The sequence below is a fragment of the Hemiscyllium ocellatum genome, chromosome 10 (genome assembly GCF_020745735.1).
Source record: "Hemiscyllium ocellatum isolate sHemOce1 chromosome 10, sHemOce1.pat.X.cur, whole genome shotgun sequence".
Classification (NCBI taxonomy): Eukaryota; Metazoa; Chordata; class Chondrichthyes; order Orectolobiformes; family Hemiscylliidae; genus Hemiscyllium; species Hemiscyllium ocellatum.
The window spans coordinates 50,016,448-50,160,626 of NC_083410.1; the positions used below are offsets into that span (position 1 = coordinate 50,016,448).

The 144,179-nt window shown below is 41.6% G+C and overlaps 3 protein-coding genes across 3 annotated transcripts in view; 2 read left to right on the forward strand and 1 right to left on the reverse strand.

Annotated features, from left to right (window-relative positions):
* Nucleotides 1-51,107: 51,107 nt before the first annotated feature.
* rd3 (retinal degeneration 3, GUCY2D regulator) lies at nt 51,108-71,437 on the forward strand. Its single transcript, XM_060830911.1, has 2 exons — nt 51,108-51,403; nt 71,140-71,437. Exons 1-2 carry the CDS (start codon nt 51,108-51,110, stop codon nt 71,435-71,437), a joined length of 594 nt encoding a protein of 197 aa, XP_060686894.1.
* A 12,667-nt stretch (nt 71,438-84,104) lies between these two features.
* si:ch211-22i13.2 (uncharacterized protein LOC553945 homolog) lies at nt 84,105-112,983 on the reverse strand. The gene is made up of 7 exons (XM_060830912.1): nt 112,734-112,983; nt 106,230-106,353; nt 93,693-93,815; nt 90,522-90,577; nt 90,273-90,347; nt 86,419-86,511; nt 84,105-85,064 (listed from the first exon to the last, which is right to left on the reverse strand). The coding sequence occupies exons 2-7, from the start codon at nt 106,309-106,311 to the stop codon at nt 85,014-85,016; spliced, it is 480 nt and encodes a 159-aa protein (XP_060686895.1). The 5' UTR covers nt 106,312-106,353; nt 112,734-112,983; the 3' UTR covers nt 84,105-85,013.
* A 30,066-nt stretch (nt 112,984-143,049) lies between these two features.
* The window catches only part of LOC132819423 (required for drug-induced death protein 1-like), a 7,677-nt gene continuing 6,547 nt past the window's right edge, over nt 143,050-144,179 (forward strand). The window contains exon 1 of the mRNA XM_060830913.1: nt 143,050-143,597. Within this exon, the coding sequence (XP_060686896.1) occupies nt 143,067-143,597 (531 nt within the window). The 5' untranslated portion in view covers nt 143,050-143,066. The remainder of the gene's footprint in view (nt 143,598-144,179) is intronic.

A 144,179-nucleotide genomic window follows, 5' to 3' on the forward strand; every position in this document is an offset into this window, starting at 1 on the left:
CCCAAACTCTGGGTCAGATATGGACGACACCTTTGTAATCATTAAAAACACAGAAATAGAGAACACACACCGGATCATCAACGCCACACTCACTGGAATCCGATTCACGAGAGAGGAAGAAAAGGACAACCAGCTCCCATTCCTAGACGTGATGGTACAAAGAACACCGAACGGAGAATTCACAACGAAGGTATACAGGAAAGCCACACACACAGACCAAGTCCTGAACTATGAAAGCAACCACCCCAACACACACAAATGAAGTTGCATCAGGGCATTATTCAAAAGGGCCACAACACACTGCAGCACACCTGAACTACAAAAAGAGGAAGAAGAGCACCTATACAAGGTATTCACTAAGAACGGATACCCGCGCAATTTCATCAACAGATGCCTTAAGGAAAGACAACGAAATGAGGACATGCCACAACCCAAAGGACTGGCCACACTCCCATACATCAGGAGCATTTCTGAACTGACAGTCAGACTGCTGCGACCACTAGGACTCATAACAGCACACAAACCAACAGCCACCCTCAGACAACTCACCAGGACAAAGGGCCCGATACCCAGCATGAGCAAAACCAACGTAGTGTACAAAATCCCATGCAAGGACTGCACAAAACACTACATAGGACAAACAGGAAGACAGCTAACAACCCGCATCCATGAACACCAACTTGCCACGAAACGACACGACCAGCTATCCCTAGTAGCCATACACTCAGATGACAAACAACACGAATTCGATTGGGACAACACCACTATTATAGGGCAGGCCAAACAGAGAACAGCCAGGGGATTCTTAGAGGCATGGCACTCATCCACAAATTCTATCAACAGACACATCGACCTAGACCCCATATACCGGCCACTGCAGCGGACAGCAACTGACAACCGGAAGCGGCAGATTCAAACCAGTATAAATGCCGGAGGAATCAGCACAGAAGCGCTTCACAGGAGGCTCCCAAGCACTGAAGATGTCACCTAGAAAGGGGACGAAATGTTTGCAACAAAAACTCCCAGCTCGGCGAACAGAACCACAACAACGAGCACCCGAGCTACAAATCTTCTCACAAACTTTGAGCAATTAAATCATACATGATCATATCTATTTATGCTTTCAATTAATCTACATTTTTTTGTGAATGCTGAATATATACAATTTGAATGCCTTCAAATCTGTCTTTATTATGTTTACAAATTCTAGACTAATCTATAGTAGTTCTGTTCGCCGAGCTGGAAGTTTTTGTTGCAAATGTTTCGTCCCCTGGCTAGGAAACATCATCAGTGCTCTGGAGCCTCCTGCGAAGCGCTTCTTTGATGTTTCTTCCGGTATTTATAGTGGTCTGTCCTTGCCGCTTCCGGGTGTCAGTTTCAGCTGTCCGCTGTAGTGGTTGGTATATTGGGTCCAGGTCGATGTGTTTGTTGATGGAGTTTGTGGATGAATGCCATGCCTCTAGGAATTCCCTGGCTGTTCTCTGTCTGGCTTGCCCTATGATAGTAGTGTTTTCCCAGTCGAATTCATGTTGCTTGTTGTCTGAGTGTGTGGCTACTAAGGATAGCTGGTCGTGTCGTTTCGTGGCTAGTTGGTGTTCATGTATGCGGATTGTTAGCTGTCTTCCTGTTTGTCCTATATAGTGTTTTGTGCAGTCCTTGCATGGTATTTTACTACAGCGGACAGCTGAAACTGACACCCGGAAGCGGCAAGGACAGACCACTATAAATACCAGAAGAAACATCAAAGAAGCGCTTCGCAGGAGGCTCCAGAGCACTGATGATGTCTCCTAGCCAGGGGATGAAACGTTTGCAACAAAAACTTCTAGCTCGGCGAACAGAACCACTACAACAAGCACCCGAGCTACAAATCTTCGCACAAACTTTGAACTCTAGACTAATCTGTTGGCTCATCGGTAAGTTTCTAAACTCTGTCTCCCTGCCACACGCAGACATCAATTCCCTGCTTGCTACCTTGCTGTGTGCTTTAACAGCATTCTTTTTTTTTAAATTACATCTGCGCCACACTTGGTCCTTCATCCTTACTACTTATTTTGACTATTTCCTATGACAAGACTGTGGCTTGACCTGTGAATATCACTATGCTAAATAAGAAAATCAAAATCTCATTTATTCCACAGTTGTATTATTGTCTTTTATGACTATTGTGGTGATTTATTTATTTGCTATTTTTTTATGCGATACAGAATCAACCACCACCAGTTAAAGCTTAGGTTAAAATGCAGTCAGCAATCCTCCTTTCTCAACTAGGTTTAGAGTCCATTTAGTTAATATAGATCTCCAACATTAACTCTTTCAGGACCATTATTTTCATAACATAGAGTCATAGAGATGAACAGCATGGAAGCAGATCCTTTGGTTCAACCTGTCCATGCTGACCAGATATTCCAACTCAATCTAGTCCCACCTACCAGCACCTGGCCTATATCCCTCCAAACCCTTCCTATTCATACACCTATCCAAATGCCTCTTAAATGTTACAATTGTATCATCCTCCACCACTTCCTCTGGCAGCTCATTCCATACACGTACCACCCTCTGTGTGAAAAGGTTGCCCCTTAGGCCTCTTTTATATCTTTCCCCTCTCACCCTAAACCTATGCCCTCTAGTTCTGGACTCCCCAACCCCAGGGAAAATACTTTGTCTGTTTACCCTATCCATGCCCCTCATAATTTTGTAAACCTCAAAAGGTCACCTCTCAGCCTCTGACCCTCCAGGAAAAACACCCCTAACCTGTTCAGCCTCTCCCTATAGCTCAAAGCCTCCAACCCTCGCAACATCCTTGTAAATTTCCCCCTCCAGCTTTTTTCCTCCAACTTAACATTATTAAACATTCAAACATACAACTACTTTTACATTTACCAGTAACCCATCCCCCCTCAAGTCTCAAACTTCATGAAATCAGGCATAGAACATTATAGCGCAGTACAGGCCCTTCAGCACTTGGTGTTGTGCCGACCTGTGAAATCAATCTGAAGCCCATTAAAACCTACATCATTCCATTATCATCCATATGTTTATCCAATGACCATTTCAATGCCCTTAAAGTTGGCGAGTCGACTACTGTTGCAGGCTACTCTCTGAGTAAAGAACCTACCTCTGACATCTGTCCTTCATCTTTCACCCCTCAATTTAAAGCTATACCCCCTCGTGCTAGCCATTGCCATCCACGGAAAAAGGCTCTCATTGTACACCTTATCTAATCCTCTGATCATCTTGTACGTCTCTATTAAGCCACCTCTCAACGTTCTTCTCTCTAATGAAAACAGCCTTAAGTCCCTCTGCCTTTCCTCATAAGACCTTCCCTCCAAACCTGGCAACATCCTGGTAAATTTCCTCTGCACCCTTTCCAAAGCTTTCACATCCTTCCTATAAGGTGGCGACACAATACTCCAAATGTGACTGCACTAGAACTTTTACAGCTGCAACATGACCTCATGGCTCCAAAACACAATCCCTCTATCAATGAAAGCTAACAAACCGTACACTTTCTTAACAACCTTATCAATCTAGGTGGCAACTTTCAGGGATTTATGCACATAGACACTGAGATCTCTCAGTTCATCTACACTATCAAGAATCTTATCATTAGCCCAGTACTCTGTTCTACCACTCTCAGTATTGGCTGCAACATTGAGGGCGGCACGGTGGCACAGTGGTTAGCACTGCTGCCTCACAGCGCCAGGGACCTGGGTTCAATTCCCGCCTCAGGTGACTGACTGTGTGGAGTTTGCACATTCTCCCCGTGTCTGCGTGGGTTTCCTCCGGGTGCTCCGGTTTCCTCCCACAGTCCAAAGATGTGCGGGTCAGGTGAATTGGTCGTGCTAAATTGCCCGTAGTGTTAGGTAAGGGGTATATGTAGGGGTATGGGTGGGTTGCGCTTCGGCGGGTCGGTGTGGACTTGTTGGGCCGAAGGGCCTGTTTCCACACTGTAAGTAATCTAATCATCCTTCAATTGCGCTTTTCCACCCCAAGCCCCCACAATTCTCACCCTTATGTTCTCTACACTGTGTATGCAGTCACTTGGTATACCTCACTATCTTTTCTCCACTTGCAGCAGCACTGCCCCTTTTTACCTCACTCAGTCTCTTCCTTCTCCCATTCCAGAAGAAAACAGCCCATATTCAGGCCAAGAGAGTCAGGATGGTGATGGGGATCCTAACATTCAGCTCCTGATCTTCTATGGGGACAGGATCTTGGCCATTGCTGGTGAGTTCTGGAGCTGCTCATACATCCATATCCTGGCAACCAACTAAGAAGCACCATCCATTGCTGTGCTGTTCTTCCATTCTTCCACTATGTCATTAACATGCCACAACCTTTATCACTTGTCCGCATGTATTCTCTTTTTCTTTGTCTCCATAAAGGTATCAACAGCATTACCAGGGTCTCTGTCATTGACACAATGATGCCGATTTTGGTTGGAAACCTAATGACAAGGTGTGTTGTTTATAAGGAGAATGATATGGTGTTTGACAGCTAAAAATTGTAAAACAAATAGCATAGATGCTGGAAACCAAAAACAGAAACAGAAAATGCTCAACGGGTGAGGCAGCATTTGTGGAGAGAGAAAACTAGAGCTAACTGACCTGTTGCATGGTTTCAGCATTTTCTGTTTTGCTTTTAGACTTTCAAAACATTTGTCTCCCAGGCATATGCCTCCCACTGTGAGGCTGTTTGGCCAAAATTCTCGATATGCACTCCCATTGATTGGGCAAAGTTCTGGGCATAAAATCTGTACTGTTCCGGATTGCTAATAAACAATTGACAATTCAATAATTCAGTGTGAATTGCCTTCAGAAACAGAAAAATAAGAAACAAGAATACTCACAAGTGAAATTGTTAAGTTAGCTTTTCTCTTTCTGAACTGGTATGCTGAAATTTGAACCTTTATGCATTAGTTACACATTATCCGCTTGGGAGATTGTTGAATCAGAAAAGAAAGCAACACCATTAGACTGAGAAGTGTAAGATTTAATTAAGCTGACAACAAAACATGTCCATACAAGCACGACTGAATTTCCACAGCCATCATTATATCCCCCTGGTAATTTACATTCACTGATTATATACATCCACCAAATATTAATAAGAAAATAATTCTGAGCAAAATATTTTTAACATCAACAGTTCACTGTTGTGAAATTGTCAAACATCATTAATTTCAATAATGTTAAATTGAATGGAGGGAGAATAAAGTAAATTATTTGTGGTGTCAAGTTGCAAGGTGAATAAGGAACGCTGTTTTAGGCAGAATCAAACAAGCATAACTGTTTAACTTTTTTATTCCATGATCCCACCCAAGACCAATTTTATTTTTAATGAGCAATGTGCATTTTATCTTCAGTACTTTGCATTTGTCAAAACTTTTGCAGATATCAGGAGTTGTATGTAATGCACTCAAGATCTCATGACTCTTCACCCACAGCAACAAATACTGTGCTTGTACAGAGCGAAGTAATAATAGAGTTGCTGATGTTTGCTAAAAGTTACCTATTGCACAACTTGCTGAATAAGGGAATAAATTTTGAAATTGTAGAAGTAAGTTGCTCTCCTATTGTGAGTTAGGTGTTGGTTTTGCAGAACAAAGGTTAGTGGGCACTGTGGCCAATTTGTGGGGCTTCTCATTTTTCTGTAATTAATATTCAGAGTCGAACAGTGCAGTCCACTAGGCGTAAAACCTCATAATAAAACTTGTAGTTTTCCCAGCTCTTTCACAGTATATTTTTTAAAAACATTCATTTGTCTGTCATGTTCATAAACTATACACCAACAAGTGGCTATTCTCTCCACTTAGTGCACACTTACTCATGTGCTAATTGAATCCCAATTCATTCTAATTACAGCACTGCTACTTTATCAGGACTGAAAATGTACTTAAGGATGATTTTGCACTAAATTACTCCCTACATCTATAAATCATTATTAATTTTCTGCTTATGCATCAAAATAAAGCAACATGAGATTGCATAAAAATTAATTTTTGATTCAGGTTTTGAATCAATGGTAATACAATCAGGCTTAGGGAAATGAAAAACTGGTTTACAAGGGCCTGTATAATGGCATCACGTATTAGTGGGAATGGAGTTGTTAGTTTGAGCCTGTGGCCAATTAGGATTATGGAGTGTGAGAAATATAATAACATTCATATATTAATATAGCAGAAATATTATTTGATATTCAGGCAGTGTAGTAGCAAATATGCTGTTTAATAAATCATCCCAAACAGACCAAAGAAACTAACAGTCTCCCAAAAGCTGTTAAGTAGAAAATTATTCTTAAATATCATGTTAAATTTGTTATATCAGGCTTTCAAATTTAACCTGGATATACAAAATTCAAACCATCTTTGGCTCAAAGGTGAGGGGAGGAGATTGAAATGCAACTAGCCAAAATAATTTGGTTGCATTTTTAATACCTGTCCTCGTTCTACAGGCAACTTTTCCTTGCAGTGAGATTGGAGCAGTATGTTCTACAGTCCAGTCCAGAGTTTGATACAACCCCATTCCCAACCAAGTATGTGACTGAACACTTCATGCACTTTTATATAAATATTCAAGTTGAAAGCCTTCATTCAAATAAGTGGCACAAACACATCAAACAGGGTTTATTCTTATATACACATCAAATTATCTGGAACTTACTTGTTCATTGGAGTGACAATCATAGCATGGAATCAGGCCATTCAGTCAAAGCTGACCATGTCCTCAAACTAAACTATTCCCACCTATCGGTGTTTTGCCCATATCCCTTCAAACCTTTCATATTCATGAACTTAATCAAATGTCTTTTGTAATTTTACTTGCATTCACCACTTTCTCTGGCAGTTCATTCATGACACAAACCACTCTGCATAACAAAATTGCCTCCATGTCCTTTTCAAAAGGAGTCTCCTCATCTTAAAAATATGCCCCTCAGTTTTGACCTCCTCCACCCCAGGAGAAGAATACTTATTATGAGTGGCATAGATAAAGTGAACAATTTTATAAACCTCAACAAGGTCACCTTTTAAACTCCTACAATCTAGTGTAAAAGTTCCAGTCTATTTTTAGATCTTATACTCTCCATTCCTGACAACATCCTGGTAAATCTTTTCTGAATCCTTAATAATATCCTTCCTATTACAGGGTGAACAGCATACTCTAGAAGAGGCCTCAGTGCTAAATAGCTTCTTAACCACCCTGTCAACCTATGACACTAAATTTCAAAGAATTATGTATCTGAACACTTAAGTCTCTGTTCGACAACACTACCTTGGACCCTACCATTAGTTTCCTAAGTCCTGCCCTTGTTTGTTTTACCAAAGTGCAACACCTCACACTTATCCATATCAAAGTGCACCTGGCTCTACTCAGCCATTGGCCCAATTGATCAAGATCTCTTTGTAATCTTAGATAACCTTCTTCACTGTCCACTATAATCACACCAATTTTGCCAGCATCTACAAACTTAATAACCATGCTTCCTATATTCTCATCCAAGTCATTTATATAAATGATTTTAAAAAGAAAATCCCTATGGAACACTACTGATCATAGGTCTCCAGCCCAAAAAAAACCACACAACCTTCACTACCACCCTCTATTCTCTTGCCTTAAAGCCAGTTTTGTATCCAACTGGCAAGCTCACCCTGAATCCCATGTGATCTAACTTCAGTTAAGTGGTTTCACCAGAAGATGCCAAGGGTTTAATAGATGAGGAACAATATTAGCTGAGTTTCACCACCTACCAACAAAACAGTTAATTAAGGGCTGGAGTGGGTCATATGAATTTGTTAATAAAACTGAAGCCTATGTGTTTAGAGTTTGTATGCCTTGAATACTTAATTCTTATATAGTATTGCTTGGATATCTTGATTTAAAACATGAGTAATTCAAGACAGGCAATTTACTTTAATGGTCTTGAGGTAAACTTTCTAAGGAGACAATTACAATTATGCCAACTGACTAAACGAGAGAAAGGTGATCAACCACTTCAGAAAACTGACAACACAAAACCAGTCCTGCATATTGTTCAATAGTGTGCTAACACAAGTAATTAAGCTCAAAGTGCAGTGTTAATGATCTTGTCATAACTTAAACTCCAGCTACACCCAATGTTTCATTATTCATACTGCAGGCAAATAGAAGCTAAAATTTGTAAAATTATGTTTTGTAATTGTGGCAGATTCAGAAATTTCTGAAGGGAACGTTGAAATTAATTTATAACACTTATTTTGTAGCAGGTGGAGTTCAGGATTTAAAGATTTCTAGCCATAGAATCATGGAGTCATAGAGATGTACAGCATGGAAACAGACCCTTCAGTCCAACCAGTCCATGCCGACCAGATATCCCAACACAATCTAATCCCATCTGCCAGCACCTGGCACATATCCCTCCAATCCTTCCTATTCATACATCCATCCAAATGTCTCTTAAATGTTGCAATTGTACCAGCCTCCACCACTTCCTCTGGCAGCTCATTCCATACACGTAGCACCCTCTGCGTGAAAACGGTGCCCCTTAGGTATCTTTTATATCTTTCCCCTCTCACCCTAAACCTATGCCCGCTAGTTCTGGACTCCCCCACCCCAGGGAAAACACTTTGCCTATTTATCCTATCCATGTCCCTCATAATTTTGTAAACCTCTATAAGGTCACCCCTCAGCCTCCGATGCTCCGGGAAAAACAGCCCAAGCCTGTTCAGCCTCTCCCTGTAGCTCAGATCCTCCAACCCTGGCAACATCCTTGTAAATCTTTTCTGAACCCTTTCAAGTTTCACAACATCTTTCCGATAAGAAGGAGACCAGCATTGCACGCAATATTCCAACAGTGGTCTAACCAATGTCCTGTACAACTGCAACATGACCTCCCAACTCAATACTCTGACCAATAAAGGAAAGCATACCAAATTCTTCACTATCCTATCAACCTGCAACTCCACTTTCAAGGAGCTATGAACCTGCACTCCAAGGTCTCTTTGTTCAGCAACACTCCCTAGGACCTTACCATTAAGTGTATAAGTCCTGCTAAGATTTGCTTTCCCAAAATGCAGCAACTCACATTTATCTGAATTAAACTCTATCTGCCACTTCTCAGCCCATTGGCCCATCTGGTCCAGATCCTGTTGTAATCTGAAGTAACCCTATTCGCTGTCCACTACACCTCCAATTTTGGTGTCATCTGCAAACTTACTAACCTTACGTCTTATGCTCACATCCAAATCATTTATGTAAATGACAAAAAGTAGACGGCCCAGCACTGATCCTTGTGGCACTCCACTGGTCACAGGCCTCCAGTCTGAAAAACAACCCTCCACCACCACCCTCTGTCTTCTACCTTTGAGCCACCTCTGTATCCAAATGGTTAGTTCTCCCTGTATTCTATGAGGTCTAACCTAGCTGTCCCTTTACCTACGAACATCTGCCTCCAATCAGCTTTTGAAAGTTCTTGCCTAATACGGTCAAAGTTGGCCTTTCTCCAATTTAGAACTTCAAATTTTAGATCTGGTCTATCCTTTTCCATCACTATTTTAAAACAAATAGAATTATGATCACTGGCCCCAAAGTGCTCCCCCACTGTCACCTCAGTCACCTGCCCTGCCTTATTTCCCAAGAGTAGGTCAAGTTTTGCATATTCTCTGGTAGGTATATCCACATACTGAATCAGAAAATTGTCTTGTACACACTTAAGAAATTCTTCTCCATCTAAACCTTTAACACTAGGGCAGTCCCAGTCGATGTTTGGAAAGTTAAAATCCCCTACCATAACTACCCTATTATACTTACAGATAGCTGAGATCTCCTTACAAGTTTGTTTCTCAATTTCCCTCTGACTATTGGGGGGTCTATAATACAATCCCAATAAGGTGATCCTCCCTTTCTTATTTCTCAGTTCCACCCAAATAACTTCCCTGGATGTATTTCTGGGAATATCCTTCCTCAGCACAGCTGTAATGCTATCCCTTATCAAAAATGCCACTCCCCCTCATCTCTTGCCTCCCTTTCTATCCTTCCTGTAGCATTTGTATCCTGGAACATTAAGCTGCCAGTCCTGCCCATCCCTGAGCCATGTTTCCATAATTGCTATGATATCCCAGTCCCATGTTCCTAACTATGCCCTGAGTTCATCTGCCCTCCCTGTTAGGTCCCTTGCATTGAAATAAATGCAGTTTAATTTATTAGTCCTACCTTGTCCCTGCCTGCCCTGACTGTTTCACTCACTTCTGTTCTTAGCTGTACCCGTCTCAGTTCGATCTCTTTTCTCGCTATCTCCCTCGGTCTCACCCCCCCACCTTACTAGTTTAAATCCTCCCAAGCAGTTCTAGCAAATTTCCCTGCCAGTATATTAGTCCCCATCCAATTTAGGTGCAATCCGTCCTCCTTGTACAGGTCACTTCTACCCCAAAAGAGATTCCAATGATCCAAAAATGTAACTCCTTCTCCCATACACCAGCTCCTCAGCCATGCATTCATCTGCTCTATCCTCCTATTCCTGCCCTCACTAGCTCGTAGTACTGGGAGTAATCCGATATTACTACCCTTGAGGACCTCCTTTTTAAATTTCTGCCTGACTCTCTGTAATCTCCCTTCAGAGTCTCAACTTTTTCCCTTCCAATGTTGTTGGTTCCAATGTGGACAATGACCTCCTGCTGGCCCTTCTCCCCCATGAGAGGGTTCTGCATTCTCTCTGAGACATCCTTGATCCTGGCACCAGGGAAACAACAAACCATTCTGCTTTTTCTCTGCTGGCCACAGAAACGTCTGTCTGTACCTCGGACTACAGAATCCCCGAACACAATTGATTTCTTGGAAGCCGAAGTACCTCTCACTGCATTAGAACCAGTCTCAATACCAGAAACTTGGCAGGTCGTGCTACGTTCCCCTGAGAATCCATCACCCCCTATATTTTCCAAAACAGCATACCTGTTTGAAATGGGTATATCCACAAAAGACTCCTGCCCTAGTGCCGACCTCTCTCACCCTTCCTGGAGTTAACCCATCCATGTGACTGTATCTGAGACTTTCCACCTTCCTATAACTGCCACCCATCACATACCATTGCTGTTGCAAATTCCTCATCGCTTTTATCCACTCGATCTGATAAGATTCGCATCCAACAGCATTTATGACAGATATAATCCACAGTAACCATTAAATTCTCTTTAAACGCCCACGTCTGACAAGACGTACACATCACTGCAAAGGTCATTTTTGCTCCTTCACAATCTAATATGTTTAAGAAATTGTTTCTTCCACTCAAACCATTTCAATTTTAAATATTAACTTTCATATTGAACATTAGCTCCTCGTTTGCATTGTTTGAAATAAAACAATCAACTTTAATCCACTGCTTTATGAAAGCAACATGACGAGTTCGAGTCAGGTGCACATTAGTCATCCTGCTGGATTTCACCTTTCTGAGATAAGGTCAGATCTCAGCTGTTGATATCTGAAAATGACTTTCCACATTAGAGTTGGGAAGTAGAGATCAGTTTTAAAGAGACAGATCCTTCTTAAGTCTTTTTCCTATTTGTTTATTAAACAGCATCAGAGCTGTTGCCAAGTCTGGGTTCTGAATCCATCTCGTCTCCTCCATATGCAGTTTCTAAACAGGATACAATTGATCGCTAAAGTCAGTAGTGTTTTATCACACCTGTTTGTGTCCTTGCAAAAGTGGGCATATCAAACAGTGTGTGCTGTACTTCTAGCGGCTCATACCAAGAGAAGAGCAAAGAATGGGAATAGCCAAGATCAAACACAAAGTAGTCAACCTTAGTGAAAGAAGAAACTCATGGGAGAGATAGTGATTTTAGAGAATGCTCCAGCTAATCTCCAATTGAGAATTGAGTAGTGTTACAATATCATGATGATCTGTAAACCAATGGGATCTTGTTGACTGACTGATTCGTAAATTAAGAAACTACCAAAAAGATTTCCCTTTCTATAACTTGTACTTTAGCTGAAGTCAAAATCAACGCAAACTGAACATGAATTCACAGTAAATCACAGCCAGTACTAACTAAAAATTGCACGCGGAATAGCAAATACAACAAAAGCTATCTCATGACATTAGTAGACAGTCTGATCCAAGTAAGTACTCCCAGTTTCAGCCACAAAGGCCCTCCAAGTCGATTTCCATCAGTCTTCTGTTCGTGTCTAAACACCACAGTTCTCGAGGGTAATTAGGAATGGTCAATAAATTCTATTTTAGCTACATTCCACAAATGAATTTCTGCTGATTCTGCTTCCAGGTCAAGGATTACTAAGTCAAATGAACCAGTATTTCACACTTTCTAAAAATCACAATTGATCATTTACAAGTGTCCTTGGAAAGAGAGCTGAGCGTCTTGGACAGATGCAAGGTCACCTTTGTTGGCTTGAACTTCCACAGGATTGCAGGCAGGATAGAGGTAGAGGGGTCAGGCATCTCTGGTGTGTCCTGAGAGCAAACTTCTGGAAGATGTATATGTGGTTCCTCCTCCATCAGGTGCCCTTTGGCACTATCCTATCTCCTCTCCTCACAGCTCACTCTCACCTTACTGTTAATGTACATCCCCAATGCCTACAGAGATAGAGTGCACATTTGTGTGCATTTTGAGTGTTCTGCTGGAGTTGGATCCCCATGGCTGACACTAACCACTGCATGGAGACAGCTAGATGCATGTGGGAGCCAGTACGGTACTGTTGATTACTCCATACTTTAGTCTGAATTATTGAATGGATCTGACAAACCTGTGTGCTATACTTATATCTGCTTGTACATTTGCATGAAGTTCTTAATGGCTAACACCACACGGTCCTCTTCTGCCCTGGGGCTGAGCATGTGCCGGGTATATGGCAACACTTGTGGTGCACAAGGTCATTAACTTCCTTCTTGCATGTCTTTCCATTCCTCAGCACTGTGAAAATGCCACTGAAAGAGTTGTGAATGGAACCCAATCCATCATGAAAGGGCCTTCCTGATGAAGGGTTAATGCCCAAAATGTCGATTCTCCTGCTCCTCGGATGCTGCCTCGCCTGCTGTGCTTTTCCAGCACCACACTCTCGACTCTGATCTCCAGCATCTGCAGTCCTCACTTTCTCCATCATGAAAAATAGCTTTCCTTACATTGACTCCATCTACACTTCCTCGGGAAAGCAGCCAACATAACCGAAGACTCCTCTGACCCAGGTTATACTCCCTTCCACCTCCTCCATTGGGCAGAAAACACAAAAGGTTGAAAACCCACACCAATAGATTCAAGAACAGCTTCTTCCCCACTGTTATCAGACTTATAAACAGATCTCTCATATACTAGAGTTGGACTTTCTCTGCACTTTCTCTGTAGCTGTAATACTATATTCTGCATTCTGTTCTATTACCCTAATGTGCTTATATAAGGTATGATTTGTCTGGATGGTAACTTTGAACCAGGCTGTTAGTGTCAACTGGTCCTGTGGAAAGAGAATCATAGAATCCCTGTAGCGTTGAAGCAGGCCATTCAACCCGTCAAGTCCATAGTGACTCTCCAAGAGCATCCTAACCCCCTATTCTATTCCTGTATTTCCTATGGCTAATCCAGCTATCCTGAGCATCCCTAGACACTATGGCAATTTAGTATGGCCAATCCACTAAACCTGCACATCTGTGGACTGTAGGAGGAAACTGGAGCACCCGGAGAAAACCCACACAGATAACGGGAGAATGTACAAACTCCACACAGACAGTGACCCGAGGCTGGAATTGAACCCGGGTCCCTGATGCTGTGGGGCAGCAATGTTAACCACCGAGCCACCGTGCTACCCATGGATGGCCCTCCCCTCCTGCACCTCAGTATTGTTGGTAAAGCAGGTGCCAACTCAGATGTCTCCTTTAGAATGATGCAGTATTACATTGTGAAGGACAATTTCTGGCTTGCAACATTTGAAATGGTGCACAACTTAATTTAAATATGCCAGAGGCAGTGTGAATGCCTGTAGCTCCCACCACCATCAAGCATCTCCACCATTGCTCTGCACAAGATAGTATGGAAGAAATGCTGCAGAGGTACGGCACTTACTAAAATTGCAAGAGAAAACTTGTCAGGGCCCATGGAGAGAAACTGCATAATTTTTCCCTGAATTTGTCACTAGTCCAAAATATGTAAACTCACACCTCTATGTCTGTGGTGATGTCTTGCACTGTCCTACAACTCACTCCCAAAGATTCTTTCAGGTTCTCCATCTCAAATATTTATCTCCTTTCCTCAAAACTTCTACTTTAGTTTCTACTTCAGTAGTTATTGGTAATGTAGGATCCCATGATATAATCATTCTCAATTCAAAAGCCCACCTTCTCCCAGTGAGCATGCTCTGTCTTCATTCCTAGTTTGCCATTTCACTATTTGCCAATAGTAAGATTTTCAGCTTTCATTCAATCCTTCACTGTTTGTTCCTCTCCTAACTTGTCCTGGAACTGCTTTAAACTCTGCTCCCCACATCCACCATACTGTACCCCTTCTCATCCAGTTGAACCCCTTCACACTGACCCCCCCAATCTCCAAGACACCTTTCCAAGCCCAGGAAATGCACTAGAAAATTGCAGTGACCGCTAGACACATTGCTCAACAACTCACTTATAAAACAAATGGGACTGTTCACTTTCTTTTGAACATTTGCGATTAATCCATATTTACTGCATAAGCTGCTAAATTAGCACCTAGTGTACAGCATACTCTTTAGCTTTTCATACCTCTGTTGATGCCAATTTTTCATCTGGAAGATCTCTGATGATTCCATTTCTAGCCCTATCTTTTTATGACTTTCCTGATCAAACACCTATTCAATTCCCTTTCAAATTAGCTTATGCCTCTTACTGTACAGAATATCTAAGTTAGTTACATTTACATAGAAAATGCATTAAACATGCATTTATTCACTGGAAATAAAATTGATTCTCTCATAGTTTCAAAAGATCTGTATTCAGCAAAAGAAGTGTCCAGTCTTGCTGAACAACTAGCATCTTTAGTATCTTTAAGTCGGCAGCGTTTATGCAAAGCCTCTTCCACTCTGTTGTCCAAGAAGGGCGGCACGGTGGCACAGTGGTTAGCACTGCTGCCTCACAGCACCAGAGACCCGGGTTCAATTCCCGACTCAGGCGACTGACTGTGTGGAGTTTGCACGTTCTCCCCGTGTCTGCGTGGGTTTCCTCCGGGTGCTCCGGTTTCCTCCCATAGTCCAAAGATGTGCGGGTCAGGTGAATTGGCCATGCTAAATTGCCCGTAGTGTTAGTTAAGGGGTAAATGTAGGGGTATGGGTGGGTTGCGCTTCGGCGGGTCGGTGTGGACTTGTTGGGCCGAAGGGCCTGTTTCCACACTGTAAGTAATTAAAAAAAAATAAAATAAAGCTAATATGCTGGTACAATGCTGCCATAAGCATGGCAATTCATTTACAGTAATCTGGTATGAAAAAGGCTAGTGGAAACAATTAGTTAATTGATTTGAGTGAGTAAGTTGTATCCTCATGTCTCAATTAATTACAGTACATTGTATTTCTTAATCCAATCTGCAGTCTTGTATTTGCTAGTTGTTTACTCAGTCAGAGTTGAATTCTGCTTGGATTAATTTAGTAATTGATTTTTCACAATGCCTCACGACTCAAAGTAAACATGCAGCATGACAGGGTGCACTCAGTACATCTGATCTGTGTAAACTCTTAAACTTTATCCAATCCACTGAACATAACTGCAAAATCATATTTTGTTGATTAATTTTTCAACAAATAATTACACAATGAACAAAAAATGTGTCACTGATTTTTGTATTACTGTTTCATGTATTTTCACCAATGATATTTGATTTTAAAACAGCTGAGGTAAAATAATGTAGTTCTCACAGAAACTTTATGATGTGTACATGGTTAGAACATAGAAAAATACAGCGCAGAACAGCCCCTTCGGCCCTCGATGTTGTGCCGACCTGTGAACTATTCTCAGCTCGTCCCCCTATACTATCCCAAAATCATCCATGTGTTTATCTCAGAATTGTTTAAATCTCCCTAATGTGGCTGAGTTGACTACATTAGAAGGTAGGGCATTCCACACCCTTACCACTCTCTGCGTAAAGAACCTGCCTCTGATATCTTTCTCAAATCTATCACCACTCAATTTGTAGCTATGCCCCCTCGTACACACTGACGTCATCATCCTAGGAAAAATACTTTCACTGTCTACCCTATCTAACCTTCTAATCATCTTGTATGTCTCTATCAAATCCCCTCTTAGCCTTCTTCTTTCCAATGAGAACAGATTCAAGTCTCTCAGCCTTTCCTCATAAGATCTTCCCTCCAGACCAGGCAACATCCTGGTAAATCTCCTCTGCATCTTTTCCAATGTTTCCACATCCTTCCCGAAATATGGGGACCAGAACTGTACACAATATTCCAAGTGTGGCCACACTAGCATTTTGTATAGTTACAGTATGATATTGCAGCTCCAGAACTCAATCCCTCACGAATGAAACCTAACACACTGTAAGCCTTCTTAACAGCACTATCCACCTGGGTGGCAACTTTCAGGGATCTATGTACATGGACTCTAAGATCTCTCTGCACATCCACACGACCAAGAATCTTTCCATTGATCTAGTACTCTGCTTTCCTGTTATTCTTCCCAAAGTGCATCACCTCACACTTAGCTGCATTGAATTCCATTTGCCACTTCTCAGCCCAATTCTGCAGTTTATCCAAGTCTCCTTGCAACCTGTAACATTCTTCCACACTGTCCACTACTCCATTGATTTTAGTGTCATCTGCAAATTTACCAATCCATCCACCTATGCCTGCGTCTAAGTCATTTATAAAAATGACAAAGAGCAGTGGTCCTAAAACAGATCCTTGTGACACACCGCTAGTAACCAGACTCCAGACTGAATATTTTCCATCAACCATTACTTGCTACCTTCTTTCAGAAAGTTAGTTTCTAATCCAAACTGCTAAATTACCCTCAATTCCATGCCTCTGCATTTTCTCCAACAGCCTACCATGTGGAACCTTATCAAAGGCTTTACTGAAGTCCATGTATACCACGTCAACTGCCCTACCCTCATCTACATGCTCGGTCACCTTCTCAAAAAACTCAATGAGGTTTGTGAGACACGACCTGCCCTTGACGAAACCATGTTGACTATCTGAAATCAAATTTTTCCTTGCTAGATGATTATAAATCCTATTTCTTATAATCCTTTCCAAAACCTTTCCTACAATAGAAGTAAGGATCACTGATCTATAATTAACTGGGTCATCTCTACTGCCCTTCTTGAACAAGGGCACAACATTTGCAATCCTCCAGTCCTATAGTACCAAACCTGTAGACAATGACGACTCAAATATCAAAGCCAAAGGCTCTGCTATCTCCTCCCTACCTTCCCAGAGAATTCTCCGATAAATCCCATCCAGCCCAGGGGACTTGTCTACTTGCACTCCTTCTAGAATTGATAATGCCTGATCGTAACTAACCTTGATCCTTTGTAGTCTAATATCTCTTACCTCATTCTTCTCCTTTACAATATTCTCCTTTTCCTGAGTGAAAACTGATGAGAAATGTTTATTTAGCACCTCTCCGATCTCCACAGGGTCCACACTCAACTTCCCACTTCTGTCTTTGACTGGCCCTATTCCTACACTTATCATCCTTTTATTCCTCATATACCTATAACAAGCTTTAGGGTTCTCCTTTATTCTATTTGCTAAAGACTGCTCACGTCCTCTCTTTGCTCTTCTTAACTCTCTCTTTAAATCCTTCCTAGCTGATCTGTAACTCTCCAGTGCCTCATCTGAACCATTTTGCCTCATCAACACATAAGCCTCCTTTTTCTTCGTAACAAGAGACGCAATTTCTGTTGTAAACCACAGTTCCCTTACCTCATCATTCCTCCCTGCCTGACAGGGACATACCTATCAAGGACATGCAATATCTGTTCCTTAAACTAGCACCATTGTCTGCATCCCGTGCATTTTGCTACCGCATTCTATGCATCCTAATTCTTGCTTAATTGCACTATAATTGCCCTTGTCCCATCGATAACTCTTGACCTGTGGCATCTATCTCTTCCTTTCCATCACTAAACTAAACGTAACTGAATTATGATCACTCTCTCCAAAGTGCTCACCTACAACTAAATCAAACACCCGGCCTGGTTCATTACCAAGCACCAGATCCAGTGTGGCTTCCCCTCTTGTCGGCCCTTTGACATACTGTGTCAGGAAACCCTCCTGTACACATTGGACAAAAATGGATCCATCTGACGTACTAGAGTTATAGCATTTCCAGTCAATGTTGGGGAAGTTAAAGTCCCCCTTAATGACCACCCTGTTCCTTTCACTCCTACCCAGAATAATTTTGCTAATCCTCTCTTCCACCTCCATGGAACTCTGCGGAGGCCTATAAAAAACTCCAAGCAGTGTGACCTCTCCTCTCCTGTTTCTAACCTCAGCCCACACTACCTCAGTAGACGAGTCCTCATCAAAAGTTCTCTCAGCCCCGTTATACTATCCTTGACTAACAAGGCCACATCTCACCCTCTTTTACCGCCTTGCCTGTTCTTAATAAAAGATCTAAACCATGGAACCTGCAACATCCATTCCTCACCCTGCTATCCATGTCTCCAAAATGGCCACAATATCGAAGTCCCAGGTACCTATCCATGTTGCAAGCTCACCTACCTTATTTCGGATCCTTCTGGCATTGAAGTAGACACACTTCAAACCACTTTGTTGTCTGCCAGCACATTCCTGTGATTCTGAAATCCTGTCTCTGTCCTTCCTACTCTCATCCTCCTGTACACTGCAACTACACCTCCGGTTCCCATCCCCCTGTTGAGCTAGTTTAAATCCACCCGAGTAGCACCAGCAAATTTCCCACCCAGGATATTAGGACCTCTCTGGTTGATCCTGGTAAATGGAGTAATGTGGAGCAGAATACCAGATCGCTCAATGCTGTTCATGTTGTAGAATGTAAACTTGGGTTAGTGTTTTGTGATTGAAATCTCAGCTGACCATGTTGCATTCCTGCAGCACCACACCGAAGCAGTCACCTCGACCATGTGTGAAAGGCCCTTGCACCTCTCACAGCACTCTAGAACCAAACCCTACCAGTCTTGGATAGCCTTATAAGTGGACACCAATTCACGCCATATTTCACCCGACATCACACCACATCCAGTACCACATTTATACTCTGCCACACTATCCAAATTTTATCATTAAGCATCATTTATACAACTGGTGACTTCACCTCCTCCCCACTGCACCTAGCTGTTCACCTTGTGATGTAGTCTTGTCCACTTAGCAGGTCTGCACTCTGTCAATCAAGCTGTCTATTGACAAGCAACCAAAAGAAATGAATTAAGAACTCTGTAGTTAAAAATTGCAGGGCATTCAGGAAACCAGCTCTACTGAGTTTCCTTATCTTAACTCCCACCCACACAGGACACATACTTCTGGGCTATTTAAACAGTCTTTTTTTTTAAAAAGGCTAAGATTGTCATAAATAATTATTGAATTCAGGTTAAACTATTTTATCTGGAAGGTGCTTAACATGTGAAATTGCTACTTCAAGGAGTGTTGTGATTCACATTAATACATTTAAGAGGAAGCTAGAAATCTCAAAGGATACATTGATGGAGTTAAATAATATACAAGTGAGTTCATCTAGAGGATAGACACTCGGCTTGAACCAATTAGGACGAATGGCAGTTTTATTCACAAAACATCCAATGTAATATTAATGACTGGCTCAATGTACTACAACAAACTTGAACCTCAACAGATCACTTGGTTCTTCAGCTAAGTCCTTATTGCAAATCCTTGCCCTCCTTTAGCTGAACATCATGTGTGAATCCCTCCAATCTAGTTTCTGTACCAGCCACAGCACTGGGAACTCTTATGTATCAGAGAATCACTTGCAACGGCTTCTCTTTCTGCTTCTTCTCTCAGTTAACGCTGGAATCCCCCAAGGATAGAACTTGGCCTCCCCTTTTTTCTCATCCACATCCTGCTATCCCTTGGTGATATCACCTGAAAACATATCTGGTTCCACTGGTACGTCAAAGATGCCTAGCTCTATCTTGTCAACACCACCTTTGGTCTCACTGTAGTCTCCAATATGTTAAACAGCTCATCCAATGTCCAATACTGGATAATTGGAAATTTTTCCCAATAAATATTGGGAAGACCAAACCTACTGTATTTGGTCCCCAGTACAAGCTCTGTTCCCCAGAGACTAAGTTAATCACTCTCACTGGTAAGGATCTACAGATAAATGAGACTGTTAATGATTTTGGTGTTTTGAGTGACTTGAGATATGATTCTGACCACATATTTGTGCCATCACAAAGACTGCCTCAGTGATATTTCCTGACATGAATTGTACCGTAACTCAGTGGTTATACTGCTGTCTTACAGTGCCAGAGACCTAGGTTTGACTATAATACAGTCCAAGACTGGTAGGTTTTGGTTCCAGAGTGCTGTGGGAGGTACAAGGGTCTCACACACATGATCTAAGTGGTTGCTTTGATGTGGCGCTGTAAGAATGCAACATGGTCAGCCTTGGGTGACTGTCTGTGTGGAGTTTACACATTCTCCCCGTGACTGCGTATGTTTCTGCCTGGTGCTCCATTTTCTCCTACTTCCCAAAGATATGCAGGTCAGGTGGATTGGCCATGTTAAAAATGGTCCATAATGTCCAGGGATCCATAGGTGACATGGAATTGCTATGGAAACTATGGTTTAAGAGGAATAGGAAAGAGGGCTGGGGCTGGATGGGATGCTGTTTGGATGGTTAGTGCAGACCTGATGAGCCAAATGACTTCTTCAACACTATAGGGATTCTTTGATTCTAACCTACTTTGGCTAATTAAGTGCTGAAACTCCCATCAATAGCTTTGTTTCCTACAGATCCTATACTCCTCTGAGATAACAGTGCTCCTCCAATTTTTGACCTATTATGCATCCCCAATTTCACAACTGGCAATCATGCTTTCAGTTATCTTGACCGCACGTTTTAGAATTTCTTCTCTAACCTCTCTGTCCATCCACTCTTCTTTCCTCTCTTCAGGGTCCCCTCAAAACTCTCCTCTTTGACCAACCTGTATTGTGATCATCATATTTAACTCCATCTCGAAATTTATTTGATAATATTCTAATTAAGCACTTGCTGACGTTTTAAGTACATCAAACTTACTATAGATCTGCAATTTGTTATCGTAAGTATTTACAAAAACAGCTTTTCATTGTTTCTTCCGGTCTTCCATGGTAGGTTACATTGGCAGTTTAGGGGCAACTCTTTAGAGTATTGACCCTATCTCTGAAGATGAAATAAAGCCTTTTTTCAAAACTCAGGATGTGTTGCTAATGTCAGAGTTCTGGACGGGAGAAGATATGGAAACTGACAGTGTGTGGGAGTTAAATTGATATTAGTAAAAATAATTGTCAATTCCTGCCTCACTTCAATTCACCTTCACATCTATTAATTATCAGCATGAAAGTAAAAAGATTCTTCATTTTAAAGAATGTCAGTGATAGCACTTCTGGAAGGAATAAACCGAAAAGAATGGTGAATGCTGGAAAGGTCTGAAGAAGGGTCACTGCACTTGAAAAATTAACTTTGATTTCTCTTCACAGACCTGCTGAGATTTTCCAGTGCTTTGTGTTGTTGTTTATAATATTTCTGTTCAGAGCTGTCCATCATCAATATTATCTAAATTATATACAATGCAAATAAAGAAAAAAACTGTGTACCTTAAAGAGTCAGTGCCTTCAGAAGAAAAAAGGAAAGCTGGATGCTCAAAACAATTGGAAATAAGTTTTCATACCAATGACTGTGAGGCTTTGCACAGTCTTGGATTGAAAGAATTGACTATTTTTTTTATAAGTAAAATGCCATAGAGTAAGAGTCTAGCTTTGTACTGTGTGCTATTGAACTGACCCTAAAATGGATGCCTACAGTGATATCCCAAGATAGAGGTCATACAACTACAGTTTTTAAAAAAAATTCATTTGTGGGATGTGGGTGTTGCTAGCTTAGATTAGATTACTTACAGTGTGGAAACAGGCCCTTCGGCCCAACAAGTCCACACCGACCCGCCGAAGCGCAACCCACCCATACCCCTACATTTACCCCTTACCTAACACTACGGGCAATTTAGCATGGCCAATTCACCTGACCCCACACATCTTTGGACTTTGGGAGGAAACCGGAGCACCCGGAGGAAACCCACGCAGCCACGGGGAGAACGTGCAAACTCCACACAGTCAGTCGCCCGAGGCGGGAATTGAACCCAGGTCCCTGGCGCTGTGAGGCAGCAGTGCTAACCACTGTGCCACCGTGCCGCCCATGACCAGCTGGCCAGTATTAATTGCCCGTCCCTAGTTGCCCTTGAGCTGCCATCTTGGACCGTTGCAGTCCACCTGCTGTGAGTTGATCCACAATGCCATGAGGGAGGGAATTCCTTCACTGTCATTGGGTCCAAAACTTGGAACAATCATATGTTTCCAAGTCAGAATGGTGAGTAGCTTATAGGGGAACTTGGAGGTGGTGGTGTTCCCATTTATCGGCTGCCTTTGGCCTTTGAGATAGAAATGATCGTGTCTTTGGAAGATGCTGTCTGAGGATCTTTGGTAAATTTCTGCAGTGTATCTTGTAGGCAGTACACACAGCTGGTACTGAGTGTCAGTGGTGGCTAGAGTGGATGCTTTTGGATATTCAGCCTGGAGTCCAATTACTAGTGGTGTGCCACAATGATCTGTTTTGGGACCACTGCTGTTTGTCATTTTTATAAATGACTTAGACACAGGCATAGGTGGATGGATTAGTAAATTTGCAGATGATACTAAAGTCAGTGGAGTAGTGGACAGTTTGGAAGAATATTACAGGTTACGGGGGACTTGGATAAACTGCAGAATTGGGCTGAGAAGTGGCAAATGGAGTTCAATGCAGCTAAATGTGAGGTGATGCACTTTGGGAAGAATAACAGGAAAGCAGAGTACTAGATCAATGGAAAGATTCTTGGTAGTGTGGATGTGAAGAGGGATCTTAGAGTCCATGTACATAGATCCCTGAAAGTTGCCACCCAGGTGGATAGTGCTGTTAAGAAGGCTTACAGTGTGTTAAGTTTCATTCGTGAGGGATTGAGTTCTGGAGCTGCAATATCATGCTGCAACTATACAAAATGCTAGTGTGGCCACACTTGGAATGTTGTGTACAGTTCTGGTCCCCATATTTCGGGAAGGATGTGGAAGCATTGGAAAAGGTGCAGAGGAGATTTACTAGGATGTTGCCTAGTCAGGAGGGAAGGTCTTATGAGGAAAGACTGAGACACTTGGATCTGTTCTCATTGGAAAGAAGAAGGCTAAGAGGGGATTTGATAAAGACATACAAGATGATCAGAGGATTAGATAGGATAGACAGTGAAAGTCTTGTTCCTACGATGATGATGTCAGCTTGTATGAGGGGGCATAGCTACAAATTGAGGGGTGGTAGACTTAAAACAGATGTCAGGGGCAGGTTCTTTACACAGAAGGGCGTGAAATGCCCTACCTGCTAATGTAGTCAACACAGCCACATTAGGGAGATTTAAGCAATCCTTAGATAAGCACATGGATGATGATGGGATAGTGTAGTGGGAACGAACTGAGAGTAGTTCACAGGTCAGTGCAACATTGAAGGCCAAAGGGCCTGTTCTGTGCTCTATTGTTCTGCGTTTTATGTTCTAAGTGAGCTGCTTTGTCCTGGAAGGTGCCAAGCTTCTTGGGTGCTGTTGGGGCTGCACTCATCCAGGCAAGTATTCCATCACACTCCTGATATATGTCTTGTAGATTATGGACAGGCTTTGGGGAATAAAGAGGTGTGTTATTCGCCTTTGAGCCGCTGTTGTAGACTGTGTTTGTGTGGTGAGTCCAATTGAGTTGCTTATCAATGATAACTCCCAGGATGTTGATAATGGAGCATTCAGTGATGGTAACACCATTTAATGTCAAGACGTGGTGGTTAGATTTTCTCTTATTGGTGATGGTCATAGCCTAGCATTTGATGTGGTGCAAATGCTACTTACCACTTGTCAGCCCAAGCCTGGATATTGTCCAGATCTAGTTGCATTTGGACACGGACTGCTTCAATATCTGCTTATGGTGCTGAATATTGTGTATTCATTAGTGAACATCTCCACTTTTGTTCTTATTTTGGATCTAAAGTCATTAATGAAGCAGCCGAAGATGATTAGGCTTGGGACACTACCCTGAGGAACCCCTGCAGAGATGTCCTGGAGCTGAGATGACTGACCTCCAACAGCCACAAACATCTTCCTATGTGTCAGGTATGACTAACCACTGGAGAGTTTGCCCCCTGATACTCATTGATTCCAGTTTTACCAGGGCTCCTTGATGCCACACTCAGTCAACTGCAGCCTTGATGTCACTCTCACCTCACCTGTGGAACACGGCTGTTTTCTCCATGTTTGAACTAAGGCTGTAATGAGGTCAGTAGCTGAGTGGCCCTGGTGGAACTCAAACTGGGGTCACTGACAGGTTATTGCCGAGCAATGCTGCTTGGGTAACACTGTTGATGACACCTTCCATCACTTTGGAGCAGTAATTGGCTGGGTTGGATTTGTCCTGCTTTTCATGTACAGGACATGGGCAATTTTTCACATTGTTGGGTAGATGCCAGTGTTGTAACTGTACTGGAACAGCTTGGCGAGGAGAGCGGCAAGTTGTGGAGCACAAGTCTTCAGTATTATTGCCGGAATGTTGTCAGGGCCTATGGCATTTGCAGTATCCATTGTCTCCAACCTTTTCTTGACATCACGGGCAGTGAATAAAAATTGGCTGAAGATTGGTATCTGTAATAGAAACGAGGAAACATAGAAAATAGGTGCGGGAGTAGATCATTTTGCCCTTCTAGCCTATACCATTAGGTAATAGGAACATGGTTGATCATGATTCCCATCCCATTCCCACATTCACACCCCTTGATACCTTTAGCCACAAGGGCCATGTCTAGCTCCTTCTTGAATATATCTAACAAAAGGGCCCCCAACAGTTTTCTGTGGGAGAGAATTCCACAGGTTCACAACTCTGAGCAGAGAAGTTCTTCCTCATCTCAGTCCTGAATGGCTTACCCCTAATTCTTAGACTGTGACCCCTAGTTCTGGGCTTCCCAGCATCAGGAACATTCTTCCTGCATCTAGCCTCTCCACCCCCCCACCCCCACAACCAACCCCCACCCCGCTCAGTATTTTAAATTGCAGCAAGTACAAGCCCAATCGATCCAGTCTTTCTTCATATGTCTGTCCTGCCATCCCGGGAATCTGTCCGGTGAACTCTCACTGGACTCTCTCAAGAGCAAGCATGTCCTTCCTCAGACTAAAAGGCCAAAATTGCACACAATACTCAAGATGTGGCCTCACTAAGACCCTATATAACTGCATCAAGACATCCCTACTTTGATACTCAAATCCTCTCACTATGAAGGCCAGCCCACCGTTAGCTTTCCTCAATGCCTAGTACACCTGCATGCCAAGTTTCAGCGACTGTTCCACCATGACACCCAGGTCTTGTTGCACCTCACCTTTTCTTAAACTGCCACCATTCAGATAATAATCTGCCTTCCTGGATAACCTCACATTTATCCACATCATATTGCATTTGTCTAATCAGCCAGCCTGTCCAAGTCACCCTGTAGCCTCTTAGCATCCTCCTTGCAGCACACACTGCCATTTAGCTTAGTGTCATTTGCAAATTTGGAGATCCAATTCCTTTGTCCAAAATAGATAATGAATATTGTGAAGTTTTTGTAATGCTGGGGACCACTGGAGGAGGCCATGATTAGTCCTCAGCACTTCTGGGGTGAGGCAGCAGGCACAAAACAAACAAAAGCATGCATTTTCACTTATACTGAGTTACCCATTATGCAAACAACTGTTCTCATGTATTAACAGTTTGTAACTCTTGGCAGTTTCTGTACATGCATCCATAGTCTTTAATCATTGCCAGTCTCTTAAAGGTACATTGAATGTTCATCAAAGTGAGTTTCTTTCTCTAGTGTTATTCAGTGTTGTTTATTGTTGCTGTGGTTATTGTTGTTTTTCATGTTCCAATTTTGGGCGATTGTGAACCCTTTGGACTGATGGTTGATCTGTGGTTTGTGTAGATAGTGAATTCACATCTTCTTGATTGGTCAGTCACCTGCACTGAAGAAACAGCTTCTCCGGTTGAGTGCTTGTGACTGCAGTTGTCATGGTCCATCTAGTTATTCAGGTCCACAGTTTTTGACTTGAGGTGAACTGCTCTACGCGGGCCTTAAATTGTTATCTGAGCGACAGCTTGTTGAGAATGTTGAAAGTTTGTGGCCTGATTGGCAATGGTGCAGCAGTTTTATGAAAATGAAATTTGTCCTTCTGCTGTTTCATCTTGATTTTGTCATTCACACTTATTTCTACTTCTGGCTTCAGAAGTTTATTGCTATTGCAATGGCTGGGCAATCTTTCTCTAGCTGAGTATATTATTTTGTTTGTGTTAATTCACTGGATGCAAATGCAACCTTCCTTCCTTATGGGATGTTTCAAGTCATGTCACACTGGCATTAAACTACAGGATGACTTTTTCAGTTGCATCACAATCGTTCCACATTGGCGTTGCCATCATTGGTTTGAACTTAGTGTTGGGGCAGCCATGTTCACTATCAATCTACTTCCTATTTCCCTACGTTCTGCTTGCAGAACCTCATCCCTTTTTCTATCTATGGCATTGGTACCAGTATGTCCCAGGATATAGATGGGTGGTCAGATCTGTCGCAAATGGAATTCAATCAGGATAGGTATGAGGTGATGCATTTGGGACAAACAAGGCAAGGGAATACATGTTGAATGCTAGGATCCTGGGAAGCACCAAGGATCAGAAGGACCTTTGGTATGCATGTTTATTGGTCCCTTAAGGTAGCAGGACAGCTAGATTAAGGTGGTTCAGAAAGCATTTGGGATACTTGCCTTTAATGAGCCAAGGCACAGAGTTTAAGAGCTGGAAGGTCATGCAATATGTATTTGTGTATATATTGTTTAAAAGGTTGGTTAGGCCACAACTACAGTATTGCGTGTCGTCTGAAATCCACATTGTAGGAGGGATGTAGAGGAAACTTACTAGCATGTTACCTGGGCTGGAGAGTTTTAGTTATGAAGAGAAAATGGACAGACTGGGATTGTTTGCCTTTGAGCAAAGGAGACTGGTAGGGGACAAGATTGAGGTCCATAAAATTATGAAGGATGTAGATAAAGTAGATAGGAAGCAACCTTTCCTGTTAGTGGAGGAATCAATGACCAGGGGGCATATCTTTAAGATAAAGAGCAGGGGACTTACAAGATATACAAGGAAAGGCTTTTCAATCCCAGAGGGTAGTGATTGTCTGGAACTCAGTGTAAGGATGGTACAGATGGAATCCTAATAATATCTAAAAAGTATTGAGATGAGCACTTGCAATGCCAAGGCTATGGGCCTAATGCTAGAAAATGGAATTAGAATAGTTAGGTGCAAGGTTTTTACCAGCACAGACATAATAGGCCAAAAGGCCTTTTTCTCTGCTGTAGACTTCAATGTCTGTATGCCTCTAAAGGTGAAATGGAATTCAACACTTGCAGCATTGGGACCATGCATCAGCTGGAGGGCAGCACTGCCATGGCCTTTCTGGTACCTTGGTCTGATTTAGTGCTAATTGGGCACTTACCTGGTTATTGTTGAGGTCACCATTGTACCTTCAAGGACTGCTGATCCATCAGAGACATGCAACTCTCCACGAGCAGTAGAGCAACTCGAAGCACTGGCCAATGCTGGTACTGAAGCAGTAGGTCTGGAATGCAGGGTTGCAGCTGGATTCCTGGAATGAGTGTAAGTTGGGTGGAAATGCCAAAGTCAGTTATAGAGTCATATAGCATGGAAACAAACACTCCAATATAACTATTCTGATGGCTGGCTTATGCCCAAAACATCAATTCTCCTGGTCCTCAGATGCTGTCTGACCTGCTGTGCTCTTCCAGCGCCGCACTCTCAACTCCAATACATCTCCTCTACACCATCCAAATTTCCCAATGTAAAGTAGCCCGGTTTGGCCCATATCCCTTGAAACCTTTCCCATTAATGTACCTGTCCGAATTTCTTTTAAATGTTGTTATTGTACCTGCACATACCACTTCCTCTGGCAGTTCATTCTTATTTGAACCAACCTCTGCATGAAAAGGTTACTCCTCTAGTCCCTTTTAAATCTTTCTCCTCTCACCATTAAATATATGCCTCCTAATTTTGAACTACCATTTCCCTCACACCCCCACCCTCCTAGAGAAAAAACCTTTGCTATTTACCTTATCTATGTTCCTCATGCTTCTGTAAATCTCTATAAGGTCACCCTTCAACCTCTTAAGCTCCAATCAAAAAGGTTCCACCCTATCCTTAAATATAGTCCCAACAACTCTGGATTAGTGGTGCTGGAAGAGCACAGCAGTTCAGGCAGCATCCGAGGAGCAGTAAAATCGACGTTTCGGGCAAAAGCCCTTCATCAGGAATAAAAGCAGTGAGCCTGAAGCCTGGAGAGATAAGCTAGAGGAGGGTGTGGGGGTGGAGAAAGTAGCATAGAGTAAAATAGGTAAGTGGGGGAGGGGATGAAGGTGATAGGTCGGGGGCGGGGGGGGGGAAGGGTGGAGTGGATAGGTGAAAAAGAGGATAGGCAGGTAGGACAAGTCATGGTGACAGTGCTGAGCTGGAAGTTTGGAACTAGGGTGAGGTGGGGGAAGGGGAAATGAGGAAACTGTTGAAGTCCACATTGATGCCCTGGGGTTGAAGTGTTCCGAGATGAGGTGTTCTTCCTCCAGGCGTCTGGTGGTGAGGGAGCGACGGTGAAAGAGGCCCAGGACCTCCATGTCCTCGGCAGAGTGGGAGGGGGAGTTGAAATGTCAGGCCACGGGGGTGTGTGGTTGATTGGTGCGGGTGTCTGGAAATGTTCCCTAAAGCGTTCTGTTAGGAGGCGTCCAGTCTCCCCAATGTAGGGGAGACCGCATCGGGAGCAACACATACAATAAATGATATTAGTGGATGTGCAGGTAAAACTTTGATGGATGTGGAAGGCTCTTTTAGGCCCTTGGATGGAGGTGAGAGAGGAGATGTGGGCGCAGGTTTTGCAGTTCCTGCGGAGGCAGGGGAAGGTGCCAGGATGGGAGGGTGGGTTGTAGGGGGGGCGTGGACCTAACCAGGTAGTCATGGAGGGAACGGTCTTTGCGGAAGGCGGAAAGGGGTGGGGAGGGAAATATATCTCTGATGGTGGGGTCTTTTTGGAGGTGGCAGAAATGTCGGTGGATGATTTGGTTTATGTGAAGGTTGGTAGGGTAGAAGGTGAGCACCAGGGGCGTTCTGTCCTTGTTACGATTGGAGGGGTGGGCTCTGAGGGCGAGGTGCGGGATGTGGACGAGATGCAAGATACATTGGAGGGCATCTTTAACCACGTGGGAAGGGAAATTGTCGTCTCTAAAGAAAGAGGCCACCTGGTGTGTTCTGCGGTGGAACTGGTCCTCCTGGAGTTAAAAAATTCTTAGGGCTAAAGGGAATGGAGTGAAAGTAGGAACAGGGTATTTGAATTTGATAATCAAGTTGAATGGCACCTCAGACTCAAAGGGCCAAATGGCCAACTCTTGTGCTCTTAAAATATTTTCTAATCAAACTATTCAAAAGTACTATGACACACCTCTGGAGCAGGTGGGACTTGAACCCAGACCTCCTAGTCTAGGGGTAGGGGCACTAACACTGCACCACAAGAACACCCTCTACTTGTGCTCTAATTTTCATTATTTTTACTTGCTGTACGTCTGGTCACTCCACAAACCAGTCCATGTCCTTTTGAGGTTTAAAACTATCGCCCCCACAATTCACATGACTTTCATCTTTCTTTAGTGTCCTCCAAAAACGTTGATATTGCTCCCGGTACACCAAAGCTTAGATCAATGAAATATGTCAAGAAGGACCGAGTCCTAACACTGATCCCAGGATATGTCCATGCAAGTAACTGCCAAATTTTCTCTGTAATTGTGAAACATTGAATTACTGCAATTCTTCCATTCCATGAATAGGTAAGCACTAGATGCTGGAGGAGAAGTAGGATCCACTATTGCAGCACATAGTCTTTCTGGCCTCTTGAGGACTTAAGGGATGTTGCAGAGTACTCATATCAAGTATCCTTAATTGTTGTGTTTGTTTCTTTTCATGTGCAGAAAGAGGCAATAATCTGGAGGAGCTGCATGTGAAAGTCACAGAGAAACAACTGCAGGAGGACGCTCAAGGACAGAAGCAGGGAGACCAGCCTGCAAAGCTTTTTCCCAGCTGCCAGCAGGATTTCACTCTTCCTAATTTAAAACAAACCTGCCTGGACACACGACCAATTGCGTTCTCACTTCCACTCTCTCAATATCAGCAAGTGAACTTATGAGTGTCTAATTTCAAAGGATGGCAGTCAAGTGTTTTGAAATCTTTAGAGAGGAATTCTGAAATGGTCATAGGGTAGGATTAAACATAGAGGGTTTTGGTTGTACCAGCAGTGGGTGGGATATAAGGACCTCAATGGCCACTAGCATTTGAAAATTTCAGTGAGCTCACAGGACACCAGTATTATCTCTATGTTACTACTTGTACCTGATTTTTTTTTCTACCTGGGTAACTTCATACCTCAGATGGCACCATGTGTGGAGACATTGCACACTTGTCACTGTACTCATGTACTTCTGTACTTCAGCAAACGTGACAATAAAACTTAAATCAAATCAAATTAATGAGATGGTCATTCATTTTCAGTATTAATCACAACAATTGTAGATGGACTGGCAGTCGTAAGTAGTCTGCTGTTATTTTTCTCATATCACCAGCTCATTCCTGCTCCAAACCATGGATGAAAATGAGTCTTTGATTTCCCTGACCCATGCAATCAATGAAAATCTGAACATTCTTGGCTAGTCCTCACTCATCCTCCCAATGTCAAAAAATTTTCATCTCAATTGCTTGGATGACAATCTACAGAATCAGCGTAAGCAGAATTAAAATGGGACAGATTTGATAACAGATAAGCTATTCTTTCTAGCAAAGTCCACCTAGATGGTGAAGATGGGAGTAAATTCCAATTTAGTTTTGCACAGTTCAGATCTCAATCTCTGTAATGAAACTCAGCAAATGCTATTCCCAAAGCATGTATTAAGGAAATATTTAAGTCTCTGTCAATCCAGTGGCTGTTACCGTGGTGCTTCAACTTTCTGAGTTGGTGTGTGCTGTGTGTGACTAACTATTGTGGTATTTATTTAGTATTTGAATCCTTGTGGTTAGTGTCTCTAAAGTCACCATGAAGCCTACGTTCCAGGAAATGCTCCTGGATTTCATGTAGCCCCTCATTTGTATCACTATAATGGGTCTGCTTCAGTCTGCTGTTTGGGCAACCTGTGATTACCTGATTTCTGGCTCCTCAAAAGTCATGGGAAATTTGTGTGGATATGCTAAAATTGAGATATTGCGAATTACTCACTGCTAGCTCTCTCCAGACTATGATACATGCCTCTAGGAGGGAAACTACTCTTTTCTGAGTGCAGTACCACTTCCATCATTGCTGACATTCTTACCAAAACTAAGAAAGCCATGTGTCTGGACATTCCCCTTGGGTTCAGGAAATGAGACTGACCTCAACTTTGGTAACAGTCTTCCCAGGATTGCCATAAATTTCAGCTTTCGGAGATGTAAGTAGGAAAACATTAGGTCTAGCACCTCCCTAGACCATGCTCAGGTAGCAACGTGCAAAATGTCAAGGCAGATGAATAGAAAACTCACTTAATTCACTAGAAACATTGATGTAGAGAGGTGCACCTATGTTATGCTCTCTGGTTCTCATCCCTCTGATACCTTTTCATATTCCTCCATATATCCTCAACTGCATCTCATCAAATATCCAATATGTACAGACCTCATGAGCTTTGTAAACACAAGCCCATTCATACTTCAGCAAAAGATATCTAGTTGTACTGAAGAAACCCTCTTAAGTGGTCCTAAAGTTATGAATAGACAGATAATCCTATAATAACCTAACTATCAATTGCAAAACCCTCTTAATCTCCTGGATAACTGTTTGCTGTGGATTATTAACATTCTTTGAAACTCAGCTAAGCATTCATAGCATCATAGTTCACTACCATGAGCCCTTTAGAAATTAAAGCAATAGTTGGTTAGGATTATCTCTGCTACAATTTTGATTCAAAGGATCCCAGGAGTTAATAATCTTTTCCCTAAGTTAATGCAACTGGCCAATGATTTTTCTATGGAAAATAGTATGGACATTAAGCTCATTGTTTATATTATGACGGGAAGATGTATTAAATCATTTTAATTTTCCAATGGTAAGGGCACTGTAATGCATTTCAACATTTTCACAATCCTGTAAATGCAGCTGTCTGGTTGCCTTACCAGGACCAAAACCAATGATCAATCACTGCTTGCAATTAATCTGTCAGTCAGCATCTAAAAATGACATTTAAGGTTGCCAAAAGCCATTTAAACTTTACTGTCGGAAGGTTTGTTCTACAGTTTCCAAACTGCTATTTCCTGGTGGAGTTCCCACAGACTTCCAAAACTCTCTTGACCTGACAACTATACCATAGAGCTATAAATTCAAATTTGCTTTTGCATTTTCAATAGAGACCTAATATAATTTGACCTGCATATGGCTAAGTGATTTGATCCTTATCTTTTCTAAGAAAATATTGTCTCCAATTGAACTTGTAGGTGGTGGGAGAGGTGATTTACTGGTATTTGTGTCCTTATTTTTCTGTTAATTGACCTTTTTTTACCTTTTTGGAAGAGATTAAAAATCTAGCCTATCAGGTGGCTTTTTACTCCTGCCCCTTACTGTCCACCAATTGTCAGAAATACTCTTAAAAATAAATGTATATAGGGTGTAAACTTTGGTAGGTTGAACATCCATCACCCTTGAGAAGGCTTTGGGCAGCTGACGTCTTGAATATATCTGAGTAGCTCGCTAGATCACTTCAGAGGACAGTTAAGTATAAAGAAAGTAAGGATGGCAAATTTCTGCTTTGTTGCTTCATTACTGAACTAGATAGGCTCTCGCAACTGATATAAAGGTGCACTTTGTAAACAAAGCTAATCTGACTTTCATAACATGCACAAGGAATCTTGCAAAGTTAACTTCACTTATGGATTCAACTGGAGCCGAAAGCAGGCAATCAAGCTGTGCTGACCTTTACATCTAGAAATCTGTAATACAAGGATGCAAATGTTATGCTGCAGTTATACAAAATATTGGTTACACCCCACTTGATGTACTCTGAACAGATCTGGGCACCACACCTAAGGAAGGCCTTGAAGAAGATATAACATAGCTTAAACCCTGAAATCCAGGTGCCATTCTTATTAACCTAATGAGGAGAGATAATGCAAATTAGGCCTATTTTCTCTAGACTTTAGAAGGTTAAAGGGTGATCTGAACAAAAGATTTTAAGATATTAACAGGAAAACACGGGGTAAATATAATATATTTATACTGTTTGAGGATTCTAGAACTTAGGGGCATGGTCTGAGAATTAGGGCCAGGTCGTTCAGCAGAGATATTAGGAAGCACTTCTATAAACAAGGAGTGCTACATATTTGGAACTCTCTCCCACAAATGGCAGTGGATGATGGATCAGTTGTTAATTTTAAATCTGTGATAGATAATCTTTTTGTGAAGCAAAGATATTAAGGGATATAACCAAAGGCAGTATATGGATTTAAACCACAAATCAGTTATAATCACATTTTATGGTGGAATTACTCAAGGGCTTCATGAGTACTCCTGTTCCTACGTTCCTAATACTATATTCCTATTCTTAAAAGGTAATTATAGGAAATTGTTAAATAATTGTAGGATTCCAGGACAGTACAGTCCATTGAACTTTGGAAAGGTACGAAATCTCAAACTTTGAAATGTTGAACAGGAGATGGGTGGAATGTAGCAGGAATTTAAGCATTATTTGCATTGCTTTGTGAAACAATGATTCAACAAGAATAACCATTATTGTCATTTCGTTTAATTGTTCTGGTTCAAAATAATCATTTTTGAGGCATCCAGGATTACTTTACTGAGCCAGGCCACCAAGATCTACAAGATGCAACCTCCAAATATTTGACTACAGAAGCCATCACATTTGTTGATTGCGACTTCAAGTTCTCAACACCTTAACTTCAGAAGTCTGCCTGCAACAATATATAAAATAATTTCAGTTTAGTTTCCTTAGGTAACTTTTATCCTTACTCTAGGTCTTTGTACCTGCACCATTATTACTGTTTACTTAAGTATTTTTTAGCAATAGTTATGTAAAAGAATATTTTGCTTTCTTTAAAGCATAAAGCATAGCTGCTGATTATTTTGTATGTTGAAACATGTAAAAACTAATAGGAAGCTGCAAATTAGTTTAAACCAATTTTTAGTTCATGGGCCACTCTGAGAAAATGCCCAGTGTGGAGATATGACACTACAATATGATGGTTTCATTAATAACACTTTTGTTATTTTGTAGCCTGTATTTCATTAATTGAATTTCAGTCCAAAGTAGGATTTAAATTCAAGTCTCGGGTTTTGGATCATTAGTCTAGGTATGGGATTACTAGAGCAATCGCATGCCACTATGCCATCATACCTTCCATTAACTAGTGCTAGGTAAGGGGTAAATGTAGGGGTATAGGTGGGTTGCGCTTTGATGGGTCGGTGTGGACTTGTTGGGCCGTAGGGCCTGTTTCCACATTGTAAGTAATCTAAACTAATCTAAAAAAACTCTAAAGAGTTAAACTGAACAGTGTAGTGATTGTAATGAGGTCAGCCAGGTAGACCTCATAGAATATGAGTCCCCTGATTTGGGTTGTTTAATTCGGTCCAATCGGGGAGTCCTGGCTGACAGAAACAGAAACTCTGTGGAGGTTCCATGGTGGAAGGACAATCTGCTCTGCCAGATGTGTGCCCAGAGGTGAAGGTAGAAATTTCATGTCTTCTTTTGATTATTTTTTGCTTAATTTGTCCTGTAATTTTAGTCAGTTTTTAATTTCTGAAGTGAACTAATACATTCACAGTTTAAACTGAAAAAAAAGCAAAACATTTTTCATTGATTGATATTCCTCCTGAAACAGCTGATTGACTTGACATTGAGTGTTGCTATTCAGAGCTTTCGTACAGCTCTTCAACCAACTTAAATGAGTCTATCAGCCAGTTATTAGATTCCAGATGGTACACTCACTCTGATTAATGTGATTACTAACAGTATTGCTCTTCCCTTGTCAACAGCAGTGGGAACTCCTTCACACATTAGTTTATAAACAGCTCTGATTCAACCTTGATGGAAATTAATTGTTTTTCTTTTGCCATTGTCATTTTGAGTATTTTACTTTTAACCACAATTGCTCCAACCACCGTAGTAATTGGACAAAACAACAATGAACTGAAAACAAGTAGGAAAGGAAATGCAAAAGAAAAACATCCAGAACTGAAATTGTAATGGAGAGTATTCAGCATGGATACTGAAAGGAAAGGTTATGTCCAACAAGTTTTATTGCCATCTTTGAAGTAACGTAATGGGTTGATAAAGGTAATGCAACAGCAGTATCCTCAAATTAGATTAGATTAGACTTACAGTGTGGAAACAGGCCCTTCGGCCCAGCAAGTCCACACCGACCCGCCGAAGCGCAACCCACCCATACCCCTACATTTACCCCTTACCTAACACTACGGGCAATTTCGCATGGCCAATAAACCTGACCCGCACATCTTTGGACTGTGGGAGGAAACCAGAGCACCCGGAGGAAACCCACGCAGACACGGGGAGAACGTGCAAACTCCACACAGTCAGTCGCCTGAGTCGGGAAATGAACCCGGGTCTCAGGCGCTGTGAGGCAGCAGTGCTAACCACTGTGCCACTGTGCCACCCAAATTACATATCGCCAAATAGAGATGAAATATGATTTAAATAGACTGACCTAAACAGTAAATATAATACATTTTGGTTTCCAAATTGACCTTTAATAAAGGTCAATTCATCACTAAAGCCAGAACAACTGGATTTAGGGGCCAAGTAGCAGTACAGATAACAAACTAGCAGCAAAATGTGTAGTTAAAAGTAGTTATCAAATTGTCAAATAATGAAAAGTGACGGACCATAAAAATTGGTGCTATGATGACTGTTGCCATTGTCTACATGAATTTGAGAAGTGGCAGAGCAACTTCAAAATTTTTCATACAATAAAGGCCAAATATTGGCATGCTGAAAATTTGAAATTAAAATTGAAAATGCGAGAGAAATTCAGTTAGTATCCATAGCGAGAGAAACAGTTAAATGTTTCAAGTCAAATGATTCTTCTTCAGAACCTGAAGAAGTAATATTGAACTCAAAACGTTAACTCTTTTCTCTCCACAAATGCCACTAGGCCTGCTGAGTTTCTCCAGCAATTTCTGAACTTAATTCAAAATTTGCAGATCGCCCCAAATTGATAGGGCAGAGTGTAGTTAAGTACAAAAGAGTACTGTGGGGAAGCATTATTGAAAATGCAGAGTAGTTGTGTAATAGGCAAATGAAGTTGAATGTAGATCAATGTAAGGAATGCTTTTATGCAGAATCATAGAGTTATAGAGATGAGCAGCAAGGAAATAGACTCTTCAGTCCAACCTGTCCATGCTGACCAGATTTCCTAATCTATCCAGTTCCATTTTCTAGCGCTTGGCCCATTCCCCTCTAAATCCTTCCTATTCATATACCCATTCAGATGCCTTTTGAAATGTTTTTTAATCATATCAGCCTCCACCACTTCCACTGGCAGCTCATTCTATACATGCACTCCCCTGTGTGTGAAAAAGTTGTCCCTTAGGTCCATTTTAAATTTTTCCCCTCTCACTCTAAACCTATGCCCTCTAGTTCTGGACTTTCCCTCGCCAGGAACAAAAAAACTTCTTGGAGGTTAGAATCTAAACAAAGAAGAACAAAGGGCTCAGGATAGAACAAATACACAAACACCAAAAACAGTAACAAAAGTTATTGGATTATTAAAATAAAATGAAAATGTTGAATAGGATTGTAAAACAGAGAAGTTAGTTCAAATTTTGTTGATCCTTGATTAGACTGCACATAGATTGCAGGGATCATTTTTGGTCTTCATATCATAGAAAAAGACATGGAGGCTCTGGAGAGAGTATAAAAAATGTTTACCTTAATGATCCCAAAATTGATAGATTACACCCATCAGTAAATACTGAAACAGCTCATTTCCCAAGAAAAAGGAGTGAAGATAACAGAATAGAGATCTTTAAGATTATGAAACATTTTGTGAGTGTAAATGCAGAGCATTTTTCACCTGCAAGTGAAGTCAGATTAGGGGCCATTAAAGAAGATAGTCCCACTAAAATACAATAGGGAATTCAGAAGAAACCTCGTTTCTCAGGGGGTGACTAGGATTGCGATTCGTAATGAATGGTTGGGACAACTTGTATGGATGCATTTATGGGGGAACTAGTGAGCACATTTGGGAGAAATAAATAGAAGGACATTCTGATGGGGTTAGATTAGGGTGGCAGTAGGGTCATGTATATTGAAGTGGAAAATATTTCCATTTTGTCCCAATAAGAACAAAAAAGGCAAAAAGGAAATTAAATAAGAAACGAAAATGTGAGACAAAGGTTAAAACAACTGTTTAAAAAAAATCAATAGTAGATAAAGTTAAAAATCACATTACAACAGGTTATAGTCTAACAGGTTTATTTGGAAGCACTAGCTTTCGGAGTGCTGATCCTTCATTAGGTGGATGTGTGATTTTTAACTTTGTCCACCCCAGTCCAACACCAGTACTCCACATTCAATCTCTAGTAGGCCAGCTAGAAGATGATGAAAAACCTCTTGTAAATACCAATGAAGATTATTTCAAAATCTTGAGTCCCCACTTTTTGATTTTCTCATAACAATTTATAATCCAGTTTAGAAACAGAAGCAAGGCTTAATATATTAGACAACAACCAACCATCATCAACTTGATTCTAAGATCGGCACTTTTCATCTGGGAAGCAATTGATGATATCTACTTAATGATCCATGTCCTAATTTCATGCTGATGAAACAAGATAAAGATGACTAATTGCCTGCTTGTTTGGATGTACATGAATTCTCGCCTACCTTATTGCACCATGACTGCAAATTCAGCCAGTCCCTTTCTAACTAAGGTTGTGCAACAGACAAAGCTCATTGTGGAAATCGGCTTAGACAGTCTCTATAGCAACTGCGAATCATAACAGAAGAGTGAGGGCTTCATCAGTGAATCATCTTCGTGATGGTGAAACAGAAGCAAACAGGTCCTGAGAAGGAGGACTCTTGCCGTTCTCTTTCTAACTTGGTCTGCCCAACACTTTTAATTTGAACATCAATACTCGAAATCCCTGCAATGGGATCCGATTGAATATTCCACAACCCAGGCAGATCAGCGCACTTTCAGATGGCTTCTAAATAAGGGGGCTCGGGTCTTGACGACAGTAAGTGATGCACTTTGTTTATTGTCTGTAATGTTAGTGTTTGCGAACTCATCGCTCTGTTTATAGAAATACTTTGGTGCAGTCAATTGTAAACTATTGTTGCTTTTGATTTGTTTCCATTTGAAATTGAGGTTTACCTTTTGGTATTATTACCCAAAGAAGAGAGAAAAAGTAGTAAAATAAAACCCGCAATACGATAAAGTTAGATTCCATCTCCATAATATAATTTGCCTAATAACGACTCTATTAACTCATGCCAATCAGCATAGGGTCGGTGCATATCTTGAGTTCTGCGACTGAAGGCAGACTACTCAGTGATGAGCCAGTTTAAAAGATGTGTGGACATTTATCTGAATAGCGATTAAGATTCCATATTGAGGGAAGGCTGGCTTCATCAGGATAAGGCTGCTCGGGTTGAATGGGAAAATCTGTCAATGAATAAAATGACATTGGATCAGTGGGAGCTGTTCAAATAGATTTTAACGTATTACAGAACAAATTTTAAACTGGTTAGGGTTAAGGGTTCAATTTTCCAATGACGTAATCGTGGGTAGCTAAAGTCACATTAGACAATATCAAACTCGTGGGAAAATCATACAAAATTGAAAACTAAAACAGATCCTAAGGTTAAAAAAAAGACAAATATCGATATTAAGTGTGACAAAAAGGGGTCGTGGAAAGAAAATGGCATGAGATTGCAAAAGCATTCTGATTATTTATAAATGAATTAGGAAAATAGACAGGTCAGGAGTAATTTAGGCCTCATTCACTAAAATCATTGATCAGCTTATGAAAAGAAATATGGACATGCTGAATAATTACTTTGCATCACTACTTACAGGAAAAGGAGAGGAAAGCATGTTGGACGTCCTAAAGCCATTATATAGATTAGGGACTCACTAAAGTGAACATTCAAATTAATAGCAATGAACACCTTGAGGTATACCATGTATTTATATTGTCTCTCCATGTACTTCCTACCAAAACAAATCATCCTATGTTTATATAGAGTCATAGAGATATACAGCATGGAAACAGACCCTTTGCTCCAACATCTCCATGCCAACCAGATATCCCAACCCAACCTAGTCCCACTTGCCAGTACCCGGCCCATATCCATCCAAACCCTTCCTATTCATATACCCATCCGGATGCCTTTTAAATGTTGCAATTGTATGAGCCTCCACCACTTCCTCTGTGTGAAAAAGTTGCCCCTTAGGGTTCTTTTATATCTTTCCCCTCACCCTAAACCTTTACCCTCTAGTTCTGAACTACACCACTCCAGAGAAAAGATGTATCCATGCATCTCATGATTTTATAAACCTCTGTAAGGTCACCCCTCAGCCTCTGATGCTGTAGGGAAAACAACCCTAGACATATCAACCTCTCCCTATGGCTCAAATCCTCCAACCCTGGCAACATCCTTGTAAATCTTTTCTGAACCTTTTCAAGTTACACAAATTGAAAGAGACCAGAATTGCTTGGAATAAACCAAAAGTGGCCTAACCAATGTCCTGTACGACTGCAACATGACCTCCCAACTCCTGTACTCAATACTCTGACCAATAAAGGAAAGCATACCAACACCTTCGCTATCCTATCTACCTGCAACTGTACTTTCAAGGAGCTATGAACCTGCACTCCAAGGCCCCTTTGTTCAGCAACACTCCCCAGGACCTTACCATTAAGTGTAAAAGTCCTAAGATTTGCTTTCCTAAAATGCAGCACCTTGCATTTATCAAAATTAAACTCCATCTGCCACTCCTCAGCCCATTGGTCTATCTGATCAAGATTCCACTTTAATCCAGGGTAACCTTCTTCACTGTCCACCACACCTCCAAGTTTGGTGTCCTTTGCCAACTTACCAGCTACACCTCTTATATGCATTGAAATTAATGCTATTTGCCTGCCTATTCCACAAAATTATAGACTCGTGGATTCATAGATGTTTACAATATTGAACTGTGATGATCAACAAAGTTTTGACTACACTAACTCCATTTTCCAGTTTTTGGTTTGTAGTTCTGGGGGCTATGGCAACAGAATTGAATAACTAAGTATTGCTTAAACATTTATGAGTGTGTCTGACTTAACCGCTCTTTCAGCAGTGAGCTCCAGACTCTTATCACCCTCTGAAAAAAATTCCATTCAACTCTCCTTTTAGCCTTCAACTACTTCCAACATATATTTTTCCCTTATGAATTTAACATATGTGCCATGTATATGGTGAAAAACAATTTTAATACATAGTTATGTATATATATTCAGTGACTGTTTTAGACTCACGACAATCATGCAACTGGACTGAGCAATAATCTACCACAAATTTCTCAGGGGTCAATGTCAGAAAATCACCATTTCATGCAGGTCCTGGTGGGTCTGGAATATTAAATATAATGGTATAATCTGACAGTGGCATTAACTTCAAAGGGAAAAGAAACCTTTCAACAGATAGAATTGCAAGCTACACATATCCTACAGAATATGTTCATGACTTTCCATGTAGCCAACAGTCTGTGGTTCATTCCGGGTTCACCTGCAATGTCAACATTTATCTCAATGCTTCTCCCCTTCTAGTAATAGTTTCTAGGTCTCATGGTTCTAATTGCCTTTTTAACCAGACAGTTTTCGAACAGAGGTTAGTTTAGGAGTCAGTATTGCATCTTCTGACAATATCAACATGACCTTTCCAGGTTACAAAGTGAAAGCCTCTGACCCTTAAAGACACCAGTCTGTAGTTGTGGTCTCTGCAAATAAGACATCCATCAAAACAATGAAGCAGAATTCATATGTCAGCAAAACATCCTCAGAAGACTTTCAAGGAGATTTTAAAGTGGGAAAAAAAGAACTGCCGACAACTCCTCAATTCATGGTTAGCAATCAAACCACCCCCACAAAGGAATTCCAGATTGCTACCTCCAGTTTTGGACTCCATTGGAAAAGCCGGGGCATTATTAAACTGGCATCCCAGTTACTCTGTACTTAAATTGTTATTAATTGAATAATCTCTTTATCTTTTCACATTTTCTTGTAAGACTGTTTGTATCACAAAGTGTTACCTTGGATCTTAAAGCTTGGGAAATAAACCTTACTTCTGATTTGATATTACCAGATGTTGCTGCAGCCCTTACAATGTCAAAGTCCACAAACAGAGTGAATGGGGGAAAAGCCATGCTCCCGCTTTTAAAAGGAGAAAATTTAATTCCAATATGTTAATGGACAGATGGTCAGAAAAAGGAGAGAGATCTTAAACCTTGCAATCTGCTCATAACAGAACGTTTCATTGGATTTCTTCTTTACTGTCATAAACATTAATTAACAAGACTTGGGAACAAGCTTTGTCTTTTCAATTGTTTCGGAATCTGAAGACTGTTCTTCTAAAATACTCTGGTAAACTTCCCTAGTCTTACCTAGCAAGACCTATCAAAATCCTTTGGGCACTTTGTCTTTCTCAAACGATATAAAATATCTCTCAACTCCTTCTTCTGTAAATGTAATAACTAATTGAAGATTCTTGGTTTAAAATCAAACTGCCACATGAGAATTGCTCCTCGTCCAAACCATTAGACTCCTCCACCCAATAACCCAAGTGTATCTTTATCCAAGTAATTGCTTTGAGTTAATTCTCTGTGAAGCTGTTTATTTTCTTATCTTTTATCTTGACCCTCTCTCTCAAGTTCGGTTTGTAAACTTATTTCTGTTTTGTTTTGATGAAGCCTTTTCATTCCAAATTCAAATCTTTTGCTCTTATTTATCTCTTTCTTGTTTGAACTATTTCATTTATTTTTCTTGCTGCTTCCACTGTGATTGAACTTTAGCTTATTTAGATTAACTACTATTTAGATTTATTTTTGTCCTTCCAGTTGCAAATGTTTTAACACCAATTATGTCTGTTTTTTGCTTCTGCTTTAAATTCTGGTTGAAACTTTTCTGCTGATACTAGTAAACCAGACCTTTTTATTTTCTGCAATTCTTTCAGGGATAAATCTACCTTGTTTCTCCAGAAAAGTTGGAACAGCTGGCGAAGCCATTACGGTAGGTGTACAAAATTCACTATGAAATCTCAGCAGGTCCTGGCACCTTTTTGCAGACTTCAGTTCCTGCAAGAGCCACTCAAATTGTATTATGATCTCTGTTGAGAAGCCAAATATATGTTCCAGTTTGGATGGAGATCAGTACTTCGTCTACAAAAGTAAACATTGAGATTGCGGGCAATTGCTGAAGTAATAAAGTCACAAGATTCTATAGCTCTGAACAAAAATAAACAACAATACAAAGTAAGAACAGCATATCAACCTAAAAACATTGTATATATATATATATATATATATATATAAAATATATATTTTATATATATTATCAATTTAAAGAGCATATGTGCTCTAACATTCAGAATTGACTGGGTTACCACGAGTATATTAAATGGCTGATGTCCTCAAGACAGATCTTACCCATTTCTCAGCAGTCCCCCAGTGTTCGACACACTGTGGGTAACCAAATCTAATGAAACATTGTCTCCTTTACAAAGGATTCAAATTCTTCACTTTAGAAGACCTACATTGGGAACTCCCCCAAATGCTACTTCAATGATTACACATGTCCAGTCTTTTCACCTGTGACTGTGTTGCATTTGAATTTTGAGACTGCATGCCACTCATGGGCACTGTTATTAAACAGCTAGCTTCACTAAGCCAGCACTACCCCTGGGATGTCTTTGAGTTCAAATGTTTCTCAATTGTGCCAAGCTGTTATTGCTTATGGGCTTCCTTCGTCCCCATTCTCAGCTGCATTGAACTATCAATGGCTTTCAGGGACTTCTTCCCTTAACTGCCTGGAGTCTGCTACACTTGAGCGACCTGAAGCCAGTTCTTTACTTCAGCAGTCCTGCAGCTTCAACCTATCATGACCTTCTTCTAGCTAACACACACCCAGATTCGTTGAAACTATAGGTTTGTCTTAAGCTCCATCTGTCTCCATGATGACACTGCATGATGCCTTTTAACTTGACCTTTAAAGTTGACTATTTCTACTTGCAATTTCTTCTTCAATGAATTTGGAAGTTTTACACCCTTTCAAAGTTTTCTGTTTTTAAGCAAGTTTTGTTCTAATGTTCAACACCAACAAATTCTTCTATTCTGATTGTATCAAGCAAACATGTGTAATCTCCTAAAGTAACATGAGCCAATGTTTGAAATATACAAAACATCAATATGCTTCAATTGTAATTATTCCACTTTCTACTATTAAACATTTATCCTCAAAAATAAAAAAATTATGTGCTAAAACACAATCAATCATTGACAATATATTTATATGTATATTCTGGAATATTTAATACCCAGCCCTGTCCTTCATGGAACCAGGTCACTGTTATAGCCACAACATCAACATCACATTACCACAAGTTCCTGTATATACATGGACATTAACCCAACTTAGACTATCACTCACTTCCATCCAATGATGCCCCACAACTTATTCTATTGTTATTTTATTGTTACTCTATTCTAGTGCAGTAAATCTCTCAATATTCTGTGAGGCTTTGTCTTGAGGATGACTATGAAACTGTCATTGATTATCAGGAAAAACCCATCTGGTTCACTAATCACTAATTCCCTAATACTTTAGGAAAGAAAACTGCTGTCCTTACCTGGCCTGGCCTACATGTGACTCCAGACCGACAGCAATGTGATTGATTCTTTAACTGTCCTGTGGCCAATTGAGGATGGGCAATAAATGCTGACCCAGCCAGTGATGTCTGCATCCCATGAAAGAATAACCAAAGTCTTCTTCCGTAATATTTCCTTTTGATTCCTGCATCACTACCAAGTAACCTCAATTCATCCACAATAGCACGAACAAATTGTCTTGCAAGAAAGTCATATCAGCCATGACCTTATCTATATGCTCACATGTATGCATTTATTAAGAGTGAGAAAAATGTAATTATCTAATTTTGCATTGTTGGACATTATGGGGACAAACTATCTTAAGTTACATTTTTTATATTTGACATAGATACAGTTATATTGTACTCTTATTTATTAAATCTTTATTAATAGTTTGTATTTATGGAATAAAACTATGCCAAATGCCTTTGTTAGTCAAAACTCAACACTATAAGCTTTTGTTTAAACAACAAATGCCTCACACATAAACCAAGCTGCTGGAACAGCCATTGGCTAGAAGTAAAACAATTTGAAAAAAAATGTTGGAATATTATACAGAAGAATGAGATACTGACTTGAACAAACCCAATTGTTGTCAAATTGTATTGTCATGAGATTAACAGAAGATTTCAAATAGTGACTGAACAGTCACAGTTATGTTTTGCATCCTAATTTTAATTGTTAAAAATCACACAACGCCAGGTTATAGACCTGCAGGGTTACTTTGTACTTTGCTCAAAAACTGCTTGCCTTCATGTAGAACTCTGACCTCAAAAGCTGCATGAATTTATGTAAAACTCTGTTATCTCACTTTTTAGATTAGAATCAATCTAAACATCAGGTCATGGATAGAGAACACATTGTCTAGCTATCACCATTGTTAACAGCTAATCCGAGAATGCAACTTTTAAAAAAAAGGTTTTGTGTTTTACACATGAAAGAAGTGAAACTATCACTGTATTCTAACAGATGAAAGGCTTAACAGACAATCAAATTTTCAATGTATAATTTCAATTACATCACACTGCAAATTTTTGCTATAAATTCTGTGTTACGATCGAGCCATCCACTATCACTTGATGAAGGAGCGTCACTCCGAAAGCTAGTGTGCTTCCAATTAAACCTGTTGGACTATAACCTGGTGTTGTGTGATTTTTAACTTTGTACACCCCAGTCCAACACTGGCATCTCCAAATCATAATTTTAATTGGACATTCTCTGAAAGATTTATTGCAATTTATAAAATTCTTTCACCTGTTCTCCCAGATTCTCAAAAAATTACTCGCTATTGTAGAAGTCTACTACTTTTCTACATAAAACAGAAGTTTCCACTTCCCTCCCATTATTCTGACTCCCAAAAGCTGAAAGCATCCAGAAAAACTATTTCAATGATCTGGGCTCAACCCACTTTCACTTCACACAAGATAGTTTTCAAAAATCTCAATCACTCCCATCTATAACCATTTTCTTAACATCATGCCCATCCTTTGAACCAGCTATTAGTCAATGTTTTTGATCTACTATATCCATGAAGTGCTCTCTGTGAGATGGCACTGAGAAGTGAGTGACTGGAACTGTGGCACCAAGTATATTAGCTCTTGACACTCTTCTCTTGCCAAGACATGAGATTCAGAGCCCAAGTCTGAAGCCCATCCTGTGGAAGCACTGAAAAGGGTGCAAAGGATGACTATTTTATGCTGCTCTCTAGAGAATCATTGGTATCTGTGTAATCCCCTTGCAACCCACTGGCGCCAGGAACAGATATAGTGAAGATACTGGTCAGTTTTAGTACATTCCAAAACATCTACCTCAGGGCTGAGAGGTGACAAAATTCTGCATTTATTCTGTACCTTTAACATAGTAAAAGAATAAGATAATTGTTGATAACTAGGAATGAAAGCACAGAAAGAGGCATCAGGACAAATGGTCAAAATCCGGTCAAACAGGCAGGGTCTAAAGAAGCATTTTAAAAGGAGGAATGTTAGAAGGGTTTAGAGAAGGAATGCTAGAGGTTAGCAGAAAATCAACTAGTTCAAAAGTCTTCTATTGAAACAGTGGCATTTTCAATGTCAGAAGCCGCCAGTGTTGGAAAAGCAGCTCTTTAATGCTGCAGAAGTATTTTAGGCTTTTATAGGTTCCATTATGTTGATGGAGTTGTGGGACTTCCTCTGCATGGTGTTGCAGATCCTAGTAGTAAATACTAGCCACTTGTTCATTTCTTTCAAAATGTATCCGCACATCTCTTTACAATTAAAATCAAATCAAAATATTAGAGCTACTGGAAGTCTAAAATTAAAACTAAGAATGTTTTTTTCAAAGGGTCGCCCCTGGGCTTCTTGGCTAATATTGGTGATTTCTTGTACCTTCTGTGGTGGGGTTAAGGGTGGCATTTTTCCTGCCTTTAACATTTTGGTCTTTGTTGTTATGAGTGCTCAGTGTTTTGCTCCCTGGTGGTGCTTCACATGTATAAACTATTCTTCTCCCCAAAGTAGTTGCCTTTGTTCTGGTGCCTGGGCAATTGTGTGCTTTGATGCAGTTGGTGATGAAGTGGCAAATGTGCTTCAGGCAGCTAATTATTCAGATGAGCAGTTTGGATGGTCGCAATGTAGCCATTGTTGTCCGCTGCTCAATCACTTGTTAATGTGTTTGTGTGGATATTGTGATGATGCTGCGGCTTTGAGAGGTTCTTTTGTCTTTTTTTTAAGAGTGCTTTTAAGGCAGAGGTACCGAGCAGTCTACCAGAGCCACTAGACTAAACAGCTTGATAGGCCTTATTGCTTATTTTTAAGGTTGGAACATTATAGCAATGTATGTGAAGGGTGTAGTTAAATTCCCACAGAACCAGGATCTTTACTTTAACTTTCAGCATATGCTGCTGGGTTGTGAAGAGCTGTCCCTACTCCAGCTTTCAGCTGTGGCAAAGAGGATTCTCTCTCAGAAATGTCTTTTGATGTTCTTTCTTCCTGGATTGTTTTCTGAATTTGCCTTTTGCCAAGGGAGTAATCATGGGATATTGCTATACTGGAACTGTTTATTAGTAATAGTTACTGCATCTGTTGTTCTGTTGCATTTTCCATTTGAGTTACATTATTCCAAACCCTTCCTTTCTGTTGTTTATATCTTAACTAAAGTAGATGAATAAAATGTGTTTTGCTTTAAATCCGATAGTTTAGCAAATTGAATTGAATCAGCAGCATCTCATATTTACCTTTCTTGAAAGAAGAAAGGTTAAGGTCTAGACCCATCTTCTGAATTACTATAGGGGTTTGGTCAGGCCCATAACAATATCCAACAGGATTTTGCCCATTACATTTGACAGTCATGATGTCTATTTATTTTCACTGTCTGAACTTACGTGTGAAGAATGAACATTTGAAAGTTATTGATGGATTACTGGCATTGTCCTGCTATTTGACTCCTACATTCTGGAAAAAGGTGAAAATTGGAAGTGCAAACCTGAAATTAATTTTAATAGTGTAAGGAACCACATTTATTTTTCCTTTCTGAATTATGAACTAGAGAACAGAAATTTGACATTGCTATTTGGCTTAAAAGTACAGGAGTTGTATTATCTGCAACCTGAAGATCAAGTGGGATTGAGTGGTGTGCACTTTAGCGATACAAGATTATGGGCACAATCTTATAGGAGTTTGAGTGACTTGGGCTATGGCAAGATTTCTGGCAGAATTGGACAAGTCCAGTGAGGTTATCTTGATGTTTGGAACTTCTCATTGCTTGGCAAAAGCATAAAAGATGCATTGAAGAAGTTTTTCACTTAGCAGCAGAGAGTAGCCAATTAATGAGGTTATTCTTGTTAAGGCAGTTCGTTTTCTGAATGGCAATAGGTTTACAAAGGGAAGCCGCAATGAGACCCAGGTGTCCTTGCATATCAGTTGCTGAAAGTAAGTATGCAGATTCAGCAGGTGGTGAAGAGGGTAAGCGTTATGTTGGCCTTCAAAGTGAAAAGGATTTAAATTCAGGAGCATGGATATCTTGCTGCAATTGTACGGGGCCTTGCTAAGATCACATCTGGAGCACTGTGTGTACTTTTGGGCTGCTTACCTGAGGAAGGGTGTTCTGGCTACGGAGGAACCGCAACAAAGGCTTACCAGACAGATTCCTGGTTGGCAGGACTGATGTATGAAGAGAGACAGGAACAGTCAGGATGATCTTCACTAGAGTTTAGAAGAATGTGGGGGTTCTCATAGAGACGGATAAAAATTCTAACAGGAGTAAACATTGGTAAATGCAGGAAGGATATTCTTGATCAAAATTTGTGAGAAGATTTGTAGCTACGGTGCTCGTTGTTGTGGTTCTGTTCGCTGAACTGGGAATTTGTGTTGCAGAAGTTGTGTCCCCTGTCTAGGTGACATCCTCAGTGCTTGGGAGCCTCCTATGAAGCGCTTCTGTGATCTTTCCTCTGGCATTTGTAGTGGTTTGAATCTGCTGCTTCCGGTTGTCAGTTCCAGCTGTCCATCGCAGTTGTTGGTATATTGCGTCCAGGTCGATGTGCTTATTGATTGAATCTGTGGATGAGTGCCATGCCTCTAGGAATTCCCTGGCTGTTCTCTGTTTGGCTTGTCCTACAATAGTAGTGTTGTCCCAGTCGAATTCATGTTGCTTGTCATCTGCGTGTGTGGCTACTAAGGATAGCTGGTTGTGTCGTTTCGTGGCTAGTTGGTGTTCATGAATGCGGGTCGTTAGCTGTCTTCCTGTTTGTCCTATGTAGTGTTTTGTGCAGTCCTTGCATGGGATTTCGAACACTACATTGGTTTTGCTCATGCTTGGTATCGGGTCCTTTGTTCTGATGAGTTGTTGTCTGAGAGTGGCTGTTGGTTTGTGTGCTGTTATGAGTCCTAGTGGTCGCAGTGGTCTGGCTGTCAGTTAGGAAATACTCTTGATGTATGGTAGTGTGGCTAATCCTTTGGGTTGCGGCATGTCCTCGTTGCATTGTCTTTCCCTTAGGCATCTGTTGATGAAATTGCGTGGGTATCCGTTTTTGGCAAATACATTGTATATGTGTTCTACTTCCCTCTTTTTGCAGTTCTGGTGTACTGCAGTGTGTTGTGGCCCTTTTGAATAGTGTCTTGATGCAACTTTTTTTGTGTGTGTTGGGGTGGTTGCTTTCGAAATGTAGTGTACAAAATCCCATGCAAGGACTGCACAAAACACTACGTAGGACAAACAGGAAGACAGCTAACGACACGCTCCATGAACACCAACTAGCCATGAAATGACACAACCAGCTCTCCTTAGTAGCCACACACGCAGATGACAAGCAACATGAATTCGACTGGGACAACATTACTATTGTAGGACCAGCCAAACAGAGAACAACCAGAGAATTCCTAGAGGCATGGCACTCATCCACAGATTCAATCAATAAGCACATCAACCTGGACGCAATATACCAACAACTGTGATGGACAGCTGGAACTGACAACCGGAAGCGGCAGATTCAAACCACTACAAATGCCAGAGGAAAGATCACAGAAGCGCTTCGTAGGAGGCTCCCAAGCACTGAGGATGTCACCTAGACAGGGGAAGAAACATCTGCAACACAAATTTCCCAGCTCGGCAGATATTCTTGATCATCAAGGAGTCTAGAACCAGAGTCACAGACTAAAGATACATGGTAGGTCACTGAGGACTGAGATAAAGGGAAATCTCTTCACCTCGAGAGAGGTAAGTCTTTGGAATTGACTGTCACAGAAAGTAGCTGAGGCAAAACGATTGAATGTTTTCAGGAAGGAATTAAATGTAGTCCTTATGGCTGAAGGGATCAAAGGGTTTGGGGTAAAAACGGGAACAGGATAGTGAGTTGGAGGTCAGGCAGCATCTGAGGAGCAGGATGTTCGGGCAAAAGGCCACATCTTTTTATTCCCTTTGTTTTTGGACAGTACACTGGAAAAAGAAGCTATTACTTTAAAGCAAGGTGACTGTGCAAATAGATGCAGTTTTAAAAATTGTTCTCTGGAGCACATTGTGAATTATATTCACTCACTCACTCACATTACTAGAACATCTCTAGTAAGTGTTAGCTGTTTTTCATTCACTTCTCGGTGCAAGTTCCCTCTTTGAACGAGAAATAACATACTATTTCTAGATTATTCTCAACTAGAGAATAAAACATCGTTTGATATGTGAACAATCTTGTGTCAACAGCAAACAACTCAAAAGAATTTGAAACGAAGAGAGAGAGAGAAAGCAATTGACCGAATCCTGTGATGCAGCTTAGTGCTATTGAACAGAGATTCTGATTTTTGTTTTGTATACACACGCACAATTATTCATGTCCTGCCTGTATTTGTATGTCTCTGTTTGTGAAGGGGAAGTTTAAGAAGGTATGAGTTGCAGGATTGTAAGTTAGCAACTGATGTTTCTTAATTGCCATTGGTTAAAGAATATTAGTTTGTAATAAACAGTTGTGTTCCCGCTTATGTATAGGTGAGTACTTTCTTTTACTGAAAATGTGTTGCTGGAAAAGCGCAACAGGTCAGGCAGCATCCAAGGAACAGGAGATTCGACATTTCGGGCATAAGCCCTTCTTCAGGAATCTCCTGTTCCTTGGATGCTGCCTGACCTGCTGCGCTTTTCCAGCAATACATTTTCAGCTCTGATCTCCAGCATCTGCAGACCTCACTTTCTCCTCGAAGTACTTTCTTTTAACCTGAGTTTGCCAGTTATATAAACTGGAGTGTTTGGAGAGTTTGATTAAATCTTTCACATTTGTAATGACTATGGGAATAATGGGCTTGATTTGCAATCAATCATGGCAAACAGTAAAGATTTGCAACATATCTTTAAGAGTTAACTGTTCAGATCACTGAATCCTCTCTTTGTACTTTCAGAACATTATATCAGTGAACAATGCCGATAATGTCCTGGTTTAAATGGAGCAAGCCTAATCAAAGTTACTCTCAGAGGAACCCTGCTGATGTGATCATTGAAACCCTCATGATGGAACTCAGCTGGCAGCTAAAACAAGCTGAGAAGATGCAGAGAGAGCGAGAGAATGAGTACAGGAGGATAAAAACAGGTGTTGATTATAGCTGGCTAATCAGTCATCCCAAACAGAGCTATGAAGTGTCTCCAAGAGAGAGGCTAGAACTTGAAGAAGCTTGTTCCAAAATCCACCCTTCTTACTGTGGGCCTCTGGTACTCAGGTAATGCCTCTGCAATCTGATGTTTATACAAATTGCGTGGACCTCTCTACCAACAGATTTGTGCAAAATCTAAGCTAATCAGAGGATCTTAAAAGGTTAAATACATCAGAAACAGACTGAATGAACTGTTATAGCTTACCTGCTGGTTAAGAGACAGCCAGAATCTGTGAGGATATAGGGGTTAAGAAACACAAGGGGCTAAACCTTATTTTTTTGTTGGCTAATTCTGAATGTTATTGAGTTTTCTGAATGGAGGCCAACCAAGATTGCTCACTATTTCTTAAAAACACGCTTCATTAACCACCTACCCCACCCCAATGATGTCCTTCCCATTCAATTCCAGCCCCATTTTACCACACTCTGGTCCCAGAGCAACTCACCCCTCTGTGGATATTCTGGAATTCATCAATATCCTTTGTGCCCACTCCATCTGTTAAAAATTCACTGGGCACCCAGTCAAGCCCTACCAGTTCAGAGCGGCACAGTTCCTGACATTTGCCTCAGACATGACAAACAGGGGAAAGCCAGCACCTTGCTTTGTGGCCAGGAACCTGGAGGTCTTGATGGATGGGGTTGTGCAGAGGCAGGACCTCTTCATTAGCCCCCATGGGGTCCAAGACAACAGGTCATGCCAACCTTGTCTGAGTGTACCATCCTGGTTCGAGAACTCTCAATTATCTGGAGGAATCCACAACTTTGTAGGAAGGTTTTCTGACCCTTGTCTAGTCTACCAGTGTAATCTTCTCTCTGATACCTCATCCTCACTCTGTCTTGGCTACTGTTCCACCTCTCATCAAGGCTAATGCTTTCCTGCTCTCACTCTTCTGTTACTTGCACTAACCTTGTATGTCCTTTGTGCCACCTATTTTCTTGTCTGGGAGACCTGACCACCTGCATTCAAAGTATATACCACACACTTTCATCTCCTTTAATACCTGCCTCTCTATCATTCCAGGAGGAAAACAACCCAAAAGGACAGAGAAAGTCAAGACAGGTGGTGAGCTGCGCAACCTTCAGCTCCTCGTCCCTTTTGTGGAGACCATCCTGACTGTGACTAACCCCCCAAGCTGCTAACAGTGTTTCCAAGCCCTGAGACATTTATCAAAGTCTGCCCTTGACCTGATATGCAAGGGCACCCTGAACAAAGACTATCCTCCTGTCTTGCCTGCCTGACAGCCAAGACAATCTTCCTTTCTTTATGTCAGTGACAATGGTAACTCAAAACAGAAAGTCAAATGAGTCTGGTGTCTCTGCCTGAGGGGGCAAAGGCTAGGCAAGGCAATTCAAGGCAGGGATGCTGTGAACATCTAGATCGGGTGAGTGCCATGACAGTGAGTGGAGAGGCTGAAGGTGCAGACTGGTCCAGTCCATGTGCTAGGTATGTTCCCCGGAGTGCACAGTGTCCTTGCAGTGGCAGTACAATTGTCAGTACAGCCTTGAACATAGAACATAGAACATAGAACAATACAGCACAGAACAGGCCCTTCGGCCCACGATGTTGTGCCGAACATCTATCCTAGATTAAGCACCCATCCATGTACCTATCCAATTGCCGCTTAAAGGTCGCCAATGATTCTGACTCTACCACTCCCACGGGCAGCGCATTCCATGTCCCCACCACTCTCTGGGTAAAGAACCCACCCCTGACATCTCCCCTATATCTTCCACCCTTCACCTTAAATTTATGTCCCCTTGTAACACTCTGTTGTACCCGGGGAAAAAGTTTCTGACTGTCTACTCTATCTATTCCTCTGATCATCTTATAAACCTCTATCAAGTCAACCCTCATCCTTTGCCGTTCCAACGAGAAAAGGCCGAGAACTCTCAACCTATCCTCATATGACCTATTCTCCATTCCAGGCAACATCCTGGTAAATCTTCTCTGCACCCTCTCCAAAGCTTCCACATCTTTCCTAAAGTGAGGCGACCAGAACTGCACACAGTACTCCAAATGTGGCCTAACCAAAGTCCTGTACAGCTGCAACATCACTTCACGACTCTTGAATTCAATCCCTCTGCTAATGAACGCTAATACACCATAGGCCTTCTTACAAGCTCTATCCACCTGAGTGGCAACTTTCAAAGATCTATGTACATAGACCCCAAGATCCCTCTGTTCCTCCACCTGACTAAGAACCCTACCGTTAACCCTGTATTCCGCATTCTTATTTGTTTTTCCAAAATGGACAACCTCACACTTGGCAGGGTTGAACTCCATCTGCCACTCCTCAGCCCAGCTATGCATCATATCTAAGTCCCTTTGCAGCCGACAACAGCCCTCCTCACTGTCCACAACTCCACCAATCTTCGTATCATCTGCAAATTTACTGACCCACCCTTCGACTCCCTCATCCAAGTCATTAATAAAAATTACAAACAGCAGAGGACCCAGAACTGATCCCTGCGGAACTCCACTCGTAACTGGGCTCCAGGCTGAATATTTACCATCGACCACCACTCTCTGACTTCGACCGGTTACCAGTTTTCTATCCAATTGGCCAAATTTCCCTCTATCCCATGCCTCCTGACTTTCCGCATAAGCCTACCATGGGGAACCTTATCAAATGCCTTACTAAAATCCATGTACACTATATCCATTGCTCTACCCTCATCCATATGCTTGGTCACCTCCTCAAAGAATTCAATAAGACTTGTAAGGCAAGACCTACCCTTCACAAATCCGTGCTGGCTGTCCCTAATCAAGCAGTGTCTTTCCAGATACTCATAAATCCTATCCCTCAGTACCCTTTCCATTACTTTGCCTACCACAGAAGTAAGACTAACTGGCCTGTAATTCCTGGGGTTGTCCCTATTCCCTTTTTTGAACAGGGGCACAACATTCGCTACTCTCCAGTCCCCTGGTACCACCCCCGTTGACAGTGAAGACGAAAAGATTATTGCCAACGGTACTGCAATTTCCTCTCTTGCTTCCCACATAATCCTAGGATATATCCCGTCAGGCCCGGGGGAGTTGTCTATCCTCAAGTTGTTCAAAATGTCCAACACATCTTCCTTCCTAACAAGTATCTCTTCTAGCTTACCAGTCCGTTTCACACTCGCCTCTTCAACAATACGGTCCCTCTCGTTCGTAAATACTGAAGAAAAGTACTCATTCAAGACCTCTCCTATCTCTTCCAACTCAATACACAATCTCCCACTACTGTCCTTGATCGGACCTACCCTCGTTCTCGTCATTCTCATGTTTCTCACATACGCATAAAATGCCTTGGGGTTATCCTTGATCCTATCCGCCAAGGATTTTTCATGCCCTCTCTTAGCTCTCCTAATCCCTTTCTTCAGGTCCCTTCTGGCTATCCTGTATCCCTCCACTGCTCTGTCTGAACCCTGTTTCCTCAACCTTATGTAAGCCTCCTTCTTCTTCTTTACGAGACCTTCAACATCCCTCGTCAACCAAGGCTCCCTCACACGTCCATTTCTTTCCTGCCTGATAGGTACATACATATCAAGGACACGTCGTATCTGTTCCTTGAAAAAGTTCCACATTTCCACCACATCCTTCCCTGACAGCCTATGTTCCCAACTTATGCTCCTCAAATCCTGTCTTACAGCATCGTAATTTCCCTTCCCCCAATTGTAAAATCTACCCTGTTGTGCGCACCTATCTCTCTCCATAACCAAGGTGAAAGTCACAGAATTGTGGTCACCATCACCAAAATGTTCACCCACTAACAAGCCCATCACTTGTCCCGGTTCATTACCAAGTACCAAATCCAATATGGCCTCCCCTCTGGTTGGACAATCTACATACTGAGTTAGAAAAGCTTCCTGGACACACTGCACAAACACCGCCCCATCCAATCTACTTGATCTAAAGAGCTTCCAATCAATATTTGGGAAGTTGAAGTCGCCCATGACTACGACCCTGTGGCTTCTGCACCTTTCCAAAATCTGTTTCCCAATCTGTTTCTCCACATCTCTGCTGCTATTGGGGGGCCTATAGTAAACACCCAACAAGGTGACTGCACCTTTCCTATTTCTGACTTCAGCCCATACTACCTCCAAAGGCAGATCCCCCTCAAACTTCCTTTCTGCAGCCGTTATACCATTTCTAATTAGCAATGCCACCCCCCTCCTTTTTTACCACCCTCCCTAATCTTACTGAAACATCTGTAACCAGGAACCTCCAACAACCATTCCTGTCCCTCATCTATACACGTTTCCGTGATGGCCACAACATCGTAGTCCCAAGTACCGATCCATGCCTTAGGTTCACCCACCTTATTTCTGATACTCCTTGCGTTGAAGTATACGCACTTGAGCCCATCTCTGTGTCCGCAAGTATACCCTGTCAGTGCTACCTTCTCCACAGCCTCCCTACATTCTTGGACATCCTGACAAACAGCTAGCTTACTTGCTGGACTACAAGTCCGGATCCCATCCCCCTGCCAAATTAGTTTAAACCCCCCCGAAGAGTGCTAGCAAACCTACCCCCCAGGATATTGGTGCCCTTCTGGTTCAGGTGCAACCCGTCCTGTTTGTACAGGTCCCACCTTCCCCAGAATGCAGTCCAATTGTCCAAATACCTGAAGCCCTCCCTCCTACACCATCCTTGCAGCCACATGTTCAACTGCACTCTCTCCCTATTCCTTGCCTCACTGTCACGTGGCACCGGCAACAACCCAGAGATGACGACTCTGTCTGTCCTAGCTTTTAGCTTCCAGCCTAACTCCCTGAGCTCTTGAATGACCTCCCCACCCCTCTTCCTACCTATGTCGTTGGTGCTAATGTGTACCATGACTTCTGGCTGCACACCCTCCCCCTTAAGGATTCCGAAGACACGGTCCGAGATGTCTCAGACTCTGGCACCCGAGAGGCAACAAACCATCCGAGAGTCTCGCCCATGTCCACAGAACCGCCTGTCCGTTCCTCTAACTAGAGAGTCTCCTATAACTAGCGCTCTCCTCCTCTCCCCCTTTCCCTTCTGAGTCTCAAAGCCAGACCTCACGCCACAGACCCCATCACTGCAGCTTACACCTGCAAGGCTGTCTCCCCCAACAGTTTCCAAAGCTGTATACTTATTGTTTAGGGGAACGACCACAGGGGATCCCTGCACTGCCTGCTTCTTCCCCTTCCCACCTCTAACTGTTACCCAGCTACCTCTGTTCTCTGGCGTAACTATGCCTCTGTAGTGCTTGAAGTGCTGAAACATCTCATAAGTGGATTAGAGATGGGCTTTTAGGAGCTGGCACACATCTGATGTCGATGGGAATGGGATGCATGTGAGTAGTAGCCTATGGACTGTGCACTGAAATGTTGTTGACCAGCATCCAACATGATGGTTGTTCAGAGCAAGTAGTGAACTGAATCTGTTAGGTACCTGGTATGATTTCTATGTTGGGTTTTCTTAACAATGAGTTTGGTTAACAAAGTGTTTGCCCAGCAATAATCCCCATTAACTGACAACTTCTCACTGCCCAGTGAGAAACTCACCACACCAGTTGTGAAACGCATAAAAGATAGGACGAGACACTCCCAACGTCGAGATTTCCCTCATTGGACTTTTTGTCTGATTCTAGACTCGCTATAGTTAACTTTTTTTAGATATTTGGAAGGTTTTGTTCCGAGCTTTTTGTTTCTCTCCTTTCTGGAGAGTACCTGGCCACAAAGAAATCTCAGGTGTCTGTTGTCTCTCTTCCCCATTCCCTCCTGGAATATAATATCTTTGTGAGGACCTAATTGAGATTTGGAATCCAATCTCACCAGTTACTGTGAATCAGTGGGTGTTTCAGGCTGCTTAATTTTATATTGTTTGCTATTGACCCCTTCACCCATTCTAGTGGGAGGTCAGCTAACAGAATTGAAATGTAGTCTGAATACTAATAGAGTATGGTTTTTAGAAATGTAGGTGACTTATCAAGTCTATTTGCTACTTGGTTAGACCAAACCTCCCCAGATTTAAAATTGTGACACATCTTTGTGAGATGATAATTTCAGTGATGTGTCAGATAGGCGTATATCCCTTTCTATCTCATCTGGATCACTGCTGTTTCCTTCTTATTGTCCTATTCTCTCCACTATTATGAGTTGAGATAAAACACTAATTCATTTTAATTCCAGGTTTTTATAATCATCATTTAACCACAAAATGTTTGCCAATTAGGTCCTCAAGATCTGCTAAACTTTGATCCAATGCAAATACTGAATTTGGTCATGTGAGCTCTAACACTGTATTCTCCGGAATATTCATTATATATTAAGTACACATCTCAAAGGACCACATGACAATTTATACCTCCTCATAAATCCTACCTTTCATCCTTCGCATTACAGGGTCAGAGACTCACTTCTGCAGTTTCACCTCTGTGCTTAGACCTTCTACATCTGACTATCCATCCATCTTTTTCACAATATATTTTCACCTTTGAGCTACAACACTGTAAACAGCTGTCAATTTGATCTTAGTGCCCAGCTGATTGCTAGGGCTAATCCTCTCTTCATATCTTTCAGTTTTAATATTACTTCTTTAGTGGTTTCACAGCATTAAGCCTGAAACTGGTGATTCGTTTCTTAAAGCACTTTTAATACCATAGTTTGTTTATTGTGCTCATAGGTTTCCCAGTTTGAGATCAAAAGCAGTGGTATCAGTTTGATAGAGAGGTAATTGGGGGACAATGTAGACTAAGAAGTGGTAGAGGTAGAAGAATAATTCCTTTATTTTTGATGATAGGCTTGAAAAGATAGGTGTAGTAATGTGTTTGACAATTACATGTATAATAATAAATAACAATAATAAATTAAGATTATACAAATTTCAAGTAGTACTCCACATATATACAACTTGCTCCAAAATTAGCAACAATACTTATCCAAAATGGAGGCAGTCAAAGAACATACTGGGTTTGTATCTCCTTTTTATGCAATTCAAAGAAAGAAAGCATTCAGTGTTTAATTTATACCAAGATGAACTTCCTTTGGAGTGTATTAATCTTAATCATTACACATACAATGACAGAGGCCTTATATTCTGATTGATATTCTGCTATTCTTTGATGCTTATCCAGCAACAACATTTGTTTCCATTGTTTGCTCTTCCCAAACTTTAACTTTTATCCTGAAATTTCATCAAAAGATGAGATTTGCAGCATACACGTCTAACTAATTTTGATCTATCCAAGTGGTTTATCCATAATTGAAACAACTGCTGTTTCGTCTGTTTTGCATTAGTATAAAAATAATGACATCTTTACAGAATGAATCCTGCAGAACAAAATTGTGGAAAGAGAAACATAGAAAATAGGATCAGGAATAGATCATTCAGCCCATTGAGCTCAGTCTACCCTTCATTATGATCATGGCTGCTCATCCAACTGAGTACCTTCTTCCTGTTTTCACCCCATACCCTTTGATCCCTTGAGAACATAGGCTTATATTTTAGATAAAGGGGATGGAACACTGTACCATTGCTTTAATTTTTGCCTGCTGCTGTATCCATATGACCTATTATGCTAAAACCTGCAGGATTTCTTTCTATATTGCAATAACAACCTACAATCTTACTGAAAATGAAGTATGTTCTAAATCCCTCATCGACTAGTGTGCTGATCACCTCTTCTGATCAGGCAGCATTCTCAGAAATATAGTATACAGCATTATAATAAAATAATGCAGCACAGTTTTCTATACTGCTTCCAAACACAATCCCTAACTTCAATAGTAGCACCAAACTGAAGAATTAAATCTTTTGAATGACCAACATTAGAATTAAATGCAAAGTAGCAAATGTAAAGGCTCAGATTTGCTGTGATTAGCGTGAATTGCATACTCCAAAGGCTCTATATTACTAAACTGATTGAATTGCACTAACAAAGTGTAGTAATGATTTGAAAGTTTCAGGGAAAATAGCCCCAGCCTAATCAGCCTCTCCCTATTGCTCAAATCCTCCAACCCTGGCAACAACCTTGTAAATCTTCTCTGAACCCTTTCAAGTTTCATAATATCTTTCTTATAGCAGGGAGATCAGAATTGAATGCAGTATTCAAACAGTGGCCCAACCAATGTCCTGTACAGCTGCAATATGACTTCCTAACTCTTATACTCAATGCATTGACCAATAAAGGCAAGCGTACCAAATACCGCCTTCACTAACTTGTCAATCTGCCTCTCCACTTTCAAGGAATAATAAACTCGCACTCCAGAGTAGAATAGAGTAGATTTTATTTTTCATTTCTACCATATACAACTGTTACCATAAAAAACGAGACAGTGTTCCTCCAGGATCAAGGTGCTACATGGACAGCACATACTACACGATCATACACAGGGCAGCATAAAGTGCATAAGAAGTGCAAAACACAAATTACAGTGTAATAAAAGAATGATAATTAATAGACATTGTTCTAGCAGTCATTTGAATTTGTGCAAAGAATTTCAGGTGAAAAAGAGTCCAACCATACAGTGTTAAGGAGCTTGATGGCTTGGGGGGAGCAACTGTTGCAGTCTGGTTATGAGAGATTGAATGCTCCGGTATCTTCTGCCAGATGGCAGGAGGGAGAAGAGTTTGAGTGAGGGGTGCATGGGGTCTTCCACAATGCTCTTAGTATTTTGGATGAATACCATGCCACAGTGTGTGATGTTAATGTCTGTAATGGAAGGAAGAGAGACCCCGATGATCTTCTCAGTTATCCTCACTGTCCATTGTAGGGATCCAGGCAGTAATGCAGCAGCTCAGGGTAGTCTTGATGAACCCTTTGTAGAATGTGGTGAGGATGGGGGTTGAGAGGTGGACTTTTCTCACTCTGCACTGAAAGTAGAGACGCCACTGGGCTTTCTTGGCTATGGAGCTGGTGTTGAGGCATCAAGTGAGATTCTCTGCCAAATGTATGCCAAGAAATTTGGTGCTTTTCACGATCTCCACAGGGAAGCCATCGATGTCCAGCGGAGAGTAGTCACTCTGTGTCCTCCTGAAGTCAACAACCATCTCTTTCTTCTTGTCTACGTTCAAAGACCGGTTATTGGCTCTGCACCAGTCCATTAGCTGCTGCGCCTCCTCTCTGTATGCTGGTTTATTGTTTCTGCTGATGAAGACCCACTACAGTTGTATTATCAGCAAACTTGATGATGTGATTCTACCTGTACATCGCTACACAGACGTGTGTCAGCAAGGTGAACAGCAGTGGACTGAGCACACAGCCTTGGGGGGCCCCCTGTGCTCAGTGCGATGGTTTTGGAAATACTGTTCCCAATCCAGACTGACTGAGGTCTCCCAGTCTCCCAGTTACAAAGGGCTGTATTTAGGGCTGCAGCCATGGTTGATCATGCCGCTTCCATGACTGCTGACCAGACAACCGCCGCCGTGACCTCTACGAGATGCACTGCCGCCGAGACCAACGCAAGACCCAATCAGAACAACATGTCTGCTCCCTCTGCCACTGCTGCAGCCATTCCCGCTCCCAAAGACATCACCTATGCTGTGCGTTTTACCACTTCCACCCCATACATCATCACCTACACTACATGTTCCTCCACTTCCACCCCACTGATGACACTCACATGCCCACACACCACCAACGCGCCCCCCTGCGGGTCCCATAATGACTATCTCTCGGCCCCCCCCAAACCGATGCCCGGGGTAAGCGTCACTTCTGTAAATGACGTAATCTCCCCAATCCCTCCTCTACCACCCCTCGGTCTCCACCCACCACCCCCACTCCCAGCTCCAGCCTTATACCAGATCCTAGCTCCCAGCCCTGCTGAACTTTCTCCCCAAACCTCCTCCTCACTGAGGATGAACGATCAGTCCTCAGCAAAGGCCTTACCTTCAATCCCCTCCGCTCCCAGATCAACAAATTCAATATGCATTGTGACATCGAACACTTCTTCTGCTGCCTCCGCCTCCAAGCTTACTTATTCCATCAAGAGTCCTGCCCACCTTGTGAGGACCCCTACACTCGTGTCCAACACACCCCATCCAACTGGACACCCTGTGCCGGCCTGTTACCCGCCTTCGACCTCATTATTTCCAACTGCCATCAGGACATTGACCGCCTCAACATGTCCACCCCCCTCACCCACTCCAACCTCTCGCCTTCACATTCCACCACCCTCCTCACTCCCTCTGCTCCAACCCCAACCTCACCATCAAACCAGCAGACAAAGGGGGTGCAGTGGTAGTTTGGCACACCGACCTCTGCACCATTGAAGCCAGGCGCCAACTCAAAGACACCTCCTCCTACAGCCTCCTTGACCACAACCTAACCTCCCATCATGAAACCATCATCTCCCAGACCGTACACAACCTCATCACCTCAGGAGATCTCCCACCCATAGCTTCTGACCTCATAGTTTGGGATCCTCGCACCTCCTGGTTCTACCTCCTACCCAAGATCCACAAGCCTGATCAACCCGGGCAACCGATCGTCTCAGGCTACTTCTGCCCCACCGAATCATCTCCACCTACCTTGACACTGCCCTATCCCCACAGTCCAGGAACACCCCACATACGTTTGGGACACCACCCACGCCCTCCACCTCCTCCAAGACTTCCATTTCCCCGCTCCCCAAGACTCATGGACATTCAGTCCCTCGATACCTCCATCTACCATGACCATGGCCTCAAGGCCCTCTGTTTCTTCCTCTCCCGATGTCTCCAACAGTACCCTTCCACTGACACTCTCATTCATTTGGCTGACTCAAATCCTCCCACTTCCTCCAAATGAAAGGGGTAGCAATGGGCAGTGTGTGGGCCCAGCTGTGCCTGTCTCTTTGTTGGATTCATTGAACAGCCCATCTTCCGTAGTTATACCGGCACCACTCCACACCTTTTCCTCCGCTACATTGATGACAGCATCAGTGCCACCTCATGCTCCCGTGAGGAGTTTGAACAGTTCATTAAGTTCACCAACACATTCCACCCCAACCTTAAATTCATCTAGACTATATCTGACAACTCCCTCCCCTTCCTGGACCTCTCCATCTCCATTAACAATGACTGACTCAACACTGGCATTTTCCATAAACCCACCGACTCCCACAGCTACCTGGATTACACCTCCTTCCACCCTGCCTCCTGCAAAAACACTATCCCTTATTCCCAATTCCTCCGCGTCCGCCTCCCAGAAGGACCAGTTCCACCACAGAACACACCAGATGGCCTCCTTCTTTAAAGACCACAATTTCCCCTTCCACGTGGTTGATGATGCCCACCAGCACATCCCATCCACCTCCCCCACCTCCACTCTCAAACCCCAGCCTTCCAACCACAACAAGGACAGAACCCCTCCTGGTCCTCAACTTCCACCCCACCAACCTCCGTATACATCGCATCATCCTTTGATATTTCTGCCACCTATAAACCGACCCCACCACCAGAGATATATCTCCCTCCCCACCCCTATCTACTTTCTGTAAAGGCCGTTCCCTCCGCGACAACATTGTCAGGTCCACGCCCCTCCCAACAACGCACCCTCCCCTCCCGGTACGTTCCCCTGCCACTGCAGGAATTGCAAAACCTGCGCCTGCACCTCCTCCCTCATCTCTGTCTAAGGTCCCAAAGGAGCCTTCCACATCCGCCAAAGTTTCACCTGCACCTCCACGCATGCCATTTACTGTATCTGTTGCTCCCAATGCAGTTTCCTCTACATTGGGAAGACAAGATGCCTACTCGCAGAGTGCTTCATAGAACATCTCTGGGACACCCGCACCTACCAACCCCACTGCCCCAGGGCTGAACACTTCCTCTCTCCTTCCCACTCCACTGAGTACATGCAAGTCCTGGGCCTCTTGCATCACCACTGCCTAACCACCTGATGCTTGGATGAAGAACAACTCATCTTCTACATTGAAACCCTCCATCTCCTTGGCATCAATGTGGATTGCATCAGTTTCCTAATTTCTCCTCCTCTCATCTTATCCCAGTTCCAGCTTTCCAGCTCAGCACCGCTCTCATGACCTGTCCTACTTGTCCATCTTCCTTTCCACCTATCTGCTCTACCCTCCCCTCCAACCTATCATCATTATCCCCATCTCCATCTACCTGTCACACTCTCTGCTACCTTCCCTCAGTCCTACTGCCTTCCTATTTATCCCTCACCCCCGAGGCTTCCAGCCTCATGCCTGATGAAGAGTTTTTGCACGAAACATCGATTCTCCTGCTCCTCAGATGCTGCCTGACCTGCTGTGCTTTTCCACACCATACTCTCGACTCTAATCTCCAGCATCTGCAGTCCTCACTTTTGCCTAGTTGTATCCAGGCACAGCAGACTAAGCTTTCCAACCAGGTGCTGAGGAATGATGGTGTTAAATGCAGAACTGAAGTCTATGAACAGTAGTCTGCCGTAGGCGTCCTTCTTCTCCAGATGGGTAATGGCCAGATGGAGGGTGGTGGAATTGGCATAATCAATTGAGTGGTTGGGACAATACACAAACTGCACGGTGTCCAGTGAAGGTAGCAGCAGGGTCTTAATACGCTTCATCAGGAGTCTCTCGAAACATTTTATTATGATGGATTTAGTGCAACGAGGTGGTAGTTGTTGAGACAGAACGCTGAAGACTTCTTTGGCATGGGTAGAATGGTAGTGGCCTTGAAACATGTTGGAACTATGGTGCAGCTCAGGGAGATGTTGAAGTTGCCCATGAGAACATCCACCAGTATGTCAGAATATCCTCTGAGCACTCTGCCAGGGATGTTATCTGTTCCAGCAGCCTTACGTGGATTGACTCGGCATAGAGTTCTCCTCATGTCGGCTGTGGTAAAACACTGCACCTGGTCATTGGGAGGGGGTGTGGACGTCCTCACTGCCATGTCATGTCGTGCCTCAAATGTTTGCATAAAAGTTGTTCAACTCATTCAGTCAGGAGGCATCACTAGCACAAGGAGGTAGTGCTGTTCTGTGGTTGCTGATGGCTGGATGCCCTTCCACATGCTCCATGTATCGCCGTTGACCTGAAAGTGCTGTGTTTTCTCTGTGCGTGTGCACGCTTTGCCTCTGATGACCCAGGTCAGGTTGGCCCTCGCTGTTGTTAGGGCCGCCTTGTCATCTGCTCTGAAGGTGGAATCCCGGATCCTCAGCAACTCACACGCACACACACACACACGCACGCAACGTTGCAACCATCCGCAGCTTCTGGTTGGGGCAAGAAGTGATGGTCTTGGACACAGTGACATCATCAATACACTTGCTAATGTAACAAATCACTGACACGGTGTACTCTTCTACGTTGATGGAATAGCCATTGGTTGCCGCCTCCCTGAACACACGCCAGTCAGTGTGCTCAGAACCGGTTGACACATCTAACGAGTGGTCTCTATGCTGGGATTAGCATAACAGAGATGTGATCTGAGGATCTGAGGTGGAGCTGGGGCTCTGCCCTGTATGTGTTGGAGATGCTTATATAAACCAGATTGAGCGTGTTCCCCCCCATTGTCGCCATGTCCACATGCTGGCGGAATTTAGGGAGCACAGTCTTGAGATTTGCATGGTTGAACTCTCCAGTAATAATAAACAGCCCATCAAGGTCTGTGTCCTGCAGTCCACTAACAGCCCATATATGTCACAGAGTACCTCCTTAGCATTAGCATTGGGAGGAATGTACACCCCGATTATGAGGATAGCTTTGAATTCCTACAGCAAATAAAATAGTCTGCACCTAACAGTCACGAACTCTACCAATGATGAGCAGTAACTGGAGACTAGCATGGAATCTTTGCACCGTTTCATGTTCGTGTAGACATACAGACCGCCCTACCCCAAGCATTTCTGCACAGAGCTACATTTCTGTTGGCATGAAACAAGCCGAGCCTGTCTAGCTGGATGGTGATGTCTGGAACTCTGTCGTTGAGTCACATTTCCATAAAAACAACGATGCAGCAGCTTCTAATGAATTCCAGTTTATTGTCCAGGGAACAGATGTTGGAGAGCAGAATGGATGGTAAAGCTTGGCCGGCTGCGGTTTATTTTTAGCTTGGCATGAACTCCTGCTTCTGCCTCCTCGCACACCGATGACTCAACACCCAGCCACCAGCACCGGGTGAGGCCGAGGACTGGAGGCCTGGTCTCTGCGGCAAGCCAAGATCATGTAACTCCTTAATCAGCTCTCCAGTCTCTTTGTTAGGCAACACTCCCCAATAACTTACCATTTAGCGTATAAGTTCTGCCCTGATTTGCCTCACCAAAATGCAGCACCTCACACTTAACTAGATTAAACTCCATCTGCCACTCCTCAGTCATTGGCCTGTCTGATTGTAATCTGAGGTAACCTTTACTGTCCACTGCACCACCAATTTTAGTGTCATCTACAGACTTACTGACCGTAACTCCTAAATCATTTACATAAATGACAAAAAGCAGTGGACTCAGCACCCATCTTTGCGGCACACCACTGGTCATCGGCCTTCAGTCCGAAAATCAACTGTCTGCCACCCCCTCTGTCTCTTATCTTTGAGTCAATTTTGTATGCAAATAGCTAGTTCTCCCTGTATTCCATATGATCTAACCTTGTTAACCATGTGGAATCTTGATGAATGCCTCTCTATGCCCCTTAGATTCAAAAGCAAGTGGGTGTACCCAGTATGACATATGGGTCTGACTTTGTATGTCTTAAGTGTGCTGGACATCCAGGGTACATGACAGAAGGTGTTACCTGCTGAGTTAAAGTGTTTAATGAAAGTTGCTATACTCTGAACCTTTTTATTAAAATATATGATCAAGAAGTGGGTGTCGGCAATTCAACCGCTTAGGCCTGCTCCACCATTTAATACAATCATGGATGACTCTATGTCGCCTCATCTCCACTTAGCTGTCTGTTCTTCATAACTCTTAAACATATTATGTCTATCTCCTCAAATTTATTCAGCATCCTGGAGTCCACTGCGAGTGAATTCTACAGGTTCACAACTCTTTGAGAGAAGATATTCCTACTCATCTCAGATTTAAATCTACCACTCCATGGTCTAAAACTATGACCTCTTGTTCTAGATTTCCCTTGTGGGGGCAAACATCTGCTCTATGCCTACTTTTCAGTATGTACACAGATACTGTTCCCCAACTCTTCTGTTGTTATATCGATGACTGCATCGGTGCTGTATCCTGCACCCAGGATGAACTGGAGCAGTTCATTGACTTTGCCAACAATTTCCAACCTGCCTTTAAATTCACTTGGTCCATCTCAGGCGCCTCCCTCCACTTCCTTGACCTCTTGATTTCCATCTTTGGTGACCGTTTATGGATTCACATTTACTCCAAACCCACAGACTCCTATAACTACCTGGACTACATCACCTCCACCCTTTATCCTGCATGACTTTCCTACACCTACTTATTCAATTCCCTTTATCATTTTATATCCCTCAATTAGATCTCCTCTCATCTTTCTGAACTCAGAGATTATAGGCCTAGACTTCTCAATCTTTCCTCATAAGTCAAACCTTTCATCTCTGGAATTAATCTGGTGAATTGTTTATGATATTGGGCTGCCCCACCGAACAACTCAAATATTAATGGGCAAAAGGAACTGTTCAGCTATTTCAAGGATTCATCCACTACAAACAGATTAGTTTGTTTGACAATTGAGCAAACTTACTGGGTATTTCTTGGTCTTTTTATCATTGTGGAAACTCATTTCAGAGTTCTGACAGGGAGATTTTGTTTGTCATTAAAAACTAATTATCCTGAAGTCATGAGTAATCTATAGCCTTAGACGCCTGTAATTCATAAAGGAGACTGTTACTAAGATTTGCTAGGTACTGCAGCCACAATGCAAGTCTCAAATTAGGACTTGGACACCAATGTCTGTGGTTGTTGAGATTACTGCAGTGCTGGCATCCAAGTGATATCAGCAATGATCCAAGACACATTCAAGTGATATCAGCAATATCGCACAGTTTGTGGCCTGGAAGACAGAGCATAAGATCATAAGACATAGGAGTGGAAGTAAGGCCATTCGGCCCATCGAGTCCACTCCGCCATTCAATCATGGCTGATGGGCATTTCAACTCCACTTACCCGCATTCTCCCCGTAGCCCTTAATTCCTTGAGACATCAAAAATCTATCAATCTCTGCCTTGGAGACATTTAGCGTCCCGGCCTCCACTGCACTCTGAGGCAATGAATTCCACAGGCCCACCACTCTCTGGCTGAAGAAATGTCTCCGCATTTCTGTTCTGAATTGACCCCCTCTAATTTTAAGGCTGTGTCCACGGGTCCTAGTCTCCTCGCCTAACGGAAAAAATTTCCTAGTGTCCACCCTTTCCAAGCCATGAGCAATGTGGATCTCTGTGTGAGGAGGAGGTAAATGCTTGTAATCTCCACTTTAGATCACATTGGAGTGGCAAGGGTCAAGGTGGGATCATGTTATTTTATTGGAAGTAGAAGATGCCTGCTGCAAGGTGCATGCATCTTGACCAGAGAAGGATGTAGAGTCATTTGGGAGAGGGTCTGGGATGCCTTTTCTGGAAGAGAGATCTATCAGACCTCCGATTCTGAGAAGGCCGCTGAAGTATTTCTGGGGTCTTGCAAGCCTGAGTGAGGGTAGGGCTGATCAAGGATTGTGGAGGAAACGTGACTGGAGTTGGAGGTAGGAGAGGTCCTTAATGAATACCTTGCTTTGGTATTCACTAGTAAGAAGGACTTGTCTTTTGATATGCTCAAACCGGTTGATGTTAAGAAGGAGGATGTGCTGGAAAGTTGAAAAACATGAGGATAGATAAGTCCCCTGGGCCAGACGGAATATACCCAAGGCTATTATGGGAAGTGAGGAAAGAGATTACTGTGCCTTTGGTGATGATCTTTGCATCCTCACTGTCCACTGGAGTAGTACCAGATGATTGGATGGTGGCAAATGCTATTCCCTTGTTCAAGAAAGGGGATAAAGGCAACCTTAGGAATTACAGACCAGAAAGTCTTACATCGGTGGTGGTCAAATTATTGGAGAGAATTTTGAGAGATGAATTTATGATTATTTGGAAAAGCATAGCTTGATTAGAGATAGTCAGCATGGCTTTGTGAGGAGCAGATCATGCCTTGCAAGCCTTGTTGAATTCTTTTGAGGATGTGACAAAACACACTGATGAAGGTAGAGCAATGGATGTGGTGTACATGGATTTTAGCAAGGCGTTTGATAAGTTTCCCCATGGGAGGGTCAGTCAGAAAGTAAGGGGGCATGGGATACAGGGAAATTTGGCTGTCTGGATATAGAATTGAGTGGCCCATAGAATACAGGGGTGGTAGTTGATGGAAAATATTCAGCCTGGAGCTTGGTGACCAATGGTATTCCACAGAATCTGTTCTGGGATCTCCACTCTTTGTGATTTTTGTAAATGACTTGGATGAGGAGGTGGAAGAGTGGGTTAGTAAGTTTGCAATGACATGAAGGTTGGTGGAACTATGGATAGTGTAGAGGGCTATTATAGGTTGCAACAGGACATTTGACAGGATGTGGAGCTGAGCTGAGAAGATGTAGTTCAACTTGGAAAAGTGTGAAGTGATTCATTTTGGAAGGTCGAATTTAAATGCAGATTACAGGGTTAAAGGCAGGATTCTAGACAGTGAGGATCCAAGGGGTCTTGGTGTTCATAGATCCCTCAAAGTTGCCACCCAAGTTGATAGGGTTGTTAAGGAGATGCATGGTATGTTGGCTTTCATTAGCAAGCAGATTGAGTTTAAGAGCTGAGAGGTAATGCTGCAGTTCTATAGACCTCTGGTTAGACCATACTTGGAATTTTGTGTTCAGTTCTGTTCACCTCATTATAGGAAGGATGTGGAGGGTTTAGAGAGGATGCAGAGGAGATTTACCAGCATGCTGCCTGGACTGGAGGGCATGTCATATGAAGAAATGTTGAGAGACCTAGGGCTTTTCTCATTGGAGTGAAGAAGGATGAGAGGTGACTTGACAGAGGTGTACAAGATGATAAGAGGCATAGATAAAGTGGATAGCCAGACACATTTTCCCAGGGTGGAAATGGTTATTACGAGGGGGCATAATTTTAAGGTGATTGGAGGAAGGTTTAGGGGAGATGTCAGAGGTAGGTTCTTTACACAGAGAGTGATGGGTTGGTGGAATACACTGCCAGCAGTGGTCGTAAAATCAGATATATTAGGGACATTTAAGTGACTCTCGGAGAGGCACATGGATGATGTAAAATGTAAGGTGTGTAGGTTAGTTTAATCTTAGAGTAGGATAAAAGGTTGGCACAACATTGAGTGCTGAATGGCTTGTAATGTGCCGTACTGTTCTCTGTTCTATGTAAGCCAAAGAATCACTGAGTGACTACATGGGACCCATGCACTTATGAAAAGTGCTGGGTAGCAGGGAGGTGAAGGCTGCAGGAGCTTTTAGTTTGAGGACTGTCTCTCCTTGGTCCTGAACACTTTCGGTATTGGCCTCTGTTTTGGACTTTCTCTCTCCATAGGCTCAATTTGAGAAGTTGTACACAGAGCTGAAACCAGATATCCTGTTTTCTCCCCAATTCCTTTGAGGTGAAGCTGCACTCCCAGTTGGCTTACACTGAGAGTCTCTGATCCTATAGGAAATTGAAACATTACTTCTCATCATATTTCACTGATATTGGCGACATTGTGATCCTCTGACTCAGCTGATCAACATTGTGGAATATCTCAATAAATATAATGCTTATACTATTTCACTCCTTAATAAATGTCACCATATTAAAAAAAAATGATGACAGGAAGTGCATGCAGTCCTAAGAACTTTAAGAAATTAACCTTGTCAGCTTGTCGACAAAGGGTCAGTTAGACTTGAAACGTCAGCTCTTTTCTCTCCTTACAGATGCTGCCAGACCTGCTGAGATTTTCCAGCATTTTCTCTTTTGGTCTTGTCAACTGAGTCTGGATGTAGTGCTCAAGATGTGATCTCACCATTGCAGTGTACCGTTAGTTTATGACTAATGACAACATTGACTTGTAACTGTTTCAGCTATTTAACATTGGTTGTGTGTTGCTTTGGTTTAGTGTCAAGTCTATGAAGATGGTTTTCTTCTTGTCCTGACAATACCCAACAACAAGATTTGTTGCCTATATTTCTTTTTTCATCTTGTTTAGTACTTAGCACTTGCCTGCCTTTCATTTCAATGACTGTTGATTTGAGCAAGTACTTTCTCCAACACACTCTGGCCACTTACCCAATTCAATTTCTCCACTTGGGTAGGGGAACAAACACAAAATTTTTCAAGTCATTATTTTCTGATCTTGAGTTTGCAAGATATTTAACATAACTAAGTTATGTTACTAAGCAATTCAGTTTATTTTAAATTTCTTTTTTCTGAATGATGTCCTCCTTAATCCTTATGGTCTTAATTCTGTATTGAGCTATGGTTTTTCAAGTGCAGATCACTCCCTGGTACCTTGTCCACACGGTTATTATTCTTAACGGAACCTCAATAGGGAATGCTGCCAAGCTATTTGACTGCAAGAGGCATCATCCCCAGAGCAGAGAGACTCACAGCTGAGCGCTCTTATCTGCCCCCAGTATCCAGACAAGCTCACTTTCACAAGGATCATTTACTGATCACAGTGATCAGTAGTGTTAAGTCTGATTTATAATCTATTTAGTAATGCAGCCTGGTTTAATATATTTGCTATTAACAAATCAGGGTAAGTTTGTTAAGCCCAGTGGGGAACCGCAGGTGAATCTAGGTGTGTTGACTCTCTAATCTTTGCTGCCATGGAGCATGGTTTCTGGTGAAAAAGTGTAGGTTCACCTTGGGCAACTTAAGTCAAAGAACAACATTATATATTTTAATCAAGATTTCCATTTGATATCAGGTTTCGACAGGTAATTGCTGAATACGAGCCCGAGGTTCACGAAGTGTTACAATTATTCCGGGCTGTTCTTCAGGATGCTTTTGAGCAAATGAAGGAAGATCAAGATACTAATAAATTAACCAGGCAGTGGAACAAGAAACAGACAATGAGTCTCTCCACGATAATATTTAAATCACGAATAAGGATCTATCCTTTCAGCAGTAATATCAAAACAGTGTCAGAAGATGTGGAGCAAGGCTTTGAGTCAGCCAGACGAGTATGGAGTATGCCAGAGTTCAAAACTGCTAAAGACTTCTGATGGCTTGCACTATTTCTACTTTTCTAACAGACATTCTGCTGTAGAGATGATTAGTTATCATATTTAATCATTGAATCTTAGATTGATACTTGTCTTTCAGCTATGTGACTACTATGAATGTGCATGGCTTGCTTACTGCGAACTCACAGATACGAAGCTGAGTGACTTATTCTTGGGAATGTAGATGGAATTTGTTTCTGGCTAAACTGTGAAATGGAAGATAGTTGCTTTTAAACTGCAACTGATTATCAGAATACCAACTGTACTTACAATGGATAATTATGATTTATTGGAATATGATATTGGTATGTCATCAGTTTTTTGAGGACTAATTAAAAGTCTATCAGTAATGTAAGTGATCTCACTTTAATCCTTTCCGTAGATGAATCTCTCTGTAGCATGGGTAGTGAAAAAATCCAGAATCATATGCTGATCATTCTTAGCTGTATTTTTAATGCTTCACGTAGTGCACCTTGTTTGGCCAGTTAGAAATCATTTCACTTTCATTGTCATCAGATATGAATAGCTAATAATAGACAAGAATAAGCAACGCTGTGACTTTTGTACTGAAGGCATCCCAACCCTCTTTCATTCAACATAAGGTTTCAAATAACAGTTGCATTCATTTTCAGGAAATGAAGACTAAGGGAATGACATCAGGATTGTACTTCTTGAAGCAGAGTGATCTTTTCCAAAGAATGGGGGAGTCTATGAAGTCTTCAGATTAAGGGAGGCATTTGAGGCTAAAACTGGGAAAAAGATGGGATTTAAACTCTTTTAAATAAGCTTTATTTCAATTCTTGTTGTTAAGCATTTCTTACCTTGTATTGTATGGCATTTCTTGTGTCATACATCACTTCCCCTCAGGTTAACCATGAAATCAGTTCCAATGTCCTGACAAAGCCATTCAACAAAATGACAATTAGTTGTAGGAGAGTAGCCCAAATGTTGTCTGTTAAAATATTCTCTCCTTCTTTTGGTAGAAATTTGGGGCTGAACTTTACCAAAAATCAGCTAACACAATATCAACACACATAAACATTGGTAATAAATTTAAAAGGGAGAATGTCTAGGTAAGACAGGAAGAGTAAAGGTTTGCTATTCAACAGTCCTTCCAATCCTGAGGTGTTAGATTCTTAACTTGAGGCCACAGTTTTTTTTAGTGGTTAACCTGTATCATTAGCAGAATCTGTAGATCGCTTTTAGTTTACAGTGAATAGTCATTTTCCTAATTTGATATTTCATCAGAGGCTGTATTCCGAGGTGATGAGAGAAACATGCAGGAAGAAAGAGAGTTCCAGCTCTGGTTGTCACAATTCAGTATTTCCTTTTCCCTGCTTCTTGAAATAGCTGTTGAAACATATAGTGTGCAATCCAGAGTCCAGCTCCACTATCTTTCCAAGCTGGCTAACTGAACACTGAGAGCATGGATACTCTGCCAAAAGAATTAAACAAATAACATATCAAGAAATACTACTGTTGGCTTGTTAGCTACCCTATTTTATTCAAACACAAAATATCACAAAACATATGCAAACTTAGCCATATACTTGTCTTCATTAAAATTTGCCTCTGTGCTTAGAGGAAGTTTGAGAAAGTGTTTTAGTAATCACAACCAAACAGCAACACCCCTCACTCCCAATGTGTGTGGAGGCACTCTGTTTGGAGGTTATTTTTATCTGTTTATTGCCCTGAAACTCACATTAATAATTCATAGCAATATTCCCCACAAGTTGCTCCCAATATGTATATGCTTTTCCTATCATCTACAGTCCTTATGACAATTGCAGGCACCAGTGAGGCAAGTGATGTTGCAAATGTGAGATGTAAAGCAGAAGAGAATAAGTGAAATTTAAATGAAATTATATGAGGTGAGTTGCCAGAGGAGGACAATATATTCTAGATGTGTCTGAAAGAGTTAGTATTGAGGAAATGTCAGAAGCAACATCCATTATGATGCCATCATGGATTTAAGGGCAAAACAGCTGGGAACCTTGAAGGGATGAGACCAAAGATCTAGTCCTCCTCAAAGTCTCTATCAATGTCCATCATTTCAATGTTGCTAACAAGCAGTAAAATACATCTTGTTAACTGTGTGTTTCCTCTGGATGCCCTGGTTTCCTCCCACAATCCAAAGATGTGCAGGTTGGGTGTATTGGCCATGCTAAATTGCCCATTGTTTCCAGAGATGTGGAGGTTAGATGGATTAGTCATGGGAAACACAGAGTTATGGAGACAGGGTCGGGCTGGGTCTTTCTGGGGGATTGGTGTGGACACGATGAACTGAATAGCCTGCTTCCACACTGTTGGGATTCTATGATTTATAGCAAGCTAAATATTTAATCACATTGGAAAGATGTAGCATCAGTTTTAATATTGCTAGAAACGCTTATTTCATTTATGGGCCAAAAAGAATAACAAACCGGTAATGCTAGAGAAAACAATTTCAGAGATACAAATTATAAACTAAATCAGAAGCTGAACAAGTTATGCATTTCTATGCAAAATTAAGAATATAGGTTATGGTCTTATAGGTTGCCAAGAGTTAAAAAAAAGCAAGATATACTTTTGAAGAGATACTCCTTGATACAGGTTTACTACATGCTCAGAATTTTGAAAACACAAGATTTAAAGAAGCATTCAGTTTCAAGGGGAATACTTAGATGATCTCCACAAACCAGAGGAGAAATGTGGCTATTGTGACTTCAAGTCAAAATGCATATTGATCAGAATTGTTGTCGGAAACACTCTTAAGTCCTTGACAAATTCTTTGCAGTCCAAAGACATAAATTTACAGACAGCCGTTCTGATTGCAAGTGAAGCAAAAGCATTACAGATTAATCCTAGAATGAGAGCAACCTCAGCTCAGGATCCATTCACTTCTCAAGGTATAAAACCACGAATAACGTACATGAGAAACCAGTACAGTGAGCAGAATATGCAGCAGACACTGAAGCCCTTGTCATTATTGCAGAGTAAAAAATCCAAAACATTGCCCAGCTGTTAAAAGTGAATGTTATTTTGTAGGTCACTTTCAGAAAACGTGCAGAAGTAACTCCCAGTTTCAGAAAAGTAAGACATCCAATCACTACCCACATAAAGAGGTTAATGAGATAAAAGAATCCACAACAGACACAAAAACCTCAAGTATTGCTATAGGAAATAGATGATCTAGATCTTATATTTTGGCAAACTGATATTTATGGTCATTCTTTAAATTTCAAATTTGAGACTAGGGCAGTATTAATCACTGTCTACAGCAGAATACAGTGCAACTATATGGTCCAGAACAATAGCACTTAAGATTAAAGGTATGCAACAAGTAATTCACCATGATTTAGCATGTCAAAGAGCAAAAACCTATACATATTATAAAGTCGGGAATTTGTACTCTTGAGTAAGAGGCTATACCGTAACTTCCAATCTTGTTCAAAAGATGGTAAACATTAAACAGCAGAATCTAAGAAGTTCCTTTAACCAGAAATACCTTATTATTTGAAGAGTTGGGAAAATTGAATACTGAGTACAGCATTACATTGAAGAAAGATGCAAAAACCCTCATCTCTATACTTCCTAGATGAGTCTATATCACACAAAATTATATTAATAGGAGCCATTCTCTGAGTTAGAAAACAAACAGAGTGGTATTAGAGGCATAGTTACTTTACCCAAGCCTAAAACCACTATTGAAATTTTACATAGCTCAATGACGCATTGGCAAGAGAGATCCACAACCTTTTGGTTGACGATGGTTTAGTTAAATCTAAAAGTAGAGTTTTCATGAAACTCAATGCAAATAGTTACCTGGCAAGTGCCATTGGATGAGCGATCAAGATTGCTTACTGTATTTTCGGAGACTTTGTTTCAACAGTTTGTAAACACTACTAAAAAAGATACAAAATCAAGATTTCTTCTTATGCATTCATCAGGACTAGGATGCAAGAAACAAAATGTGAAAAACAATATTGATTTGAATAAAGTGAGAAAAAGGTCCTTATTGTTTGGACCATTGTTGTCATACAGACACACAGGAATGTGCAACCTTAGTTAGCTGGGGAAAAAACTCCGACTCAAATTCTGATTAGTCAGGGTGTTGCCATGGAGAACACAGCAGGGATTGGCAGTCTCCATAATCCTTTATTCAATGAGAAAGATGTGGTGTATAGATGAATTCCTTTTGCCAACAAAGAACAGGGCCTTGATAATTTGTATATGTAGCTTCTAGCATTTTCAATCGAAGCACACTGCAAGCGCAGATTTAATTTTGTTCAGCAGTCAAGAAATTAAGAGGTAGAAGATCAGTATATGGAGATTGAGATGCTAGAAAAAGGAAAAAAATGGATATCCTTTACTTGGGATCAAGAATTGCATAATACAAGAAATCAGACATTACAAAGGCTCATGAAGATTTTTATTTACTGGAAAACTATATGACCACCTGTTTCAAGAATGGGATTTTGAAATTGGTATAAACACCTCTTGGTACTAGAATGTGGGAATATCTAGGATTATTAGAAGCAGAAGGGACAACTACAATGTGGACTTAATGACCTACATTACACTATATTGCATTTTCCAAATATGTAATACTAAACTCATGAACATAATAGAAAGTTTAGGCAAACTACAATAACTTAGAAGTTGGCTGACAAATAGAACAACCGTTTCTTCAAACACGTACTTTGAATCAACAGGATAAAGATATTTTACTTTGTATTGTGTCCAAGTTGAACGAAATTCTTCGAATTTGATTCCTTTGTTAAACTTTGCAATTTCCTTATATTGAAGACAATGGATTCCTTCTGCAATTTGTGTTAGTTTAGCCTTCCTTTATGATCTCTGGCATACCTATTTTTGTGAAGTAAACAGGATACTAATATTTGGCTCCAAAAAGTGAACATTATAGCTAAAGAACCAAGTGGTTTGGTTATCAACTATTCTAGTCTAGAATTGTCCTCATGAATTTAAGGAATGTCTCCTGTATTAAACACAATGTACTATTAGCTGATATTTTAGGTATGAGTGTAATAGAGTCACAAAATGTTGTTAAAAGATATACAGAGGACTAAGGTCCCACATCACACATGAAGAAGGAATTTTGCGACAACTACACAAATGATTCATCCACTTCACAAACATACTGGCCCAGAGCTTCTAATTAGAGTCAGAAATGCTATTCCTGACCCTGATTGGAAAAAAGACTATAAGTTTACCTTTGGAGGAGTTTTCTGTGTGAATTTCTTGGCATGGGCCTTCTCAGCTGAAGCAATCTAAACCAGGCCAAGAATCAATGCAGCCAGCAGCACAATTAATTGGTGCTGAATCTACATCCTGTTTTTTCCACTGGCTGCTGTATTTTAAGGTTGAAAGGTTATGAAGACACATTACAGGTGCTGTAAGAAGGTATGGGCATAAAGGTGGAATATGGGGTGTAGATGATGCCAACTGGATGAAGGGTTAGTTGGCAGGCAAGTGGGAGGGGTAGGATGCCAGGTAGGTTAGGTCCTGTTAGGTGGGTATTCATCATGTAAAGATTTGTCAAGGGTACAGATGCAAGGTAGCTGAGTCTGAGTTAAAGGGACAGATAAGTCAATGAGTGCTTAAAGTTTGGTCAGGGTGGGCTGGTCATGGGAATCAGTGGAGTGTTTGAAGATTTGGGTTAGGTTGGCACTGGTAAGAAGGTTGAGTTGTAGGGTCAGATTGAGTTTGGAAGAGTGTGGATGTTGAGACCAGGAATGGAAGTCTTTCAAGTGCCCACAGGAGAATTTGAGATATTACTCAGATCTAATTGTTGAGGAACAAAATGCACATATGTCCTGGAACATAACAGCTGTATCATAAAACTATGAAACCACATAATGTCCTAGATTATTTACATATGTTTTAATGTATGATAGCAAGCCAATATCAAAATGTTGTGATTACGTCTAATGTATGGAATGAGTTGCCAGAGGAAGTGATGGAGGCTGCTGCAATTACAGCATTTAAAAGGCAACTGGATGGGTATATGAATAGGAAGGGTTTAGAGGGATATGGGCCAAGTGCCGGAAAATGGGACTAGCTTAATTTAGGATATCTGGTCGGCATTGACAAGTTAGACCAAAGGGTCAGTTTTCGTGCTGTACATCTCTATGACTCTAATCCAGTTTTGTTCAGTTCAACACTGCCCGAGTCAGTAGTTCAAATTCAGAAGGAAAATTGGAGTTGGGATAAAGGAAGTTTTAGAGGACCCAGAAGTTCTGAATTTACTCTCCGAACTCTGATGCACAGAATCAAGAAAATTCCTGACTTTCCAAGCTTGACTCAGGAGAAACTTCTCCAAGTGGTTGAAATCTCATTCTGAAGGGTGAGGGGTGTGTTGGAGGTGTCAGTCAGCTCTGGATATGGAAGGGAGGCCAGTTGTGAGTAGTGAGACTCTGGCAGCATTTAAAAGGAGGGCCAGTGAGCAGTTTCAACAGAGAAGCAGGAGGTGGCTGCACATGTTTCTGTTGTTTGAAGGAGATGTCAATTCACAGTTGGGTGAGCCCTCTCTGTAACAGTTGGTGAACTGATTGCTGGCACTGAAAGGGATGGCCCATAATTGGGTTAGAAGATATCGTCATTACTGTTGCCTATTCACATTGGAATGAAGGAGCACAATCCACCAGGTTAAGGCTGAAAAAGCTTCATAAGAGACATTCAATTGGGAGAGTGGCAGGGGTCCAGTATCGTGGTGTTGGGATTTGAGGTCCCATCTAGGTAGAGGGTTGGGAGTCGGGTTAGGTGGACACTGTCAGGGATCCAAGGTGGATGAGATGGAGTCAAGGGTTGTATCAGGGTGAAGGATTTGATCCTGTGGTGGTTGTAGGGATAAATGGTGAGTCAGTGGAGTGGTCAGTTTTCTAGCTATCTAGGAGTTAGAGGAGGTTTTCAACCTTTCCTGCTTAATTACTAAGCTACGTTAATTGGAACTTTCTGAAGTCTCTGAGTTGAGGACTTTTACAGAGGGCTCTAGATGCTAGAAGGTTTCACCTTCCAGTCCAGAAGGTAAAACCAGTAAAATGTGTGAATGATACATACTGGTTTGACCCATCTTGTGTATTCCCAATGGAGCTCCAGTAGGACCAGTGGATTCATTTCCAAGTATTATCGTAATGTTTACTTCTTCTTTCCTCAGAGGGAGGTGGGGGCAATATTCCCAAGGAAGCAACTGGAGATTACACATGGTCTCAACAAGGAACTTCCGTCTATACTGTTACAACCACAACCACTGTCTTATCTAAAGTTCTGGGCCAAATAACCCTTTACAAAAGAGATTCTTATCATATTTTTGGAAGAAATATTGGGTTAAAATGGTGGAATGTACATTGCAACATTCAAGCAAAACAAAGTCAATAAAACAGGAGAACTGCATGGCTCTTTAAGATAGTTCAAAATGCAAGTGTAAAGCATGAGGAACTTCCGTCATTGTGGATCCATAAATTCTCCTTTTACATTGCTCCACACTTTCGTAGACAAGAGTTTTCTTGAGGATTTTAATAATGAAAGTGAAGAAAGAATTGTACTTATGTAGCACATTACATGACTTGAGAAATCTCAAAGTAGTTCATAGCTAAAGGAATTCTTTTGAAGTGTTACAATTTTTTTTAGTGTTGGGAAATACCATAGTTGATTTGTGCACAGAGAAATGTGAGAGAAAGCAACAATATAAATGACACAGCCTGCTTTAGCTATGTTGGTCGATGTTTAAATATTAACCAGGATAACTCACTTGCATCCCAACTTGATTCAATGTCTCATATGAAAAACAACTTTTCTAATAGTATAGCACTCCCTTCAGTACTACACTGAAGTGTCAGTCTAGATTATAAATGCTGAAGTCTCTGCAGTGTTGCCATTGAATGTGGTTGATGACCATAATGTATTTGATATTATACAAACTAGCTTTAATCAGCTATAAAGGACAATTTGTTTTTGAAGCATGATTTTTGAGTCAACCCATGTATTCAAGTTCACTGGGCTACAAGCCAACAAGGTTGACATTTTTGTCTTTTTTTATGCAGCTGTGGATACTATCAGTGAGGTATCTGTATGAAAATAAATTTACAAAACACAGCCTGTCCAAAGAAACTAAGTTTAATTTTCACACTTCCTGAAACTTATTATGCCAACCAAATTGCTCAAATTAAACTATAAAGGTTATATTATATTGTCCTATTAATTAGTAATCTGTCAGAATTCATTCTTTCCTTAGCAAATATCTTTACTTACTTAAAATGCTACAGGTATGATCCAATTAATATTTCAAGGGCCATATTCCAGTTGGGAACATTTGCCACTTTGATTCACTACCATCTACCCATCCAAATAAAAAAAGGTTGAAAATGCACAACCATGATGGTCATTATACAGAAAATCTAAAATAAAGTGAAGAGCCAACAATAAAGGTAACATCAATAAGAAAACAATGATCAAGTTCCCTGAGCTTGGATTAATAAATAGCTAAGTATTCCATGAAAATGAAAATACTGAGTGACGAAATGAGTTTTTAGTTTAAAAGTAAAGTCGCTATAGTCTTACCGGGCTAGACAGCTGGTCTCTCATTAGAGAGAGACGATTGGTAGTGGTTTAATCTGAGGGTCACCACCACTCAGGCAGGGGGGTGGAGTTGAGAAGGACAGTCCTTCATGGTAACCTCAGCTGATGCAGGAATTGAACTCACACTTTGCATCACTCAGCATTGCAAAGTAGCTATCCAGCAAACTGAGCTAATTAACTCTCTGGCAAACTGACCTTACCGACTTCCTAATGTGAAAGGATTAGAGCAAAAGACTGTGCTGTGAGCATTCAGTGAAGCACAGAGGTAATGTAGGTACCAGTAGTAAGAAGTGCAAGAGACTGTAGAACTAGAATTTGGAAAAGAGTGTTTCCACAGAAAACTGTCAGGATAGCATTAACAATGTCAAGAGAGGGGAATAAAGACTGAAGGGTAAAGAGACCATTGGCAATGAGATGACAAGCATGGTTTTTTTTTACCTTGAGCATGACTGGAGGAGAGTAAAACAACCATTCACAATGCTAAAAGCACATATGTATAAATACAGAGGGAATGTTCCTTTTTAAGGGTTAAAAAGACAACATATTCAAACTTTGTAGATTCACGTCAAAGCCTAGAAATTCTTGAAGACAAAAAAAGTCTCATCTTGAATCAATTAATAAAAAAGCCTTCAGTGAAAGTATGACAAATATGCACACATTTCTACCTGGATACTTATTCAGTTTTATAATTACAAATAAATAAATAGAATATTTCAGGATCCAGAGTTGATCATCTCACTTTAAGTTGTCAGTGTTAAGGTATTCAGCTGGTCAACTTCACTTTTAAGTAGTATAGTTGGACTAAATAACACATTTGATTTTCAAAATAAACACTTAATAAAGACAATGCATATGTACATAAATTAGATAATCATTATGCAAAAATTATATTATAAAAATAGTCAAACCCCAATGGAAAAACAGCTCTTCTTCCCTTCCCACTTCCCCTTCAACAACAATAGAATCATAACTTCCTTACTTTTAAACACTATGCTTGCACTTATAAAGCTCAGGATCTCATGTGCCTTTTTAATCACTTCCTCAATCGGTCCTATCACTTTCAACAATTTTGCATTTCCAACTCAATTTCTCTATTCTTGCATCCCCCTTTAAAACGCTACCCGTTAGTTTATATAGCTCACCTTATTCTTTCTAATTGTATCACCATACCTCTGCATTACACTTAATCTGCCTCATGTTTGCCCTTTCTACTTGTTTGTGTTCTTTGGAAGCCTACCACAATATTCCCACGTTTGGTGTCATCTGCAGATTTTGAAATAAGCCCATGTGCACTGAAATCAAGTTTATTATATTCCAAAGCCATGGTTTTAGCTTCACTGCATATCTTTGCCCAGGCTGAAATATAACTGTTCCATTACTCTCAGTTTACTGTCATTCAGCCAACTTTATATCTATGCTATAAATGCCCTCGTGATTCCTCGAGTTTCAAACTTACTGGCATCAAATACTAGAGGCTGTCAGCCTTATAATGCATTCTTGGCTGATAGATCAGAAGTCAGGTGACATTGTGGGCTGCTGTTGGCAAGCTGCTGTATCCACATATCATCATTGTGGCATTTGCCAGCCCACAACAAGAGATGTTATTTGCCGATCATTAGCCCATATCTACCAGGTGCAAAAAATCAATGTCTGGAGTCTTCATGTCACGCTTGTACACATTCTTAATACAGGTGTCTCACTGGCCTCTGGTTCCACTTACTTTGTCATGCAAGACATCTTTGTATATGCATCCATCTTCAATCCTGTGAATGTGTCTGAGCCAGAGAAGTTTCAATTGCTTGAACACTGTCAACATATTGGGAAATTGAACCTTCAGAGGACAGCCTCATTTATGAGTTTGTCCTTCCATGAGCTGTCAGGATGCACTGAAGATAGTCAAGGTAAAAATTGTTGTTCTTCCTTTTCTGATGTCTGTAATTTGTCCATTTTTCACAACCATAAAACAATGTGCTGAGAACACAGGCCTCAAAAATGGCATCCTCATCCTAAGAATCAATTTGCTATGGTTCCATGCACGTTGCTTGATTCAGACAATGCCGGAAACTGATTTCCCTATACATGTATTCTGCGCTACATAAAGACACAGATTGCCTGTCACTGTGCAACCAAGCAACAGAATTTGCTAGTCACTCTAAGTGGGGCATTACTTAGTGTGATCAAGGATGAATGTATAACACCTGTCCCTGATGGTTATAGGAAGGCAAAAAAGTAGCAGGCATTCCATTAGTCTTTATAATTTAGTTTCCATGTGCGTAATATTATTGAGGCATATCAACTTAGAGACGCAGTAGTGATCAAGATGTGCTGTATTTTTTATTCACTTTTAGCCGGGATAGATTGCATAGTTTACCATCTGACCATTATATAGGTTGTTATCTACTGAGCTGCTGTTATTCCAGGACAAGTCAGATCCAACACAGGAATCCAGTTTAATAGATCATTATGCTATTTGTTATGGTTTAACAAAAGTAGTTGCTCTCTTTGAAACATAAGCATGCAATGCTGCAGATTTTGCTTTAAAAACAACAAAATTGAAATTTATTATAAAAAGAATGTAGATAAAATGGAATAATTCAAACTTTCTACTTATAAATGCAAATAGTTTTAAATGTACAGTAAAATTTAAACCTAAAACATTCTTTTATAAATTGAAAAGAAACAAAGTGCTTCTGCACGATCCTCAACACAACACCCCTGGCACAGTTCCTAAAACATGACTTTTGTAACACTCATGCCATAGTCACTAACTTTAACACCTCGGTATATTTAAGACACTTGTGATTTCAACTTTTACACTGGAGATACAACAGCATCTTCTGGAAGTTACCACACATCGGAGCTTCACTGTACTCAGCTTTGAAAACCACTTCTAGCCTAGGACCAACACTAACTTTTCACTGAGGTAATCTAATTTATTAAATCTATTATTCCTTTTTCAGGAGTCCAGCTTTGTATAGCCAGTTGTGGGTGTCTCACTTCAGCTAAAAAAAAAACAGGATTCCACAACACTAACAAACATTCGAGGCTCCATTACTTACCACACTTGGTTGCAAACACTAATCAAAAGTTCATTAGTGGATTAAACGCTTGTACATTACAATAAAAGCAAAATACTGTAGATGCTGAAAACCTGAAAAGACGACAGAAAATGCTGAAGAATCTCAGCAGATCTGACAGAATTTCGGAGAGACAAACAGTATTAACATTTCAAGTTTAGTATGACTCTTCTTCGACATCAAGTAGTCATACGTGACTCGAAACGTTAACTCTGTTTCTCTCTCTACAAATGCTGGGAGATCTGATAAGTTTATTCAGTATTTTTGGTTTTCATTCGCTCTATAGCCAGGCTTCAAAATATTTCTCAGTCGCCATGGTTACAGAAATACTGTACAAGTTAATTAACTTGAAAAACCCACGTCACCAACTCAAAACCTGAAATTGAAATTTACAGTGACTAATATAAAAAAAACATACATTTAAATGCCACAGTTTACATCACCAGGTAAATTCTGGTCATACCTACAAGGAAACAAATGTCAGGAGCATGGAGAAGAAAATACCAATAGAAAGAATGAAGATGCATCAAAAAGTATAATGATTAAAATTTTCCTGAAGAATGTCTATAGGTCCATTTAAAAAATAAGTTTGCGCGGAAAAATGTCAAATTCCACCAACACAATTTCCCTTTTCTACACATTATTTTTTATTCACTGTACTAGGTGTACTTCACGTATAGATAAACCATAGGTTTCAGCTTTCACAAAAAAATCTGAAAATTGCAGAATGTCATACAAAAAATGAACAAATATTCTAAAAGTTCAAGTAAAAATGCAAGTTAACTTAAGATACCATGGAACAGCACTTCTTAGTTATAGACATTTATTCCAGGTTAATTTGCCGTCAATCATGTTCTCAGGATACAAAAGTCAAGCAGAGCTCCCTCCCTTAGTCACTGCTAGAAATGTTTTTGAAATTTCATTGTCAAGTTTATCAAGACTCAAACGTTTGCCTGTATGAGTTTGAATCACTTGTTTTCATCGACCTTTCACAGCATTCAATGCAAATGAGGTGAAAAAAAACTTGTTCAATTTAATGGACATGAAAAGTTAAAGCACAGATTCAAAGTATAATCAAGCATAATTCTTATGAGCACATACATAAAAACATGGCGTGAAGGCTGAAATTGTAGGAATTGAATGCCTTCTTTGATTTAGTGTTACATTTCCATCAATGATCTGTATTTGGTTAGGACACAGTTTCCCTTTTCTCATTCTTCCTTCAGCACACAGTATTCAAATAAAGACAAATCTGTTAGGCTTCAGCTCATCTTTTTCTAAAAGATTTCATTATAGAGATTGAATGCTATAAGTTTATGTTGTGTTACAAAATAATTTTGCTTTCAAAAAGAAGAGATTGAAGCATAACTTCCATAATCTTCACAAAATTTTACCTGGTAATTCATGACTTATAACAATAATTACTAATTATGGAGGATTCCCCAGAGACACTTTGATGCAGCATTTTAAACTCTACAGTCAGATAACACATTTGCAAACCTTATTCCCTAATTATATTAATAGAATGTTGTCATGATGTGCCTTCCCCTGCATTTTCTCATTACCTTGGAATGTATAATTTTTGTGAACATTGTCAGAACATGAAATTCTATCCAACAGGACAATTTTTTGAGAGATCAAATTATCGGAGTTATTTTAATAGGTTTTCCAAGGGCTGTGTGGTAAAACATTGAGAAACATCCTGAAAAATGCCGGTCTTGTTTCTGCTCTTTAATGTAAATTTTGCAAAATCATACATTCATATCTCAAAGTGACCTTTATATCTCTAACTGAAAGATTTCCTGCATCCATTTTTGAAGGGGTTTTCCCTGAGCTATCCATACTTCGCTTCAATGACAAAGTTCCTGCGATTATCAGACCCTGTGTTTCATATTTTGAAATACCACTGATGTACTTCTTCCTTACATTGCAGAGTTCAGGAACTGAAGGAGTTCAGCTCGATTTCGGTCTCTCTGTAGGATTAAAGAAATTTATGGGTTTCAATAGATTGAATGCATGTCATAACAAAAAGACAGTTCACACAGACTGGAGAATGTTGAGCATTGAGTGCCTGAGCTACTGTTGCATTTTCTTGGATACAGGCTCCCAGTCAGAAAGCAAGTTCCAATCCAACACTAAATTTAAAATTGCAATAATCAATTTTTAAATAAAGCTCAAATGCTGAAAATCCAGAAAAATAGGCACTAAAATATTGGAAATGAAAGTTGATCAATATTTGAGAATGAACGAATGGTTGATGCTTCTGAAATGTTAACCTTATTTTCTCTGTCAGATACAGGCCAACTGCTTTGTACTTTCTATTTTTAGTTGACATTTGCTCAGCAATACAATGTGCCCTGGTACATTCTACACATTTGCAAAGTTCAAAAAAGAATCAGTTTTCTTTCATTCTATTCCCAATTTTTAAGATTATTTTATGAGAAATTTAGCAGCCTCCAACACAGAGTATATGTAACAAATATTACACAAAATTTCAGTAACTAAAACTGTCAGCTGAGCAATTCAACTCTTTTGCTCATAATGTGACAAGTAATATTAATTTTTAACATTAATAATTGACCATTGGATCAATAACCTCAAGGGATTTCTTTTACATTCATTGCAATTTTACCATACCATTATGTGTTGCAACCTGGATGGCAGGGAAAGATTAAAAAGGCTGTGAAATCACACAAGTCATGAACTTTAATTGCAGTGTTGTGTAAGGACAGGATACAAAAGTCAAGCAGAGCTCCCTCCCTTAGTCACTGCTAGAAAGTGTGCATATAAGGCAATCAGCTGATAAGAACAAAGTTCTATGCAATAATTGAAATCTCCTTATTGCATAACCTTCAGATAGATCAAACAAAGGATGCTACTTAATTCTGGTACTGTATCAGAGGGTGACAAGCGCTTTTGAACCTTTTGAACCGCAGCAAAAATGTCACCTTCAGAAGAAGTGCTGAAGAAATTTAAATTAAATAAGTTAAGTTATGTGCAAACTGTTGGAAAGTCAAGAGTTTAAAGCCTTGCGAAACCTTTATAGGAAACAGAAACTATTTCAAGTTGGGGTATAGTAGAAATTTTGGAAGTGGGTTCAATTGTGCAATTTTTAAAGTGTTGTGAGATGACAGAGGACCATGATTCAGCACTGAAAATGCACAACCTCCTCAGGGCGGAGGTGTAAATCACGATTTTGCAGTCAGTCAGTACTTTTTATTTTACTTTCATCTTTCAATTTGATACATCACAGAAATTATAACAGTGCACATATATAATGTTTCCCTATTAAGTTCATGTGCTCTTGAAATAAACAAGTCCACATACCTCTTTATCACCTTTGGTTTTCTTAACTTTCATTTTTATTTTCTTTCCTGTAATCATGCTGTAGCCATCACTTTTGCCCCTGTCTTTCAGGAACTGCAATTAGAATGATATTTTGTTAATACAAATGCACAGAACAAATAAAACACAATGTAGTGATCACCACCTTGTGATCAAAGATGGAACTGCTAACTGATGGAATTCTTCCTTTTTGAATGAGACACTGAATAAATTCTAAACAGAGATTTAAACATTTTTTTCTAACTGGAAGGAAAAGGATTTCCTGAACTTCTGAAACACTTTCTAAAGGACATGAAGTGGTGAGATAAGTCTTTATTTTTGTAATGAGTGAGGCATTTGTCACAGCTCACAACATCATATGACTCAGTTACAAAGCTGTGGACGCGTAAGCAACAAGCAAAACCTATTAAGCATTCTATGCACTGAACTGCTGCTAGAACACATTTGTTTCACAGTATATAGATGTTGCCAGGCTTTTATAACACCCAGCATCGTCAAAAGACTTAAATTTGTCAAAACATACATTTTACGAGAAAAACATGAAGTGGAGAGTCATAACAAGAATATGTTTTTGAAATACCACACAGAACCTGTCAAGTTTTTAAAAACAGCAAACATCAATTAGTTAGACTATCCACATGTTTTGTTAATCTGTACAATGCAATTTTAATTTATTAAAGTGATGAGAACAATTGCACACTAACAAATCCAAAAACGTTGATAGCTGTGCTCTTCCTGCTTCTCACTCCTTCTGATTTGAGTTTGTATTTTAGATACAGTGCAATAATAAGAATACTTTGTTCTCTAGAAAGAAGGCAAAGTATGTGAGTAAATGACTTGCCTGTGAAAAAGATGATTTCCTGATAGCTCTGCTTCCTTTGCCCTCATAGATCAAGATTATAGATCATGAAGCCAATCCTTAAGGTACCATCCTTTTCTCTGTTATAAGAAAGCTATTTCCTGACATACTCTCAGCAGATGAGGAACACTTCTACGAAAGACAAGAGCAAAGTAACCTCACCTCTGATGGATCAGATACTGATGCTCAACATATTTTTGCCTAGCCTATAGATATAATTGTCTGCTATATGCGATGTATATTGATTGGAAAAATATTTGAAATAAAAGAGGGGACCAGTCTGAACATCATTCAATACTTTCATGGCTGACCTTCTGTTCCAATTTCCATTCCTCCATCCCTAGATTTCTTTAGCATCTAAAAAAAACTATCAATGTTAATCTTGAATATACTCAATGTCTGCATGTCTATAGTCCCCAGTGTAGAGAATTCCAAATATTTATAACCCTTTGACTGAACAAATTCTCCTCATTGCAGTAATAAATATCCAGTACCTTGTCTAAAGTCCCCTTGTCCTGGAGTCTTTGTATGTGGATGAGGAAGCATGGGGGCAGGGAGGTGCTGATGGCTACAAGCAATGTTTAATGACTCTGACCTGCTCCAAGAAACTGTTCTCATTTCCTTTTTGCTGAAGGTTTGCCCAAAGTTGAGGAAATCAAGTGAAACTCTGTAAACTGCAATATTGCTTAAGTGAAAGGTTTCTGTTTCATTTAAATATTTATATTGCCAACCTCTCTTATGGAAGCAGGTTGGCTGCCCACTCCTTGTCACTGCCACTAGTTCCCCCATCTTTAAACTTAGCAGTAAGTGGATTAGGTTAAGATTCAGATTTTTAAAAATTTTAACATGTGAACCAGTCCTAACCCACATATTTTGGGTGTTAAAATTCAGCATAAAAAGACCACCTGAAGGTTGCCATTTTTACTATGAGTATTGGCTGCAATTTCAGAGAATTATGCTTGGAATGATTTAGATTAGATTACTTACACTGTGGAAACAGGCCCTTCGGGCCAACAAGTCCACACCGACCCGCCGAAGCGCAACCCACCCATAGCCCTACATTTACCCCTTACCTAACAAGAAGGGCAATTTAGCATGGCCAATTCACCTGACCTGCACATCTTTGGACTGTGGGAGGAAACCGGAGCACCCGGAGGAAACCCACGCAGACACGGGGAGAACGTGCAAACTCCACACAGTCAGTCGCCTGAGTCGGGAATTGAACCCGGGTCTCAGGCGCTGTGAGACAGCAGTGCCACCGTGCCGCCAAACTGGTGGAATCAAACTTTCTCCATCTCTGATTTTCCTCTCTTACAATAATTCCATGTTTCTGGGTCCTCAATTGCCTGTCTGCACCTATTTGTGGTTGGCTTCATGGTTCTCCTGAATAATTGCTGAACTGAAACCACTAACAAAGGTACTCGACTAATAAAGAAATCACCATTATAATCACTATGAGATTTGTAAATGTCACATGATCAAAAGTCAAGGTATATTAACATTGGATGTGAAGAAGGCTACAGTTTTTGCCTTGTTTTCTGAAAGGCAGGATGGAGGAGCATGTTTACAATACTGTAGCAATGTATGATATCAGCAAATTAGGGAGCAAGATTGAAAAGAACTGCAATAATATTCATCTGAGTGATATTTATAATGAATAATATATCTTCTGAAAATCCCTTTAGGACCCAAGCTCACACTTAACGAACACAAAGAAAACACAAGTCTCCTTTTTGCTAATTTCTAAGAGCCCGGAAAAAGAAGACAGCCTCAGTTCAATTTGCCAGCATAACCACACCACAATGCTTTTGTCCAAGTTTGGCACAACTAACATCAATTCCATTTGGATGATTCATTAAACGTAGACATTGAAGGATCTGGCTGGGATCAGGTTAAGGAAGTGAGATCAGTCAATAATGCAGAACGGGCCAATATTTTACTGAGACCATTGCATTAAGAAAATATACTTGGCATTCTAAAGCTAGTTATTACTATTGGTTGCAATAGCTACTTTAAACAGAAATTCCAAAAATATATAGTGTAGGCAATGATAATTGTAAAACATAGCTGAAAAAGATGCACTTGCTTCTATAGTGTGAACTTCAACGCTTCAAGATCTCAAAACGAGAACTTGTGAACAAGAAATCTCAGGTGTTGAAAACATGCATGAAAAGACTTAGTTTGATAATATTTTTATCTTCCATAAATAAAATGAAAAAAAGCACCAGCTCGTCAGATTTATAACTATAATGTCATTTTATAGTTTCCATTTCTCACTAGTCCTACTGTATCCACTGGCCATCCCAATAATAGAAGATTGTGAATCTACCTCAATCCTGTCACCTACAACCATACCACAGGAGTGTGCAATTAGAGTGCGATGGGTTTTATTATAAACATAGCATCTAATATAAATACTTAGAAATTCGTAACATAAAACTAAGGACAGAACACTTGATTTTAAAATGAGGATAGCACATCCCATTCCAATTAACCTCTAGTCTCTTAAGATTAAACTTTATTTTAACTCTGCGATGCCGCGGGAAACAAAAGTATTTTTATTTAAAAATAATGCTCATTCATTTACAGTTTGTACAGAAAAGGGATCAGCGATATCAAATTTAATCCACAAAATACCAGCAAAAAGGTCAGAGGAACATTTATTGCAAATTGTACTTAAAATATTCAGTCATTGCAAACCTGCAGCACAGATGCGATGCGAAAACAGCACAAACATCCCTATGGCTACAAAGCAAAGTGTTCTCTGACACATCGCAGGCAATATATTAGGAGAAACAATAAGGTGGGGTTGTTTTCAAAATATAGATAATTTTTAAGATCAGATGCGATGTGGTTAACTTGTGATTGTTAACTCAGATTATCAGCATTTCCTTATGAAATAAAAATAAAAAGTAAACTAATTTTCTGGTTTCTTTTAATTTTTTGTTTTTAACTGAGCAACTGAAGGTTAAATTACCTTAGAAATCTGAACAGGCCCAGAACACACACTCTTTTTCTTCTTGTGCTTCTTTATTTTCTCTTTCTTCCCCCCCTAAAAGGAAGCAAATTGTTTAAACACTACAAGAAAGTCTTTCCCTGGATTGAATAGGAAATGGGCATTAGTTCTGTTTCAAAATGACTTTGCACATACAGTATTTTTAGAATAAATGTATTAACATGAGAAGAAACTTTAAAATAAGTATCCCAAGTATGCAGAAATTCTTACCTTTTTGTGTTGTTTTTCTTTCTTCCTTTTCTTTATTTTTGATCGTTTCTGGGAATCTGGCAAAACAACTACAAAATCAGCCTTGTGCATGAATTCCCCAGTAGGATTCCCTAGATCTTTTAACACGCCATACTTAAAGAAAATATAATCATAAAAGATAAATTGCCTAATTATTACTAAAGAATGTTCATTCATTTTCAATTGATTTCCTATGTTGCTTTATTTTTCATCTATATAGTAACCAAGAAAAATATTGATCCATAACACAACCTCGATTCTTCTCAAGAGTACATTACTGGTATAAAAATTGACACACATTATAAAATTCTGCACAGATCATACTCGCTTCTGATCAAAAGCACCTTAGACCATTTACACTTACATGCTGAAGGTGTGGAAAGCAAACATCCAGCTGTAAATGCAGAACGATGGTGAGATGTTTTGTAAAAAGTTATATTTGGAGATTCTTTGTTTCATTTTACTGGATTCTCTCAGGATTTTAATTAAGTGATTAGGTATGCATTTTCTGAGAAAGACAATTTGATGAGTTCTTCTTTTCCATATTATTTTATGCCGGAGATAATCTGCTACAGTGGTTTTCAAAGCTTTTCTTCAGGCTAGATTCAACATTTCAAAGTTATTGTAATAATTTCCAAAGTAATTTCAGTTACTTGCTTTCTTCTTTCCAAGGAGTGCACAAAAATTCTCCGCTCCTTCAAATGTGCTCAACTTTCCCTCATTTTCCTCTCTTGTACTTTATGCCTCTTCATTTGCATCTCTCTTTTTCACTTCCATTTTATCCTTCATTTACACAGCTTCTGTTAGCTTTACAACACTGTGTCATCTACTATCCTATTATGGAGCAACAGTAATGGTGAGAGGGCTGAGCAAGTGGAATAAGAGTGGGCCATGAAACCGTAAGATCGATGTGAGACAATGGGACCATTTGGCAGGAATCATTGCAATTGTCACTAAAGTGCTAATATAATTCAGGCAAACTAAAGAAAATAAATATGATTTAGATCATTTCCTATGCCAATCCCTGCACTCCACCAGGACAGTGTTCATGTCCTCTGGTTTAAGAACTTTTTTGAAGATTTATAAACAGTTAACAGCAGGATCCTGAACAGTGTTGATGTACAGAGGGACCTTGGGATTCAGGTCCATAACTCCATCAAAACGGCCACACAAGTAGATGGGGTGGTGAAGATTGCATACGGCTTTATTGGTTAGGACACTGAGTACAAGAGTCAGGACATTAGACTTTAGTTAAAATGTTTAGTTCATGGCTGGCACAGTGGTTAGCACTCTGCCTCACAGTGCCAGAGACCCGGGTTCAATTCCCACCTCTGTGCAAACTCCACAAAGGTAGTTGCCTTTCTCCCTGTGTCTGCGTGGGTTTTCTCCGGGTGCTCCAGTTTCCTCCCACAGTCCAAAAATGTGCAGGTTAGGTGAATTGGCCAAGCTAAATTGCCCATAGTGTTAGGTGAAGGGGTAAATGTAGGGGAATGGGTCTGGGTGTGTTGCTCTTCGAAGGGTCGGTGTGAACTTGTTGGGCCGAAGGGGCTGTTTCTACACTAAGAAATCTAATCTAAACCATACAGAGCATTGCAATCAATTCTGTTTGCCACATTACAGGAAGGATGTGGAGGTTTCGGAGAGGGTGAAGAAGGGGTTTACCAGGACGCTACCTGGATTAGAGGGAATGAGATACAAGAGGAAATTTTTAAAAACTTGGGTTGTTTATCTGCAGCAGCAGAGACGGAGGAGAAATTTGATAGAATTATTATGAGATGCACAGACAGGATTGACAGTCAGAACCTTTTAGTAAAAAGTGAGGTCTGCAGATGCTGGAGATCAGAGCTGAAAATGTGTTGCTGGTTAAAGCACAGCAGGTCAGGCAGCATCCAAGGAACAGGAAATTCGACGTTTCGGGCCAGAGCCCTTCATCAGGAATGATGAAGGGCTCTGGCCCGAAACGTCGAATTTCCTGTTCCTTGGATGCTGCCTGACCTGCTGTGCTTTAACCAGCAACACATTTTCAGTCAGAACCTTTTCCCAGAGTTGAAGTGTCTAATATTGAGAGGGTGGGGGGTCATGCATTTAAGGTAAGGGGGTGGGGGTGTTCAAAGGAGATGTGGGGTGGAGGGGGCAAGTTTTTTTTAAACAGAGTGGTAGGAGGCTGCAATGCATTGCTAGGCTAAATGGTTGACGTAGATACGATAGGGGCATTTTAGGAACTTTTAGATAAGCACATGAATATGCAAAGAATGGAGGGATATAGACCAAGGGCATGCAGAAGGGCTTAGTTTAATCTGGTATCATGTTTGGCACAGCATCATGAATTGAAGGGTCCATTCCTGTGCTGTACTATTCTATGTTCGCGGTTATTCATGGGATGTGGACGTTGTTGGCTAGGTCAGTACATATTGTCCATTCCTAATTATCCTTATGAAAGTAGTGGTGAGACATGTTTTTGAACAGCTGCAGTCCCTGTGATACAGGTATAGCTATAATGCTGTTAGGAAGGGAGTTCCAGGATTGCGACCCATTAACAGCGATGGAACAGTAATATACTTCCAGGTCAGGATGGGGTATGACTTGGAGAAGAACTTGCAGGTAGTTGTATTCCCATGTATCTGTTGCTCTTAACTATTGATCAATTGACAATACCTGAACTGTCACCCCGTGGCAGTAATCAATCATTCCCAACAGTTTTGGATCATTCTACATCACACAGGAAAAGGATTCCTGCATTGCTCCGAAACAGAAAGAAATATAAACTCTGGCCCAAGATGAAATGGTATTCCATATATACCACCAAAATTCCATTCTCTGATTGTAATATTAGTGTAAGAAGCCCACATTGTCAAACAATTTGCTTCAGAAATATCATGAAATTGCAATATAAGCAGCCCTCAACCCAAAGTTCTAATTCCAACAATAGGGACAGCTGTAATATTCACCATCTCAATTCCCATGAAAAGTTCAGAATTATTTGGTAAAACAATGAAAGCCTTTAACTTGTGGTAAAAATGGTACTCCAGCTCTCCGCCTTTCACAGGTAAAACAGATCTTGTGAATCAACAGATAAGTAACATGACATGTTTTAAGTACTTCACTCTTCAAATTCAAAGTGAGTTTCAGCTACTCTGTGCTTTATGCACTTACCTCTACTACTAGACCTGCTTCTGCTTCTTGAGGATGACGACAAACTTGAAGAGGATGAACTTGATGATGATGTTGTGGAGGAGGACCTACTTCTGCTTCGTTTTCTTTCTCTTTTTGTTTTTCCTATATAAAAGAATATTTGCACATTTGGAACAATGTATTAATAGTTTATTGACAAAGTTAATGTGGGTAAAATGTGGAGCTGGAAAAAGCACAGCAGGTTAAGCAGCATCACAACAGCAGGAGAGTCGACATTTTGGGTAGGACCCTTCGTCAGTCCTGCTTTTTCCAGCTCCATATTTTATCAACTGACTTTCCAGCATCTGCAGTCCTCATTACCACCCACCTGCAAAGTTTCTTTCACAAATCGTTATACTGCTCCAGTAAGTAAACCGAAACTGAACTATTAAAATTATCTTCCAGTGCAGTTACAGCTTTTATATTTAAACTTCCACAAATTCTAAAATGGATAGTGACACCAACTGCAAAGTTAGCTCTTAGCACAACACCTGACTACTTGGGACCAGCTAACTCAGGACATGCCTGTATCTTTGGCTCAATTTCACGCCATACAGATTACAGTTGCCCAATTAGCCGTTGGATGATCAAAGTCAATTTTTTTATATTGCTCTTATTTCTGAAATATCATTTGCATTTATATAGCACCTTTAAAGTCATAAAACTCTCAAAAGCATTGGAAAACTATCAGCTATGTGAGCCACCTCAAGATGCATTACAGTAGGTGATTAAAATTTGGGGAAAAAAGATATGTTTTAAAGATTGCCCTGAAAAAAAGGACAGTGAAACAAAGAAAATTAAAGAGCTTTAGGCTGGTATGACTGAAAGCACAACTGTTAATGGTGAAATGCTTAAAAAAAATCAGAAACGCACAAGGAGCCAGAACTGAAGAGTAATGAACTCAATGAGTTATAGAGCTGGAGAAGAAGGTTGGGGAAAGGCCATGGAGGGACTGAAACATGGCTGAGTTGTTGTTTGACCAGAACCCAGTGTACGTCAGTACGCAAGAGTCTGATGGATAAATAAAACTTGGTTCGATTTAAGATATGGGTAGTGAAGCTTTGGGTGAGCTCAAGTTTACAATGGGTGCAAACTGAATGATCAGCCAAGAAAGTTCGAATATAGGCAAGAACTACCTTCAATGTGGAACTTTACAGATTTGTGCACTGTATTAGTCATAGAGATGCACAGCACGGAAACAGACCCTTCCGTCCAACTCATCCATGCCGACCAGATGTCCCGACCCAATCTAGTCCGACCTGCCAGCACCCAGCCCATATGCCTCCAAACCCCTCCCTATTCATATACCCATCCAGATGCCTTTTAAATGTTGCAATTGTACTAGCTTCACCACATCCTCTGGCAGCTCATTCCACACACGCACAACCCCCACATAAAAAGGTTGCCTCTTAGGTCTCTTTGATAGATCTCCCTTTTCACCTTAAACCTATGCCCTCAAGTTCTCCCACCCCAGGAAAAGATCTTGTCTATTTACCCTATCCATGCCCCTCATGATTTTATGAACCTCTATAAGGTCAGCCCTCAGGCTCCGACGCTCCAGGGAAAACAGCCCCAGCCTGTTCAACCTCTCCCTGTAGCTCAAATCCTCCAACCCTGGCAACATCCTTGTAAATCTTTTCTGAAGCCTTTCAAGTTTCACAACATCCTTCTGATAGGAATGTGACAGAACTACATGCAGTTTACCTCTAAAAAGAAATGCTTTTAATAATATTTTTGCTTTGTTTTTTCTTTCAATTTTACACCCGACATCTATCTGCAGGTAAGTGTTGGCCTCCAATAATGTAAAAGTCTAATGTAATACCAGCCTTTATCTCAAGAAGGCTGAAAAGGGTAAACGTTTCATTACAGCATGTTTTAACCCATTTCCATGTCTCCCAGGACAGAAGCCCTTCAAACTTTTGTGTACAATAGATAAAAGTATAACACCATAGTAATGGAATATTTAATATATGTAAGAACTGTGTCTAAAGGGGCTCTGATAAGAATTGTATTTCAGAATTCTATTGCCACCTCAAACTTGTGCTGTGATTGCTGAATAAAGAGGCTACTTTTGCCATTCACTGATTTTGGTCATTATTTGAACATAATCCCACACCCCTCTCAACTTAACCCACGCCCTCTACTTTTGGACTCCCCTACTCTAAGGAAAAGACCTTGGCTATTCATCTTACCCATGCTCCTCATGATTTTATAAATCTCTGTAAGGTCACTTGACAGCCTCTGATGGTCCAAGGAAAATAGATCCAGCTTATTCAGGCTCTCCCTATAGCTCAAATGTTCCAATCCCAGCAACATCCTTACAAATCTTTTCTGAACCCTTTCAGCTTTCACAACATCCTTCCTATAGCTAGGTGACCAGCACTGAATGCAATATTCCAAAAGTGGGGCCTAGCCAATGTCCTGAACAGCGGCAACACAACCACCTATACTAAATGCACCGACCAATAAAGGCAAGCATACCGAATGCCTTCTTCACTACCCCGTCAATCTGTGACTCCACTTTCTATGAACTATGAACCCACACCCCAAGTTCTCTTTTTTTCGGCAACACTACCCGGGACCTTACCATTAAGTGTATAAGTCCTGCCTTGATTAGCCTTTTCAAAATGCAGCACCTCACATTTATTTAAATTCTATATATCACTCCTTGGCCAATTTGCCCATATGATCAAGATCCTGTTGTACTGTGAAGAAACATTCTTCCCTGTCCACAGCACCATGAAATTTGGGATGAAACTGCTCCTTGGGTTGAAAAATGTGGTGCTGGAAAAACACAGCAGGCCAGGCAGCATCCCAGGAGCAGGAGAATCGACGTTTCGGGCATAAGCCCTTCTTCAAGAATCTTCTGCAGCCCTCAACTTTCTCCTAATGAAACTGCTCCCTACCTACTTTCCAATGCCAACATATGAATTAAGGGCAGGAGTAAGCCAATCAGTTTTATAAGGTCATGGCTGGTCTGATTAGTCCGCTTTCATGGCTGCCCTGACAATCACTCCTTTGTTTATCAAGAATTTATCTACATCTGCCTCAAAAATAGTCAAGTTCTTCCACCATCTCATAAGAAAAATAGTTTCAAAGATGCATGACCCTCTATGAGAAAAAATTCTCATCACCTCTGTCTTAAATGGTTGACCCCTTATTTTTAAATGATGAAACCAGTTCTAGATTCTACCATAAAAGAAAACATACTTTCTACATTCACCCTATCAATACCCACTTACCTAGAACATCTTCTAAACATGTCAACATGTTACCCCCTGCATGATATGCTTCTTTTTTCACAATAACATTACCAGATGACTCTGAAAATCTAAGCATAATACATCCACTGATTCCTTTGTCCGTAGCACATTACTTCCTCAAATAACTATTGGTTAATCATAATTTCCTTTTCACAAAATCGAGTGACGCTACATGATTGTCCTGCTATAATACTTTTAAAAATAAGTTCTAAATCTTCCCTGTGACAGATGTTAAACTAACTAGCCTGCAACTTCCTGCTTTCCGTTTCCATTGCTTTTTGAATTAAAGAGTCACGTGCACAATCTTCCAATCGAATAGAACTTTTCCTGAATCTAGGGAGTTTGAAAAAGTAAAACCAATAAGCCAACTAGCAATTTATTTTAAGATCTTGCATTGAAGTCCGTCAGAATTTGGGCAATTATCAGTCCATAGCTCAAACAATATGCTCAGTATCACTTCCCCAATGCTTGTAATTTTGAGACCCCTTTTCATTTTCTGTTTTAGTTATTTCTGGGATGTTACCTGTATCTTCTGTAAGTGAAGACTGATGCAAAGTACCTGTTCAATTCATCACTCTTCTTATTTTCCATCATTATTTCTCCAGAATAGGACCAATGCTCACTTGGTTAACTTCTGTAAAAAATATCTAACATTTCCAGCTAATTTTCAGTCTAGTAATTTTACCATTTCTTAGCTGTGTTTTATAATCTGTCAAATTTTTTGACCCACCAACCATCTTAATACAATGATATGCTTTGGTTATAAGTTTAAAATGATCTTCAACTTGCATAGCTAGTCACAGATCTTCTTGGAATTTTTCATCCTGTTGAAATGTATTCTGTGTTTTCTGAAATATCACCTTAAAATGTCTGCCAATGCATCTCTATTGAACTCTCTATCTCTATTAATTTGCCAGTTCACTTTTGCTAGCTCTGCTTTTATGCCCTCCTAATTGCCCTCATTCAATTTTAAAATACAAATCTTGAACTCACTCTTCTCTCCATTAAAGTGAATGTAAAATTTAGTCATATTATGATCATTGCTATTGAGGGGCACCTTCACAATGAAGTTTTAGTTAATCTTATCTCATTGTACAATACTAGGTCTAGCATATTGTATCCCAAGCAGCAATCTCTGTTCATTTAATGGTCAACCTTTGCTCTCTAGTTGGCTCAAATGCAAATAGCTAACAATGTACTATTTTGATCACCAAATACACTTTGTTGTATGCACAAAAGATGCTCCTACATCACTGCTGCCATTTCGTAGCCATTATTACTCATTTGGTCTTACGTCCATCCCTAAATATTCTGCTTGATCTCAATTCCTTGCATGCAATTCCACAAGAGACTGGCTAGTTTATTAACATTACTAAGTTACATACACTATATCCTTATCTGAGGCTTGGTTAGCTTTGCTGGCTGGATTGCTGCTTTAAAAAGGGTTAGGTTTAGGGTTAGTGGAGAGTGCAGTTTCAATTCCTGCACCAGTTGAGGTTACTATGAAGGACCCTCCTCGTCAACCTCGCCCCTTGCCTGAAGTACGGTGATCCTGAGGTTAAATCGTTACTCAACTAGTGAGAGAGCAACCCCACAATCCACTAGAACAATGGCAACTTTACCTTTATCATTTACATTCGTATTTGTAAGATTTTTTAAAAGTAGTATCTGAGACCCACACTATGCAATACTTACAATTGTTTAAAACTAAGAACGGTTTTGAATTTTAAGGCACGTCTAAACTTCCATGCTGTCTTTACCACAACTCTTAGGTTTGCTGGTACTCTGCTCTTCCAAGTTTCATCTTCTTACTGCATTTTTGTTTTCCAACAGGTAAGTACATTTGTTTAAGTTTACTGATTAATGTCCGTATTTTACGATTAGCGATGAAATGATGGTGCTTGTTGTTGCCCACAAAGATTTAACAACCGCTGAAGCATAGGTTTCCCATTTTGAATCTTCTGCAAAGTCATGGGGCTTCCAGTTATTTCATCATAAGCAACTAGTTACACTTAATTACCATCTTATTGAGTGCGAATTAAGTCACTGGACATATACAGGTGTTTAAGGTAGAAACTGAAATGTCAAACATTTCATAATTTTAAAAATATGAAAATGTTATTTTAAGAGGGGGAAATCAGACATTCCACAAATATAAAATCAGCTTTTCAAGGCCAGAGTGATTTTTCAACAGCAATTAATGTTCATTCAACAACCTTTGCAAGGCTTTTTACAGTCAGACCCACTGTAAAAGGACAAGCTCAATGATTCTCAATTGCTGTAAGTATGGAATAGGAACCCAATGGAGAAGTCTAAAATCACTAATTGTAACTTCTGGTTTTCTGCATATAAGTACACATTTACAAACATTGAATGTTGCTGTCAGTTTCAGAGGAGTTATAACAGCAAATGCGTTTTGCCCTTATTATTATACAATCTTTCTTTCAATAGGCATGAAGAAGCAGAAACCATTCCTTCAAAGAGCCTGAACAGCCTTTTTAATGCTGTAAAATTATATGATTTGAAAATTATTTTTACATTGCTTATTGTGATTCATGTGTCAATTGTCTTCACAGGTTAATATTGTTGCATTGCCTCATGATTCTGGATGGTTAATCTCCCACACTTGTTCCATTATCTGACTTAATGTCAATTCTGATTTTCATATCCATTCTCAACAACACCAGTCTTGTTTCATGGTATTTTGCCAGGTTTTCTCTGATCGTCCTACGTTCATCCATATTGCGTTTCAAGCACCAATGTCCATCTCTGTCCATTTAACTACCACACTTTGTAGCCTACCCTCACAAGCTTAGAATCAATTTAACAAATTGATTTTTAACATTCTTATAGTGCTGTATTCTACCACCATGTAACCTGCAGTCTTACTAACTCTTTCCCAGCACCCATGAGGAAAAAAATAGCAGAGGAAGAAACAAGAAAGAAGTGGCATTCAGAAATGAGAAAGGGAGAGAGAGACACACAGAAGCATGTGAGAAGACAGGCTGAAAACAAGCAAAAACTTACATTGATCAGTTAGAAAACAAATATTTGCATTCATATTGCACCACTCACAATTGGAGAACATCCCAATGTACTTTACAGCAGTTTAAGTACTTCTGAATTGCAGTTACTGTTGTATTGTAGGAAACATAACAACTACTCAGAATGCACAGCCCTCAGTGCCAGCTTGATTGTGTCAAATCTCTGGAGTGGGATGCAAACCCATTCAACCCTTCAGAGTTGAAGGGAAGAGTGCCAGTATTGAGTCACAGCTGATACATATGCAAGACAGGCATACACTATCCTCCAATATGGAACAATTCTGGGGATCTACTTGTAACATCATTTAGTTTGCACTTTATGTTTCTCAAACAATTAATTCTGATAATGTGTTATGACGAGACGAGCAGGGGTGAATCAGCTCCCTTTGTTTTAACCCTCTTGCAGAACCAAAACAATGATGTCTAATTCTTTTCAGCACACAGATTCCTCACATTTTCATAAAACACAATTTCCCAGCTAAAAATTTTAAAAGTTAATTACGAGGTTGTGGTGCCTACAACTGGATACAGTACTCCCATTGAAGACTAATCATGTTTTGTACAGGTCCACCAAATTTCCTTGCTATTGCACATTTTGTTTGAAATTTGGTCATGGGATGTGGTTTCCACTAATTAGGCCAATATTTATTATCCACCCCTAGTTGCCTTTGAGAAGGTGATGGCAAATTGCCTTTGTGAACTGCTGCAATCCATGGGGTGCAAGGACACCCATTATGTGATTGGGAAGGGAGTTGCAGGATTTTGACTCAGCAAGTGAGGGAACAGTGAAATATTTCCAAATCAGATTGGTGTGTGGTTTAGAGGGGGATTTGGAAGTGGGGGTATTCTATTGTACCCACTGCCCTTGTCCTTCTAGATGATAGTGATTGTGGGTTTCAAAGGTGCTGTTTAAATTTCTGCAGTGTAACCTGTAGATCACACACAATGCTGTCACTGTCTGCCTGAGGTGGAAGGAATGAAGGTGTGCCATTCAAATGGACTGCTTTATGCTGGCTGGTCCCAATTTTCTTGAATGTTGTTAGAGCAGGACTCATCCAGATAAGCAGGGAGTATTCCATCACACGCCTGACTTATGCCTTGTAGATGTGGACAGTCACTGCTAGATTGCTAGCCTCTGATCTGCTCTAGTAGCCATGATATTTATAATGATTACTCTATTTAGTTTCTGGTCAATGGTAAAACGTCAGATAGTGGGGAATTCAGTGACTGGAATGTCATTCAATATTAAGGGACGGTGCTTACCTTTTCTCATGTTGGAGATTGTCATTGCCTGGCACTGTGTGGTGTGAGTGTCAATTCCCACATTTTACCCAAGCTTGAATATCGTCTAGGTCTTGCTACTTTTGGACACAGACTGCTTCAGTATTTGCGAATAGTGCTGAATGTAGTGTCATCATCAGCGAACATCCTAACTTCTGATCTTATGATGGAGGGATGAAGCAGCTGAAGTTAGTTGGGCCCAGAACATCACACTGAGAAACACCTGCAGAATGCCCTGGTGCTGTGATGACTGTCCTCCAACAATTACAATTGTCATTTGCACTAGGTATAACTCCAATCAGCAGAGAGTTCTTCCCCTGATTCATGTTGATTCTAGTTTTCCTAGGAGAAAGTGAGGACTGCAGATGCTGGAGATCAGAGCTGAAAATGTGTTGCTGGAAAAGCGCAGCAGGTCAGGCAGCATCCGAGGAACAGGAGATTCGACGTTTCGAACATAAGTCATTCCTGAAGAAAGGCTTATGCCCGAAACGTCGAATCTCCTGTTCCTCGGATGCTGCCTGAGCTGCTGCGCTTTTCCAGCAACACATTATCAGCTCTAGTTTTCCTAGAGCTGCTTGATGACACATACTGCAAAGTATGACTTTGACATCAAGAGCAGTCACTTATACCTCATCTCTGGAGTTCAACTCTTATGACTACTTGTAAGCCAAGAATGTAACCAGCTCAGCTGCTGAGTGGGCCTGGCATAAGCCAAACTATGCATCAGTGAACAGTTTATTGTTAACCAAGTGTCCTTTGATAGCATTGTTAATGACATCTTTCATTGCTAACTTGATGATCAAGGGTACACTGATAGGGTAGTAACTGGCTGGGTTGGATTTGCCCTGCTTTTTGTGCACAGGACATACCTGTGCAAATTTCCACATTGTCAGGTAGACGTCAGTGTTAGTTGTACTGGATCTGCTTGACTTGGGGTGCAGCAAGTTCTGGAGCACAAGTCTTCAGTACTATTCCCAGAATATTGTCAGGCCTCATTGCCTTTGCAGTATCCAATGCCTGCAGACCTGTCTTGATGTCAGGTGGTTTGAATTCAAATGTCTGAAGACTGGCTGGGGATCTCTGAAGGAGGCTGAAATAATCATCCAGGAGAGAGTAAGGAATGCAGATGCTGGAGATCAGAGTTGAAAAGTGTGGTGCTGAAAAATCACAGCTAGTCAGCCAGCATCCGAGGAGCAGGAGAATCAACGTTTCAAGCATAAGCCCTCGAAATGATCATCCATCTGAGATGCTTACAAGTGCTTCACCTTTTTTTTGCACTGATGTGCTGGGCACCCTCATCACTGAGGGATGGAAAACTTCTGGAGCCTTCCTGTCCATCAGCTATTTAATTGTCCACAATCATGCACAACTGAACGTGGTGGGTCTGAACAGCATGAATAGTGGGATCACTTAGCTCTGAACAACTTGCTGCTTATGCTGTTTGATAAGTAAGCAGTCCTGTGTTGACACCTCAATTTTAGCCATGCCTGGCATGCCCCCCTGCACTGTTCATTGAACGAGGATTGATCCTAGCTTGATGGCAAAGATAGAGAGTGATTTTGCCAAACCATGAGGTGATAGACTCTGGCTGAAATCACTTTTGTTGCCGTTTATGACACACAGTATCTGGTCTTGAGTTGCTACATTTATTCAAAATCTATCCCATTTTATAAAATCATTAGAGACATGGATAGGTTGAATAGCCAATGTCTTTCTCCTCGGACAGGGTAGTTTAAAACCAGAGGACTTAGATTTAAGGTGAGGAGGACTGATTTAAAAAGGACCTGAGGGGTAACTTTTTCATGCAGAGGGTGGTCCGTGTATGGAAGAAACTGCCAAAGGGAATGGTGGAGGCAGATACAATTACATTTAAAAGGTATCCGGATGGGTATAAAAATAGAAAGGGTTTAGAGGGATATGGGCCAAATGCTGACAAGAGGGACTAAAACAGGCTGAGACGCCTGGTCAGCATGGATGAATGTACGACTCGATGATGTAATGCCATAACTCTATGTCTAATTACTTAACCTAGGTTATGCTTCTTTAACCAGCAACACATTTTCAGCTCTACCTGCTTTCTGAACCAGTCCTGCTAACTTCTAACAACTTGTGGATACATGCAAAGTTGTAAAATCTCTCTGCCCCACACCCCTTTAAAACTGTAAACTTTATTTTACATTGCCTATCCTCTTTCTTCATATCAAAATGTATCACTTCACATCTCTCTGAATTAAATTTCATCTGCTGAATGCCTGCCCATTCCACAAGTCCATGTCCATTTGAAGTCTCTCATGATACCCCTCCATATTCACGGCATTTTGAAATGTTGCATTATTTGCAAATTCTGAAACAATACTTTGTTCCAACTAAATCCAAGTCATTAACATAGATTAAAAAAAAGCAGTTCTAGTGTCTTCTGCCCATCCAAAACAAAATTCACTTGTCGGATTCATGTTGCTCAACTAATGTCATATCCAAGTTTCTACTGTCCCTTTTATTCCACAGGTGAGATCCCTTTATGCAGGATTGGAATACAGCCACAACCACACCTTCTGCTTACAGAGCACTGACTCATTTTACTGTAGGAGACTAGCCTCTGTGGGCAGATCCCTTGCTGGTTATGCATTCAGCCATGGAATGGTATGTTAAACACAGAAATGGTATTGTTCTGGGAGGCAGTGGAAAGGGCTGTTGCAACTATGAAAGGTTTTTGAATAAGCAAACTTGGTCAAAGACATGGCAAGATGTAAAGGGGCACTGCTAGTGACTAAAGCAAATTGGCAAGAAAGCAGTATAACCAGTGGGATGTTGGAAGAATGGCAGCAGCCCTTGACTAAAGGCTGATGATATCTCAGATAATGCAAATGATGCTAACAGCCAATAAGGGGGGGGGGGGGGGGGGGGGGGTGGACTATATGTATCCATTGTGGTTAAAGTATTCCCAGAAAAAAAAGGATGGGCAAATTCATATTAGTGTTTAAGATTGGAATGAAAAAAGATTGCAGCCTTAGACGAGGTGATTATGACTGCGGTAAGGCCATAAGTGAACTCCAAATTTGTATCAGATGTGAAGTCATCCAAACTCCAGTATGATTCCAGAGGGTAATGGTGGATGAAGGATTTCAGCAAATGTTCCACCTAAAATAGGTTGGTTGGAAAAGGGATCCAAACGCAGAAACTTCAGGGGACAACAGGGGAAGGTAAAATTAGGTCATACTTGTTTGTTAGGTCATACTGAATCACAGAATTGTTCCAGTTCAGTAGTAGGTCACTCAGCCCATTGTGCTGCATCAGCTCCTCAAATGAGCATCATGAGTATATTCAGCTTCTCTCACACACCATTGCACATGATTTCTATTCAAATAATCATCCAATGCCCTCTTGATTGTCTCAATCGAATTTTTCTCTACCGCATTTCCAGGCAGTGAATTCCACAATCTAATTACTCGCTGTGTGAAGAGGCTTTTCTTGCTTCTTCTGCACATCACTTTAAATCCATGAACTCTCATCCTTGTTCCTTTTATGAGCGCAAACAGCTTCTCCCTATTTATTCTAGCCAGTCCATTCATGATTTTGAAAACCTCTATCAAATCTCATCTCAGCTTTGTTCTCTCTGTGGGGAACAGGCCCAAATTCTTCAATCTATCTGCATAAGTGAAGCTTCTCATTCCTGGAACTCCTTCTGTGCTCTCTCCAACACATTCACGTCTGTTCTATAAAGTGGCACCTAAAACTGTACACAATGGTCCAGCTGAGGTATAGCAAATGTCTTGAACAAGTTCAACATCATCTTGCTCTTGTACTCTCCACCCTTATTAATAAAACTATGGATACTGCATGTTTTATTTACTGCTCTCTCATTTGTCCTACCATCTTCAATGATCTGTGCACAAATACACCCAGGTTCCTCTGTGCCCGTATCATGTTAGAATTCTATCTCCTATTTTACATTGTCTTTCAATGTTCTTCATACCAAAGTGTACTACCTCGTACTTCTCTGCACTGAACTTCACATGCCACCTATCCGCCCTCCACACGAACTTGCCAATGTCATTTGGAGTTTCACATATTTTTCCTCACAATTTACAATTCTTTCAAGTTTTGTTTCATCTGCAAATTGTCCCCTGCTCACCAAGATCTAGATAATTAATAGCAATTCATAATCATGAACAGGAAAAGCAAAGGTCCCAATACAGACTCCTGGGGAACTTGAGTACAAACCTTACTCCTGCCCAAAAATACCCATTGATGATTTCTCTCTGTTTCCTACCACAAGCCAATTTTGTATCCACATTGTTACTGTCCTTTCCATGATCCATAACTTTCCTCACAAGTGTGTTCAGTGGTATTTTACAGAACAGAATTTCCCAGAATATGAGACCAGATGGTTGATGTGTCCTGAAACTGTGAAAATATGTTACGGAGGAAACAGGAACTTGAATGCTTTTAATATGTGTCACACACCATATAGTTGAGACAGGGTCTCAGACTTAAGAGACCTGTTCACTTGTATATATGCTAGAATGAAAATCTTTGCTTACTTGAACGCCACAGTCTTGACTCCAAGAAACATAAATCAATTTATAACTGAAAGCAATTTTTTTTTTGTCTTTCACTCACTAGCCAGAACCCCCATTTCACAGAGGCATTTAGAATTAACTTGCAATTTGAATGATAAAACAGGTAGGGCAACTGGTGATGTGACTAGTCTGAAGGGTGACTTAGGAGCAGTAGTTATGCATGCCAGATTATAGAACAAATGAAACAGCGAGGTTCCTGTAACTAAAACAGAGACAATGCTTCAAAGACACAACTTCAGAGCGTCGAGGAAGTCACTAAATTTGCCAGTAGTGGCTCGTGGCAGAGGGCTGTTGTAATTTTGATATTCAAGAGTAAAGGCAGATAGCAGAATTATTAAAAACAATCAGTACCTCTGTCTCTTGTTTTCTGTTCTTCTGAAGATGTGCTGGGATTCTTAATTTTCCTTCTGTCGCTGTCTATCCTTCTCTCCATAATAAATCAGACAATCACAGATTTTACTAACAAAAAAAAGGCCTGGAACAGATCAAAGTAATTCCAGTGAGTACATTAAGCATGAATACAATTGTATTTCACAATGGCTGATTAAGCAGCATACGGAGCTGATTTACACAGGAGCCTGAATTGTTTGAAGGACTTCTGCTAGTATTTCAAACGCATGATTATGATTACTTTCTTAGTTTTCATTTGCTTTTATTTTAGAATGGTTTAAATATGCACTGGGATAGTTTTGAAGTTTATATTATGGTGTTGAGAGCCTAACTGAAGATCTGGAAGATATTGTTGTGCTTCCTGAAAAGTGCCTCAGGATATCCAACCCAAGTGGGCACCAATCCATTGACAGAATGGAAATACTCTGAGTGTAGGCCAGAGTCTGGAGGGCTGGCAGGATGCTGGGTGTAGGCTGAAGGGGGTGGGGCAATCTGGAGTGTAGGCAGTGAGTAGGTGAGAAGAGGGAGAGTTTGTCCAGAATATAGGCAGGGTATGGGGAGATTTCACTGGAGTGGGGGGATACTGGATGCAGCCGAAAGACAGGAATGGTGCAACTTGGAGTGCAAGCAGAGGGTAGGTGGGGAGAGTAGGCAGCAGGTGGGGAATTTAAGGGGGTAATGGAGTTTTGGCAGGAGGATATGGCGTGTAGGCAGAGGTTGGGGATGTTTGTCTGGAATGTTGGAGGGGGGGTTCTGGACAGAGTCGAAGGGTGGGGATGGTACAGTCTGGAGTGCAGGCAGGGTATGGACTGGACAAGGGGCTATGGAGCATAGGCAGTGTGGTATGAGGGTATATGGGGATTATCTGGAGTGTGAACATGGGGGGGTGGTGGAAGATGATGCAGCCTGGAGGGCAGACAGAGGGCAGTGCAGAGATCAGCGAGTGGGGAGTTCATGATTGGGGATGAGTGGGGGGATGGAGATGGTAAGTGACTGGGAGGGTATGAAGATTAGGGAGTGGAGGGGTATGAAGATTGGGGAGTGGAGGGGGCATGGAGATTGGGGGCAAGTGTAGGGGTTATGGAGACTAGGGAGTGTAGGGGTTATTGACATTGGGGAGCGTACAGGGTATAGAAATTGGGGGTGAGTTGGGGATATGGAGATTGGGGAGTGTGGGGGAAATGGAGATTGGTGATGAGTGGGGTGGGTTTGGAGATCTGGAGTGAGTGAGGGGGGATGGAGATTGAGGGATGTAGGGGGAATGGAGATTGGATATTACTCAAATGGGTATGGTGATTGGGGGTGAATGGGAAGTGTATGAAGATTGGGGTTGGGGGAGTGGGGAGTATTATGACTTGGGGGTATGGAGATTGGGGAGTGGAGGGGGTATGGATATTGGAAGGATGTACGGAGTGTTGACATCGGAGGTGAGTGGGGAAATGGAGGTTGAGGATATGCAGATTGGATGGGTGGGGGTATGGGGTATTGGGATGGGTGGTGTAGGGAGCATGGAGATTAGGGAGTGTGGGGGAATGAAGACTGGAGCATGTAGGCAGCATGGAGATTGAGGGGTGTAGTGGGAATAAAAATTGGGGGATCTAGGCAGTATGGAGATTGTGGGGTGTAGGAGGTAAGGAGATTGGGTTGAGTGGGTGCAGTAGAAAGATTTAGGTGAGTGGAGGAGCATGGAGACTGGCGGTGAGTGGGGGGGGCATGGAGGTTGGGAGGAGTTGAGAGGTAAGAAGATGGGGGGGCATGGCAGTTGGTTGTGAGTGATGGGATATGAAGATTTGGGTTGTGTTGGGTAGTATGAGATTGGGGTTGGGAGGGTACGGAGATTGGGAATGAGCAGGGGATGAGTGTAGGAATTGGCGGTGAGGGTAGGGGACATGGGGATTGGCGGTGAGTGTAGGGGGTGTGGGGATTGATGGTGAGTGTAGGGATTGGCGGTGAGGGTAGGGGGTGTGGGGATTGGCGGTGAGTGTAGGGGGTGTGGGGATTGGCGGTGAGTGTAGGGATTGGCGGTGAGTGTAGGGGGTGTGGGGATTGGCTGTGAGTGTAGGGGGGTGTGGGGATTGGCGGTGAGTGTAGGGGTTGTGGGGATTGGTGGTGAGTGTAGGGGGGTGTGGGGATTGGCGGTGAGTGTAGGGGCTGTGGGGATTGGCGGTGAGTGTAGGGGCTGTGGGGATTGGCGGTGAGTGATGGGATATGGAGATTGGGGGAACACAGATTGGGGACGAGGGGGGGTATGGAGATTGGGGATGAAGGGGGATACGGAGATTGTGGATGAGCGGAGAGCATGGTTATTGGGGATGAGCGGGGGGAGCATGGAAATTGGGGATGAGCAGGGAGGGCATGGAAATTGGGGATGAGCAGGGAGGGCATGGAAATTGGGGAGTGTAGGCTGTATGGAGTTTAGAGAGTGTAGAGGTTATGGAGCTTAGGGGTATGGAGATTGGGGGTGAATGTAGGGGGTACGGAGATTGGGGGTGAATGTAGGGGGTACAGAGATTGGTGGTGAGTGTAGGGGGTATGGAGATTGGGGTGAGCGTAGCGGGTATGGAGATTGGTGGTGAGTGTAGGGGGTATGGAGATTGAGGGTGAATATACAGGATATGGAGATTGGGGTGAATGTAAGGGGTATGGAGATTGGTGGAGACTGTTAGGGATACGGAGATTGAGGTGAGTATAAGGGGTATGGAGATTGGGGATGGGTGAAAGGGGTATGGAGATTGGGGATGAGTGTTAGGGTGTGTGGAAATTGGGGAGGGAGTGTAGGGTGTATGGAGTTTGGGGTGCGTGTAGGGGGTATGGAGGTTGGGGTGAGTGGCGGGTAAGGAGATTGTGGTCAGTGTGGGTGCATGGAGATTGGAGATGAGTATAGAGGTGTATGGAAAATGGTGTGAGTGTCATGGGTATGGAGATTGGGGATGAGAGTAGTGGGTACGGAGATTGGGGTGGGGGGAGAGTAGGGAGTGTATGGAGATTTTGGGTTGGGTATAGGAGGTGAGTAGGGGTGTCTGGGGATTTTGGGTTGGGGGCATAAGGTGTGAGTGGGGGTTTAAGGGGATTTTGGGTTGGGGGTATGGGGGTGCTTGGAGTTTTTGGGTTGGGAGTATCGGGATGAGTGGGGTGTATGGGGATTTCGGGATGGGTGGGGCATATGGGGATTCCGGGTTGGGGCGTATTGGGGTGCATGAGCTTTTGGGCTGGAGGTTATAGGGGTGTGTGGGGGTGTGTGGCGATTTGGGATTGGGGTGTGGAAGAGGTGAGTGGGGATATATCAAGATTTTGGGTTGGGGTATAGGGGGGTGAAGTGAGGGTGTATGGGGACTTTGGGTTGGGGGTATAGGGATGAGTGGGGTGTATGGAGATTTTGTGTTGGGGGTATGTGTGGTGATGAGGGGTATATAGGAGTATAGGGAGTGATGGGGGTTTAGGGGGATGATGGCAGGTATAGGGGGTGATGGTGGGTATAGGGGTGTTGGGGTTTTGGGGTGATGGGGGCATACGGGTTGATGAGGGTAGAGGGTGATGGGGGTGTAGGGGAGGTGTAGTGGGTGTTGGGGATATAGGGGTCAGGGGAGTATAGAGGGTGATGGGGCTGCAGTGGGTGATGGGGGTATAGTGGGTGATGGGGATGTAGGCGGTGATGGGGATGTAGGGGGTATAAGGGGTGATAGGGGTATAGGGGTGATAGGGGTATAGGGGGTGATGGGGAGGTATAGGGGGTGTAGGAGGTGATGGGAGGGTATAGGGGGTGTAGGGGGTGATGGGGGGTGCAGTATGGGATATAGGGGTAATGTGGGGGAATGGGGGTATAGGGAGGATGGGGGGTGCAGTGGGTAATGGGGGTGATAGGATTATAGGGGGTAATGGGGGTATAGGAGTTGATGGGGGTGATAGAGGTATAGGGGTGATGGGTTTGGGGGTGAAGGGGTATATGGGGTGATGGGAGGAGTATAGGGAGTGTTTGGGTGGGTATATGGGGTGATGGGAGGGGTGCAGTGGGTGATGGGGACATCGGGAGTGTGGGGGTGATGGGGTATAGGGGGTGATGGAGGGTATAGGAGGTGATGGAGGGTATAGGGGATTATGGAGGGTATAGGGGTGATGGAGGGTATAGGGGTGTTGGGAGGGATACATGGGGTGTTGGGAGGGGTGCAGTGGGTGATGGGAATATAGGGAGTGTAGAGGGTGATGGGATATGGAGGTAATGGAGGGTATAGGGGTGATGGACGGTATAGGGAGTGATGGAAGGTATGTGTGTGAGGGGGGTATAGGGGGTGAAGGGGGTATAGGAGGTAATGGAGGGTATGGGGTGATGGAGGGTATACGGAGTGTAGGTGGTGATAGGGGTATGGGGGTGATGGGGCTATAGGGGGTGATGGGAGGGGTATAGGGGGTATTGGGAGAGGTATAAAGGGTGTTGGGAGGGGTGCAGTGGGTGATGGGATTATAGGGAATGTAGGAGGTGATGGGGTATAGGGGTGATGGAAGTTATAGGGGATGATGGAGTGCATGGCGGGTATAGGAGACAATGGAGGTTATGGGAGTATAGGGGGTGTTGGGGGGTATAGGGGTGATGGGGGTATACAAGGTGATAGGGGTATAGGAGGTGATTAGATTAGATTAGATTACTTACAGTGTGGAAACAGGCCCTTCGGCCCAACAAGTCCACACCGACCCGCCGAAGCGCAACCCACCCATACCCCTACATTTACCCCTTTACCTAACACTATGGACAATTTAGCATGGCCAATTCACCTGACCTGCACATCTTTGGATTGTGGGAGGAAACCGGAGCACCCAGAGGAAACCCACGCAGACACGGGGAGAACGTGCAAACTCCACACAGTCAGTCGCCAGAGTTGGGATTTGAACCTGGGTCTCAGGCGCTGTGAGGCAGCAGTGCTAACCACTGTGCCACCATGCCACCCGTGATGGGGGGTATATGTGGGGATGGAGGTATAGGGGGTATGGGGAATGTAGGTGGCGATGGGGAGTATGGGGGTGATGGGGGATATGGGGGGGTAATGGAGGGTATAGGGAGTGTAGGGGATGATGGAGGTATAGAGGGTGTTGGGAGGCGTGCAGTGGGTGATGGGGTATGGGGCTGATGGGGGGGTGCAGTGGGATATTGGGATATAGGGAATGTGGGGGGTGATGGGTGTATAGGGGGTGATGGAGGGTATAGGGGTGAGGGGGTATAAAGGGTGATGGAAGTTATAGGCGTGATGGAGGTATAGGAAGTGTAGGAGGTTATAGGGATATAGGGGGTGATGGAGGGTATAAGGGGGTATAGGGGGTGATGGAGGGTATGGGGGTGATGGAGGGTATGTGGGTTTAGGGGAAGATAGAGGGTATGGGGGTATAGGGGTTGATGGAAGTTATAGGGCATATAGGGGGTGATGGAGGGTATAGTGGGTGATGGAGGTTATAGGTGGTGATGGAGGGTATGGGGGTATAGGGGGTGATGGAGGTTATTGGGGTGTTGGAAGATATGGGGGTATAGGGAGTGATGGAGGTTATAGGGGGTGTAAGGGGTGATGGAGGTTACGGGGGTGATGGAGGGTATGGGGGTATAGGGGGTGATGGAGCTTATATGGGGTATAGGGGGTGATGGAGGTTATGGGGGTGATGGAGGTTATAGGGAGTGATGGAGGGTATGGGGGTATAGGAGGTGATGGAGTTTAGAGGGGGTGTTGGAGGATATGGGGGATATAGGGGGTGATGGAGATTATAGGGAGTAATGGAGGTTATAGGGGTGGTGGAAGTTACAGGGGGATATAGGGGGTAATGGAGGTTATAGGGGGTATAGGGGGTGATGGAGATTGTAGGGGGTGTTGGAGAGTATGGGGGTATAGGGAGTGATGGAGGTTATAGGGGATATAGGGGGTGATGGAGATTATAGGGGGTGTTGGAGGGTATGGGGGTATAGGGAGGGTATGGGGGTATAGGGAGGGTATGGGGGTATAGGGAGGATGGAGGTTATAGGGGATATAGGGGGTGATGGAAATTATAGGGGGTGTTGGAAGGTATGGGGGTATAGGGTGTGATGATGGTTATGGGGGGTATAGGAGGTTATAGAGGGTGATGGAGGTTATAGAGGGTGTTGGAGGGTATGGGGGGGGGGGGTGTTGGAGGGTATGGGGGGGGGGGGTGTTGTGTGGGGCGGTGAGGCCCGTAGTTGGAAAATGATGTCTGCGGCGAGGGCGGTACATGCCGACAGGGGAATGGGGATCTGCAATGTCGGCAGGAGGAGGTCTGGGTGCAGGCCGGCGCTAGGAGCCTGCAGTATAAGCCCAAGCCCAGGCCCAGGCCCAGGCCCGAGAGCTGGGCCCTGGTTCCCCCGCTAGGAGCGCGCAGGCCTGGGCCCGCGGGAGCTGGGTGAGGCGGGAGGATGGAGGGGGGGGTTCAGCCAGCTCCTTCCTTCCTCCCCCCGGGGGGCGCAATGTTTCCTACCGGGGGCCGCGGCTCCTGTTGCCCGGGCGGGAGAAGAGCACCTCCGGCTCTATCTCCTGGAGAATGATGCTCGGTGTTAGTCCTCCTCCACGCTCCGTCTCAGGAAATGAGCGGAATATGTCCCTGAGCCGCTCACACAGCGAGCTGCTGGCACCACCTTCGGGAAGGTTTAATGTTCTGTGTTTATGGGGTTTTCGGGGATTGGGAACAGAAACACGGTACATGACACTAGTGCCTCACAGTCGCTCAGGTACCTCTCAATCCTGCCACTGTTGTAAACATAGGAAACACAGCAAATTCCCACCAAGGACAATGGGATGCCATCATCTGTTTTCTTTCTGTGGGGGTAAACATTGACTTCCCTGTTCTTTGAAATAATGCCATGGGATTTTTTTTTCTCTCTACATCCAGCTGAGAGTGACATCTGTCGCGGTTTAATCCCCTTAACCCCAGGTTCCTTCAGTGCCAGTGTCAGCTTTGAAGGAGGTCTTGAACCCACAAGCTTGTACTGTAGATGAAAGATGTAACCACAGCTGCTCACAAATACTGAACAAAAATGTATTTTACACTGAACGTAATTCTGCCAGTTTAAAAGAGTTGATATAAGATCATTCAAATATCAACCGTTTGTTATGAAAATAAATACATGAAGGGAGTGGAAAAGCATGAGAAGATATCTATGATGTTTCTCATTTACAGAGAACCTTTGGGTGGTATTGATTTGATGACGGGTTACTAACTGTCATCTTTTGGGTGGCTATGTGATTGTACCAATGAATACATGCAAGTAAGTTGGGGTGGCTTTAGCTTGATGCTCTACTGTGAAAATGTAAAAACAATGTTCTTAGGTCTCTACTTACATTTAGGAGGGTGGAATATTATTCATTCATGGGCTCCTTGCAGCAAAAGGTTTTGCCATAAACTGTAAATATAGCTTGTAAATAGAATGTAAATTTGTAAATATAATAAAGTATCTCAGAGTGCCACTCTACTGAAAGAAATTGAACTGTATTGCACAATTCAATGCTGACATCACTTTTGTAAATGAGTATTGTCTTGAAAAGAGGCTTCTGTCATACTATTAAATATGCTAATATTCAGATGCATGCACATAAATTATCCTGTTCAACATAATGATGTAAACAAAAACACAAATTGCTGAAGAAACAAGCAGGTCTGGCAACATCTTTGGAGAGAAAGTAGAATTAATGTTTTGAGTCCAGTTAACCTTCTTCAGAACAAAATAATGGAGCAAAGAATAGTTGGTTATGTTTCTGAGCAGTTTGCTTGAGAGCAGAAGCTACTCACTTCAAGTTCAAATATGCTTTGAAGTATTTTTGAGAAAATTAGTTGGTGGATTTTTTAATACACCAGGCAGCTATTTCAAAAGTTTATCAGTCTCCATGGGCCTGCCAACTTTTTGCTGCATTTTCTGTTTATATGTAAATAATTTTTTTGTTCAGAAACTATTTTTCAGGATTATATGTTATCTTTTAAATCTTACCTCTCTCACCCTAAACCTAGGTCTGCTAGTTCTCGACTCCCCCACCCCAGGGAAAAGACCTTGTCCATCTACCCTATCTATGCCCCTCAAGATTTTATAAACCTCTATAAGGTCACTCCTTAGCCTCCGATGCTTCAGGGAAAACAACTCTTGCCTATTCAGTCTCTCCATATAGCTCAAACCCTCCAACCCTGGCAACATCCTTGTAAATGTTTTCAGAACCCTTTCAAGTTTCACAATTTTCTTCCTATAGGATGGAGACCAGAATTGCACATAATATTCCAAAAGTGGCCAAACTAATGCCCTGCACAGCCGCAACATGACCTCATAACTCCTATACTCAATGCTCTGACCAATAAAGGCAAGCATACTAAACACCTTCTTCACTATCCTGTCTACCTGTGACTCCACTCCAAGGTTTCTTTGTTTAGAAACACTCCTCAGGACTTTCCATTAAGTGTATAAGTCCTGCCCTGATTTGTCTTTCCAAAATGCAGCACCTCACATTTATCTAATTAAACTCCATCTGCCACACCTTGGTCCATTGGCTCATCTGATCAAGATCCCTTTGTAATCTGAGGTTACCTTCTTCACTGTCCATTAAATCTCCAATTTTGATGTCATCTGCAAACTTAGTAACTATACCTCCTACTTTCACGTCCAAATCATTGATATAAATGTCTGAGAGCAGTGGACTCAGCAGAGATCCTTGTGGCACACTTCTGGTCACAGGCCTCCAGTCTGAAAAATCAACCCTCTACCACCACCCTCTGTCCTCTATTTTCGAGCCATTCTGTAGCCAAGTGGATGCTTCTCCCTGTATTTCATGTGATCTAACCTTGCTAATCTGTACTCAAAATAAATTAGCTATAATTTTAACTGTGAACTATTTATTATTTTCATATTGTATGAATTGTTGGCAAAGGCTGAAAACTGCCATCAATTTATACAATGTTTCTGCTGTAATTTGCTTGGGATGGGACAATAAATGTTGCCTTTGCCAGTTCAATGAGACTGTCATTATGTTGGGGTATAGAGTTAAAGTACTGATACAGCGTTTGGGTTTAGTAGAAATATGAGAGGGATTAGGTACTCTGGGTAGTGAAACATCAGAATGAGGTGATATTTGATTATGGTTGTCATGAAGAAGTTATGAAAAAGCTGAAGAGGGAATTTCAAAAAAATAAGATTTTTAAAAAAGCAGAAAAAGATAAAGAAGGGGAGATGAATTAAAAAGACTGGAAATGGAAATTAGAAACCGAAAATTACAATTGCAAAGGGAAAGGGAAGGAAGGCAGGAGACAGAAAGAAAGAGAGAAACATGAGTATCAGCTTTCAATGACATTAGTGGAAAAAGAAACATGAGATGCTGATGCAAAGTCTGATAAGGTAAATCCAAGTGATAATGTAAAGTTCGGTAAAAGAATATTTAAATTTTTTAGATCTGGACAAGGTTTGATAAAAAGGATGTGGAGGCATTCATTATGTCCATTGGGAAAATAGCTGACAGATTATTTGGTCAAAGGGAGCCTGGGCACTGCGCAAACAGAGTAAGTTAACAAGTAAAGCACTGTTCAAGGAGGTTTTTAGGGATTATTGCACTGTTAAAAAAAACCTACAATGGTTGCATATGAATAAGTGCAAAAGTGCATATAGGTAAAAGTGTTGAAACTTAAGGAAATATCCTGGACATGACCTATACTGACTTTAGTGTCAAAAATTGTGGCTCTGGAAAAGCACAGTCAGTCAGACAGCATCCGAGGAGCAGGAGAGTCGATGTTTCGAGCATAAGCTGTTCGTCGATGAACAGCTGATGTGTGAAATGTCAACTGTCCTGCTCCTTGGATGCTGCCTGACCGGCTGTGTTTTTCCAGCGCCACACTGTTTGACTCTGATCTCCAGCATTTGCAGTTCTCATTTTCTCCTATTCTGATTTTAGAAGAGTTACATAAAGTAATTTTGACAAGTGGATACAAACATTAGGAGCTGAAACCATGTATAAAATTCTTTCTAAATTTATTTTTCAAATTAACCTGTTCATAGATAATATTACACACCTCTGAAGTAGGTAAAACCTAAACCCGGGTTCCTGGTCCAGAAGTAGGGACACTACTACTGCACCACAAGAGGGTTTGTGCTGATCTTAAACAGAATATTCTCTTAGATGAATTTAAAAACTCACTATTTTCCATAATAAAGCACATGTTGAGGACTAAAAGGTTCAAATTAGAGTCATACAGCATGGAAAAGACCCTTCTGTCCAACTCGTCCATGCCGCCTAACTTTCCCAAAATAAACTAATCCCACTCGCCTGCGTTTGGCCCACATTCTTCCAAAAGTTTCCTATTTGTGTACTTATCCAAATGTCTTTTAAATGTTGTATGGTGATCGGGGGTGAGTGGGAAGTGTATGAAGATTGGGGTTGGGGGAGTGGAGATTGGGGGAGTGGGGAGTATTATGACTTGGGGGTATGGAGATTGGGGAATGGAGGGGGTATGGATATTGGAAGGATGTACGGAGTGTTGACATTGGAGGTGAGTGGGGACATGGAGGTTAAGGATATGCAGATTGGATGGGTATCGAGATGGGGGTATGGGGTATCGAGATGGGTGGTGTAGGGAGCATGGAGATTAGGGAGTGTGGGGGAATGAAGACTGGAGCATGTAGGCAGCATGGAGATTGAGGGGTGTAGGAGGTAAGGAGATTGGGGGCGAGTGGGTGCAGTAGTAAGATTTAGGTGAGTGGAGGAGCATGGAGACTGGCGGTGAGTGGGGGTGGGCATGGAGGTTGGGAGGTAAGGAGATGGGGGGGGCATGGCAGTTGGTTGTGAGTGATGGGATATGGAGATTTGGGTTGAGTTGGGTAGTATGAGATTGGGGTTGGGGGGTACGGAGATTGGGAATGAGCAGGGGATGAGTGTAGGGGGTATGGGAATTGATGGTGAGTGTAGGGATTGGCGTTGAGGGTAGGGGCATGGGGATTGGCGGTGAGTATAGGGGGTGTGGGGATTGATAGTGAGTGTAGGGATTGGCGGTGAGGGTAGGGAGCATGGGGATTGGCGGTGAGTGTAGGGGGTGTGGGGATTGGCGGTGAGTGTAGGGATTGGCGGTGAGTGTAGGGGGTGTGGGGATTGGCGATGAGTGTAGGGGGTGTGGGGATTGGCGGTGAGTGTAGGGGGTGTGGGGATTGGCAGTGAGTGTAGGGGGTGCGGGAATTGGCGGTGAGTGTAGGGGCTGTGGGGATTGGCGGTGAGTGATGGGATATGGAGATTGGGGGGAACACAGATTGGGGACGAGGGGGGTTTGGAGATTGGGGATGAAGGGGGATACGGAGATTGTGGATGAGTGGAGAGTATAGTTATTGGGGATGAGTGGGGGGGAGCATGGAAATTGGGGATGAGCAAGGAGGGCATGGAAATTGGGGAGTGTAGGCTGTATGGAGTTTAGGGAGTGTAGAGGTTATGGAGATTGGGGGTATGGAGATTGGGGATGAGTGTAGGGGGTACAGAGATTGGTGGTGAGTGTAGGGGGTATGGAAATTGGGGTGAGTGTAGCGGGTATGGAGACTGGGGTGAGTGTAGTGGGTATGGAGATTGAGGGTGAATATATAGGATATGGAGACTGGGGTGGATGTAAGGGGTATGGAGATTGGTGAATATATAGGATATGGAGACTGGGGTGGATGTAAGGGGTATGGAGATTGGTGGAGAATGTTAGGGATATGGAGATTGAGGTGAGTATAAGAGGTATGGAGATTAGGGATGGGTGTAAGGGGTATGGAGATTGGGGATGAGTGTTAGGGTGTGTGGAAATTGGGGAGGGAGTGTAGGGTGTATGGAGTTTGGGGTGAGTGGTGGGTAAGGAGATTGTGGTCAGTGTGGGTGCATGGAGATTGGGGATGAGTGTAGAGGTGTATGGAAAATGGTGTGAGTGTCATGGGTATGGAGATTGGGGATGAGAGTAGTGGGTATGGAGATTGGGGGTGAGTGTAGGGAGTGTATGGAGATTTTGGGTTGGGATAGGAGGTGAGTAGGGGTGTCTGGGGATTTTGGGTTGGGGGACTATAGGGATTTTGGGTTGGGGGCATAAGGTGTGAGTGGGGGTGTAAGGGGATTTTGGGTTGGGGTTATAGGGGGTGACTGTGGGTGTATTGGGATTGGATTGGGGCAAATGGGATGAGTGGGGGTGTATGGAGATTCGGGTTGGGGGCATGGGGGTGCTTGGAGTTTTTGGGTTGGGAGTATTGGGATGAGTGGGGTGTATGGGGATTTCAGGATGAGTGGGGTATACGGGGATTTCGGGTTGGGGCATATCGGGGTGCCATGAGCTTTTGGGCTGGAGGTTATAGGGGTGTGGGGAGGGGTGTATGGTGATTTAGGGTTGGGGTGTGGAAGAGGCGAGTGGGGGTATATCGAGATTTTGGGTTGGGGTATAGAGGGGGTGAAGTGAGGGTGTATGGGGACTTTGGGTTGGCGGTACAGGGGTTGGGGGTATAGGGGTGAGTGGGGTGTGTGGAGATTTTGTGTTGGGGGTATGTGTGGTGATGAGGGGTATAGGGGATGATGGAGTTTTGGGGGTGATGGGGGTTTAGGGAGTGAGGGTGTATGGGGTATACGGCTGAAGGGGGTATGAAGGTGAGATGAGGTGTAGCGGTGATAGGGGTGTATGGGTTATAGGGGGTATAGGGGTGATGGGGCTGTAGGGTATAGGGGTGGTGTAGGGATGGTGTAGGGGAGGTGTTGTGGGTAATGGGTAATGGGGTCATGGGGAATATAGGGAGTGATGGGAGGGGTACAGTGGGTGATAGGAATATGGAAGGGATGGGGGTATCGGGGGGATGGGGGTATAGGGGGGTTGGGGGTGAAGTGGGTGATGGGGGTACAGAGGGTGATGGGAGTATGGGGGGTATAGGGGTGATGGGGTATAGGGGGTGTTGGGAGGGGATAGGAGGTGATGGGGTGCAGTGGGTGAAGGGGATATAGGAAATGTAGGGGGTGATGGGGGGTATGGGTGGGGAGGTGTAGGGGTGATGGGGGTGTAGGGGGTAGAGGGTGATGGGTGTGTAGGAGTGATGGGGGTGTAGGGTATAGGGGTGGTGTAGGGGGTGATGGGGAGTGCAGGGGAGGTGTAGTGGGTGATGGGGATATAGGGGTAATGTGGGGGAATGAGGGTATAGGGAGGATGGGGGTGCAATGGGTAATGGGGGGTATAGGGAGTGATGGGGGTTTAGGGGATGATGGTGGGTATAGGGGGTGATGGTGGGTATAGGGGTGTTGGGGGTATGGGGTGATGGGGGTATAGGAGTTGATGGGGGCATACGGGTTGATGAGGGTATGGGGTAAAGGGTGATGGGGTGTAGGGTATAGGGGTGGTGTAGGGGAGGTGTAGTGGGTGTTGGGGATATAGGGGGTCAGGGGAGTATAGAGGGTGATGGGGCTGCAGTGGGTGATGGGGGTATAGTTGGTGATGGGGATATGGGGGTGATGGGGATATAGGGGGTGATGGGGGTATGGGGTTGATGGGGGTATGGGGTTGATGGGGGTATGGGGGTATAGGGGTGATGGGGTATAGGGGTGATGGGGGTATGGGGGTGATGGGAGGGTGTAGGGGGTGATGGGGGTGCAGTATGGGATATAGGGGTAATGTAGGGGAATGGGGGTATAGGGAGGATGGGGGGTGCAGTGGGTAATGGGGGTATAGGGGGTGATAGGATTATAGGGGGTGATGGGGGTATAGAAGTTGATAGGGGTATAGGGGGTGATGGGGTATAGGGGTGATGGGGGTATAGGGGGTGATGGGTTTGGGGGTGAAGGGGTATATGGGGTGATGGGAGGGGTATAGGGAGTGTTTGGGTGGGTATATGGGGTGATGGGAGAGGTGCAGTGGGTGATGGGGATATAGGGAGTGTCGGGGTGATGGGGTATAGGGGGTGATGGAGGGTATGGGGTGATGGAGGGTATAGGGGGTGATGGAGGGTATAAGGGGTGAGGGGTGACAAGTGGATACAAACATTAGGAGCTGAAACCATATATGAAATTCTTTCTAAATTTATTTTTCAAATTAACCTTTTCATAGATAATATTACACACCTCTGAAGTAGGTGAAACCTAAACCCGGGTTCCTGGTCCAGAGGTAGGGACACTACTACTGCACCACAAGAGGGTCTGTGCTGATCTTAAACAGAATATTCTCTTAGATGAATTTAAAAACCCACTATTTTCCATAATAAAGCACATGTTGAGGACTAAAAGGTTCAAATTAGAGTCGTACAGCATGGAAAAGACCCTTCTGTCCAACTCGTCCATGCCGCCTAAGTTTCCCAAAATAAACTAATCCCACTTGCTTGCGTTTGGCCCACATTCTTCCAAATGTTTCCTATTTGTGTACTTATCCAAATGTCTTTTAAATGTTGTACCCACATCCACCACTTCCTCAGGACGTTCATTCTACACACGAACCACCCTCTGTGGAAAATAATTGCCCTTCTTGTCTTTTTAAAATCTCTCTCCTCTCACCTTAAAAATATGCCCCCTACTTTTGAAATCCCCCATCCTAGGGAAAAAACAACTACCATTAACTTTATCTATACTCCACATTATTCCAATTGCTAGACAAGCAGCATTAATGGCTGATGATTATGAGCTAACCTATATGATTAAATCTTTTTTCTGTCACCTCATAAATTTGAAAGGGATAGAAATTGGTCTGGAGGAGCCCTCTTGTGGTGCAGCGTAGTGTCCCTACCCCTGGACCCAGAAGCCCATGTTCAAATCCACTGGCTCCAGATGTGTGCAATAATATTGTGTAGGTTGATTAGAAAAATAGGGTTTTTTAAAAATTTAGGCAGTAGTCAGGTGGAAGGAAGCAAGTAGCCAGAGTAAAGAATGGAAAGCTAGGAATGCCTCAAGACCTCCACAAAGATCAGTAAGTGAAGAACTGAGGGTGAAGGTGAAGACTGAAGGCCAAAGTGTTTCTATTAAAACAAAGTGGGACAGGTAATTTGCAATGCTGGAAGTTGTGAGAGTAACCCATGGAACTTATTGGAGTCTGAAAAAGGTGCTTGCAAGGAAAAAGCCACATATCAAATTGTAGTTGTAACTATAAGTAAGTGACTGAAGGTAAATATTCAACCACTGAAATGGCCAATTGTTTCCCTTTAGTACTGGTATCCAGAGTAAGAGACTTATACCAGGCTTCTTCAACAAATTCAAAATGCTCTATTATTTCACAAAACCTAAGCTTAAAGAAGTGACAAAACTTATTAAGACCTAAGATCCAATCTAAAATTTGAACTATATTCCCTTTTAATCTCAACATAAACACTCAGAGGGGCATAGAGCTGTACAGTTGTACAGCACGGAAACAGAATCTTTGGTGCAACTCATCCATGTCGACCAGATATCCTCAATTAATCTCGTCCCATTTTCTATCATTTGGCCCATATCCCACTAAATCCTTCCGATTCGTATACCCATTCAGATGCCGTTTAAATGTTATAATTGTACCAGCCTCCACCCCTTCTTCTGGCAGCTCATTCCATACATGCACTACCCTCTGCCCATGATGTCCCTTTTAAATATTTCCCCTCTCACCTTAAAAGTATGCCCTCTACTTTTGTACTCCGCTATCCCTAGCAATGGCCTTCATGATTTTATAAACTTACATAAGGTCACCCCTCAGCGTACGACACTCCAGGGAAAATAGCCCCTGCCTATTCAGCCTCTCCCTATAGCTCAAACCCTCCAACCCTGGCAACATCCCTGTAGATCTTTTCTGGACCCTTTCATGATTTACAACATCTTTCCTATAGGAGGGAGACCAGAATTGAATGCAGTATTCCAAAAATGGACTAACTAATGTCCTGTACAGCCACCACATGACCTCCCAACACCTATACTCAATGCACTGACCAATAAAGGAAAGCGTACCAAACATCTCCATCACTATCCTGCCTACTTGTGACTCTACTTTCAAGGAACAATAAACTTGCACTCCAAGGTCTCCTTGTTCAGCTTCCCAGGACCTTATCATTAAGTGTATAAGTCTGTCCTGATATGCCTTTTCCAAAATGCAGCACTTCATATTTATCTAAAATAAACTCCATCTGCCATTCCTGGCCCATCAGTCCATCACATCAAGGCCCTGTTGTACTCTGAGGTAACCTTCTTCACTGTCCACTACATCACCAATCTTGGTGTTATCTGCAAACTTACTAACCATACCTCTTATGTTCATATCCTGCTGATGACTTTTTTTAAAAAGCAAAAGAGGGGCAAAATTCTGTAGACCAATGGTCTGCAAATAAAGAAAATATTGATGAATTCTCATAACCCATTGGGCTTGTTGAATTTTATTGAATTGTTGAATTTAACTGCTGATGGACGTATCTTTTTTCCTCTGTCTCTCATTTTTTCTAAAATATAAAAGTTTGTTTTGATGAGAAAATGTATCTTGGAGCAACTGAGACCCGGAGCAAAATGGGATGGAGGCCTGGAGTGGTGTGGAGTGTCTGAGAGCCACATCAGAACGGGCTGGAGGTGTGAAGTGGCTGAGAGCAGAAGCAGAGTGGGCCGGTTGCACAGAGTGGAGCAGGTACAGTTGTTGGACTGGCATCTGATGTGGACGTTCAGTGGCTTATGAGACCGGTCAGACCACGTGTGGAAGCCCCTGCACAGACCTAATGCAATGAAATGTTTATCTTAAATCTGTTTATCTGACTGCAATGTTTCTCCTTTTAACTGTGTCTTAATTCTAACTTATACTATGAATCACTGTAAGGTTATGCTACTTTCTTTCATCTATATCCCTCCTTTTGTATCTAAAATTTATACCTAGGTACTTTGTACCTAAGATGGCGCAATGAGAGGCAATATTGTAAACCTTTCATTGTACTCCTGTACTTGACTACACATGACAATTGTAATTCATATACCAAAGAAAGCTACTTTAAACAAAGCTTCAGTTCAATTGGAAATCAAGGTGAATCCAAGTCTTTGGATGGTTGTCACAGTTTAGCTTTTCAGGCCAAAATAGAGGTGTTGATTTTATCAGGTTGCTAAACTTCAACCAGGAGAAAACGAGGTCTAGCAGCCTTACTGCTAATTACTACTGCTTTTTTTTTCTATTTCATTTAAACTTAAAACAGAAATCAAATACAGTCAGAGCTGCAAGGTGACCAACATCAGAGGCCACATTGTTGCTTCCAAAGACAGGATCCAGTAATTAAGGGAACTCAATCCTTTTTATTCCAGAAAGTGTCCAAATGTTCAATATCTTCAGTTTTCCACATTGTCCATAAAAATATAACATATTTCCAAATGTGAGTGACAATTTATCATGAGGTTTGAAATTTTCATGAAAGTTTGTTTTAGTATGGCGGGGGGTAGGGGTGGGGGGGATGTTGGGAATTTATATGTAACTTCACTAAGAATTAGAAGTAAATATTTATTAAAGTTCCTATGAGTGAATTGCAAGGAAGTCCCTGAGAAATTTGAGTCAAGCTGAGCCATGTGAGTGCACAACAGACAGAGAGAGTGGAGAATTACTGTAACAGTGTGTTATGAAATGAAGGCAGCCAAACTAAATCAGCCTCTGTATTTGTATCACAATAAAACTAACCATCAAAGACCCAGTGGTTCCTAACCAGCCTTTTGAATAACTAATTCCAGATTTTAGAGATAATTAATTCCAGTCACAAACAAAATCTCAAACATAAGACAGCTGTTTACTAAATACACAACGAAAAAATAAACAAGGTAAGCCGAATTAATGCCTATGGTTTAAACCTGAAACATTTGTTTTCAGTCCCAATTCAGACAAAAGATAGAGACAAACACAGTTAAGGGATAAATAAAAGAAAATAATAAAACTGGTAAGATTACTTAAATGGCTTTCAAAATGCTTTGTTTCACAGGCATAAATGTGAACTCCGGTTGCTTTTCTGGAACAGCCAATGAGTGTTATCTACTCTGTTTACCTAGGTATAGGTTGTAACATTTCTAATTCAACTTTCTATTCTTTGGGCTTCTGGAAGCTGATTTAGCACATTAGGCAGGAAGCTTTCAAATCTTCATGCTATCTTGTCAGCAGCCAAGCTTGTCTTCCCGAAAACATAGCTTAAAAAAAATTAAATTCTAGTTCTGTCCTGGGAAACGGACTATTCTTTCCCAAGGCCTAAATCACCATTCAATAATGCCAACTGGGCATAGGGTCTATTCTAGAGCTGAAAATGTGTTGCTGGAAAAGCACAGCAGGTCAGGCAACATCCAAGGAGCAGGAGAATCGACGTTTCAGGCATGAGCCCTTCTTCAGGAATCGAAGAAGGGCTCATGCCAGAAACGTCGATTCTCCTGCTCCTTGGATGCTGCCTGACCTGCTGCGCTTTTCCAGCAATGCATTTTCAGCTCTGATCTCCAGCATCTGCAGTCCTCACGTTCTCCTCATGGGGTCTGTTCTAGACTTGTTGGAATTGATTCTCAGGTACTGACTTCGTGACTAGCCAACTTCTGCTATCTGTTTAAACCGAATGCTCTTCCTGGGGTTGCTGTGTCTGTGTCTGAAAGGAATCCCTTAAACCAAGAGTCAGCTTGCAATTAATCTCCAGGCCTGGCCTCAAACAAACTCTGCTTTGATAGTCTGTTCTTTTTTTTAAACAGAAGCTGTTCCAAAGCACACAAGTCATTTCCAGCTCACAATTCATAACTCCGAACAAAAATTGAAAAAAAACATAAAAAATAGTGAAAAACTCAGTAAAGGTTCTAACAAGAGTCTTGAATGGAAATGTCCTTTATCTTTCTGCCATCTGGACAGGTTATAAGTAAAAAAGAAAAGGCAAAAAGTTACAGAGCATTTCCAAACAAGGCCCTGAGAATTTACATGTCCCAGTTTGTGTCTCTGCTGATTGCAGCCTGGTCACTCCTTATACAGTATAGGTTACAGGTTTCAAAGAAGTTGTGCTTGCTGACTCAGAAGAGCATATGCAGTACAGTAATTGGCAGCTGGTGTAGGGGAGGTCATCATGAGATGGGAGATGTAGGTGGAAGAGAGAGAGATGCAGGTGGTGGGGGGGGGGAAGAGATGTGGGAAAAGGAGGGATGTAGGGGAGGGAGAAGGGGAGAGGCGTCGAGAATGGAGAGGGGTGAGGGGGAGGGGTGTGCAGGGGTAAGAGAGGTGTGGGGGACAGACGGGTGTGAGGGAGAGAGAGGTGAAGGAAGGGAGAGGTGAGGGGGTGTGGTGAAGGTATCAATTGGGACACTAGGGCAAGCGGTCAGGGCAACGGTGGGGTTGTAAAAGGTTTACCATCGGGACCCTCGAGAGAACTGGAGGACTATGTGTGTTGGGATGAGAAAGGGTTGGAGGAAGAGGAGGAGGATAGGTCAATGAAGAGAATGTGAGAAGCTCATTCGGTCCTGATCCACCCCCAGACTCAGTCCCACGGTTTCCTCCCAACCCCACTCTTCGATAACCCCCATTCTCTGGATGCTGGATGTCTTTTCTGCCGCCGAACCTCCTTTCAACATAAATAAAAATGGAAAGAACTGCGGATGCTGTAAATCAGAAAAAAAGTCAGAAACTACTGGAAAAGTTCAGCAGGTATGGCAGTATCTATGGAGAGAAATCAGAGTTAACGTTTCAGGTTCAGTGGCCCTTCACAACAATGTAATGCCTGTTATGTGCACATGCACATGACGCAACAGCATAGACGGCCTAGAACCATGTGCATGCCCTTTCCAGGTGAGCTCACAGGGGTGGGGGACCCACAGTTTTGGTATCAGCAAACACTGTTGGAAAGGAAAAATTGTGTGAATGTTTGGTTTATCTTAGGCATTGCTCAATGGGATTTGATGTTCTGCTGGCAGGAATGGCTGATGACTTTGACACAAGCAGAATTTTGAGTCATGTGACTGGGACATGATTTCATTGGACTCAACTGCCAAGTGCTTTAACCGTATGTTGCCTATTCAGCGATTGCACCACATCAATGCACTTACTGCTCCTTGACTTACAGTGTTGAGTATTGATGTTAGATATTTTCATGTGTGGAAACGGTGCTTGGGAATTATACGCTTTCCCAAAATAGGAGTTAAGAAAAAATGCACAGAACATCTATCTGTTCTTACAAATGCAAAAGAAATGCATTTGTGTATTTTTAGGACACAAATTCAAAACCTGCCGAGTCTATATAAAAACACAGAATGCAATCATGTCTGTGACATATTGCCTGCGATACATTTGAAGAAACAATGTTGGATTGTGGGACTATATAAATTGTCACACACTAGTGAAACAAATATTAAAAAGAGTGAATCTCACCCTGAGAAGGTAAATATTTGCAAACAGATATATAGAACAGTTAGGTCATAAGATGATGAGTTTTGTTTATATTAAGTGCCAACAGTTTGTAAAAGTGTCGCGAAGGGTGTGAAAGGGTCAAGCTTCTGTATCTTTTGTATTACAGAAGAGGTTGTAGGAGGTCATTACCAGGATGTGATGGGTCTTTGATGATGTTGACAGCCTTTCTGCAGCAGTGAGCTGTGTAAACAAAGTCCATAAAAGGAAAGATGACCATCACATCTTCTGTGATGGTCTGGGCTGTGCACATCATTTTCTGTAGTTTATTACTGTCCTGGGCAGAGATGTACAGCATGGAAACAGACCCTTTGGTCCAACTCATCCATGCTGACCAAGTATCCTAAATTAATCCAATCCCATTGTCAGCATTTAGCCGATATCCCTCCAAACCCTTCCTATTCATACACCAATCCAGATGCCTTTTAAATGTTCTACCAGCCTCTACCACTTCCTCTAGCAGTTCATTCCATTAATGGACCATTGCCCCTTAGCTCCCTTTTAAATCTTTCCCTTCTCACCATAAACCTATGCCCTCTGGTTTTGGACTCTCCTACCCTGACTTTTCACCGTATCTGTGCCTTGCATGATTTTATAAACTTCTATGAGGTCACCCCACAGCCTCCGACACTCCAGGGAAAGTAGACCCAGCCTATTCTGCCTCTCCCGATAGCTCAAATCCTCCAACCCTGGCATCATCCTTTTAAATCTTTTCTGAACCCTTTGAAGTTTAACAATATCTTTCCTATAGCAGGGACACCAGAATCAAATGCAGTATTCCAAAAGTGGCCTAACCAATGTTCTGTACACAACATGACCTCCTACCTCCTATACTTCATGCACTGACCAATAATGGCAAGTGTACCAAATGCTTTCTTCACTACCCTGTCTACTTGTGACTCCACTGTATTTTGCTTTTAAGAGAGTTGAACTTTAAGGACTTCATGCATTGTGTATTTACAATCCAAGCCAGACTCTTCATGGCACTAAATCTGGTTTGGATTTGCAAGCTGCACATGCAAGAATCAATTGGTTTCCTGCACTGTCTGCTTCATAATTTATAATATGTTCTATTGCTTTAAATAAGCTAACCAATGGAGATAATAAGTCCTTGGTGAGCAATTAATTATTAAACCATTACTATTAACACAATATGGTGAACAGTGGTGAAAAACATCATACTGATGAGACCTATCTTCTTGAACAGTCTTAAACCAATTTCTGTTCAGGTAGAACACATGGTTGACAGTCCTAAATCATTTTACAGTGCCTGACACAACTTTTGATGTATTTGTTTGCTTAATAGAGGTGGAGAGTGTTGAAAACACAATTAAACTGACAAATCCCTATTGAGAGGTCATTTTAATTCACTTAAGAAGATAATTAACTGGAGTTTATGCCAGATCAATAGAAAGGAAGGTAAGGCCAAACATATATTGCTAAAATGTCCACAAAATTCCTCAGTTCATATTTGGACACTGAAACCTCCCAATAGAATTTAAAATGTTTAACCAACTCTCAAACTGATGCTTTCTAATATCAGTGTGTCTGTTGCAAAAAAGCAAGCCATTCAGATTTACTAAACAACTGGGAATGAAGGTGATTTCAGGCAATAACACATCAGGATGAACAGCTGAAAATCTGAAAGATATTCAAAATAAATGATTCAAAATATATTAGAAGACCAATTCAGAGTCAGATTATATTTTCTTATTCATCAGCTAGAACTTACACCATTTAGACAGAAACTTGCAGTTCATATGGATCATTTCATGAGTTGAGGCAGGGAAAAGGTTATACATTTTGTGATTTTTCAGATGCAGAGCTAGCAAACACAATTGAATTATTGAGTTAGTGATCGTATTTACCTGTATTCCTGCTTGTCAATTGTCCTCTTTTGAAATAGACTTTGGACACTGGAGGACTGTGTTTGTTAAGAAATCCTATCCCAGTAACAGTCACCTTTTCAGAAGTGAATATTGCATAATGTTTTCTTCAAATATCCTTAGTTAGTCTCAAACTCAATCACTGCAATATATTGTTACATATTTCAGGTAAGTAAAACTTTTAAATTAAGTGCTGTAAGAATAGGATGGTAAGCATTTCATGACATGCAGGTTGTAATCTGGTGCTGTGTTTGACTTTAACCCTTGCACTAGAACTTGCAAAAATTCCAATGAGTTTGTTTACAGTTTAGAAAATGTATTCAAAATATAACTGACATTAACTGTTCAGGTCTGCCATAAATCTGAACAATCTGCTGAGCTCCAAGTTTATTCCTGTATAAAACTTCCAACAAACTGGATTTTCAGATTACTCATTGTTTGTTTGCTTTGCTTGTTAATAAGCAGTGTTTAAGCTATCATTATCAGTATGTTAATTTTCCACTGGTAAACTGACAGACCTGTCACATATTACTTTTATCTGTTTGGTTAAACTTTAACTTGAAAAAAATCCTATTTATTCTTGAAACTTATTTGCACGATCTCATCCAGTTGCAAAATAGATAAGGAAGGTAAACCATCCAACTTTAAATATTCTATTTGCTCCAACTTCTAACTCTGAACTAGATAATGTCAACTGAGTATTCCCATTCCACGATTAGTTTAACATTACAGTTTAGTTTAGAATATCTAAAGATGTTTAGAATTTTTATGGAGATGAAAAGACCCATTTGATTTTGACAAATAATCATAAGTTATTTGCAATAACCCTCAATCCATTTTTTTTAGCTCATTCATGGGGTGGAACGGTGGCTCAGTGGTTAGCACTGCTGCCTCACAGCGCCAAGGACCCGGGTTCGATTCCAACATAAGACATAGGTGTGGAAGTAAGGCCATTTGGCCCATCGAGTCCACTCCACCATTCAATCATGGCTGATGGGCATTTCTACTCCACTTACCAGCATTCTCCCCGTAGCCCTTAATTCCTTGTGACATCAAGAATTTATCAATCTCTGCCTTGAAGACATTTAGTGTCCTGGCCTCCACTGCACCCTGCGGCAGTGATTCCACAGGCCCACCACTCTCTGGCTGAAGAAATGTCTCCGCATTTCTGTTTTGACAACTGTCTTTCTGACAACCTCAGACAAACTGTCTGTGTGGAGTTTGCACATTGTCCCTGTGTCTGCGTGGGGTTTCCTCTGGGTGCTCTGGTTTCCTCCCATAATCACAAAGATGTGCTGTTTAGGTGAATTGGCCATGCTAAATTGCCCATAGTGTTCAGGGATGTGTAGGTTAATTGCATTAATCAGGGTAAAATGTAGGGTGGTAGGAGAATGGGTCTGGGTGGGTTGCTGTTTGGAGGGTTGGTGTGGGCTTGTTGGGCTGAAGGGCCTGTTTCCACACTGTAGGGATTCAATACTGAGTTAAAGCATAACTCAGTTAAATTAGATTAATTATTTTTGTTCTTGTGTCAAATTTCTTCCTTTCACATTGTTTAATTTAGATTAATTAAAACATGTAATTAAGATTTCTTGTTTACTTGTAATTGGGCTCCCGTAATGTTCTAAAGAGGTTGGAATTTATGTGGGTTGGGGAAGTAGTGCTGGTGTGAACGCTGTTTTGCTATTTCTCCACATTCCATTTAATTGCATGAGAACAGACCCCTGCTCCATCAAATGGCAGCTCTCTAATCCTAGCAGATTACTGCTGGGGCTGCAGTTAATGCTGGGTGATGTTCACTGACGTAGCCAAACAAGGTAAGTGAGGTGGGTAGGGCGTGACATCATTGAGGTCAGGATGATGGGCCCATTCAGTGGGGTGGAGCAGTAAACAGGGCAAGGGGAAGAAGAAAAGCTTGGATCCCTGAAGTCCGGGATAGGGAGGGGCCTTTAATGAGCAAGGAAATCTGTAAAGGAGGAACCATAACTTTAGTCCAGCCACCAGTCCAAAAGCAGTGAAAGTTGCTGATTATACATTTGACATGGGCTTCTGCTGCCTTGGGTTGAATCCCAGCGGTGGTGAGAGGAGGCTTTTAATTGGGCCTTAAAATGGCCAGTAAAAGGCCCATAATTGGTTCACAGGCAAATGGGCATTCCTAATGCCTGCAGAAAAATTATGGTAAGGCAGGGATGGATAGGCAGAAATAGATATAAACCCAGCCATGAGCCAACACACCCTAGGAGATTGTAAGATCCAGCCCGAACTGACTTGCCAGGAAATGGAGGGATCCTTGGTTTCACATTTTAGTCTCATTTCATTCACTTGTCTTATACGTTCTGTCCTCAATAATTTTGAAAATCTCGTGTCTGTGCCTTAGTTGCACCAAGTTCTTTTATCAATGATCCCCGTGTTTGCTCACCTCCACTGGCTTCTGGTTGTGCAGTGCCTTTATTTTAAAATTCTCATTCTTGTTTTCAATCCCTCCATGGCCTCCTTCTCTTCCTCTCTTTAATGTCCTCCACAGAAACATTGAAAATAGAAGCAGGAGGCTGTTTAGCAAATTGATTTCTGTCCACCATTCACCATGATCCTGGCTGATCCTCAAACTCAGTGTCATATACTCACACACTCTTTACATCATTTGACACTTTTAGTATCGGGAAATCTATCTATTTTTGTTTTCACAGTCACACACAACACTTAGAAGTTTGTGCATCTTTATTTCATGGCTGTTAGGTATCCTTGATTTTAACTGGTAGCCATTCATTCAGTTAGCCAAGAGCTGAAAATGTGTTGCTGGAAAAGCGCAGCAAGTCAGGCAGCATCCAAGGAACAGGAGATTCGACGTTTTGGGCATAAGCCCTTCTTCAGGGCTTCTTCAGTATTCAATTGGCTATTCGGTTAGCCAACCCTGAGCTTCCATCCCCGAACCTCTATGTCTCTCCACCTCTGTTTCTTTCTTTACGCATGAAGCCCTCAATTTTTGACTGACCTTTTGATTGCCAAGAATATCTCCTGGTGAAGCTCAGTGCAATATTTTGCTTCTTCGACTGTTTTAATACATTACTCTGTAAACAAATGTTACTGTATCAAATGTTGACTTAATTCAATCATAGACGTTTGTTGAAAGTCTCCTTTCAAAAATAGCATAAATATGAAATTGTCTTAACAAATAAAAAGAAAATCTGCAAGACCAAACAAAATGTAAAGATGTATATATTTTACAATTTGGATTTTGGATGTGGGTAGCACTGCATTTTATTTCCTTGAGATGGGAATGATGGGCCTTATCTTATACTATCACAGTCCTTGAGCTGACAGTATCCCCACGTTATAAGGCAAAGAATTCTAGATTTTTAACACAGCAATGATGAAGAAACATTAATTTAAGTTTCAGTCAGAATGATGTCAGATTTTGCGATGATAGTCATCCAAGGATCTTTCAGGTCTTCTCCTTATTGATGGTAGAGGTGGTGTAACTGTGAGGGATTGTCAAAGTTAAATTTTGTATGTTGCTGCACTGCAACTGATAAATCACATACATTGTAGCCTCAGTGCCTCAGTGATGTAGAAACTGGACAGTGATCCCACTGAGCCTGATCTGGTTGATAATGTTGAGCTACTGAATTGTTGTTTACATAGTCATCCAGGTGAGTCATGAATATTCCATAACATTCTTAACCTGAACATTACAGATAGCAGAGGGGCTTTCAGATGTCAGAATATGAGTCATTCATTGCAGCATACAGAGGCTGTCCCATTAAGCTTCTAAGCTATTGTATGGTGACTCGTATTGGTGCTGTTGAAGGGCAGCAGGAGGTTATTCAGTCTTCCATACTGGACAGGGTATTAGCTGGAAATTCTCTTGGACAAACTATCACTTGTTGGTCAAAACCTGAATGTTTTCCAGAAGTTATTCTGATCTGCTTTCTAAATGGAGTATATATGATTGAAAGTAAACATTGGAGGAACAGAAAGTAGGAACAGCCCTACTCTTAGAAGAGAGTTAATTGATGACCTGAGGAAACATGACAGCAGCCAAGGATGTGTTAGGTTACATAGGAAATAGGAGCAGAAATAGGCTATTCAACCCATTGAACCTGCTTCATCATTCAACTGGATAATTGGTGATCATTCAACTAGATAGTTGTGATTTTCATATAGTATCCCAATATTCCTTAAAATGTTTAATATCAAAAAAAATCTGTTGATCTATGCATTGAACATGCTCAATGACTAAACCTCCACAGCCTGATGGCATAGAGAATTTCAAAGATTTATCACCCTTTCAGTGAAAGAATTCCTCCTCATTTCAGTTCTAGATGTTTTACCTCTTCTGAGACTGTGCCTCTGGTTCGAGATCCAAGTCAAGGGAACCATCCTTCTCTACATTTCCACTGTTGAGCTGGTAAGAATTTTGTTTGCTTCAATGAGATCACCTTTAATTCTTCTAGACAATAGGGAATATGGGTCCAGTCTCCTCAAGCTGTCCTCATCAAACAATCTCACTGTCCCTGGAGTCAGTCTGGTCAACATTTATTCCACACCCTCTATGGGCGTACATCCTTCTCTAGGAAAGGAGACCAAAAGTGTTCAAAAATTCCATGTGATTTCACCAAGATTCCATACAACTGCTGCAAAAAATTAGAAACATGGAAAATAGAAGCCATTCCACCCATTCAATCCACTCTGCCATTCGATATGACCATGGCTAATCTTGTATTTTAGTATATTAATCCTGCTCACTTCCAATATCTTTTGCCACATTTAACCACTTTTCATAAGCAATCCCAGCATTGCACGGATTAATTTGTAGAACCTACATTGAACTCCTTCCATGGTAGGTATATCCTTCATTAGATAAAGGACACCAAACTGTACACAATAATCGAGATGTGGTCTTCATTGTTCCTTCCAATTCTTTTCTTCCCTTGGACCGCTGAGGTCCATGCAGAGCAGAGACTTCCAGAATGGATAGTCAGTGCTGTGATTTATGTCAGCACACAAATCTCCAGATATGAACATCAGATTGGCTGCATGCTTGTACAGCTGGGCAGCTTAGAGGGATCATCTGTGGTCTCACGAAGGCTGTACACAACTGGAGCAAGACATTTTCTTATCTGTACTCAAATCCACATGAATTTAATGTCATTTGCCTTTCTAATTGCTTGCTGCAGATGCTTGCTGGTTTTCGTTGACTAATACACAAGAACACCCAGGCCCCTTTGGACACCCACTCTTTCCAAGCTTCTCACCATTTAGGAAATATACTTTCTTTCTGTTTTATTTTATACTAAAGTGAGCAATTTCATACTTATTCACATTATATTCCAGTTGCCACTCGTTTAGCCTACCCAAGTCCTCTTGAAGTCTCTTTGTATTATCCTCATGACTTACATTGTCCCCAGGTTTGGTGTCACCAGCAAATTTGGAAAATTACAATTGGTCCCTACTTTACAATCACTGGTACAGATTGTGAACAGTTGGAAACTAGTAAAATGATTTGTTTTTTCCTACTCCCTACTCTGTGAGTGTTAACCAATTCTCAGTCCATAGTTGAGTATTTCCCCAATCCGATGCACACTAATTTTATTTACTAGCATTCTATGTAATATCTTACCAAAAGCCTTCTGAAAATTCAAATACACCACACACACTAGTTCTCCTTTCTCTATGCTAAAGAAATATTCTCCAAATTATGATGCTATTTGTCCAAAAGGCATGACCCAGGTCAGAAATCTTGGGCCTTAAGTGCATCTTTTTCAGAAAAAAAGTGTTTCCACTTAACTTTTTTTGTCAGGGGGCTATCCCTTTAAATGCTGCAGTTGGGTCAAAAGTTTTATTTTTAGAGAGACTCACATTCACAACCATAAAGTAGGAACGCTATTCATTGAGTTGATGTCACATGAATAAAGAACAGAACAAAAGATACTTGTCACTCCATATTCAATAGTGATTTGTTAAATTTAAAAATAAATCCTCAAAAATGGGTGTGATTTGACCTAAAGGGTGTTGGTCTGCTACAGGACTTCAGTAATATCAGAAATCAAATAAAAAACTTTGGCTTTAAGTCCCCATATTACAAGTTTGTCACCCAAGAAACCGGCCCCATGGCTATCAATAATAGTCTGAAATTAAACTAGTATATCCATTTACTAAGCTCATGGGCTACAAGATTTGGTATTTGTAGGTGGATGACAGGAAAAGATTAAAAGATAGTAAAGAAATTATCTTACTTTAAAAAATAAAGTTACCATAATCCTACTGGACAATAGGCTTGTTCTCTCATTAGACAGCGGATCTTAAATTAAGAATCAGTAGATGTGTGGACTGCATTACCCCAGAGCTAGTAACTGTCCATCAAGGCTATTTCAGGGCTCCAACAGGAATGTTTGTAATGTTCACATCCAAACACTGTTTTGCTCACAAAGACTCCCCTCTCCAAATTTCCATGTTATCTTTCTTGATTGAATAAGTAGGTCAGCCCCTCTTTTGTTCTCTTTTAAGAATCACCAATTTCATAGCATTCCCATGTCCTACCTAGATTTTTGGATATACTGCTGAATTCCCTCCCACAGTCAATGTCTGTGTAGGGGCAGAGTTGTACTGTTTTGTCTTTTCCCCAGTTCCTGGTTTTATTATTTTTTTCCTTGAACCACAGTAATTTCCCTCACTCTCCTTTGCACTGCACATTTCTAAGCTATCATATTTGGCATGGAACTGAAACTAGCTTCTACTTGCTTTCAGCTTCTACTGTACATTGTGTTGCATGGCACTATCACTGTGTTAAATGGGATGGATTCAGAACAGATCTAGCAGCTCAAAAGTGGGCATCTACAAATCCTCAGCAGTGGCAGAATTGTAATCTACTGCAATCTGTAACTGCATCCCAGTAGATTCCTTAGTCTTGTCATTATGATCAAGCCAAGGAAATAATATTTGTCCAATTAAGAGTATGAGAAAGCAGTCCAGGAGCAGAATAAGTATAGTAGTTAAAATTAGGTGTCACCTTGGTAAAGTGACTCAACAGGAAACAGTAGAAGTAGCCATCTACAGATCAAAGCTCTGCGGTAATGACCCATTATAAATGCTAACAAACAATTAAACACTGAATAGGATGTGGAGTTTCTATAAACAGTGTCATAAATACAAACTTTATAGAATTGTTATTATTTCAGACTGTCTCTTTAATTTAAGGTAAAATGGACAAAGAAAATTATGGTCAAGTGACCTGTTCTGAATTCTGCCCACTGATAAGCCTGGGTGTTTGTTTGCTATGGAGTCAGTAGGATTCAGGTTGATTTACTGTGAGGAAGGTGCATGATGTTCACACCTGGAGAAATGGTGAACAGCAGTTGTGCTGCCTGTGGTTGCACTGCTAGTCTTTAAGTTTCACAGGAAGATATTAGGTTCATCATTCTTTATTACCAGATTTTAAACCATGTTTAATTCCAAGATAGAATGGAGTTTGGTCAAATGATAACTAGTTAGCATTTCTACCTGGACACAAGGCTGAAATGATTAAAGTTGCTAGCAGGATAGACTTTGAAAAGAGAAGACCAAATATCCCTATATTACTGTGTTGCAGATTTTCTGAAATATCCGTGAAATGCACAGAAACAAGTCAGTTTGCAGGAATTAGAGAGCAAGCGAGAGAGAAAGCAGGATGAAGTGAGTTAGCCAGTGTTGCAGTAAGGCAGAAAAAATGCTGACTCTGTTGGTCACCACACTCACACTCGGACTGAAGTGATCAAGTCTATTAGAATTTAAAGGAAGCTAGCAGATTCATCTAGGCTAGGCTAAAGGGAAGGAATCTCCAGTGGAATCCTTTCAATGAAAGTCAGCTTTGGGATAAGAAATTACTCAGCTGGGAAAGGGGAAAAGGAAGCAAGCTCTTAGAAGTTGATAATAACTTAAATTGGTTTCAGGAAAATGAATCATACACTTAAGGTTTAGGATAAGGTGTAGATATTGGGACCTTTTTTTGGTTGATAAAAGGTAAATGGGATTTTTTTCCTTGTAGTTAAAGTTTAAGTTGTATAAAAATATAGTGCATAGTCACTATTAGTTACTGTTAGTTTGTTAATTGCAGTAAAAGTCTTAAAACTTGAAATATTGTTTTGTGATTCTTGCAGTCATTCATTGTAAATTCAGTAACTTTTTAAAAGCTATCAGTTTCTATTGTGATTCTAACAATGTCCCCATTATCCATAATGACAAAGCCCAAATTGTGAGTGTAAGAGTCAAGGTTGAGCACTTGCAACCATATTCAATCAGAAGTGCCAAATGAATGATCAGTTTTGATCTTCTGAGGTATTTACCATCACAGAAGCCTGTCTTCATCCAATTTGATTTATTCCATGTGATACCAAAAAATACACAAGTGTGTTGGATTCAGCAAAGGTTGTGGAGTCTAACAATCACAGAATCACAGAATTGAGTGGTGAACTTATAATGGTTTATAAATTTATGAGGGACATAAATAACCAAAATCTTTTTTCATTGGATGGGAGAATTCAAAAATAGAAGGCATTGATTTAGGTGAGAGGGAAAAGATTTGAAAAGGATGTGATGGCTAACTTTTTCAGGCAGAGGCTGGTACGTGTATGGAACAAGCTGCCAGAGGAAGCGCTGGAGGTTGGTAAAATTACAACATTTAAAAGGTATGTGCATTGGTATATGAATAGGAAGGGTTGAGAGGGATGTGGGCCAAATGCTGACAAATGGGTCTCGGTCAGATTGGGATGTCTAGTCGGTGTGGGCAAATTGGATTGAAGGGTCTATTTCTGTGCCCGATGAGTCTAAGTTGCAGCATAGAAAGAGGTCATTCAACCCATTGTGCCTGCACTGGCTGTTCAAATGAGCACCATTACCTCATACTAAACTCCTGCATTTCTATCCAAATAATCATCTAAAGACCTCTTGAATGCCTCAATTGAACCTGCCTCTACCACATTTCCAAGTAGACTGAGGTGAGAGTGACAGTCTTAGATATCTGGCATCACATGACTTAGTGTGACCTCGAAAAGCTCCTGTAAAATTGAATTAAATGCATATCAGAGTAAAAATTAGCCATTTTATTGCGTTATACCTTCCACAAAAAAAATGGTTATGGCTGGCTGAGACTAATCATCTAGCTTTGTCCTCAGTGCAGAGGTTCTTTAAGGCCTAACTAGTGTTAGAGGTGTTATGAATTGTATTCTCCCCTTTATAAGGCCAGAAGTGAGGACATTTTCTAATAACTTACAATGTTCAGTTGCATTTGTAATGATTCAGTTAAAGCATTGCATGCCCATATATAGTGAAGCCTGCACAACTTATAACCTTGGGTGGGTAAATTTCCACCACACAAGCACCAGGCGACATTCATCCTTATCAGACTTCCTCTGACAATCAAACTAATTACTATCTTCAAACTCCATACCATTTACATTATTGACCAGAAACTGATCTGGACAAAGTCCCTTAATAATATGGTTACAAGAGCAGGTCAATGCATTAAAATACAGTGATTGGGAACACTCTGTCATATTAAGTTGAGCATAGCTCCAAGAATCCTCTAGGAGTGGTGAAAGTTTATCGTGGATAGATGGGAATGTGGAGTAATTTGATCAGCCATGATTTTATTGAATGGCAGAGCAAACTTGAGGGGTTGAGTGGCCTAAATTTCCCTATCTGTGAAACATTCAGAACAAAGTAGGTTACTTGATTGGTGCCCCTTCACCTTAAATCTTCATTCCCTCCATAACTGGCGTGCAAATGTTGCATAACCATTGCAGGTTACACGTATTGACGTAGACTGAGGTGAGAGTGACAGTCCTAGATATCTGGCAGCACATGACTTAGCGTGACATCGAAAAGCTCCTGTAAAATTGAATTAATGCATATCAGAGTAAAAATTAGCCATTTTATTGAGTTATACCTTCCACAAAAAAATGGTTATGGCTGGCTGAGACTAATCATCTAGCTTTGTCCTCAGGGCTGATGATGCTCACATTCCTCTAATTAAAGAGGAAATCCAAATCTAATGCTGTTTTCTTATCCTAAAGAATTTGGAAGTTAATTGTAGCAGCACCCAATAAAATCCCTGTTTAAAATTAGGTAGAGTCATAGAGATGTACAGCACGAAACAGACCCTTCGGTCCAACTCATCCATGCTGACCAAATATCCCAACCCAATCTAGTCCCACCTGCCAGCACCCGGCCCATATCCCTCCAAACCCTTCCTATTCATATACATATCCAGATCGCTTTTAAATGTTGCAATTGTACCAGTCTCCGCCACTTCCTTTGGCAGCCCATTCCATACACGCACCACCCTCTGCATGAAAAAGTTGCCCGTTAGGTTTCTTTCATATCTTTCCCCTCTCACCCTAAACCTATGCCCTTTAGTTCTGGAGTCCTCCATCCCTAGGAAAAAAACCTAGTCTATTTACCCTATCCATGCCCCTCATGACTTTATAAACATATATAAGGTCATCCCTCAGCCTCTGACACTCCTGGGAAAATAGCCCCAGCCTTTTCAACCTCTCTCTATAGCACAAATCCTCCAACTCTGGCAACATCCTTATAAATCTTTTCTGAACGCTTTCAAGTTTCACAACATCCTTCTGATAGGAAGGAGACCAGAATTGCACGCAATATGCCAACAGTGGCCTAACCAATGTCCTGTACAGCTGCAACCTGACCTCTCAACTCCTGTACTCAATACTCTGATCAATAAAGGAAAGCATACCAAACGCCTTCTTCACTATCCTATCTACTTGCAACTCCACTTTCAAGGAGTTATGAACCTGCACTCCAAGGTCTCTTTGTTTAGCAACACTCCCCAGGATCTTACTATTAAATGTATAAGTCCTGCTAAGATTTGTTTTTCCGAATGCAGCACCTCACATCTATCTAAATTAAACTCCATCTGCCACTTCTCAGCTCACTGGCCCATCTGATCCAGATCCCGTTGTAATCTGAGATAACCTTCTTCACAACTATGTAACTAAACATTGACTCAAATGTGTTAGGTTTGATCAGCCATTTACTTACATAACGAACTAATGATTAATATTTATTATGTGTATTAAATCCATATGCAATTGCCACAGTGATCTCAACAATTACAATTTGTTGTTTATTTCTCTGCTCTGGAAGTTGCCAAAGTCACAATACTCCTTGATATTTTCATTGTTGGTGTAAGCATACTGTAAGCTGGTGGTTAATTCCTAAGAATATTAAACAGAAACGTCCCGTCCCATTTGTATATTGGCATATCAAAGATTAATTCTTGGACACCCACATACACATCCTCATCCTTCAATTACATTACTTATGGACACAATGCCAGCTTCCACGCACAATACCACTCTAATGCCTCTCTCAAACCCTTCAATGCCCCTCTCATGTTGCTTGACTGACATCCAGTCTTACCTGAGTTTTAAATTTCACTGGTCCAATATTGGAAAAAAAACCGAAGGGATTGTTTGTGGCTCTAACAACGAGCCTCCTGGACTCACCAGTTCTTTAAATCTAATATTCTGTGGTTAGAAAATCATTTCATTTTTAGGTGCAAGTCCATTTCACGGCCATTAAAGTGTCAGGCTTACTTTTCAAAACAAAATGTTTAAAGATCGAAGTTTTACATTTGACAATAAACCAATCACATAGTCCATCCCTTTGTTAAATCAATAGTAGGGAATGAAGTAGGGTCAGATTATGTAGAATCTGTGTGGGTAGAATTGAGGAACTGCAAAGGTAAACAACCACGGTTGGAGTTATGTACAGACTTCTAAACAGTAGTCAGGAGTTGGGGTGCAAGATCACAAGGAGATAGAAAAGATGTGTAGGAAAGGCAAAGTTGCATGTGATCATGGGGATTTCAAATGCAATTGGAATGGGAAAAACCAGTTGGTTGTGGATTGCAAGAAAAGGAATTTGTGGAATGTCTAAGAAATGGCTTTGGGGAGCAGTTTGTGGTGGACCCAACTCGGGAACAGGCAATGCTAGATTTATGTTTGTGCAATGAGGCAAACTTGATTGGGGAACTTAAGGTGACGGGACCCTTAGGAGGAAGTGATCATAATATGATTGAATTTACTCTATAATTTGAGAGGGAGAAGATAGAATCAAAGGTAGAATCAGAGGTAACAGTATTACAGCTGAATAAAGGCAACTGTAGAGGCATAATGGAGGAGCTAGGTAGAATTGACTGGGAGAGGAGCCCAGCAGGAAAGACAGTGGAACAGCAATGGCCGGAGTTTCTGGGAGTAATTCAAGTGACACAGCAGAGATCGATCCTGAAGCATGGTACAGGAAGGATGAGGCAACCATGGCTGACTAGGGAAGTCAGGGATAGCATAAAAGCAAAAGAGAAAGCACATAATGTGGTGAAGGGCAGTGGGAAACCAGAGGATTGGGAAGCTTACAAAGACCTATAGAGGACAACAAGAAATGAAATAAGGAAGAAGAAGATTAAATATGAGTGTAAGCTAGCCAGTAGTATAAAGGAAAATTGAAAGTATTTCCTTAGATATATAACAAGCAAAAGAGAAGCAAAAGTGGACATTGGGCTGCTGGAAAATGACATTGGAGACATAGTAGTGGGGAACAAGGAAATGGCTGAAGAACTGAATAATTATTTTGCATCAATCTTCACGGTGGAAAACACAAGTAATTTCCCAAAATTTCAAGAGAGTGAGGGGGCAGAACTGAGTATCATGGCCATTACCAAGGTGAAGGTGCTAGAAAAACTTAATGGCTTCAATTTGTATAAATCATCTGGACCAGACTACCCCAGTGTTCGAAGGAAGATAGCTGAACAGATAGTGGAGGAGTTAATGACGATCTTTCAGGAATTACTAGAGTCAGGGAAGGTCCCAGAGGACTGGAAAATTATTAACATGACAACTAGCTTAAAATGGAATAAGGCAAAAGACTGAAAATTACAGACCGATTAGCCTAACCTTGGTCATTGATAAGATCCTGGAATCCATCGTGAAGGATGAGATTTCTGAACACTTGCGATTATATGGTTTAATAGGGCAAAGTCAGCATTGTTTCACCAAGGGAGGGCATGCCTGACAAATCTGCTAGAATTCTTTCCGGAAGTAATGAGCAGATTAGACCAAGGAGAGCCAATGCGTGTTATCTACATGGACTTAAAGAAGGCCGTGGACAAGGTGCTGCACCAGAGACTACTGAGTAAGATATGGGCCCATGGTGTCAGATGCAAGGTGCTAGCAATGGATAGAAGCTTGGCTGTCTGGCAGAAAGCAAAGAGTGGGGATAAAAGATCCTTCTTAGGATGGCAGCCGATGACAAGTGATGTTCCACAAGGCTCAGTGTTGGGACCACAACTTTTCACTTTATACATTAATGATCTAAATGGAGGAACTGAGGGCATTCTGGCTAAGTTTGCAGGCAATACAAAGATACGTCAAGGGACAGGTAACATTGAAGAGGCAGAGAGGCTGCAGGAGGATTTGGACAGGTTAGGAGAGTGGGCAAAGAGGTGGCAGATGGAGTACAATGTGGGAAAGTGTGAGGTCATGCACTTTGGTAGGAAGAATAGAGGCATGGACTAGTTTCTAAATGGGGAGAAAATTCAGAATTCTGAAGTGCAAAGAGACTTGGGGTTCTAATCCAGGATTCTTTCAAGGTAAGCTTGCAGGTCGAGTCAGTAGTTCAGAGGGCAAAGGCAATGATGGCATTTATTTTGAGAGGATTCGAATCTAAAAGCAGGGATGTACTTCTGAGGCTCTATAAGACTCTGGTCAGACCACATTTGGAGTATTGTGTGCAGTTTAGGGTCCCATGTCTCAGGAGTGTGTTCAGAAGAGATTCACGAGAATTGTCCCTGGAATAAAAAGCTTAACATTTGAGGAATATTTGAGGACTGTAAGTTAGAAGGATGAGGGGGAATCTAATTGAAACATGGAGAACACTGAATGGCCTGGACAGAGTGGATGTTCGAAAGATGTTTCCATTGTAGAGAGACTAGGACACAAGGACATAGCCTTAGATTAAAAGGAAGACCTTTTAGAATGGAGATAACGAAAAACCTCTTCAGCCATAGAGTGGTGAATCATTGCCACAGAAGGCTGTGGAGGCCAGGTCATTGACTATATTTAAGACTGAGATAGATAGGTTCTTAAGTATTGAGGGGATCAAGGATTCCGGGGAGAAAGGAGGACAACGGGGTTGACAAGTTCATCAGCCATTATTGAATTGCGGAACAGACTGATGGGCTGAGTGGCCTAAGTTCTGCTCCTATATCTTATGGTACTATCACTTACAGTACTTTCCACGGTCTGCAATAACTTCTCCTAACTCCTCTGTCACTTCATTCCCCTCTTAAAACTTTCCTCATCGAGTCAACTTTACATCTCTCCCTCTTTGGCAGCATGTCCTGTCTCCTTAAATTTCTGTGAAGTGCATTGGGATGTTTGTGTATTTTCAAACACAAAAAAAACACTTCCTTGCAAATTGTTCTACGGACGTTAGCAGCAATATTATTAAACAATGTAGTCTCCCTGTTCCCGGAAAGTGCCGAAACATTCAGCGAGTCCTGTACAAAGAAAACACAACTTCAATCGATTGGTTTAGCCTGATGCATATAAATAAGATGAAGCGGCCAAGGTTGAGATTACAGCAGCGCCAAAGGGCAGGTTACATTGTATATCAGGATAGGATAGTGCAAAAATTCTACTTCCATGGAATCACCACAATGACTGCGGAAAACTTAAAATCCCTGGTAAAAAGGCAGTTACCATTCAGTGGTTTTGCCAGTTTTCAGGGTAGAAGGGGAAAAGGCCATGCAATTGGAACTGACCAAGAAAACTTGCTTTCAACTGACCAACAACTGACGTTGGAAAACATAAGGCATTTCAAAGCTAAGTTGAAAAAAGTCGCTATTCTCCCGACTGTCCAAGAGATCCAGGAGTCCGCCGATGGACCTCAATGCGAAAGCACCGAGGAGCCAGAACAGGTTAAGAAGACATCAGGTTCTAAAAAAGTTCACATTGCTTTAATTCCAGACAGATATGAACCTTTGATCGAGTCTTTGGGAGAGAATCCGAATGAGGAGAGCAAAACGGCCAAAAAATTCAAAAGGAAGCAAAAGCTTAAAAAGTGCAAGAAGGTAAGAAAAGTAGACGTTCAAAATAATACTAAATTTGTAGGATTGTTAATTGCCGGATGGTGGAAGGTGTCTGGGTAAGTGTTTCTGCACTGACCTCTGTACACATCTCATATACATCAATGTTATAAAGCAAAGGTAACTTTTTTTGTAGCAAGATATTGCGTTCTCCAAGGCAGCCACTCCTCAAACTAATAAACTCAAAGAAAAATGATCCAATTTTATGAAGTTTGACCTCGCGGATTTTGGCAAATCTGCGCCTTATCTCGCTGTCCCTCCCAGTGTCTCAGCTCAGACCAGAATATCGTTCCTGAAGTATTACGCCGAGAACTCAAACACAATTTCCCAGATCAATATAACCTTAAGTCCCCCTAATTTCCAAAGTTACCTTGACTAAACCACTTCATTGCCTACTTCCTACCCATTCTCCCTGTGAAATATGCAAAGTTGGAAGAAAGATGTGGAGGAATGGCATTATTGAATAGCTCCTTAGAGAGCTAGCATGGGCAATGGGCTGATTGGCTGCCTTCTGTAATGATTCTGTGTCTCCAGCGCAACTATTCGGAAGACGCAATCTTTTATACC

Bases quoted from the DNA above. Each gene is read 5' to 3' on its own strand.
- rd3 (XM_060830911.1), top strand. From the start codon at position 51,108: ATGCCGATAATGTCCTGGTTTAAATGGAGCAAGCCTAATCAAAGTTAC. The intron at 51,404-71,139 runs GTAATGCCTCTG...ATTTGATATCAG, and splicing joins TGTGGGCCTCTGGTACTCAG to GTTTCGACAGGTAATTGCTG.
- si:ch211-22i13.2 (XM_060830912.1), bottom strand. From the start codon at position 106,311: ATGGAGAGAAGGATAGACAGCGACAGAAGGAAAATTAAGAATCCCAGC. The intron at 93,816-106,229 runs GTACTGATTGTT...TCTTTTATATAG, and splicing joins ACAGAAAACAAGAGACAGAG to GAAAAACAAAAAGAGAAAGA. The intron at 85,065-86,418 runs GTATGTGGACTT...TTAATCCTACAG, and splicing joins AAACCAAAGGTGATAAAGAG to AGAGACCGAAATCGAGCTGA.